We start from the raw sequence: 121,896 nt of genomic DNA, 5'->3' as shown, positions 1-121,896 counted from the left end.
CCCCATGTATAAAGCTTGAATTTGGGTTATACTAATCCAACTATTAATATATGATATTTTGGACAAATAAAATGATTTTTTTAGTGATCCAAAATATCATGTGTTAATGATTCGATTAAGTTCCATTGACCAAGAGAAGTTCACCTGCTCACTAATTAAGAATGTTCTATTTTTGGATTGCAAGCTTGACGCTCCTAGCTGCACATCTGAATTTTTTAAATGTTTTAATATTTAATTTATGTATTTTATTATTTTGTGGATAATGTTTCGTTCAAAAGGTTCCTAGAATTGTTCGTCGCCTCCTACAAAATTTGAATTGTGCCTCACCCTCTCTGCAAGCCGGCAAACAAATCCAAAATCCGAGGAGGAAAAAAAACAACACCAAGCCTCACCCTGTCACCCACCTGCCCCATTTCGACTCGATCCGGCCGCTCGCCCCCTCGCCTGCTGCCGCCTGCTTTTGTGTTTTGTCTCCCTCGCCCACCTCCGCGAGATCTCACGGCTCCGTCTCCAATGGCGCCCTCCTCCTCCGCCTGCTAAACCTAGCAGCTCCACCCACCCGCGCCCCCAAACCCCACCTTGAGAGCAGGCGCGGTCGCGGCGGCCATGGCAACGGATCGGGAGAAGGAGCGCGAGGCGGAGCTGGAGAGCGCCATGTACACCAACTGCCTCCTCCTCGGTCTCGATCCCGCCGTCCTCGGCTCCCCCTCCTCCCCCGCCGCCCGCGTCGGCCTCTTCCGCCACTCCAACCCGCGCCTCGGCGAGCAGCTCCTCTACTTCCTTCTCTCATCGCTACGAGGCCCCGCGCAATCCGCCAAGGCAATCCCGTGCCTTCTTCGTCAATTTCTGGTTCCCTTGTGTTTGGGGAAATTTTAGGGATTTCCTTACCTTTGATTTTGTTTTATTTTATTCGGTGCAACGCAGGACTTCGACAAGGTATGGCCAATCTTCGACTCCGCTCAGTCCAGGGAGTTCAGGAAGGTGAGATTTTCTGCAGGTTATTTCACATTTTCTGGTTAATTGGCTGCGGTGTTTTGACCTTGATTGGGTTTCTGCTGGCGATTGGTTGCTTAGATCGTGCAAGGGATCATTAGCGAACTGGAGCAGCAGGGGGCGTTACCGCGGAGCAATTCCAGGGTCTCGTCGCTTGCGACTTGCTGCGGGCCGAGGTCAGTGGACTAGACTGGGCTGCATTTGGTTTGGTCAGTTGGGGATATGCTCAAGTTGTTGAGATTCTTGTTGTAGAGTGCAATGTAGCTTAATTAGATCCTTGGAGACGTACATGCTACTTTAAAATTTAGAGTTTGCTGAAACTAGATGTGACATAGATTGTTTCAACCTAAATACATGGTTTTGACCAAATTATATGGTTCTGGTTTAAAGATAAATAGTGAATGTCAGTGCTCAATAATTCTTCTCTAGAATTGGAGAAATGAATTGTTGATGCTTAATAGAATGGATTTGTGAGGACTCTGTCGAGTATCAGTAAGTTGTTTGTACGCTTGTTCACTTGGTATCAAGCAACTTATATCCTAAAGAATTCCGTTAAAGACCAGTACAGTATGTGCTCTTAACTCACCTGAGGGCTAAGGTACAAAAACATAAAACCACACCCCAGAGAAACACTAGGTGGACAACAAAAACAACATATATATATATATATATATATATATATATATATATATTCATGCTGTTATAATTGATCACCAGCCAAGGCCATTCTTGCCCGCAACTGCTTGTTGCCAAGCAACTAATGTAGATATCCTTTATGTATCTCTGGTCAAAGCTAGGGAAGTTTGAGTGCATGTTCTCGTTGCGATGCTAAACTAAGCCTAAGTGGGCTTGCATTACATATATCTCATGGCTTGATAGAGGTTATCGTGTTCTAAATATTTGTTTGTCAGGCTAGAGCTAGATCTAGACACTAGACAATATCCATGGCCTTTCTTTGCTGGGTGCTTGGATTTGACAAATGAAATTTAACGCTACACATAAGTCCGATCAGTTAAGTTACTCTTGGGAAACTGGATCTGGTTTGAAACAAACTTTTTTTTTTGCTCATTCTGCATGTACAGATAAGCCTGTTTGGTTGAGAGGTTTCCTTTGCACTGTTGTGTTTCTCCTTTGTAATAGATAGCCTGCCCGGTGGCTTGATCGATTGCTGTATGGCCGCAGTGATTGTCGGATGGTATAAAACTGAATGTTCCTGTCTTGGTTACAGCAATAAGACGGGGGCTTGTCCCTAGTATTCTAAGAAAAAGAAAAGAAAGTGACTGCAAGTCATAAATATTCTTAACCTTTTAGGGGAAAAAATCCAAAGGATACCTCTGCAAAATGCAAAGAATATTTAGTTCTTGGAGATCAAATTGCTTGGAATATTTCGATATTGTAATTGTAATATTTTGCACTCCCTATACTGATGCAGATTTGTTGAGCTTTTGTGGCAACTCTCTGTACATGCCTTGAGAGAAGTTCACAGGAGAACTTTTGCAGCTGATGTTGCTTCAAATCCACTGCCTGCAGCACTAACAGATGTTTCTTATCTTCACGCTGCTGCCTTACTCCCTGTGACCAAGGCAAGAACGACTAATTCCTAAATCTTTCGAACTGTTGATTTTGTTTTTATCATGTGCCAAGCCTCATTTAGATTAAAATACCTCTTCAAAGACTGATAATTATAAAGAGAGCTTATAAATTATCAGTCGCATAATTAGGCGGCGTAGTATTTGATTACTATTTAGCTGCTGTTTGGTTCAAGATTTGTAACACAAACATAAATAGAAAACACCATTAACTATTACAGCACAATGGAAGGCTAAAATTGTTTGGTTCCAACGCTGTAACATTAACAGATGCAACACTTCTCTCCTTGCATTGCTCTGCTCCATCAGAAGCCATGCATCAAAAAGTAATAGAATGGAGGTGCCGGCACTCCAAAACACTGACAGGCCAGCTCCATGCAGTCAGAAGAGATGCTGCATGCATGAGCACAGCTCCACGCAGTCAGAAGAGGTGGCGCCCGTTAATGATTAACGCTGCGAGGTGGGCGGTATGGCCTTGCACTAGCTGGCAACGGATCGCGCCGTGATGTGATTACTGTCCAGCTGAAACAAATAGAAAGAAACGGTATTGAATACATTGTAAACAGATCACGGCGCAAAACAGCCGAACCAAACACCACCTTAATGGAATCATATCAAAATTGTACTCATTAGATAGATCAATACTTAGCTTTTGCCCCCCTAGGTGCGGGGACCAGACAAACTTGTGAAATGGAAGTAGTATATATGAAGCATTTTAGCCCTGTGAGAATGGTATGCATAATCGTGCAATTGTGAATACTTCGGGCACCTCTTATGATGTTAAATCTTGAGGAAATCGTGATGTATGGTAAGAACTGGGCAGACAACATGCATGTCCAATAACTGGGACGAGACATGTGAAGCTAAGCTTATGGCTTTGCGTGTCATAATTGAAATAATTTTTTATTCATATGCTAAGTATGGCAACCTAACAGGAACCGTAGGCAGTTCAACTATTTGTTGTGGTTGGGGTTGATTATTTGCCTTCTGTCTGTCAGGAAATCTGCTATGATTTGGAACTTTGATGCTTAGGAAACCTAGGAGTGTCAAATAGAAATTTAATTAGTGAGAAGATGTATATTTCATATAGTGACTAATAATACTCTTAGCAGACTGATACATTTTGGATCCTGGACACAATACAAACCGAATGAAAATGGGAAATCAATTGGATTATACATTATTTGTATCGTACTGATGGGGCCAAATAGACCTGTTCTTTACTAGCATAGTTGATCCAAACCTGAGGAACGCCTCTCCTTTCAGTGAGGCACAAAATGTCATCTCTATAGTTTCTTGTTGAATCACCCGCGGTCCAAGGTGCACTTCTCCATGTGCTTTTGTATGCTAGGTCCATATATCATTGTTCAATTAATGAACCCTTATGTTTGATATTTTTCTTGTGAATTGATCCGGTATTCCTACCAGGCAAGGATAGCTCTGGAGAGGCGTAAGTTTCTGAAAAATGCAAACATAGCTGTCCAGAGGCAAACGACATGGTCAAATTTGGCCCATGAAATGACAGCTGAGTTCCGAAGTCTATGTGCCGAAGAGGTACACAATAACTTCTATAGTCTATGCGCTGCATCCTGTATCCATTTTTCTTACTTTTATTATCTCCATCTGGATTTTGTAGGCTTATTTGCAGCAAGAGTTAGAGAAACTACAAGACATGAGAAACAAAGCAAAACTTGAAGGTGAATTGTGGGATGAACGGCTTTCAAGCTCGTCTGGGCAGAATTCTCATTTGGTTTCTAAGGCAACTCGTCTTTGGGAATCTATATTGGCTCGCAAAGGTACACATATCGAAGTATCATTATCAGAATATGCTGCTCAAATGTGACTAAATGAATCACATGCTTTGAAACGAGTTTGCATTAATAGACACAGTAGGCCTATGTAGTCATATACTATGGCATGTGGCATTTTGCAACATGATCTGCCTCTAATTATCAATGCTGTGCATGATCAGAAAACATGGTTCTATCTGTTGTAGATTGGAATTATCTTATAAGTTTACTTACTGGGCTTGTAGCATGTGTGTCTGACAAGTGTGTCAACTGACGAGTGACCTTTGCCACATGCTCTAATTATCAACGCTGTGCATGGTCAAGAAAGCATGGGTCTATCTGTTGTAGATTGGGATTATCTTATAAGTTTACTTACTGAGCTTGTAGCATCTGGGTCTGACAAGTGATGAGTGACCTTTGCCACATGCTCTAATTATCAATGCTGTGCATGGTCAATAAAGCATGGGTCTATCTGTTGTAGATTGGAATTCTCTAATAAGTTTACTTACTGGGGTTGTAGCATCTGTGTCTGACAAGTGACCTTACCAAGATAACCTCTGGAAGCTGTTGTATTGTTGTCTTACAATTCAGCCGTTAGCATTATTTTCTACAAGCCACCAGGGTCAAACAAAGGGAAACTAATGTGGTGTGAGGTTTGGATTTGGGTTTTGTTTGTGTTTAAGCCATTCTACCTTATGATTATTTGGTGATAAGTCTGAAACTAGGGTAAACAGTGATGCTAAATGACAGGAGGTTCCATAGGGAGCCAGTAACATTTTCCGCTTTATGAAACTATTCAGGTGCATTGTTAAAACAAAATGGCTCTCCTATTCTGGTGGTTTTATTGCACTCCTTGCCTATGCTGTTGTAGAACAGTATCATACCATCCTTGAAAAAAAAAAGTAAAGATATTTCTTTGGATAGAGTGTAGTTACACTGCTATTTTAATTCCTGTTTTTGATTGCTACCATTCTTACAGGCCAACATGAGGTTTTAGCTTCCGGACCAATTGAAGATCTTATAGCACATCGGGAGCACAGGTGTGTTCTACTTTGTAACTTCTATTGATCTCTGCAGTTCAATACAGTGTTATCATTATTGCATTGTTTCTAATAATACTATCCTGTTAGATACCGGATATCTGGATCTCAGTTACTAGCGGCCATGGATATGAGTTCAAGTGTTCCACATTCCGAGTTATTATCAGCTCGAGCTGGTGAAACTTCTCCGATTTTGGACAAGCAAGAGAAGATTTCTCCGCTATTCCAAGGAAAGGAAGAAGCCCTTTCAAGGCCAGATGATAGGAACGGACGTGCTCAACAAAATGTAGATGTAGCTGAAATTCTCCGCCGTTGGACTCATGCTTTACAGCGCATTCATAAACAGTCTCTTCATTTGGTAAGATGCTACTTTATTTGTTTTATTTTTTTTGTTCGAACTGCCAATACATCAGAGGGACATTGATGAATTTTTTTTACCACGTATATCCTAATGATGCAATTTATGCATAATAGATTAGGAGCATGGTCAACTTCTAGTTTTTATTATGCTTGCATTCTTAATATATTTTCCTTTGCTTTTTGCAATATCCTAGCGAATTCCATTTGCATTGCTCTTGTGGGAGCAATGTGCATTGCATGGGATGTCTGACTGATCTTTCCACATAAGTACAGCTTATGAAACATATTAGACAAGCATTTGGCTTGTAATACTACTTATGTCAGTGTTTCCACAAACCATCACAAGAACAGAATTAGGCTTAGCTGAGCATATGTTCTAGTGAAAAATTCTTGTTGCCATTGTAGAAATGCTAGTTGTGCTGGTTGGGTAACAAGTGCTGTCCATCTTACAGGAGATGACCCAGTAAAAAGTGAAAAGAAATAATTAACTTTAACAACTTATGTTAACATCAGCTGTAGTGTTGAGAATACTTAACCCCCTTTTGACTGCTTCAATGTTTTTCTTTAAACCAAAGGTATTAGATACAAACTTTAAATTTTTTTAATCCAAAGGTATTAGATACAAACTGCTAGAACATATTCAATCTGCACAGATACGTTACACGGCGACATGTGATTATTGCACGATAATAGTCAGTTACTTAATGGAATTACATTATATGCAGGGCTTAGGACTTCAGGAGTACTTCATAAATAATATCATATATCCAAAAATGGCATGACCTACAATTTAACAAAGCTTTGCATCTTCTGAACCATAAAGGGTGTAAATATTGCTAGTTTAATTATGCTTCTCCTCTGGTTTACAAGTTAGCTATATGATACACAATGAATTTCAGCATATTTAAACATTTAATTTTAAACTTTAACATTGAAAACCCATATTTTTCCCTTTTGTTTCAGGTTGAGGTTACATGCAATATCGATGCATGTAACATTCACCTACATTTAAACAGTTTTTCACCTCTCATTTATGTATTTTATTGACTGTCTGGTGGCTGCCCATCCTATTTTAATTTCATGTTTGCTATAGTCTCACTTTTCCTTGCATGCTTGAACCTTTTGATATCTCTAGTTTGCCATCAGCTTTGAGTAGCATGGTGGTATGACTTTTTTCCAGGCTCATTAGTACTGTGATGTAGCTACTTGGTTTCATATATCTTGCATAAGCATACAAAAGATGATTTATAGGTGTTACTGCAGTTCAATTGATACAGTTAGTACAATGGCTAAATGCTTGATAGACCATAAACCAACATAAATATATTAGAAAGTGCTCCATAAATTTTAGACCATATAAAGAAATGCAGATGCATAAGACTCGGGTTGAGCCATATTACATTATCACGAAGGTATTTCTGCATGTTCTCCAATAATGTACATCAAGGCGTATAAGCACTTATTGTGTTTGGCATGCATCGGATACTAATATTGTTACTTCCTGGTACATTTCTGCATTTTGATTTTTGTACCAAAATATACATTCATTGAGCTGATGTGTAGCTGTCTACTAATGATAGGCCAAAGCAAATGACGGAGAGGGGCCAGAATTACTGAGGAGTGCATCCGACGGAGAGACCAGTACTCATGCTGACTCGTTAACTGCAACGTTAGCCGAACATCGCCAGCATTTAGTCAGTATACAGGTAATAACAACCTCCATGCAAATACTAAGCTGGATTCTCTATTGATTTGTAACCTGAATATGAAACCCTGGCAGTCTACCAATGGCGACCTGGTTTCTGGATTTTACTGGTGAATGGTTCAACGGTAATTCATGGGTTTTAATATTTGGCAGTTTTTTTCCCCTTTGTATAGGGTCTAATTAATCAACTGAAGGAAGCTATTCCAGCAATGCAGCAGTCAATTGAAGAACTCTCAGAAGAAGTGAACTGTGTTAGCAACCCAATCGATCAATTGAATTCCAGACTACCGCTGTCTGTACAAAACGCAGGGCTTGGAAGATCAGAAGTAAGAATGAAAGGTTTAACTAATAGGCTGTTTTGTTTGATGATGATTTACCCATATTTGCTGTCCAACCTGTTGAAGTAGGGTATAGACATAACAGCCATGCAAGTTTATTTACAGGCAGTTGCACATTACCTTTTCCTATGAAGCCGTATCAGTTTGCTATGTTGAGCATGTACATTTATTCTACAGCTTTCTGACTACAGACATTTAAGCAGGAAAGCAGCAGTGAAGTTTCAGAGATGACTTCTAAGCTCTCCTCTACATACCTGGACAAGCCTGGGGGCAGTCCTGCTCTAAAGCTACCTCCATTATTTAGCCTGACTCCAAGTTCTTCTGGAAAAGGAACGCAGACGCAAAAACGGAATGCATTAACACGCCAACCTAGCCAGGAGGTCATATCAGAAGAGAAAACGCTCACTATCCCCTCAACTAAAGATCAAATGAATGGTTCAGTTCATGGTATTTCTTACTCTTCAGCTTATCCATTTTATGTTTAGGAGTGTTTTTCATGAATAGCATTGTTAATTATTTTGGTTCAATCTGGTCTTTTTGCAGAAAATGATGGCTATTTTGCTAATGACATTAGACGGTCTGTTCGTGAAGCTGCTCTGTCAAAGCCATCGAGGAATACAGAGAGGCCGCAAGATAAAAATAGTGACGATGGTTCAGAGCACTTCTTCATTCCGCTGTCAACAGGTGCTGCAAGGGAGATGGATGCAGCGATAAATCGACGAAAACAAAGATTAGGTTTGTCGTCGCCTCAGATGAAGTTCCCAAAGAGCATGGGTGACCTTTACTACAATGCAGACAGTCCAATAAACACAAGTCCTGTTCTGTTAAGTGAACTGAATGGACATGATCCCATCAGTGCCATGAATTTTCTTGACCCGGTTAGTGGTCTGGCGCGTCAGTCATTTATCACTGATGATGCTCTTGATCAAGTTTTCTCCCCTCCACTGTTGATGGAATCTTCGTTGTTCCATGATGCTGATGAGGACCTGCTTGGTAAGTCTTCTCAAACTCAATGAATTTTGTTTTGGAAAGTAATTATGCATATGCATACACTACTGTATGCCTGCACTTCTACAAGTTTCCATGTCGTCAGAATTTTGTTAGTCCTCAGCCAGCATGTCCTGCGTTTCAATTTTCGTGAGATAATTTAGGATAATGTTTCTGGGAATCCATTGTATCTACTCAATACAAAATGTTGACCAATGACTATTACTTGTTTTTCAGCACCACTGTCAGAGACTGATGCAGCATTAATGGAACAACATTAGGCTTCACTTGTACACTATGTAATATTTTGACCATCGCCTGAAGCTTTCAGCGCCTGACCGCAGCCCGGGGTTCGTGTGGCTTATGTTCGTCTTATTGACAGCATATTTGCGGTGAATGTGTTGATGGTCAAGCTGCTTGCCAGTTGTGACCAGCTTGAGATGGATGCTTGTGCATCAAAATTTGGGGGTTTCTGTGGGGGGAGATGGTGGGTTATTGATTTGGGAGAGAAGAGGGGTGCTTAGAGATGATATAGATGGTGGTGTTGTACCAAGTGTAGTGTGCACAGTAGAAAAGCCCAACGTTGTGTATTTAGTTATACATCATATGTATTTGTGTTGTAATAATTTTATCCACTCGCTCAAATCTTTGTTTTTCCTGGGGTTTTATTTGAGTTATGGTCTGTGCGAGTTGTTTCGGACTGTGAAATAATCTCAATTTCAGTGTAAGAAATGGCAAAATCATAAATCTAATATAGTGGGGAAATGGGGATAGATCAAGTTGTAACTGTCAGGTTACTATTGTATTTAGCGTGCCGTGTGTATGCAAACTTTTACTTCATTAGTTTTCCTCGATATATAACGACATATCAAACGATACACTGCGGATGTCCAACTAGAATGGTTGGCGCGCTAACGCCGCGCCTGTAGGAAAAGCGTGGATGGTTTGTGTTGTCAGTGTTAGTGTAGGCATAGTGGCTGCGATTGTATGAGTGTAACTTTATTTACATATAGCAGCTGAAGAAATAAAAAATGCAAGGCCATTTGACGGCAGGCGAACTTATTGAGTAGTGGAAAGATATGGATTGTAGTTTAACCATGGAGATGGCTTAACAACCAGTTATTCAGGTTGACAAAAATAATAAAGGAAGATGTGTCGACTAAGTAATTAATTATAGGATTTGCAAAGCACAAATGACTGTAGCACTGCGCAGATACAAAATGTAATACATGACATATTACAGCCTTTCTTTGTGATAAGAATAGTATTGAAGCCTCACTTGCACACAGTTCCACCATAACGCAAATTCCATCTTTCACCTTTTGAAATATACTCATGCAAAAAGGTTTCAGTTCATCATGGCTGCGAAAATCAAACAAATAACAATAGCTCACAGATATGGCAGGGTGCTCTTGGCAGTGCCTTTATGTTCTGAGTGTACGCACCTCTATATTAGAGGGTGTCAATTCCATGGTGACCATAGGAGCATGCATTTTGTACGGCATTGTAATAGTGAAGGCACTAATTAAATGTCATAATGCTTGGTACTTGTTTTGCTTGACATTTACTTAATTATTGCTGTCTGACAAACCACAAATGAACAATGCTTAGATAGAACACTTTGGAGCAATGGCAGAATATTCTAGTCCCTGATTTAACGTGCTTGCATAAGCAGGTAGGATAAAAAGAAACATGCTTTCAGTCACTGAAATTGCGAATAGCAGCAGATTTCATACATTCTATGCACCATCCTTCAGATGGAAGAAAAAATGGCCCAGTTTCTGAAACATTGGAATTGGTCTTTTCCAAAACCCTGAGGCTTGGTCTTAAACCTCGATGTGACATTGTAAAGGAAACCAGATGAAAACATCATCCGTGTAAACTAAATCAGGCATGCGATGGAAAAAGTTTATCTAATTAATATTCTCTCCGTCCTAGATTACTATTCATTTTGGGTTTTCTAGATACACATAGCTTTTACTATGCACCTATATATATTTCGTTTAGATACGTAGCAAAAGTTATGCATCTAGAAAAGTCAAATGAATAGTAATTTGGGACGGAGGGAGAACGAGTGGAAAGGTACCTTCGGCAGCTTGTGCAGTACCTAGCTGTATTGGCTGTTTGTAAAGCAATGTCTGTCTGAAAATGGAGTTACCTAATTAATTAGTCTTTGGGACAGAGCACGTGTTCGTATATTCACCGAGCAGAAGGGAGGAAGCGAGTAGCGAGCTGACGCCCTTTCCGGTGATGGTGAAAAATACAACCACGCGCAGAGCTCTGCGTGGTTCACGTAGGCACCAGGCAGGTATGCACGAAGCAATGGATGGACATCGGGCGACGGGATCAGCAGGATGTGGATCCGGTGATTTTGGAACGGTAGGCGGAGCTTCTCCGAGGTCCAAGCCGAGAAGCAGGGAAGGCCATAGCCGCCGGTCCACAGCACCATGGTCCACTCCCCCGCCTGTCGCATCGAGGGGTCCTTCCTCTCTCACATTAGGAACTTAGGGGATGGAGGAGAAGAGGAAGGCAGCAAGCAGGACGCCCGGGGACGCGGACGCTCGCTTTGGTCGAGGTTGGTATACGGTAGATGAGGACGGCCGTCAGGTTGAGCCGAAGCGTCGGCTGGAGGACCCGGCGACGACGATGAAAGCGAGAAGAGGAGGCGGACGACCGCGAGGCAAGGCCAGCCGAACCAGGTGGGAATGATTATTTTTCCGCAGTGAAGGACTTGCACGCAGTCTTTGTTTCACAATTCACACCGCGTGAAGCAGACGCCACCGGCCCACGGCCGACGTGTGGCGGCGATGCTCTCGCGCTATCCCCGTTTTTGTTTAGCACCTGGTATGCAGTGTCCACGCGGCGCGACGCGACAGGCGGAGCCGCGTCGAGGCTCCTAAGGGCAGCGATTCTTTCAACGATGTAAGTACACATATGTGCATGACTATTTTTAGACGCATCACACGCATTTTACTTGAGCTACTACTCCCTACATCTCAAATTACTTATTTAACTTTTATAGATATATAGCTATTTAGATATATAGCTATTGATATGCACCTAATTAAATATATATATGTACCTGGGTATAAAATAAAGCAAAATGAATAGTAATTTGGACGTAAGAAGTACTACAATATCTACATCTACCTATACTCTTATAGAACGGTTAAAATAGATTTGTACTGGCGGTAAAAAAAAAAGGATCGTGTTCCTCTGAAGTTTTCGCAGCTACCTCAGGGGTAGGAGCCGCTGCACCGTTCAATCGGCATCCGACGGTAGCATGCAGGAACAAGCGTTCCTCTGATTTGGCCCAAAAGCGTGATGTCCAGCCTGCTTGCTAGGGTCCATTTGCAGATCAGCAGATGCATCTGAGCTGTAGAAAATGTCCGAGACGGAGAAAACACGCCGGAAAAGAGCGGGAGGAGCGAAGCTGACCATTGTCGTGCTGGACAGGAGCTTCTCTGAATCTTGTGCGTAACTCTGAGTAATCTTTGTTCTGCTATCTTTCCTCATGAACGGGTTTGCAAATAAGCAACCAAATGTTCAGTTCTAGAAGCATAGTCATTTTGCAAGCAAACAGTCATGGAGCAAAGATTAGTGTGTTACTGTGTTCTGGATTGACAGTACTGAATTGACTTTCTTAACATGTTACTGTGTTCTTTTTCTTTTTTTCTTTTTTTTGCTAGAGAACGCTGAACATTTTCTACCGCTCAGATGCATCTGCAAATGGCCCATAGCAAGCAGACTGGACATCCCGTTTCGGGACAAATCAGAGGAACGCTTGTTCCTGCACGTTGCCGTCCGATACCGATTGAACGATGCAGCGGCTTCTACCTCCCTCTGAGGTAGCTGCGAAAACTTCAGAGGAACCCGATCGCAAAAAAAGGGGCTCTATACAACGGTCGTGGAAATAATCTATTTTTGCCGCTACCACGATCTGGGCTCTGCAGGCAGCCTGGAAGATGGATGAGAGAGAAGAGAGACTGACAGAACGATCCATGTTTCTGCTCCGCACATGCATCTACAACTGTCTTTTTTCAATTTGTCCTATCGAAGCCGTGTTAGAAAATTTGGTCCTCTTGACTTCTTCATGCTCTATCGAAGTATGTTTATTATAAAAAAAAGACAGCACCTACAATATTTTAATAGTTTTATTAAATTCCTCGTAAATTATATGACGTACGAAGTCAGCAATTAGCACTGACTAGCGACTAGCCATAGTTGACAACTACTACTTTCCTAATCAAATACTTAGCGGCTAGAGACTTATCGACTTCAAACCACTTTCGCTTGATTTTTACAGACGAATTTTGAAAAGAATAAAGCATGCGAAGGAAAGGGCGATAAATATGGATACACGTACGATCGGCCTGGAAGATTCCAGTTCCACCGGAAGTGGCCCAATAAAAATTTCCCATGTCTTCCATCCGGCCCAAGTACGATGCTCCCTCGGCCCGCACCCCGCAGCGGTGACATCCATATTCCCAATCCCCGTCCCGTTCCACCGCCCGACTTTTTTTTATTTTGATCCTTTTCGCGAAAAAATCTCACAAATAAGCCCCTGACGAAACCAATTCCGAAAATGAACCCTTACCTTGCCGCCAGGGTATAACGTCTTGGCGCCAGGCATCCTAGCGCCAGGCATCCTGGCACCAAGATCCCCCACACGCGCCTCCGACGTGGCGCCAAGCCTCGGCGCCAGCCTCCCTACATATACCGCCCCCTTCTTCCTGCCCGAGAGTTCCTCCTCATTCTTCTCCACTCTCTCAGGTTTTTACTCTCCCTACTTCGCCCTAGACTACGAATTGACATTGTAGCTTAGGAAACTTTCATTTGATCCGTGGATCCTGAAGAGCAAGGTATCCTCTCTCCCTCGTACCTTTTTTTCACATCGATTCGCTATATATTTGTTGCATTTTTGAACTTAGGGTTTCATGCAAATGTAGGATGCCGAGGCGTGAAAAAGCTAAGAAACTAAGGTAATCGCAGCGCACATAGTTATGTTATATGCTCATTGTTGTGGATCAAATGAAAAAACCTTAATTGTAGGTTTATTGTTAAGTGCGTTTGATTCATAGAACGAAATAAACTAAATGGTAGTTATGGTGCAAAGAAGACCGGAAATGCGTTCGATCCATTGCCTCTGCCTAGTGGTGTTCCAGTGCCGATGTGCTTTTGCGGAGATCCTTGCAAGGTAGCCAAGTCCGAAGAACATGCCACGTATAGGCAGAGGTATTGGATGTGTTCCAACTTTGCGTTTGAACCTACATTTCGTCAGCGCCGCATTAACATGTTGGTAAGGAATTGTTGTTGTGTTATAATTATTGTCCATAATTTTTTATTTTATAACAATTGCATTTGTTGTAGACCCCTCCACCGCTATGCGATTTTGAGCAGTGGATCGACACTGAGATCAATCCTGAAGACAAGGAGTTTTTGGAGTATATGATGCGCTGGGATGTAGAGAGGAAGGAGGTGTACGAGAAGAGGCTCATAGAGGAGGCTGCGGAAAAGGAGCACAAGGAAGAGGAGGAAAGGAGGCGGGTTGCTGCGAACAGGGAGGAGAGAGAGAAGAAGCTTGAGCGGGCACGCCGAGCGAAAGCAGCGGTTGAGGAGAATCCCGATGCCTTAAGGAAGGGAAAGTGGCCTCGTTGCACTCAGTAGCCATATTTAGGTTCTAGTTCTATGGTTTATTTATGAACAATATTTTTTACTGTGAGACTTTTATTATGTTGTCATGTAATAATGCACTTTAAGTATGGACACGCAATTTGTAGACGACCTATGTTCATTTTGCGATGTAATGCATTTTGAAGTCGTAGTCTACTGAAATATCCGTAGAAAATAAAAATGGTACTTGTTAGCGAAATTTCGGCAGAATTTTCCCTACTTTTTGATGCGATCCATACAAAATTACGAGATGAATAGTGAACATAAATACAAACATACAAGCATAGAAGCATATGACACAAGCATATGACACATTCATAATAGAATCCACAATAGTTCAGAATGAAAATCCATATATACAAATAGTCCATATAATACAAAGTTCGCAATAAGAACCGTCACTGTCTCCTAGTCTTACCCTTACCCTTGTGACCAAGGGCGTCGGTGCCTGGAGTGTAAGGAGGACGTGGACGACGTAGTCTAGTGCCCCCTACAACCTATGTAGGCTGAGTCAAGGGAGCCTCCTGGAGCTGAGACGGGCCAAGCTCCTCGGCCCTCTGCTCATCGTCGTCGTCGTCGTCGTCGTCTTCCTTGGATGCAATTGATTTCGAACCTGAGGGGCCTTGGCTAGACGTACCGACGCCTCCTTCGCGTAGGGATGGAACGTGCACGTCTCGCGTCGTGGCAGTCCTGCAACCACAACGAGCAGCAGCACGGCGAAGCCGATTTGACAGTCGCTGCAGTAGTAAAAACAAGTTACACGAAAGAAGAATGTAACGTATTAATAAAGTATTAGAAAGAATAATTTGAGACTTACCTCTAGGAAGCTCCGCGTCTCGGGGTCCCTAACTCTAGGACGGAAATGCTCTATATCTCTAACCGAGCTTTGGAGGGTACGCCCCTGCAACAAATGACTAAGTCACTAAAGCAATAAATGATTTAGTCATTAACTTACTTACACACTAAGTCACTAAATGACTAAATGATTAAGTCAGATGATCACTAAGTTCTTATCTAACTAACTAAATCTCTAAGTAACTTAACATAGAACATAGAAAAGTGAAGCAATTGTCTTACCATCCTATCTAGGATTGGTCCTACCTCCACCTGCCTTCCAGCACGAGTACTCTGATCGTACACCGTGTCTTCATCGTCGGATGAGTGGATATCGGCGTAGTCATCTTCCGTCCACGCTGCCCTCAGCCTGTGACGCGTCGCACCTTGGTACCAACTCTGGTATTGCCTGTACGCACTGTTTGTGTGCGGCTCGTCGTTCTCGTCCACGTTGTCCCCGAACTGGTCCCATTCCTGAATGTACGCCTGGTGGAACGTGGCCCACTCAGAGACCTTCCGTTTCTTCTTTCGATCCACGCTGCACGTCACGTTACATGTTACTACTAGCCAAAATTTAGTTAATAGTATTGAAATATATCAAATAGGAAAAGACTTACGTGTGTAACTCCACACTAGTCGAGGTCGCCGGTGTTGGCCAAATCTGCCTCCTCCCAAATTGACGTGCTACTCGATCTGGCAGGTGGTACTCGACAGCATAGAAGCAAATGAGAGGGCACACCATCCTATAAAGATCATCGTCCGGCCCACACATGAAGCTAAGGGGAAAAGGAAGTGGGTCGTCTCCGTCGTAAGGCTGCCAATTTACCTGCAAAATGTCAATCAAAAACGTTAGTTGTTATACTAAAAGATTACAAAACATGTTAAAAAAAATTTCGCTTACACTATGAGCCGTGAGCGCGTCTATCTCGTTGATGTAATCCAGGTACGCGCGGTCCAACCTCGTATGGCTAACCTTAACCTGAACCCAAATATATGCCCATGTCGGCTGCCGTCTCGGCGTCTCACCTGGGAACCACGGTCGACGCAGCATAATCTCGGGGCGACCAACAGGAAGACGGGCCCACATCCATAACTGCAATAGGTAGACACACCCACCAACTGACGGGGAGCCCGAAGTCCAACGGCACGCCTCGCACATGCCGGTATAGAAAGCATAGCACAGCTGATCCCCAACTGTAAAGACCCGCCTGGTGCCAGTCAGTGAGGCAGTGGATCCACATCCAAGACGCAGTGTCACCTGTAGCGTCTGGGAAAAGAACGCAGGCAAACAGGTGTAGTATCCACGCCCTGCAGTAGTGCCCAACTGTCTCCGCATCCGCGTCCTGGGGGCACTGGCTGAAGTCTTCCCGCAGCCATGAGATTAGCACTCCAGATGTGTGAGTCCCCTGCTCCTCAACCTCTCGCCCAAGGAAGGCTGCGACTCGTGCTCTCCAACCCTCTGAGACGCACGGTCCAATGACTGCCTGGCCCCGAATCGACAGACCCAGCATCTTCTGACAGTCCTGTAGGGTCACTGTCATCTCTCCGAACGGCAGGTGAAAGCTGTGAGTCTCGGGCTGCCACCTACATTTTGCTGGATTATTATTTGTTAACATGTAAAGACATAATAAAATGAATATGAACGAAGGTAATAGTACCTGTCAACCAACGCGGTTATAGCCGCTGAGTTGAACTTGGGCATCCCACGACGAACCTGATACGAGATGACATCTAGGCCCGCCATCTCTAGCAAAAGAGTGTAGCGGTCGTCGTACTGCAGCACCAAAAACCCATCATAGGCTCTAGAACGAAGGAGCAGAAGGACCTGCATGCAAACAAACCGAGTCAGACATTTCTTAGGACACAAGATGTGGACGCTTGCAAAGCTTGAATCATGAATTGTAGATTATTACCTGCCTTGCCGCTATGAGACGACCTCGGTGGGTCTGGTCGTACGCCTGCTCCAGTAGGTGGAAGTGCGCCATCCTACAAAAAGGCAAAAATAAATAAAATTAGTAAATAATAAATCATGATAATAGAGATGTAGAAACACAACCTGTATGAATAAAACACATATGAAGTAACGAAAAGAGCTACTAGTCGCACCTCACTAATCTGCCAACGCCAAGTGCGTGAATTATGACCCAATCTACCGCACTTGCCGCACTCGTTCTGTTCTGGATCAGCAAGAAATGGTGTTGCTCTACCACGCCTCATTCTTCTGGATACCTGATCCATAGTCATGTTATGCCTCGTCTGCTTCCTTGTTCCATGTTTGTTCCAACGGTATGCAGGATCCGCAACATATTTTGGCCCATCATATGGAGGCCACTCTCTAGGATCCCGGAAAGGCACGAAGCGGGGGCTCCATGTCCGCACAAGGGTGTCTACGCTGAACTCATGAGGTATCATGCTCTCGATATCAAAATTGCGATGCCTAGCTGCTGCCACCAAATGAGAACATACGAAGTGGTACTGCCTTGGCCTACCACAAGTGCACTTAAAATCTCGGAGGACTACCACATGTATCCTCGACTCTCGGATCTCGCCGTCGGACGTTGTACCGCCCCTATGCTCGACCTGATAAGTCCCTGAGCCGAGATCAAAACATTGCACCTCATGTGTGGAAGCCCTTTCAATTGCAATGATGAGATGTCTCTTTGGTTTTTCAGCCCATCTCTCCCCAGCAATCTGCAACGCTTCTGCTTTTGCGTGTCTTTCATTGGAGCACGCAACAAGCCTGTAGAAGGTGAATTCAACGATTGCGTTCACAGGCATACCATGTATCCCCAATAACAACTTATTGAATGACTCGGCCATGTTACTGCACTGAAACTCGTACCTCCAACCACCGGCGTCGTGAGATCTAGTCCACTTATCTAAATCTCTCATCAAACCAGCGAGCCATTGTCTACCTTCTACATTTGTTGGGGTCCTTACCTGCTCCAATTTGTGCTGAAAGTAATAGTCCTCAAGCTGACGTGCTGCAACTTGAAACAGATCAAAATTATCCTTCACACCATCCTTCTGAAGAAGGTTCTCCGCAAGGTGCCGAGTGCACCAACGATGATGCAAAGGTGCATAACCCTCTATCTGCTCTTGCACAGCATGAAGTATGCCCTGATGCCTATCGGATATGATGCCAACCTCCCTGCCAGGACCAACCACATGTATCCGGACTAGTCTTAAGAACCATCCCCAACTGTCATTGTTCTCCCTCTCAACCAATGCAAATGCCAAAGGAACCAACATATTGTTCGCGTCAAAAGATATGGCTATAAGAAGTGTGCCCCTATATTTGCCAATCAAAAACGTACCATCAATAGAGAAAACAGGACGACACTGCCTAAAGGCTTCCACAGACTGAGGGAAGCACCAGAACGCACGCCCGAATATCTGCCTCCCATCCTTCCAAGCATTTAACTTTGGGATGTACTCATAATGCATGTCTGGATTCACCGCTTTAATTGCATTAAAAAGCACTGGCAGCTGCTCGTACCCAGACTCCCAATCCCCATAAATCATCCTCCACGCTCGCTGCTTAGCCCTCCAAGCTTTACCATAAGTTATCACATAACCTCCATAAATCTCCTCAACAGTTATGATAATTGTTCTCACTTTCATGTTGGGTTGTTCCTTCAATATTCCCATCAACCGCTTCGCAATGAGGGTAGATGTTAGCTGCGGATGTCTCACTGTAAGCTCATGGTCAGCACAATTGTGTGGACCGACAACTTTTGTGATCTTCCACTTCCCGGTGATATTTTGCTTTCTTGCACAAACCCTCCATGGGCACCGTTCCTTGTCACACACAACTGTGTAATGGCGCTCCGCATATGAATGCAACACTTTGTACGGTCTCTTCCGTATCACCACAAAAGCTTGCAACCATCTCTTCAATGCGGGAAGGTCCTTAAATACCCTTCCCTCCTCAATAACCATACTAGGACTAGCTTCAGGAGCTTCTAGGAGCTCATCATCACGTCCTTCTGCAAACGCCTGATCGAAAAGAGTCAGGTCGCTAAACTCGTGAACTATCGGATCACGACGTCTAGGGAAGATACGCCTGAACATCTCAATACCACTCTCTGTCATCTCTCCAACAGGACGATCATCATCAGAATCAAGATCCACTCCCATCTCGTATGCATCTTCATCATTCAAAATTTTAACACTATTAGAGCCACGCAATCCATCTCCACATTGCACTTGCGCATCAACTAGAGGCACATCCACATTTTCTGGAATATCTCTTGCGCCATCAAGTACAAATATGAGTAAAGAATAAGTGGATGGAACGAATGGATTATCTCTCAACAATAGAAACCGGTAAGACACTTACTCGGATCATTCTGAGTGAAAAGGAACTCATTAGGAGAGTCCGCCACATCATCAACAATTCGACAGCCATGTCCAACTACTTCATTAGGGGCAGATTCAGCATCGGGAATAGTAGGTGCAACATCCACGTCCATAACAGGTTCTGGGACGGGAGGATCGAAGTGTGCCCGTTGACCCATTGGTCAGGAAAACCGACGAGGATTTGGATCAACTCCCACCCGACGAACAACCACTTCAACGCTTGGGGAATGACCATTCATAACCGTCCTCACATATTTTTCCCATTGGCCTGCACACCGAATTGGGACCATCTTCCTTTGAATGTTGAGAGGGGAACCTAGGTGAAGTATGCCCTCGACTGTGATTTCATCATCTTCATGACAATGTAACTCCTCCCGAGCCCTTGCAAGCAACTCACTAAACGATGGTTTCTCATCGAATATGACAACCTCGCATTGCATGGCAACAAACTTAACACATCCGTATTCATCCCTTTCCACGGTGCCTCCGTGATATATGCTCACTATGTTCTCCATCTAGTATATCAATATAACGACGCACAATTCATTTAGTCCATAATAAATCAAACATTCTAAGTCTAGTATGAAATCAGATAGTATCAATTGACTACTAACTACTAAATACAACTAACTAACTATGTCACATATACTAACTAACTATGTCACCTAATATTAACTATGTCACCTAATATGTACATATGTACTTAACTATACAACTACTTAACTAAATATCGTAATAATATGCTACCAAATTATATTAGTTTTCATATCTAACAATTCTATCTATCTGTCAATTTATCTATCTACCTATTTTATCTAACAATTCTACCTATCTATCTACATTTTACCTAATTATTCTAATTTATCAATATAACTATTTTATCTAAACCTATCTATCTAAATTATACTACAACTAATTACCTTCGATCGTGGTGGGAGCAGCCACAGGATAGGATGCGGCCTGCCCGGCCGGGAGCGGGCACAGGGCAAGGGGCGGCCGGCCTCAGGCCACGGCGGGCGCTGGGGCCCAGCCGGGGGGCACCGGCGGGGCGGGGAGGGGAGGCGCGGCTCGAGCCGGGCGGCACGCGGCGGGCCGCCTCCTGGGGCCGGGCGGGCCGCGGTGCGGCGGGGCGCCGGGCGGGGCGAGCCGGGCGGGGGCGGGCGGCGAGGGCGCCTACGGCGGCGGCGGCGGCAGACTAGGCAACCGGCACGGGGTGTTCCAGATGGGAAATCAAAATGCTTGGTAAAAGGAAGGAGCGGACGTTATGGTAAAAGGCTTGGCACCAGGGAGGCTGGCGCCAAGCCTCGGCGCCAAGTTCTATGGCGCCCAGGCTTGGCGCCAGCCTCTTGGCGCCGTAGATCTTGGCGCCAAGCCTCAGCGCCACGTCAGGGCGGCGGCGCCATGTCGGAGGCGCGGTGGGGGGACCTTGGCGCCAAGATGCATGGCACCAAGACGTTATAGCTTGGCGCTAGCCGTCAAGCTAAGGGTCCATTTTCGGAATTAGTTTCGCCAGGGGCCTATTTGTGAAATTTTTTCACAAAAATGACCAAAATACAAAAAAAGTCAGTTCCACCGCCACTCCGCGCCCGTACGCTCGCGCGGTGCTTCGATCCCCCACGAACCGAGCGAGCCTTCCCAAAGCCCCAGCCGCTCCGGGATTCATGGCGGCGTCGACGCCGGTGACTCCGAACTGGGCTGACCTCCCGGACGACGCGCTTCTGACGGTGTTCGAGCGTCTGGGATCTGCCGACGTGCTCCTGGGCGTCTGCCGCTCCTGGCTCCGCGTCGCCACCGGCGAGCCGCGGCTGTGGCGCCGCGTGGACCTCGCTGACTGCTGCTTCGATCCCACCACCAACATGGAGGCCATGGCGCGCGCCGCCGTCGACCGTGCCGCCGGTTGCCTCGAGCACTTCGCGGCCGACCGCTTCGCCACCAGCAAGCTCCTCCGGTATATCGCCAAGAGGTTAGGAGACTTACGAGTCGTTTTTCTTTTCTCTCTTTTTCGCCTCAGGATTCGGGACAGATCAGTCGATCAATGTGGTTTCGAGGCTTGTGTCCTCGGATCGCTATAGGATATTGCATTGCGATGGTTTAAATTGAATGAGTGGTATTGTGGTTTGGCCTTTGGGGATTAGTTGCTGGGTTGTTTAGATGAGATTCACGTTCCAGCAGTACCCAACCAACAAGAAATGTGGATTGAGTTATCTGCCGCTCGAATTAGTTTCTATTATTTTTTCCAAATGGATTATCTATTTTGACCATCCTAGGTTTTCTCCATCCGAATACAAATCCATCATATGTGGTCAGACTTTCTTAATTACCAGCAGCATCATTTGCTTATATTGATAAGACCATGACAAGCGTATGAGTATGGTTGTCCTGAGAAATGCTTGCCTTGGATTTAATTTTATTAAGTTTTAGGATCATATATTACTCATGTACCTGAACTGGCTCTTGTTGGGTTTCAACTCTAGCCTACCCCAACTTGCACTACAAGAAAGCTACAAATTGCCGAGTGCCACAGGCACTCGGCGAAACCCTAAAAACACTCGGCAACGTGTTTGCCGAGTGTAACACTCGGCGACGAACACACGGCAAAGTTTTACTCGGCAAAGTAAACTTTGCCGAGTGTCTTTGCTCGGGCACTCGGCAAAGGGTGTGCCGAGTGGCACAAAACACTCGGCAAACAATATTTCCAGAAAAAATAAAAAAAAACATACCCCGACCACCGGGAGCAGCTCCAGCTGGCCGCCGCCGCCGCCGTCTCAACCATTGCGACGCCGCCACCACGCCCAGGCCATCCGCGGCAGTTCCAGCTGCTCGACCGTCGCCACCACGCCCGGGCCATCCACCTTGGAGTGCGCTGCCCGCCTTGGAGTGCGCCGCCGCTGCTCCATCCCGCCGCCGCCCGAGCTTCTTCCCACCAGGCACCCTCCCCACCGCCACCCGAGCTGCTTCCCGCCGGGCCACCTCCCCGCCGCCACCCGAGTTGCCTCCCGCCACCACGGGCCGCCTCGCCCGCTGCCGGATCCACGCCAGATCCGGAGGGGGGAGAGCAGGGGGCCGCCGGATCCGCGCCGGAGGGGAAGAAGGGGGCGCGGATCCAGCCGGAGGGGAGGGAGCTGGGGAAGGAGAGGCCGGATCCGGAGGGGAAGAAGGCGTCGAGCGGCGGGGGCGGGGGCCGGGCGGCGGGCGGGGGCGGGCTTCGAGCGGCGGCGCGGCCGGGGGCCGAGGGCCGGGCGGCGGGCGGGGGCGGGCTCCGAGCGGCGGCGCGGCCGGGGGCCGGGGGCCGGGCGTCGAGCGGCGGGGCCGGTGGCCGGGCGCCAGGCAGCGGGCGGTGGCGGGGGGCGCTGGGCGGCGGGCGGCGGTGGCAGGGAGAGAGGAAGAGGTGGGGGAGAGGAAGAGGTGTGGTGGAGGTCGAGTGCGGGATCGAGGGGGCCAGGAGATAACGACGCCTGCGCGGGTTGGAAAAAAAAGGTCGCCGAGTGTCCGGTTGGAAAAAAAAGGACACTCGGCAAAGTTTTTTTAAAAAAAATTAAAAAATATCTCGCAGTTTCAAAAAAAATACCAAATTTTCACACGAAACAATATATGTTCTCTACTGACTATACAAAAAGTTTTGTAGTCAAACCGAACTCGACCGTCACTTCGACTCTAAATTTTATCGAATCCTTCTCAAAGTTACTATTCTTCTTCTGAGATGCTTCGGTTTGTAATCATCGTACATGATGAAATGTGCAAAACCTTCTCAATTTTTTCCACAGCCTCCACGTATTATATCATCACACATGACAAATCTTATGATTTTCAGACTTTGTTTGTTTTTTTTCAATTTAAAAATACTACCGCCCCACGTTCATTGTCGTGTTTCCTGAACAAGATGTTTGAAATTTCTTTTCATTTCATGGGTCAGGTCTCAAATTGAGCCAAATAACATGAATATCATTTTTCTACTCATTTTGTTCCATAATTTGAATCACTTGCAGTTCAAATGTGACTTATACCAAAAAATTCCTTGAAATGCAATTAATTAAATAAATATAGCAAATAAATCCAAAAATATACCAAATTTTAACATGGAGTACCACGTGTTGTATGTGGGGAGTAGAAAAAATTTCAAGGTGAAAAGAGGAAAAAAATTATTTTTTTGCCGAGTGTCAAAAAAAACACTCGGCAAATCCCCCTCTTTGCCGAGTGTCTTTTTTGACACTCGGCAAACTACCCTCTTTGCCGAGTGTCTTTTTTGACACTCGGCAAAGAGGGTAGTTTGCCGAGTGTTTTTTATTTGACACTCGGCAAAGCCCCGATTTGCTGAGTGTATTTTTTTGCCGAGTGTTTTTGGCTTGGCACTCGGCGAAGAGCTTGTTTGCCTAGTGCTCGAAAAAAAACACTCGGCAAAAAAAATACACTCGGCAATTTTTAGCTTTCCCGTAGTGTTGCTTGGGACTGAAAGGCTATGTTGTTGCTGTTGTTGTTGTTGTTTAGGATCATATATTACAACACAGTTTGGTTATTGAGTTATGTGTCTACATTGCCAATGTCAATGTTCAGAGCAGCACTTATTGGTGATTCAGAGGGAAAGTAACATTGTGTCGATGCTGCTAGGTTACACACATATAAAACACTTACTCTAGCTAGTGAGTAGTGATTTGTCTTTAGATGACATGTGAAACATTGTCATCTACAGTTGTGATTTTGGTCTACTAGAGCTACCTCGGTCTAGTTCTTATACAGTTATGCTGGTTGTTAGGTTGCCTATATTTTAATCAGTCTTTTGTGGTAAAGCTAGGTGGTCAACAGCTTTGTCAAATGGAGATATTTTCTTTGTTATGTTAGGCACAGGTGTTTATTTGCATTGTTAGACTCCTACCATAATATCTTCTCCCTTCTATTTTTATTTGATGCATGTTCAGCTTCATTGGGGAATTTTCACGATAGTTATTCAAGTACGCTTTGTCATATTGTTGGTTAATGCTGTTTTGTCTTGATTTATTATTCAATTTGCAGGACTAACTGCTTGAAAAGCCTTCACTTGCTTACCTGCATGGACTTTTGGTATAATGACTTGGTTATTCTGGGCAAGAGAAACCCCAATCTTGAGGAGCTAGAGCTCACTGGTTGCCTCCCTGTCCGCTCCATACTCAAGATTCCAATGGAGGCTATTGGCCGTGCATTTCCACACCTGAAACGTCTCCGGCTGAACAATCGGTGGCTCAACATTGAGCTTGATGAGTTTCTTGACAACTACCAAGCTCTTGGTATATCCAACAGCATGCCTGAGCTACGCAGCCTTCAGCTCTTTGCCAATCGGCTCCATAATAATGTGCTTTATGACATCCTTGACAAGTGCCCACATCTTGAGTCCCTTGACATACATCAATGCTTCAACATTGAGGTGGATGCAGCGTTGAAAGCGAAGTGTTCAAGGCTAAAGGGCGTGAAATTCCCGAAGGATTCAACCAAGGACTATGAGTATGAGACATTTGTTGAGTCAACCATGCCAGGCTCCCTCACATTTCAAATCGACCCCCCTCCTCCACTCCCCAATTATGAATATCCAAGCAGCGATGAGGATGGTGAGTGTGATGATGAGGACTGCGAGGATGATGTCGAGGACAATGAAAAGGATGATGAGGATTGTGAGAGTGATGACGATAACTTGGAATTTGCTCTTGGTCGCATTATGACACAGGTTGCTGGCTTTATGATGCGATTACCATATCCACAGGTGGATGATCCATGAAGTTTAGCTAAAAATGCAGTGCCCTGCCTACACTGGAAGAAGTGAGTATGACGTTGGGAGGGGGGAGAGGGGTACCCTAGGTGGATCTTTTACCTTTTGGCACCTCTAAACTTGATTGACGCTGACTTAGGGCCTGTTTGGAAGGGGTGTTAAAGTTTAACAGGATGTTAAACTTTTAACACCCTCAAATGAGGTGTTAAATTTTAACATATTGGGGTGTTTGGATGGTTGGTTAAACTTTTAACACCTTATGTTGGAATTGACAATATTGCCTCCTCGTTACTCCTAGGCCACCCGACGGCGCTGAGGTAGCAACCACGCTCCTGGGGCGCCAGAGGAGGCCGGAGGAGGGGCGCCAGAGGAGCGGGAGCGGCTCCGCCGCCGCCGGCCACCAGAGGCACAGGCTCGCCGAGCTCCGCACGTCGCTGCACTCCTTGGACGCGGCCGCCGACTCGCCGGACGCCTCCTGCTTCGCCACCTCTTCCTCCTTGGCGCCGCCACCCTGGTGGCCGGGGTGCTTGGGGGGCTTCAGATCTGCAAGGAGCCCGCGCGAGGCCGAATCCCACTGCGTCGTCTGAGCCCGCGCGAGGCCGCCGCCTGCCGCAGCATCCCGGCGCAGGAGCGGCGCGAACCGGCGGTGACGGGCACAGCGGCGGCGCGCGACGCGCAGATCGAGGAAGGAAGATGGGGGCAGCGGAGGAGAGAGAAGAGGAGAGAGAGGGGCAACCAGGGAATAAGTGGGGAGGGGGGCCACTTTTAACACCTTTGGCACATTTTAACACCCCCTCCATGTGTTTATGAAAAGAGAGGTTTTAAATTTTAACACCACTCTTTTAACCTAGGTGTTTGGGAGCCAAGGTGTTAAAAAGATGTTAAAAGGGGTGTTAAACTTTAACACCCCTTCCAAACAGGTTCTTATGCTCTTTAAATCGTTAGTTGTACCTTATTACATGCAAAATGTTCATATAATCCTCTGCTTTATATCCTAGTCTAGGCTGCCTAATGACCTTTAACTGGTATGGTATACATACTATTCATGTTTGTTTTAACTGGATGCATTTCTGGCATCTCCCCGTGAGGCCATGAATGCCCGCTACCTTTGAGCCGAGGCTGGCCGTGGCTCCTACCTTAGAGAGGCTGTGCTGCCTAGTGCCTCTGAATATCCGATACATTTGGCGAATACTTTTAAATGCATCCCGACGAGATTGAAGTTTTTAGCTAGTACTACGTACAAGGTTAGGAGCTCCCGTAAAATATACTATTGATGAATTCGACAAAAAAAGATAAATTTTGGTAGCCGCTGTCCAAAATATTTCTTTTCTTTTTGCGAGATGGAATATCTTGTTATTTACTTTAGTCGTATTGTCCACGGATCGGAGATTGATTAGGGTCTGATTGGTTGCTCCCAAAATCTGCTCTATCAAAACTAGGGCAAGCTCATAAAAGTTAGCATTCATTTGGTTGGCACCAATCGAGTCCTATTCTAGAATTATTACCTAAGTTTTGGTATGGCATGCCCATATTTTGACATACTCAACCAATCAAGCTCTTATTCTGGAGTCTGGATGGTCGTGTGCAAAGAACATGTACTCTTGTTTCCAGGGTTTTGCTTTCTACGAGGAAATGCAGTACCTAGAAATAGGCCCGGTGTGTATCTATCCAACATATCTCTGTCGTTGCAACGTGTATTCTCTATTTAGCTTTTGTGATACAGGGCGATGCCTCCAGCTTCTGCATTTGCTACCTTTTTTGTCTTTTGAATTTTTCTCCAAGCCATGTCATGTCTAAACATACATCCAAACACAATACCACACCTTACTCACACCATATCCATGCACAGCCCCTTCTAAGATATATGCTAGACCTGCAAATTATACACAAACGACGTGGGTTGAAAAGATTCACAAAGTCGACTCCGCAAACCACGAGCATGTTGTCATCCTATTGTGGCTCATAGGCGCTTGAGGTAGATTAGAACTTTAATTTAGGAAAAACCCTAATGCGACACCATTGTTTGAATGCTGGTGGGTAGCGCTCCACCAAGCGGATCTACCATCGCGCTACAAGCACGTTTGCTTTGTCTTTTGGGTGCTACAAGCACGTTTATTTGTCTTTTGGAATTGAGCGAGAGAGAAAGAAACGATTATTGCATTGATCAATGGGATTGTACCACACACACATTATATATGAGTCTTATGGACATACCGTCCTACGTCTACGAGATGAGGTGGATGCGACTACCTGATCTTAATTTTGTTTAATATTGTAAAAGTATTGTCTCGATCTATTGTTTAAAGCTCCACAAATGTAATAATCCATCGTGTGTGCCTACGAAATGGAGTGTAGCGTTTGTTTTGTTTATGTTCTTTAGATCTTTGATTATCGGCAAGTAATGGTCTCTTATATTAATCTATCTTGCTTTCCTTATCCATACCTATGTATATAGATCCATTACTTACTCTGGTGCCTTGATGCGTAATTATTTATACCATTCTGTATTGAAGTTCGGGTTAATTCATTCCATTGTTCTCTGGTGGTTTCTTATCATCTCCTATCATTGGCACTTCCCTTGACCACAAAGTGTGTAACTTCGCCATTTCTAGCAGGTAGGTTGCAGTTTAAAAGGCAGCAACACTAAGCCGTACAACTATCTTCAATATGATAATATTAGCATTTGTTTAGGGTACGACAATAATCGGAAGATAAATGAATTTAGTAGTAGAGACATAGAGCCATAAATAAAAAACAAACTTCTTTTTCGTAAATAAGCATGGGAGAAATGACATAACACAGTTGAATTCATATTTTAGCTAGAATTTAACGGAACACTGTTATTTTGTTAGGCGATGAGTTTCAGCTACATTCTCGGTTCTATAAGCGAATCTAGAAGCTAATTGCGGATAAATTAGTAAATAAAACATGGCACCGTAAAGTCATTCGGTTTCAGAAGCTCAATAATTTCATTTTCAAAAATAAATTTAGAAACCCATTCCTGGTGAAGTCAGTCCGCATAGTGCCGCCCTTGTGCTGCCGGTGAGAGTGTTTCTGCCGTCCTTTTTCTGTCTGTTGCTTGGGAAGGCACACGTCTTTTCTATCTGTCGCTTAGGATGTGAGGTGACATTCAGAGCGTGTTTGATTCTCGGGCTAAAGTTTAGCTCTTGTCACATCGAATATTTTATATTTGATACTAATTAGAATGATTAAATATGAGCTAATTATAAAACTAATTGCAGAAGCTCTAAGCAAATTCGCGAGACGAATCATTAAACCTAATTAATCCATCATTAGTAAATGGTTATTGTAGCATTACATTGTCAAATCATGGACTAATTAAGTATAATAAATTCATCTCACGAATTAGCCTCCAACGGTATAATTTAGTTTTATAATTAACTTATATTTAATTCTTAATCAGTATCCTGCATCGACCCCAAAATGACCCCAAAGCGCGGACGGAGGGGAGTAGAGTGAATGGATCCGAAACACGCCTGCGCCGCTTCGTGGCCGATACCACTCACCACCTACTCCCGGCGTTAATCGCCGCCCCTCCTCCACCCACACGGCCACACCCATTGCCGCAAACCCTAACCCTCCCCAATGTCCTTGCTGCCGCCGCCGGCTTCGCCCATGGCTGAGGCCGAGGCCGAGGCCCGCGACTGGGCGGAGATGCCGTCGGACGCTCTCGCCGCCGTGTTCGGGAAGCTGGACGTGGCCGAGATTCTGACGGGGGCCGGGCTGGTGTGCCGCGCGTGGCGCCGGCTCGCGGCCACGGACCCCACGCTGTGGCGCCGCGTGGACATGTGCCTCCAGGGGGACCTCCTGGAGACCGAGGAGGCCGAGGCCACGGCGCGCGGCGCGGAGGCCATGGCGCGCGCCGCCGTCGACCGCGCCGCGGGCACCATGGAGGCCTTCTGGGCCGACGACTTCGTCACCGACGACCTCCTGCGCTACATCTCTCAGAGGTAGAGGGCAGCTTTACGCCTTTACCTCCTCCTTTTGCATTTAATTTTGTGAAATGATCGATGAGGACACCTGTTCTAGGTAATCGGTGGTTTGCACTGTGAATTGCATGCTTACCACAAACAATCTAGACGAGATATACAATCTGCCTACACTTAGAGCTTTCTCAGTTGAACACACAATTCCCCTCAAGTCGCATTGACTGGAGAATGTTGGTCTTCCCTGAAATACTTATACGCGCAGTTTCCATTGTGTAGGATCAAATGGCATCCCTGATTATCAGTCCAAGATTGAAACAAGAGATCTGAATTATCGTTTTCACTTGCAGAATAAAAGGTGCAAATCTGATAATGATGTCTTTCCCTGATAATGTAGCTAGGACAAGACCAAATGTTAAAACTCAGTAGCCAAATAAAATTGGATGGAAAAAAGCAATTCTTAAAATGTAGCTTTGGTCTCTAGTACTTGAATTATTTTCTCTATTGACCTAGGCTTGTTGCTCCAAACAAACTGTGAGACAATTGCAAGCAGATTCGTTGGACACAGCCCGGGTGAAGGGCAGGATTTCTGAGACTAGACAGGATGCAATAACCATATTCTATTTGGTCGAATATTGGAATTGATGAACTTTGACATGGAAACTTCTAGATTTCACAAATTATGTCTCAAACAAATCGGTATCCATTCTTCAATAAACTAGTAGGGTCCATGGTTTCTATCAGAAACTTTCTGTTGAGTTTTAAACGTTAGCAAATTGTTCCTTGAAGACTGGCCTATTAAAAATGGTTGAGTTGTTTGGTTACAGGGAAAACAAAATAAAAGAAACCTAGTTGGACTCGTCCTTATGATTAACTCACTGTACATATTAAGTCCAAACTATTCAAATCCTTATTTCCTTGGATGGGATCATTGTAAACAAAAATGCTTGATCACTCTGATCCTCATGGTTTGCAAACTGTTTATGTTATGTAATGGTAGAAATTTCTCTTCATTGGCTGAGAAAATGGAACAATGATTCTGCAACTAAGTTGATTGATGTGTAATTAAATTGCATCTATGCTCTTTTTTACTATTGGTGTTTGTCCTAGTTGCTGGTTCATGTTGTTCCTTCTAAAGGTTGGTAGGCTAACTTCGGATTTGACATATCAGGCTCTTTTTACTTGCAAATAGTGCTTCCACACTTCACTTCAGTGGGGTTGCACAAATTTTGAATCACTCCATGGGATAAGTAGCTGGTTTCTGCTTTGAATATTTTGCTACTCTCAAAGCGTGAAGAATAGAAGTGTCCTCTGAATCCCAACATTACTAGCTGGTGAACTTTTCTGCAGTTTATTCTGTCTTTCTCACTAATGGCGAAGTATGTTCTTGTTACGTACTTCACCGACCATTTTCATGCATCCTTTGAGTTATTCTATTGTTCTGCATTTTTCTCTGATGTTCAGAGTATCTAGAAGCTTGACAACTTACAGATTCATCACCCTATTTTCCGGTTTCTTAAGAATTTGTTAGAGAATTTCTGAATTAACTGGAGTATTTAAGGAAGAAAACTATAGTTCTTGCTACATGATGTCTAATGATTATGTGTAACAAGAGCTTGATGTTGAATGCTGGGCTTGACAAATTTCATTGTGCCATGCAGCCTTATATTAGTCTATAATCATTTACTAGAACTAAAATCAGCTTGCAACTATCAAAGGAAAAAAATTAACCATGTAATGTAACTGCCCAGTGCTTGATTTGTACTCCCTCCGTTCGAACTTATAGGTCGTTTTGGCTTTTCTAGATACATAGTTTTGGGACGGAGGGAGTATTGGCCATTATGAAGTTACAATCTGCTAACATAGCCCAGCCTGATACAAACCAACTCAACTCTGACATTGTAATCTAAACAAACTCCTATCCTATTGCAACTACTTGTAAACAAACTTCTAACCAAAGAACTAATCCTGGAAGCGCTCTATACTTCAGGCGTCATCCTTGTTTGCCATTTGCTTTCTGTTTTCTTCTTCAATTGTATTATTGCCCAACTATGACAGTATTCATCTGTGGTTATTTTTTTTCTCATAGTCAACCTTACCCTTGTGTTGGTTGTACTAGTGTAATTATCCAATTGTTTGTAAGTCAACGTAGTCAAAATTGATATTTACTTTTGTTTGCGTCAAGTTCCACAAATTCAACCATCTCCTATCATTTGTTTTTGCTGCTGCATCAACTATTTGTGCTGGATCTGGTACCTAGTTTGATTTACAACAGTTACCAGCTTCAGCAGTTTTTAATTCTCATTTGTGCTGAGATAATGCTTATCCCTATTAAAGCTATGGTTCATTATCCTTGTGTTGTTCCAACCTTTTGGCAAGATGTGGTATGTAGATTATTTGCAGTGTGTTAACTCAGGCAGTAGTAAACTACCCCCATTAATCTTTTAGAATTGTGTGTTGAAATTTACCACCTGATTAGGTTTGTAAATCATTTTTTTATATATAATTGATTTACTTCAGTATGTTTTTTAACCCTGTTCAGTAATTTCTGTAGTTCAAGTTTTTATTCTGCCTTTTATGGTCTTAAGCAGCTTGGATCTGACACTTGACTACTTTGGTTGACTAAAAACAATAATCTCATCAAGATCTACCCATCTCTGCATGCAGGGCCCCCTCGTTGAAGAGTCTCCAACTCAGCTTGTGCCATCATGTCTCTAATGAAGGTTTTGCAGAGGCAATTAATTGTTTACCTCAGCTCGAGGAGCTTGAAGTTACATTTTGCACGTTGCATGGCAACGTGTGTGATACTATTGGCAGAGCCTGCCCACAACTTAAACGCTTCAGATTGAATGAGCGCTGGTCTATTCTTCAAAGTGAGTTTGCACCCTATGAGGGCATGGATGATGACACAGAAGCATTAGGAATCGCTAGCACCATGCCTGGGCTCCAAGAACTTCAGCTGATTGGTAACAACATGACCAATGATGGACTCATGGCAATTCTTGACCGTTGCCCTCACCTTGAATCTCTTGACATACGCCAGTGCTACAACATCCAAATGGACGATGCCATGAAATCGAAATGTGCTAGGATACGAGATCTGAAGCTTCCTCATGACTCCATCTCCGACTTCAAGTACCGCGCACACATCGTCAGTGCTAACTCTGGATCTGATTTCGAGGTTGATGTGTATGATGATCTGCTGGATCCGGTCACTGAAGATGATGATGCTGATTTTGATGATATAGATGATTTTGATGATGCGGGCTCAGATGGAGGCATGTATGATGATGACTTTGATATCTGAAGAAAGAAATACATCAGAATAGCTTTTCCGTGTCCAATGTGAAATGCTGTGAGCTGGAATGGTTTGAGATTCCCTTGTCTTGTGACACTGGTAGCTAGGTTGGAATAAACAGTGCAGTACCGATATTTGTTTGTGGGATCTCCTGATGTTTATACTTCTACCCCCTCACTTCATTTATTTCAGGAAACTGGAGTAACTAAATTAATAACCATTTTGATTGCTGCACCCCGGTTGCCGCATGCACTACTATATTGGGTGTTATTTGCTGTAAGTGTTGTTTCTACGTTTGTAATTTGTGCTGCGCACTGCCACTGATGCTGTGACTAGCAAAACCCTTGCGGATGAAGTAAGTAAAATTCTCGCAGATGAGGTAATGTTTCTCGATGTTTAGGGCCCCTTCTGACTATTAATGGTAGAAAATGGCTATTCGGTCAACTACAATGTTTTTTCCATTTTGTAAAAGGCTGTAGAAACATACTTCACCAGGAGCTAAACTTGCTGCACATCTGAAGAAATTTTTTGCATGCAAAACATCGGCATTCCGCCCCCGCCTGAGCCCAGCAATCAGAGGTACAGTCATACAGAACAGAATCGGGTCCAAAGGTGGGCTCAACAGGGATTCCGCGTACCCCGCACCTCAGGGGAACCTCAACTTCCCATCCTCGCCACAGATTTTGAGTATTATCCGTTCCGTTGACGGTCACGACATCCGCCATCATAGCCTCTCCCGCGGCTCCCGCCAGCGCCAGGTCACGACCACAGAAGCAGCCAAGCAGGCCTCCCGAGTGGCCGAGTCCGTGTTCCGTGGTCCCACCTTCACGGGACGTCACGACAACCTGGCCCTCATGTCAGAGATACTTTTGCATATCGCCATATCCAATCGGCTGTCCCTGTCATCGATTCAATGGCTATGTAATTTTTCACTGACACGTGAGCCATCTAAGTCGGTGCGTGCAATGGCCCACATGGCGGTGACAGGTACGAAGGTTAGCATCCCCTGTCGCGAACTCGCGATGTTGTATTGTTGCGGACACACGCAGCGCAAGGCTCATTTCTTCCCCACTTTACTTTTGTCGGTTTGATTTAATTCCGGACCCCTTCTCGAGTCATCAATCCTGACGAGGGCCGACCGGAATGGCCTCGTCGTCCTCCTCCTCCGGCGCCGGCCGCGTCGCCGGTACCCTAGCTCTGCGTAGGGGTTCGGCGGCGGCGGCGGCGGCGGCATCGCTGATCCCGGGGCTCCCGGACGACGTCGCGGCCGTCATCCTCTGCCTGCTCACTTTCCCCGACCAGTCCCGCCTCCGCGCCACCTCCCGCGCGTGGCGCCTGCTCCTCTCCGCGGCCTCGCTGCTCCCGCTCCGCCGCAGCCTCCGCCTCCCTCGCCGGCACCTCCTCTGCCTCTTCCCCACCGACCCCTCCCTCGCCTCGCCGATCCTGCTCGACCCCGCCGCCCCCACCGCCTGGTGGCCCCTCCCGCCGCTCCCCTGCTCCCCGCAGCTCTACGGCCTCGCCAACTTCGCGGCTCTCGCCGTCGGCCGCCACCTCTACGTCCTCGGCGGGTCGTGCTTCGACGCCCGCAGCTACCCCCTGGGGCACCCCTCCCCATCCGCCGCCGCATACCGGCTCGACCTCGCCCACTCCCGACACTACTGGGAGCGCCTCCCCGACATGCAAGTCCCGCGCGGGAGCTTCGCCTGTGCCCCCGCGCCCAGTGGCGACGGGGTCATCGTCGCCGGTGGCGGCTCCCGACACCCCACGTTTCCCTCCAACGGCAGCCGCACCGACAGCACCGAGTGGTATGACGCCACCGCGCGCTCGTGGCGCGTTGCCGCCTCGATGCCCCGTGATCGGGCTGGGTGCGTGGGGTTCGTGGCTCACGGTGCTGGGGACGGCGGTGAGGATGAGTTCTGGGTGATGGGCGGCTACGACGGGTACACCACACTCGCGGGAGTGGTGCCAAATGACGTGTACTGCCGGAACGCGGTGGCGCTCGGGCTCTGGAGCGGGAAGTGGAGGGAGATCGGAAACATGTGGGAGGAAGGGGAGAGGAGGCGGCTTGGACCTGTTGCAGCTTTATCTGCGGATGATGGAAGGATTACTGAGGTGTTCATGCTCGATGGCAACGATGTCTTCAGGTCAGTCAAATTGTCTTCGATTTGCCTTCAAAATTGCTTGTACTTTTTAGTACACGTATTTCTGTTTGCTTGATTGCTTCGATTTGATTGTTTTTTATGGTGTTGTTGGTAATGTCAAGTTTGAATGTTTGTTTGGTAACCTAGCTTCCAGTTTTACTTGCAGTTGCACAGTGACCACGTTCCTGTTTGTTGCAGTTCTTCAGTTTAGTTAATAAATTCACACTACCATCTGTTACTGAAAAATTTGAACAATTTCTTGTTATCAGTGAACATTTCCTTACATTCGCTGCCCATGACTGCTTGATTTGCTTCAATTCAGTGATCCGATTTTATGGTTTTTTTAATCAATAATCCAGGTTTTAACAATTGCTTGGTAAGCTAGGGTGTGTTTGGTCTGTGCCAGAGTGTGCCCAAGCTAGCCAAGCCAATTTTGGCGCACCAATTTTAGCCACCATGTGGTCAGTTGCCGATTTTGTCTTGGTAGCCTTCACCTTTGGTCACCTTAGTTCATTTTGGTGGCCAAATCCTAGGCCACCGATTTGATGGCCATAATTTGTCTTGGCTAAGAGGTGGCAAGTTTGGTAGCTTCCTCTATTTTTTGTGTAGTTGCATATAAGAGGTGGTCAGTTTGGAAAGCCTAGTGCCCAGGAAGGATACATTTCGATATTTGGGATGAATGCTACAACGAGATGGGGATATTGATGAGGATGTTAGTCATAGAATCAAAGCAGGGTGGATGAAGTGGTGCCAAGCATCAGGAATTTTATATGACAAGAGGGTACCATTGAAGCTAAAAGGCAAGTTTTATAGGACGGCGATTAGACCTGCAATGTTGTATGGTGCAGAATGTTGGCCTACAAAAAGACGACATGTCCAGTAGATAAGTGTTACGGAAATGCAAATGTTGCGTTGGATTTGTGGTCATACGAGAAGGGATCGAGTCCGGAATAAGGATATACATGATAGGTTAGGGGTAGCACCAATTGAAGAAAAGCTTATCCAACTTCGGCTGAGATGGTTTGGACATGTCCAACGAAGGCCTCTGGAGGCACCGGTGCGTAGTGGAATCCTAAGGTGTGACAATAATGTGAAGAGAGGCAGAGGAAGACCAAAATTGACATGGGAAGAGGCAATAAAAGGAAATTTGGAGGGATGGAATATACCCAAAGATTTAGCCCTGGATAGGAGTGCTTGGAAAACAGCTATTCATGTGCCGAACCCTGATTTGTGGCTCTTGTTGGGTTTCAACTCTAGCCTACCCCAACTTGCTTGGGACTAAAATTGCTTGGGATTGAAAGGCTATGTTGTTGTTGTTGTTGCATATTGTACACATTCCTGTTTGGTTGCAATGCTTCAGTTTAGTTGTCAGATTCACACGATTGGTCATTACTGTAGGTTTTCAACATGTATACCTGATTGTGTAGTCACCAATGTTGCACAATAATGAAATTAATTGTGCATGCGCGGAAATTAAAGGATTAACAGGGATCAGCTTTTCACTTTGGATAGTTCAGGTGTTGTCCATATTGCTGAGTATCTGATTGTTTATGATGTTAAGACAAACTAGTGCGTGCATTTTTAAAAATTAATACATTAATAATTTTGTGCTACTTCCTGTTATGTGCACCAAGACTGGTTCTTCCACTGAGACTTACTCTCTTGTGCTCCTGTTATGTCTTACAAAGATCCCATGGAGAAATCATTATGTCTAAGTTCTGTTACACTCATTTCAATAGAAATGGCTAAGAATATTTGATGGAAGAATATGTAGACTCTGTTGACTGGATACAAAGTATATGTAGGCTTTCATAGGCAGCTGTCATCCTAATTACTGTCATGAAAGATGATCAAGTGGGACTGTGTCATGAAATTTAGGAAGCTAATATTTTGTAATCCGAAATTATCTATTGTTTGCAATGGCAAAATACTTGCAACCAAGGAACTTGGATTTATCATCAGCTCATCTGTTATACTGAAATGCTCTCATAGGACATCATATCTTCTCTTTTTTGCGTTTTGTTCTTATAAGATAGCACTTGTTAATTCACTGGCACATCTACAAAAAGGGAAGCTGTGGGATATTCAACCTACAAAGTTTAATATACATCTAAAATGCAAACTTGCTTGAACATCCAAAACCATTGACTCAGTCACCTGTTTAAAACTTCAAATGCCTGAAGTCAGATTGTACTAGCGGGAATCCAGTTTGGAATACTAGCACATTTTTTAGGATTGTTTCATTATTATATTTACTGAATTGCAGTAAAGTTCTGTTGTTGCCCTGCTTTCATGCATCATTCCAGTTCATTTGATTGGAGAGAATGACAACCCTAGTGGCTAGTGAACTTAAAAATAAAAGATCTGAATTCAAAATAACTTTGTTATTTACTTTGCCAAGTTCCAGCCTTACCCATACACTGAAATGGCTTTAGGATTCACTAATTAGTAATTACTATAGTAGTGTGTCACAAAGCCTTTTTTGTCTATAAATTAAAATGTAAAGGAAGAAGTCCATGGTACTACCCTAAACAATCCACTTTGTCTGCTTTACACCCTGAGCAAAATTTCAGCTCCATTTACTCTCCCAAACTATTTCAGTTGGTCCAATACTCCAACCTACCCCCTAATGAGATTTTTTTTTTATTTCTCCAAGTATAAGTTGAGTTTTAAGTCCAGATTTGCAGTGTGACAAAGCAGTGGTTTGTTAGAGTTAAGTCCTGATGGTGATAGAATAATGTATTAGTGGTGCCTATGTGCACTTAGTGCCTGTGAGCACTTGTATCCGTGGGTGGTTCGTGCCTGCGTGCACCTATCACCAATTACTGCTTTAGATGCTCTTTAGATGCTTTGCTTAGCTTGTAAGCCACCTACCCAAGGTTGGCTATAAATATGTACCCCAAGCTGCCTTTGTGGCTGTGGTTAATGGAAAAGATCATTTTGGGCCAACATGGTTTCCCCTTATTTAATTTTTGGGTGCCATCGAATCAACAACCATCTCATCCTTGACCTGTATTCACTGATCCTCTTTTATACTTTAGAGGACAACATGTCTGTTCAGTTGTTTGTTCCCTTTTTTTGGGCGTTGCTGATAATAGGTTAAGCTAAGTGCAATGGATAATTAGTGTATCGATTTGTGTGACAATAAGGTGCATCATAACAAGATCATCACAAGCTGTGCTTATTCAACCATGTTCCCTGAATACAACATGTTATAGGTGAATACAGTTTGCTTTAACAAAGTAATACTGTGGTCACTTTGCCGGCCTTTCCAAGGGCACATTGTGATTTACATGTTTATCGTACTGCTCATGTCATTGTTAAGTTGGTCTCATGTGGCGAAAATGCTCCTTGGTTCTGAGGACATATCCGAAAGAGATTCTTAATTTTCTTGTGTCCTAGTTGCTGTCATATCAAGTGTTCTTGTTTATTTGATTTTGATATGTCGGTTGGGGTTAGGTAGAGAGCAAAGAAGGCATGTTGATGAATGAATTCTTGATTGAGTTTGTTGCTGTCAAAGTTAGCTGCTTCCATGAAAGTATTAGAGAAAAGTTGATGTAAAGTAATTGTCTTTCTATATCGTTACTTGTGAATATCTAGTTAAAAAAATTAAACCATTTACTATCCAAAGCAAAACCGAACTTGATGTAAAGCTACAATAGTTTATAGGACAACTGTGAGGGTAGTTATATCACAACTGCTGAAGTGGTGCCTAGATTGTGTTCTATTCCAAAATCCAAACTAGTCTATTTTTGCATGGCTTTATGGTCTGAACAGTTAGGCAAAGCTTATCCGAAAATGTAGGACTCCTAATGAATCAAGAAGGTGGTGTGTTGAAGATGTCAAGCATCATATTAGATGTTATAAATACATATTAAGTTCTTACTTGTTATAGGAAGCATTAGTTTGTACCATCCCTATACGGTTACCTGATTATTGCATTTAGGTTATCAGTGGTGCTGGTCATAGGTGCTGTGTTGATATTTTACTACAATCCTGAGCTGTATTTGCTTATTTGGCAATCATAGATTATGGATATTAAGATTTTTATGGATATCTTTTAGTTGCAACAATATTTCAATTTGCATAGTTAGCTCAAATGTGAGGAAAGTGTAAGTATGACACTCATAACAACTGCACACTTGTAAGTGGTGCTCTGGTGAATTAGTTTACCAGTATGATGCTAATTGATTCAGAACACTTGCCTTTAATATGCTGCCAAAAATTTCACTGCACACATTTGTGCTCCATTGAGCAAACAATAACTGTGGCATAGATTGGATCAGTTCAGTTCTGTATGCCCTTATCTCCTTTGTGACAAGGGGTCATCTAATGCCATAATGTCTGTAAGTAGTAAATGTGCTCATTGCACACTTCAATGATGCAAATTGCAAACATGCACGTGCAATGCATGCTTTTATTCGTGAGGTGATGGAGGATGGATTAGTGATATATGTTCTTGATTATAGGTGTGTTAATGGTGACTAAGGGACACATTAATATTATAGATTGTTGGGTAAGACAGGACACAAAATCTATGATTAGATGTAGACATACTGTGAATCGGATGGATTGAATTGACCTGTATACACTAATTCACTAGGGTCAACCAGTGTACGCTAACATCAGTTTATCATTGGATGTAGAAAAGAAACCAACTAATGAACTAATGCCTTTTACATTGGTACAGATAACTTGGATTAAAATATGCCATGCTCAGAAACTTGAATGACTTAAAATGTGCAAAAAAGACTGATGAATTAGATGATGGTCCAATATGATATAACGTTCTCAAGATGCCACTTAACTAGTAGGTGAGGCATATACCAAGAACTGGTAGGATCTTCCACTGGGATCAATGCTTGAACTGTAAAAGGTCCATGTAGGTGAATGAGAAGATAAGCTAATATATGCTTTTATTTTCACATAGCCACCTACGATTAAGCTTGGTTTATGTCCTGAGTTACTAGGATGATTTGTTTTGAACCTATAATGTATGGATTTTTGGCTATGGTTTAGCTATTTCCTACCCTACTTAAGAACTAAAACATTGGCTTGTCTTTTTACCGTGTTGTTATTTGCTCTATTAAAATGTGGCCGGTGGGAAGTTGTCCTTATTAATAATTACCTGAACTGTTTCTATTGTTTAAATGTGAACCTGAGAATAAATTATTTCTTTGCTAAACAAAGAAAAGTGAGTCTTAGGCACTTTGCTATTATGTGCTACAAAAGGCATGGATGATTCTTGATTTATGCAAATGTGCTTTCTTATGGCAAGATTGTAGACCTTGTGACATCTCCAAGTCAATACAATGCCACATTCACTGGGTTTTCCGGTTGTGTATATAGTCTGCTAATTTTGACCCTGATTGGGGTCAGATAGATCATGCAGCTGTTCTAAGCATTCTACCTGGACAACTAATGTTCCTATTAAGCTCTAGTTTCTATGGCTGGAACATAAAAAAAAAATAGTTTAGTTTCTTGTATGATACTGTAATTAAAGGAAAGCTGCCTATTAGAAAGAACTATTTTGGTGACTAATCAGGATTTCCACCTCAAAACTTGATGGTGAATGATGCCCACATTGGGCATCTTCTGTTGGATTGGCATCAATATGTTGATGTGGGTAAAAGAGGACTGAACAGAAGAAATATTTGAAAAGTAAATATCATTCCATGATTGCTCATACATGTTCCTCTGAATGCATGCTTATTTTCTGTATATACATGCTTCTCTCGTGTATTTGCCTTGTTTTAGTCCTGCCCTGATGTTTGTTGCTCTCACCATCATGTAGCTATGCGCTGTTAAGCAATTTTTCTGTTCTTGTGCAAAGCTCCCTCGAATAAAGAGATGGCAATGTGAGGATGTTCAGTTTTTTGCAAAATATATGCACATAATATTAATGCGTGTGAACATAGGAATGTGTATACTGTATATGTTCTAGGGTTGTGTGACATAGTGGTTCGTATCGAGTTGGCTACTGTGCTGAAGGTGGCAATGGCTTGAAGGGTATTAGGGGGGCGCAATTGAGAGGGGAAAGATCTGTAATAGATTGAACAAGAACTTTAGACTGCGAGAAAGAATCCTTCTTATCTTGTCCATAATAGATACATGTTATCCCTTTTATAGGAGTGACTTAATTTTGTAAGGTGTGCCTTTAACTACTGTGCATATACACCGTGCCAGAGGGTGAGATGGATTGATATGGCAAACTTACATCCTTGTTGCCTGGTTCATACTTGATAATGACTGCATGCTATGCCTTTTATAGGGATGGTACGATTTTATAGGGAATAGTCACTGTATGTATTTTTTTCCTTTTAACTATGCAATGACTATAGCTCTTGGGTTCTGAATTGTTAATCTGCTACAAATTTATATTACCTGTGGCTGTGGTTAACGAACTTGTGAATGTATGTTTTAACACAACATGGGAATTCATGTGGAACTGTGTGGACTCGAGTTTCATTTCCACAAAGCTCGCAAGAACATACTGACATGGCATAGCGAAAAGTTCCTTTGATAGTTTATATGAACATGCAACTGATGGCTTGTTTGCTCCAACATATCATTTTCTTTCCGTCCTTTAAGTTGTTCACTTGTTCTTTTCTTACTGAAATGTGGTTGTTCATGTTTTTGGAGATCACAAGATGTGAATGCTGAAGAGTGAAAAGCTGTAATTAGGAATTTGACCTTTTCGTTTGAGCTCATAGTTGTGCTGTTAGTTTTCAGGCCCATTCATACCATGCTATGTTTACCATCTGGAGTCATCGTCCTTTGGCTCAATACGCAAAAATGTTACTGATAGTTTGAACATTGCTGTGTTCAGGTATGACTTTGCTTTGAACAGGTGGCTGAGAGAGGCTACCATGAGGAGGATGATCCCGAATACTGAATCTTGCGGTTTCGTATCGATGAATGGGGAACTGTACGTGCTCAGATCTGCAAAAGTTCCTGTTGAACCCTCAGGTCCATGGAGGCAGCTGAAGAAGAAGCTGGCTCTGGAGTTCCAGGTGTACAACCCTGGGACAAAGAAATGGAGAGTGCTCACCACACATCCACCTGTCCATGCACCCATTGATTTCAGGACTGCAGCTCTCTGTACAGTTGAGTTGTAGATCCATTGATGGTCACCGTTAACTGTATAGATTCAGGTAGCAAGCTGAACATTGGATAGCAAATGCAACCCCAAAAATGCCTTACAACTTCAAGGGGCTCCGGTAAGATAGTTCGTGGAGGTTGTTAGGTGCCAGCGTGTATATACATGGAAGTAACATTGGTTGTACAGCAAAAGAACAGGTATCTTTGGTGCTGCATGTGTGTTCGTTCGTGAATCTTGTTTGTTTTTTTTTCTTCGGATGCCATGCAGTTTCTCTAGTTGTTCGTGTTGTAATAACCTCAAAAACAAATGATGTCACTGTGGCTACGTGCGGCGGGCTTCTGGTGTTTGTGGGCATGCTATACTACTGGTGACATATTTCAATGTTTGAGTATGAAAGATCTGGTCCCAAATTTTTCTTTGTTTTGTAGGCCGCGAGATAACTACGATTTGACGGAGAACTGATGGACAAAGCAGAGGCGATCTGAAATTGGAAGTGAAGATGATGCAAACGTTTTTGGGTTTCGAACCACAGTACAGTCTGTTCTGTTTGGTGCATAAACGAAACCCCATAAGCAAAGAGTTTGTCCCCTTTGTTTGTGAAAAATGCTTTGGGCGCCCTACCTTAAAATAACTCTCAACTAAGATGCGATTCAAGTTGAATTAAGCGGGTAACACAGTACAATACATGGTTTCTAGAGGTGATACTTGACAGAAATATGTTTTGAGTACAACTATGGACTTGACGGCTACGCATGCATGCAGAATTGCTGATGCCTCATATTTGTAGACTCGAGTATATGGAGCAGATCTTCACAGCTCTTTTCATGCCTGCTTTGTCCTAGAGAGAAGAGAGGAAACAAAAGTTTAAAGCGGCGTCGCCATGATGGACCTTGGATTGTTCTCCGTTCTCGGTCTCCTCGCGCGAGGGCGGCCAGACGAGGTGATCGAGTGCGGCAGCGCGCCGAGATGGAAGCATTGGGCCAGTGCGCGTCCGATCGATCGAGTGCGGCAGCTGGCCCGGCCGCCCGGCGTCGGGCTCCGGGTTCGTCCGAGGCCGAATGGCATGATACGCTTTGAACGGGTTGATGTTCGTGCCAAATGATTAGGCGTGTCTCATCTACGATTTGTACTACTGTCTCGGTGTCTCCGATCAGAAATACCAAGTCCGTTTAGGCTCGTCACCATTTACTTTTGACCACAAATATAAAATAAATTTATATAGATTGACAACACTGTCGGTATTACTAGATTCGTTGTGAAAAATATCTTCAGAATATGTAACTCTTTTCTTTTAAGACAGTTTGTTTTTATAGATATTACTTAGGGGGTGTTTGGATACTCGGTGCTAAACTTTAGCAGTGTCACATCGGATGTTCAAATGCTAATTAGGAGGACTAAACATGAGCTAATTATAAAACTAATTGCAGAATCCTATGCTAATTCGCGAGACGAATCTATTAAATCTAATTAATCCATCATTAGCAAATAGTTACTGTAGCACCATATTGTCAAATCATGAACTAATTAGGCTTAATAGATTCGTCTCGCGAATTAGACTCCATCTGTGCATTAGTTTTGTAATTAGCATATGTTTAATACTTCTAATTAGCATCCAAACATCCGATGTGACAGTGCTAAATTTAAATGGGTGTATCCAAACACCCCCAACATAGATGTGTGGTATTGGAGACCGTGTCAAAATCGTGATGGAGTTATATTTTCTGATCCGGACGGAGCAAGTTCTTCCTCTATCACAAATACTGTATTAGTTTATCTAGGTTCTTAATTATTCAAATTTGACTAGCAAACCATCTAAACTAAATTAAATGGTGGAAAAATACAATATGTGATAACCCAATATCACATACAATGTTTTTCTTTAAAGTGTTTGTTATAGACCATTTGTTGTGTAAGAACTGAATGAGATGTATCTAGTCATTCTATTTTTATTAGTCATATTGCATATATTGTTTCTATTGTTACAGTCAAACATACTCATATTGTAGCATTCTATTTCTAATTTAATTTATCTTTTTAATCATTCTTTATTTTATTATGAATATGGAAATGGTTTTGACGGGAGGTGTGTCATATACCAATTTTACTAAATATAGTGAAGAAATCTAAATAATCTTTAGATCAATCCAAGATTCTTATTCCCAAATAAAAAAGAAATAGAATAGAAAAAAGTTCATTTTACTTCCCTCACATGCTCACTCTCTTACTTTGTCCGATTAACCCCCGAACAAAATGTAGTCTCGATTGACTCTCCTCGAACTATCTTTTAATTTTTCGTGTACACGTTGATTTTAAATTCAAACTTTGGAAGGGGACTTGTAACATGATGCTTAATGTTAGAAAATTTTCATGATTATGTTTTATGTAGATTTGTATCACTAGGATCAATTTCGTATTGAATGTTGGAAAATAAATATGAAAAAATTATGTTTAGAACTCAACTTGTCGTGGAGAAAAAATAAAAATCTCATTAAGAGATAGGTTGGACTAACTTAAATGGTTCATGAAAATAAATCGGGTAAGGAAATTGTTCGGGAGCCGGCTCAATCACGAGTCACGACCAATGACCCATCCGCTGACGGCTCACCGCTGCACTCAGCTCACGTCTCTAGGAGGAGACGGCCGTGAGGCAGAGAACAATCCAAGATCCACCACGACGTACGTGCCCTACGCCCCGGCCCAGCTTCTTTAAACTTTTGCTTTCGTTTCTCTCGGGGTAGGATCGGAGGAGGAAAAAGAGCAGGAAAGCGCGCGGCAGAAGGACGGGAAAGAAGGGAACGCGCAGAGATCCGGCCGTCCACGGGCACGGTCACGAGCTGTGTGCCGGGCGGGGCGGGGCGGTCAACAGAGGCCATGATGGTCGCCCGTGCATGCATGGTTTCCAAACTCCTATCATGATCTTCGCGAACCCCAACGTGCACTCAGTAGCCCAGCCCGGCCTCCTAGTACTAAAATGTGCCCTGCTCCCTTTTCAAATTTTAAAACGCCGCTAGCTACTGGAGCAGCAGCAGCTAGCAGTGCAGGCTGCCTGCAGAAGGGGTGGATCGAATCCAGCGGGGGTGCCGTGCGCGCGCGCCTAGCGAGGCATGCACGCACGCATATAGGAGTATGATCATAATGGCCGGCCGGCCATTTCGTGGCGCCCAAAGAAGATCTCGCGCGGGCGGGTCCGGAGCCGTGCCAGATCGGGCGCCATCATGACGCACCCCCCCCCCCCCCCCCCCCCCCCCAAACTCTTTTGACGATTAGGCAGGCAGACCCTCGGCCACCTCGCTCGCTGATCCACCGCGCCAAACGCTACAGGTTGCTGCCGCGCGCGCGGGGCGACGGAGCGAGCGAGAGACCCGCGCCGTCGGGCGTCCGAGGCACGCCGGGGAAGCCCACGCGTGACACAGCGGCGGCCGGCTAGCTCTCCGCTGCAGCGTGCATGCACATGCATGCGGGCGCTTGTTGCGCGCGCGTGGCGTGGCGATCGACGCCCTGTGTGGCGGGAGGCATGATGCAGGCGTGCGCGCACGCACCAATCGAATCGATCGGCGGGGGCGACTGCTCGTGCCTAGTGTGCTGTAGTGCTCGAGCTGGTATGGTATGGTAGAGCAACAACAGCGCAATACACTAGCTAGCTAGTGCATGCTCTCGCTCGTGCAGCCACCACTAACGCATCGTCCGCGAGGGGCCGACGCGGCGCCAACCACCAATCAGGCGAGGCAAGGCAACCCGATGCTACTCGCTCACCTCGCCGCTCTGCCGAGCTTGCGGTTGCCTCGGCGCGAGGTCGCGTGATGGCGGCGATGATGACGGCGCCCAGCCCATCGATCCATGCATCCTGCCACCGCCCGCGCGCGGCCCGACAGGTACACGCCTCGAGGGGGAGCTAGTGTGCCGTGCGCGCGCGCCCTGGACGTCGTGGCCCCGCCGTTCCGGTGGGGGGCGCCCCCGTTCGCGGGACGAAATGATGGCCTCCTCCTCGCTCGCTCGCTCGCTAGCCTCTCGGCTTGCATGGACCGCCACACAGAATCACCACCACGCCACGCGCTCCAGCTTCGCTTCCCCTCCCGCTAGGGTGCCGTGCCGCGCCGCGTGCCCTCCGCCAGCCTAGCGCGCGCGATCTCAGCTAGCTCGCCGTCACCGTGGCAGATGATGGCCTGCACTGCACCGCACGGGCCCGCACATACTAACAGAGTAGATGCATGGCAGCACTGACGTAGCAGCATTAGCTAATAATCAGATGGTGGAGCATGTAATTTAAAGATTATTCTCATTGTTGGGTGAAATTTTGAAAAGCTGGGAGGGGAGACAGGTTTCTTGCAGATGCCAAGTGCGATTGATGGTCTGCGCGGACTGTCATGCGCCCCACTAAGCTAAGATCGACGCGATGATGATGGGCCAGCAGGGACTGACTCCGGCCGTGGACGTCGTCGTGGTTTAGTTTGGTGCACGAGGTGTATATATATGTGCGCCTGGCCCCAGGCCACGGCCGGCCGGGCATGTGGGCCAAGATGTTCCCCATGTTCTTGTTAATTCCCTTCTAGCTAGGGGGAGTACTACTCGAGTTCATTGTAACGCAAAAGGAAGGTAGAAACATACCATCAGCACGTTCCATGCCGTACATCCAAGGGAATTGGATTCCGTCAGTACAGTGTATTTTATTTCCTTATCCCTTCGCGTTCTGCTGGGCCATGAGCAGCGTCACAACAATTGTGACTCAATAATTTTTTCCTTTTTGGGATAATTGTGTTTCTCTGATATAGAAAAGAGATTTGCTATACATCTGTCAACAAATTTAGAGGGAGAACGAATTTCTTACCATAGGATTCAGTTGGAGATTCGTGTGGTCCTCTCCTCCGGCGATGGTCAACTCCAGTGAACTTGATTTGGGTTAGGGTTTTGGACTTTTGGGAGAGATTTTGTGGCTTTCCAATTGTAGAAGGTTGCCAATATGGCGGAGGAGGCAGGCGGCAAGGCAGCAGGGGTGCCGCCCGCCGCGGTGGTAGAGGACGATGGTTGGGCGGAGCATGCGGTGGGGGAGTCCAATTTGGCCGGATTAGGGAGGGAGCAGTCGCGTGGGTGGCAACTCTGGTGGCGGTGGTGCCGTCGGAGTAGAGCGGGGCGAAGGAGGAGGCGGGGGAGCACGATCAGGTTGAATCGTGCGAAAGTGTCGCGGCGGCGGAAGATACCGATGTTGAAGCCAAAGGGGTAAAGAAAGAGGAGAGGAGGGAATCTGAGATGTTGATGCTACATCCGATGGTAAAAAATTTGACAGATTTGATAAATAGAGAGTCCCTGTAGAAAATACTACGAGATGTTGGCGACAGTATAGTACGTCGCCGTTGGATTTGGATATAGCTATCTAGCTCTTTTGATCAACGAAGTACGTAGCATCTAGGGGTACATTGAAAATTGGATACGAGATGGAACATTCCGTTTAATTTGGATACCACGTAGAATACCTTAAAGGCAGACCACGGGCACCATTAAACTAGGGAGTAGTGGCTGGTCTCAGTGACACATTAAATAATGCATTCATGTAGGGCTAATCCTAGTGGAAGTTTCATAGATGTTTCACATTAAATACAGTGATATATTAGTATATGCGATGACATGGTACGGAAATTATTAAGTGAGAGGGGGAAAATTTCATCAGGATGAAACTATGTATGCATTGCTTCCAAGACTATGAAACTTATTGAAACTTGTATTAGGGGTTATAGAGTTTCATCTCATCTGATCATATCCAATCACATGTCTTGCAGTTAAATGATATGGACAACTTATGAATTCATAGTAAAACAAAACCCCTATTGAGTGGCACTGTTTCGTTCCTCAACTCAAATTTTTTTATGATATGTTATTTTTGGAAACTGCAAGACGAAACTCTCCGGGAATATCCTGAGTACACGACCTGAGAGTCTGGTTTAACTTGCATACTAGTCTCGCGCTTCCGCGCGCTAATCAATCATGGGCATGATCAAGCCTGGGCAGTGTGTGGGGGGGCAAAAAGGCAACGCAGCATGTGAAGTACACCTCCAAGAACAGGCAGAGGCATCATGCGATCCTATTGCCGTAGCCCCCCTAGGCGCCGCGAGGACCCTCGGCGACGACGGCTGACCGGGATGTGTCCGCGCCGGGTCCCACCGGTCAGCCAGACGCCTGGGCAGGCAGGGCTGGACGGAGTAGCTAGGGAGATAGGGGCGGGGCGGGCGGCTCTGTTCCTGCCCCGACAGGACAGAGGGAAGGGGGATTGTGCGCTCCGGCACGCGCGCGGCGGCTGCCCTGCCCAGCACAACCCGACAAGCCCCCGGCGACGAGGCTGTCCTGTTCCTGTCCACGAGGATGATCCGTCGACGGACGCGGCGGCGGCGCTCCCTCCCCCCCACGCGCGCCGCATAATCCTCTTCGTGCTCAGCTGCTCGCTCGCTCGGTTCGATTGCTTTTGCTTGCTCGCTCGGCTCGGCTGCCTGCTTGGCCGCTTCGTGCTCGGGTAAGTTGGGATGGACTCTGGACTGCATGTTCCGCCCCACCCCACGAAGCCCACCACCATTGACCCGATCGCTGCCGACGGGGCGCGCGGCAGCTCCCGTCTCGCCGACGCGTGGGGCTCTTCCATGCCGAGGCCCCGCACGTCATCGGCAGAGGTTGTGGGCGGGAACGGGTGCGGCCCGGGCCTCGGCGCTTCGAGGAGGAGCTGAGCTGAGCGAGCACGGTGGGAAGCGGCACGCGCACCCACAGCGCCCATCGAGTGCGCACGCCACCTCATCAATTCGGCTCCGGAACCGCGCCGCGCCCCCATCCATGATCCATCCATCCCCATCACTGCGCTTGGCACAGCCGTTCGCCGCTCCTCCACCTTCCCCTCCCTCTCTCTGTGCACATCACACACACGGGACGCACTCAAAAGAAGTGCCGCAAAAGGAAACCTTGCGACAGGAGAGAGGACCAATCGGAGCATCCAATCCGGCGCCGGCCGCTGGCTGTTCAGCCGTTATATAAAACCCCGTGCCCCTCCTTTGCCGGCTCACTCCATCCATTCCATCCCTTCCCTGCCCCGTTTCCATTGCTCTGTTCTGCTCTGCTCTCAGCTCAGCTTCCATCGGCGTCGTTGTTGTCTCAATCCACACAGCTTGATTTGTACGGTCTACTTCGGATCACCAGCCACATGTTGTTCTTTTCTTTCTGTTCCAAGTGGGTGATCCGAGTTGATCGTTTGCCTCCGTGTTTTGAGAATTACAGGCGGCAGAGGAGGAAGCGGAGGGGCAGGATGCCGTAGGTGCCCGGCCGCTGCCCGCCGGTGGTGTTTTTCCGCGTCATCCTGCTTGGAGCTCCGGCGATACCATACCACCGGCCGCTGCAGAGGACATGTGCTTTGGTGCAAGCTTGCCAGGTCAGCGCCCTCTCGCCAAGAACGCATCGGCAATTCAGGTTCCCTTCCGTTGCATTGCTCGATTTTTCAGATGTCTTCCGCGCTGCCTGTAAGCATGGCATCGGATCGTCACCTGTTCTTGTGTAGTAGATGATAAGCAACTCGTGTTCTTGGTGCTGTCTGCTACGGTTAGTGTCGATAGGAAAGCGATCGGGGTCCACTACGTGGCGCGTCAGCGATGAGGGTCCCTGGGCCAGCGTGTTGACAATGCTGTGGGCAGTCAAAAGATGGCGCTTTCAACTTTTGAAGAAACTCGTCAACTTTTTTGTTACTATTTGCCAAAAGTTGCAGCAGTAAGCAGAAAACTTAAACAAAGCTGTAGCCTACCTTTGCCTCGGTTTGGGAAGCAGAGTTCTGATATGCTACCAATTTGAAAAACATCAAAATTTGCTTCATTCTGGAAATTAAGCAGTGGTAGAGTAGTAAACCATTCAACTTGATTCAATATAGCCTTGCATCTCATTCCGAATGCAGCCACCATAGTTGCTCTATTTTTGCATATGCTCTGTTCTTCCTTCATCACCGAAAAAGGAAGACCTCTGTTCTTCCTCTGTTCTGCTGCATTCTTGCACTTCCTATGGACTGCCTAGGATAAGCTAATTCTTACATTTGTTCTCTTTGTGCTACTTTCTCGCCCTGTAAGCTGATCCTGTTATAACTTTGCAGCACGCTTCAGAACGAGTTGCGACATCAAAAGATGTTTCATCCGAAAAAATAGTTTGAAAGTTATCATTTGCTACACGCAAATATCACTCTAATTTGTTTTCCATTGATTACTTCTTGCAGGCCGAATACTTCCGCCAGCTTCTGAAGCCCGTGACATAAATTCGGCCATCAGTCCCCACACCACCCTCCTTCCAAAGAACCTCAAACCCAAAACAAACTAACTGAAACAATTTTGAATCTAACCACAAGAACAGCCAGCTCCCAAGTCCAGTTAACAGAATTTCCTCGAATTCTTGTTCAATTTCGTTCCAGTCAGAGCCTAAAATTTTCCTAGACTTCCCACACAAACACGACCAGAAATCAAGCGGCCCGATGCAGGGAGACCCCGGGTACGGGTACGGTGGCTACGGATACGGCTACACCGCCGGCGCCGGCGGTTATAACTATGACATGGCCTCCTACGGAGGCGGTGGCGCGTACCACACGGCGAACGATCAGTACCCCGCCGCGCCGGCCACCTACGAGGACCCGCTCGCCGGCCGGAGGCAGCACGACTTCCCGGCGCCGCTCACGGGCCTGGAGTTCCAGGCGACGGACACCTGCCCCAAGAACTACGTCATCTTCGACCAGACGTACGACCGGAGCCGGGTCATGTTCCACCCCTCCCTGGCCAACAACTTGGGCTCCTCCGGAGGCGGGTACGGCCACGACCACGGCTGCTACGGCTACGACCAGAACTACGCCGGCAAGGGCGCCTATTACGGCGACGGCGGCGGCACTGCCTCGGTCCGGCAGAAGGAGGACACGGACGAGATCGACGCACTGATGAGCACGGAGGACGGCGAGGACGAGGACGACGTGCGGAGCACCGGCCGCACCCCGGGGTGCGGCGGCGCCGGGGGGTCCCCGGACTCCACGTGTTCGTCCGGCGGCGGCGGCCAGAAGAAGAAGGAGCGGATGAAGAAGATGGTGCGGACGCTCAAGGGGATCGTCCCCGGCGGCGACCGGATGGACACGCCGGCGGTGCTGGACGAGGCCGTCAGGTACCTCAAGTCCCTCAAGGTGGAGGCCAAGAAGCTCGGCGCGCGCGGGTCAAGCAGCTAGCTAAACAGCTGACATCGGCATTCGGCGGCGATAGATGATGACAAGACAGGCTCTCGGGCTCTCTCGGAATGGCATGAGATGCCACGAACCAGTTGGTGCGTGCTCTGTTTGCAATGGCAGGATCGGAGAGAGCTTGCTGATGAGTTGCCGCGCGCTTTCGCGCTTTATTTTGTCAACGTCCTTTTGGTGCCTCTGCCTCTCTAGGCTCCAGCCTGCCGCCTGCGTGCGTGCGTGCATGGATTGCTGCTTTTCTTTGTTAGAAGTTGCTGCCTTTTTCCTCTTTTCGTATCTCTCGATGGTGGCTGGTGTTGGAAGTTGTAACCATCACGCTGAGTCGCTGATGATGTAGCAGTGCAGCAGAACGCTGAGTCGCTGACTGCCGAGCCCGCGCGCCAAGCTCGTAACCAGTGAAAACTCTAGCGAACAAATTGCAAGTCTGAATTGCTGCGCCTAGCAGTGACTCTGATTAGTTCCAACTGACATCAGAAGCAGATCATTATAAGGGAATTGTGTGACAAAAGTTTACCACTCAAAAAAATGATATTGATCTGAATTTTTTCTGGGAAGAACGATCATGAAATTCTTTGGGTCCATCTTCCCCTGCTGCCGCTAGGGTGCGGCCAGCCTAGTGCGCGCAATATCGCGGGGCAGCCTCGCGTGCACTGGCAGTACAGTATCTCTGCCGGACAGCAGGCTAGTCGAGGCCGCAGCTGCCGTTTAGTGCGGCGCCTTTTTGCTGGCCCGGCCGGCCGAGCGCACCAGTCGTCAGTTATTCGTCAGTCCACTGAGCTCGCGGTGGTTTGGCCAGGTCAGTTCAGGTCAGGTCTACTCGGGGGAGTTAGAGGATCGGATTCCCCACTTGTCTTATTCGTCCCGTTGGTGGCTGGCTCAGCGGCAGCCGTGGTGGGACTAGTGGCGGTGCGTGCGGTTTGTGGCGTGGCGTGGTGGCGCGATAGGAGATCCTGGTGCACGGCATGCAGCACGCCGGCCACCCACCTCCACCTCCATCCATCTCGGTTTATCTCCCATCGCATCGCATCCACCACCACCAGGCAAGGCAATGTATTAGCTCTAGCCTCTAGGGTGCATTTGTCTGGCACTCTGGCCCCCGCGAACCGGGCATGTGGAGCAACATGTTCCCCATGTTTCTGTTGAAAATTCCCTTCTACTGTCTCGAGTTCATTGTCACGCGAAAAGGTAGGAACATACCATCAGTATGTGTACGTCCCACGCCGTACATCCAAGGGAACTGGATCCCGTGAGTACAATATTTTATTTGCTTAATTATCCCATGCACTTTGGGCTTCTAGCATTGAGCAGCGTTACTCAGCGTCACTCCTTAGATCATCTCCAGAGTATTCCAATAAATATTTCCCATCAATACTACTTTCATTGTTATTGGTAGAATTATTTTTAAGTCTTCCAATAATCTCATCCCAATCCAACTTATCCTCCTTTATTTAAAGAGATTTAGGGTGAATTATTGGATTGTCCTAATAATTATTGGAAGAAGGGAAAGGTAATGGAGCACTATTTTTTCATAAGCTCTCCCAATATAATAGTTGGATTAGGGATAGGGCATCCGCTGGACTTAGTCCAAAATATGGCATTTTCACATAGTTGAATTAGGAGGATACAATGATTTTACAAGGCTTTTGTATGCATTATGTGATATGGATACTTTACCGGACATTATTGACCACAATAGCCATTCGGGCCAATTTGAGAATTTTACTTTGAAACTTGAGGTTACTACAGTTTTGTCACTGAGTTTTATATTAGAATGTGCGGCTTTGTGTTGCCCTCCAAAAAATACCAGGCTAGTTCAACTAATTATTTTTAATTTATTTTCCCACTGAAAAAGAACAGACAGTCCTCTTGGTAACATGAAAGTCTGCTAACTCTGATTTGAAATTTAACCATGGGCATACCTGGTCATATATTTGCCGTCCAAATCATTTGCTCGTTTTGTCGATCCGGTGACCATTTTGCTCAGGTCTACCCATGCCTAAGTGTATCTTTTTTCCGGCAACTGTGGCCAAACCGTGGGTAGCTGAATTCTTTGCCAATCCTTTGGCTAGCCAACACATTGGTGCGGCGCATATGGGCGCAAACCAAACGAGCCTGAGTTCACCATTAACGCCACCAGGTCGCTCTGTTAGTTCTTTTGTTTATTGCTGCACAAGGATTACTACGTATGGCAGTGGTGTCAGCGGCCCATCATTTTCTCGAAGCCACCCGATTGGTTGGCGCCTCGGCGGAGGCTAATCCAGTAATCCGAGCCCGTGCGATGATAGAATCATGGGAGCACCGGAGGAGGCGCTGATGGTGTCGCCGTACAGGGGAGGTGGAGAGCGGCCAGGTGCACATGCCATCATGGCAATTTGGCATGGCAGTGGCCGCGCCCTTGTAATCGCAATGCCAGGGTGCGCACTCCACCACGTCGGCGTGCCCCTTGTCGGTCCACCGTGGAAGCCATGCATCATCGCCGCCAAATGTCATCATGCGGCTGGCGGTGGCACGCTCGAGCTCCATGTTCTGAGTGCGACTACGATTGTTGTGAGGGCGAAGCACGTAGCATTGAGATAGGAGCCACGGCAGGGCGCACTCCTATTGCGTCGTGCCAACTTTTGGTGATGGGCCCCCACGCCAGGATCCAAGCTTTGAGGTGACCATTGAATGTACAACGCTGAGATTGCAGGTGTACTGTCCCGGTTACCCTGACCTATCATGCATGTCCCCCGATTAGCCACATCCGGTTTATCGAAAAGGTGAGGTGGTAAGTTAGCATGTCTTGCAATTTCAGATGGTTTCATGTTTTAGAGTGTGTGAAAAACCTTCTTAGATCCTCTCCTCTCCCTCCCTGACGAAGAGACAGGTGCTCGTTAGAATAAAGGGGGGCAATCTTGGATTCTTCTTGCGGGAGCTGCCCGCGTGTCGGCCTTATATCCTAGCCTAGCCGTGCTACCTGCGCCTGCCTGCATGCGTTTGAGCTCTGAGGTCGATATATAGCCATCCCAGTCCCAGTCCCAGCCCAACAGGAAGCTCTCGTCTTCTGACATGGCTTGTTTGTGCCCTCCCCTGTTTGTAAGCATCCTCACAAAAGGCATTTAGCCGTTGGCTGTTGCAGGTTAGTGTTGTTGCACACTTGCATATTGCCTCGTCTCTGTTTTGGGATGTCTTTTGATGTGGTTTTCATTTCGATGGTGATGTGCAGGCTGCAAGGCGCGTGAGCATGAATGCAGGGAGCCCATGGCTATGGTGGCTACGGTTACGATGGGTATGGCTCCACTGGCGGCGGGTATGGCTATGACGTTGGCTCGTACGACTACGGTGCCGCAGCGTCCAGCTCAGCGGGAGGCGGGTACGGCTACAACGTCGGTGCTTACAGGCGCATTTGGTAGCCTGCACGGAGGTTGGACTAGGCCCAGCTGGTGCAACCAGCTGTGTTTGCTAGCCTGGTCGACCTCCCGGGCTAAGCCCGCGTGGTGCAAAAATGGCCCGCCAACCTGCACCGCTTGAAACGCAAAAGCCAGCCGTTTCACGCGGTTCAAGCCCGTGTGAGCGTGTTTTCACGCACGCGGAGGGAAGCGCGGGAGACGGAAGCGGCCTGGCGCCATTATTTGGGTCGGCTAGGGCTACCATCGCCAGTATATAGCGGTGGCCTCTCAGGCACGTCATCCTCCTCCCCCGCAGACGCGCCGCCTCCACCGACTCCTCCACTCCTCTCTCCTATCTTCCTTTCACACTCGACTCCTCCACTCCTCTCCTCTCATCCCGTAGGACGGAGGCGACGGCGCAGCTGGTGGTGGGGCACCTGATCTGGAGGTGTCCGTGGTCGCCTGCACCGGCAGCCACGGGTACTTCTTCACCGACGAGAGCCGAGTCTTCATCGGCAACGAATGCTGGATCCGTGCTTCGTCTTTGTCACCAAGCAGATCTGCTACCTCTTTGTCCCCGGCAACTTGAGCAACATCTTCGTCCCTGGCGTGACCTGCTTCTTGCTCTGCATCGAGCAAATCTGCGTTGTCTACTTGCTATTCCAGGCGTCCCTCGGCTCGTCCATCGGCACACGCTACTTCCTCATCTTCCCCATGACGTTCATCTTTATTTTTACGAAGGTATGGTCCAGATCCACTATCCTCTTGCAGTTAGGGTCAGGTTAGGGATCCTGCGGAGTGGATTTGATATTACATTTTCTTTGTGCGGTTAGTGGGGTACCCTCGTCGGATCTGCATGTCTATTTGATGCACTATCCTGGCTTCTATGCCTTGGCTTGTTGTTTACAGTTGATTCATGAGGTTATGTACCATTCATGTGTAGTTACCGCGTAGATGTGGACTTGTTGCCATGAACCTATCTCTAATGTCGGTCTGTATTGCTGATGAGGAGCATGCCTGGGGATAATATGTTTGTTATATGAAATAATAAGCTTTTGGGAGGCTACCTTGGGTAGCAGCCATGGTAATGATGCTGTTGTGGGTTTTTTTTTGTTCGATGACGTTGAGGAGGAGTCTCTGGGAGGCTATTTTTCATAGCTGCCGGGGCAATGATGCCTGTTGGACCTGTTTCCTTGTATGTTGGGTGGTTTTGGAGGATGATGTGTTCAGGAGGAGCCTCCGAGAGGCTACTTTGGTAGCAGCCAAGGAAGTGATACCTATTTGACTTTGTTGACTTGTTTGTTGGGTGTTTTTGGTCGATGATGTGTTGAGGAGAAGTCTCTGGGAGGCTACTTTGGTAGCAGCCAAGGCAATGATCCCTCTATTGCCATGCTGTTGTATACTGCCACACCTTAGGATGTCTTCAGTTCCATTTCAGTACTTAAGTTCTTAAATTTCTTTATTACCATGCCATAATGTAGATGGAGTTGCATGACTACTGTGCTAGGATGATTTCTCAAGCTGCTGCTCTTGTTGTTGTATGCATTGTATTTCTGTACACCAAGCTTAGGAGGGACATGTATGATTCAGATGAGGAAGAGAACTCTATTTGGGTTCTTAGGGCAGTAGTCGATGCTGAGAAGCAAACAAACCTAGATAAGATATATAACTGCACAGGTGTTGAGTCTATAAGCACGCTAAGGATGCGTAAAGCTCCTTTTTTTCAATTGGTTAACCTATTTAGGGAGAGGCACCTCCTAGAGGATAGCATACACACTAGTGTTGAGGAATAGGTTACCATGTTCCTCCATATTGTGGGACAACCAGAGATTTAGGGTGATCCATCACACCTTTAGAAGATCCATAGAGACTGCCAGTAGGTACTTTGCACAAGTGCTTTATGCAATTGGGGAGCTGAGGGGTGAGATGATTAGAGCTCCTGATGGTGCCACCTATCCTAAAATCTTTGGGAGTTAGAGATGGAACCCATACTTCAAGGTACTTGGGTAGTTTGTATTGTACGTTGTTGCTACACTTTTATTTGAATAATACATGGTACACTGATGCATGCATGTTAATTCTCATAGGACTGCATTGGAGCTATTGATGGCACCCACATTCTTACTAGAGTTCCATTTAAGATGCAGGTTGCTTTTAGAGGCCGTAAGAGCAGCACAACACAGAATATGCTAGTTGCTGTTGATTTCGACATGAGGTTCACCTATGTCCTTGCTGGGTGGGAAGGATCAACTCATGATGCGTTGATCCTAGCTGATACGTTAGAGCGAGATGATGGGCTGAGGGTGCCACAAGGTACATTGTCCACCCAGCTTGCTACAGGCACAATTATTTTGTTTTCTTTCACTAGGTAGCTCATGTACCATAAGTCCATTTATGTGTAGGAAAATTCTACCTTGCTGATACTGGCTACATTTTGCGGCCCAGATTCCTTCCTCTGTATTTTGCTGTTAGGTACCAAATGTCTGAGTTCGAGGGTAGGAGAACCCCTAGTAATGCTAAGGAACTGTTCAATCTAAGACACTCATCCCTCCGCAGAATAGTTGAGAGGCATTTGGAGCTCTTAAGGGCAGGTTTCAAATGCTAGACAATAAGCCATACCATCCATACCCCTCTCAAGTTAAGGTTGTCATTGCTTGTTGCATTCTACATAACTGGATCTTGGAGTTGAGGTAGATGAAGTTGTCCCAGGGGAGGATTTCTCCCCACCACCCTTACAAACACAGCCTACACCTCAACTGTACTTAATTTAATTTGCTTTCTCCCTGCATCTGCTGTTGTTTAAATTCTGTTTGTTTTATGCATATTTGCTGTTGCTATTTTGTTTTCATCACCTTCTGGTTACTTTGATGTTTTCCCTGCTGCTTGTTAATTTACTATTGTTTTGGGGACACAAGGGCTGCAATGACCTAAGATGGTCACCAAGACTGTTTTCTCTGGTGAGGGTTCGAAGGCCCTTGGATGTTGTGCTGCCATGTCCGAAGAAGAGGTACTTGTCCTTACCAATATTTACCAACATGACAGATGCTGTGAACAATGTGGCTGCTGCACTAAGGGAGGCTGGACCTGCACCCTAACCTCTACAATGTTGTGATGTTGACTCCTGGCTTCTCTGAGGAGACCCTTATCGTTGCTTTTAGCCACCTCCTGGACAACAAGTCACAGGACAATGCTACCATCGTACCCTCTGGCTTAAGACCTAGCTGGAAAAGTAGTACTACATGTGATGTAGTAGCTGCTACTGCCTTCTAGCTTTGAGAAAATAGTTGAGCATGTCTCCATCCCTGACCACTCCCTTCTTTTGCACAGATCTCTATATACATAGGTCTGACCTGTTAGGGTGTAGCCTCACTTGCACCTGGCCTTTTGTGTTGGTTTTTGGATTCACATGGGGGTGGCTAATTACTAATTAAGTTCTATGGCAGCATGACAAGGTTAAGAATATTGGAACTAACTATTTGCTAATAAAATGTATGGTAAGTAAGTATTCTAATATGATGTATCTAGTACTGCTATATGCCTGTGATGCTTGTGATGTGATGCCATGTATGCATTTTTACATCAGATGCCTGTTAGCTTTACCTTAGCAATTTGCCATCTTGACATTTTCTTGATCTGCTTTACTTTGCCATGATCTTAGTCTATTCTTTGCCATGTTGACATGTTACTGCTGTTGTTTAACTTGATATTTACTTGGTGAGAGTTCTTGCTGTTATTTACCTCTGGTTGTCATATTCACATGTTGGTTTTGTTCTTTAATTTGTCATTTAAGTTGTGATCATGTTCCTTCTATTGTTGAATTATGTGTTGAACTTGATACCATTTTGCTGCTATTTTTCACCTATTTCACTTATTACCTTGTTGCTGCTGTTGTTTTCCTCTTTGTTTGGCCTATGATGATTACTTCTGTGTTGGGCAATGATGAAGTGGCATTTCTGGTATGGTTCTTGTACATGTTGTTCTTTGTTTGGTGTCATTCAGTTTTATTGCCTCTGTTCTACTCTTTCTTTTTGCTCTTTTGCTGCCACTTTGGAGTCCACCTGTCTGTGTGTCACTTTGTGGATATTTGACTTATGATCTGAGACCCCTCATACTTATTTCTATGCATGTGATGCACTTATATTAAGGCAATCTCATGTTGGTTGCTGTTATGTTATTTTTGCTTATTTGGGGATGATGAGCTTAGTTATTTGTGCTCTGACCCAACACATTCTTAGTCTGACCTAGTTGGTTTTGATGATCGAATTGCAGTTTTCAATTCAACTATTTCAGGAATGATTTCAAACTGGTGAGGGAACTGCTTTCAGCATAGTGATGCTCTTTTTTTGCTGAATTCTTTGCGTATCTTAATAATGTGTGCGGATGATGATAGGATAGCCTGCAAGTGCCGAGCTAGGGTTCTATTCCCCAAGCTCGATGTGGACCTTGGTAATGTTGCCGTATGGTAACTTCACTAACATTCACTCGAGCTTGGCGAGTAGGACCTCTCGGTAGGACACAAGCAACCCTCTATGATGCCTCCGTGTTCCTACTGGCAATGATATAAAGGTGGGTAGCATGCATATCGCAAGATGCTTCCTACATACTGCGGCTAACGAGGTATACCTTGCCTTGATTGCCTTACTATTAGGCAGCTCCTTGCTGCGTGCATCTGCACCTGAGCTGAGCCTAAAGAAGAAGCCTTGTCTCTTATTGTGCTGCCTTGTTTGTTTTTCATCAATTGTGACATTTATGTCCATGGCGATGATGATGCACAATGATAATCGAACGCCTTAGCAACTGTAGGAATCTCGCAGATGTTAGCTCCTAGTGATGCGATTAGAGGTTTCTCTGACTGCCTCACTAGGAGGCAACTTCTGCTTGTGTCCTATGTCGTAGGCAAAATAGGCAAGTAGCTTCACATGAGCCATGCTTTACTTTTTTCTTAATGATGACAAAATTTTCTTTTCACAAATGCATTATATCTGAGGCTTTCATTCACACCTACATAGCTTCCTTACTTGTGAATTGTGTTTTTGTTCCCCATGTTGGTGGTTTCGACCGGTGGCAATGGTGCTTGGAGATGTTGCCCGCTGCTGCCAAGTTTATGGTTTTTGATGGTGTTTGTTTCAAGAAGATTGACTCCAGTCATATTATATGCATAATTTTTCTTCATCTGATGTTTCTATTGGAGTTATGGGTGGGAGGCCTTAATAACCTCGGTTGACCTAATTTCGTGTCAAAATCCTAATTTTGTGGTTTTAATTTCGCTACTTCAAATCATTTGTGCAAGTGTACATTATTCCATGTTAGTTCACATGCAACTATTATAAAACATACCTCTTAATGATGTTGCCATACTTATTAATTACTTTCTCAAACTGATGTAATTATTTTTGTATGTAAAATTATATTATATTTGAATCAATGACCTCCTAATCATATCTTTTCAATATCTTTTCAATAGGTGTTTATACATTTATCCTTTGTTCTTTACATTTCTAGATGTCTGTAGCTGGGTGGTAACCTTCACCATGACCTGCACATGGTGAGGACACCTGTCCCTGTGCAGGCCACCAAATGCTATCTCCAAATGGCAGTTTAGGGTAGTTATAAGAGACCCATATAACAAACACAATCCCGACCCAGCTAGCACCATAGGATGCAGATTTACCGATTAATATCTCTGCAGGTGCTGACTTGACTGCAGAGATATTGATCGGTAAATCTGCACCCTACCGTCTGGCTCATGAGGGCGGCTGAGCTGCCAAACGCGCCCTACCGCTCTGCAGGCGCCGGGTACTACTCCAACGGCTACCCGTCCGCAACGCTGGCCTACGAGGACCCGCTGGCGGCCGGGCGGAGGGCGCACGAGTTCCCGGCGCCGCTCAACGGGCTGGAGCTGCAGCCGTCGGAGGCGTGCCCCAAGAACTACGTCATCTTCGACCAGACATGCACCAAGAGCCGGGTCACGTTCCACCCCACCCTGGCGCACAAGCTCGTGGGGTCCTCCTCCTCGGGCCACGACGGCACCTACCGCCACGGCGCGGTCGGCGCGCAAGACGCCGGCGCTGCCCGGGGCGGCAGGAGGAGGACGCGGAGGAGATCGACGCACTGCTGAGCTCGGATGACGGCGGGGACGACGACGACGTGGTGAGCACGGGCCGCACCCCGGGCGGCTACCCGGACGACGACGGGAGCTCCCCGGACACGGCGTGCTCGTCCAGCCGCATCGGCGGCGGCAAGCCGCGCAAGAAGGAGCGGGTGAGCAAGATGATGCGGACGCTTAGGGGGGATCGTCCCCAGCGGCAACCAGATGGACACGCCGGCCGTGCTGGGCGGGGCCGTCCGCTACCTCAAGTCGCTCAAGGTGGAGGCCAAGAAGCTCGGCGTGCGCGGCGGCTCGGACAGCTGATCGAGTACTGAGTACCGCTGCTTGGCATCGATTGGCAAGCAACAGCTCCCAATCGATGGCATCGGCGGCGGCAGCAGCAGCAGCGGCCATGATCTGGCCCAACTCTTTTTGTGCACTCTACTTTTGGCCACGGGCTCTGTCCATGATGAGAGCATGGGGCAGGGACTCGAGGCTGTCTAGCTAGTGAGTGATTCGCTCTGGTCCTAGTGGGGAGAGATGATGAAGTGGCCGGAATCGAATCAAGTGGGGGACTGCACTGAGCATGGCATGGCAGGAGATGCATCGAATCGAAGGCACGCTTGGCTTCTTGCTCGATGGCTTGCCGTCTGGTCTCGCTGCCATGCTTCCCTTCTTCCTCTCACCCTCTGCTGCTAGTCCCTGCCTGGACGTGGGGCTTTAGCGGTGGTTGGGTCCCCTCCTCTCTCCGGCCTATAAGCCCCAGGTCTCGTGGCTTTGCTTTTCAGTTGCCGCTGCTGCTAGCTGCTTCTGCTTTTGTCTTGTTTCATTTCATCTATCGATATATCCTTGGACCATTTGGTGCGTGCGTGCATGCATGGCTAAGTGTTCATGATTGCAATGCGTGCTGCTCATGATGGCGGCGATGATGGTGGCACGACGGCGCATTGGCACACACTTCCCTCATCGTGTTCGTGTCCGGTGTTGGGCACGGCACTACCTAGCTGGCTGCCTGCCTTTTGCCTCCGCCGTGCGCCCGTGCTCTAGTGCTCGCATCCCACACGGGAAAAGGGGAGCGAGCGATGCAAGTGAAAGCCCCCTTATTGCTTCCTTTAGCAATGTCAACTTGATGATGCATGCTTAAAGTTCTCTCTGTACTGCATGGCTCCCTCTTAATCTTGACTACAAACCTTAATTAGCTGCATCGATGGTGTTTAGGGGTTAAGCGATGAGCTTTTAACAGAATTACTGGCCAATGATTAGCTTCAGCTGCTATAGCCTATAGGTAGCGTGATAGTTCGTCCTTGGATATATAGCTAGCCTTTCTGCGTCCTGCTTCAGAGTACTGTCACGATCATTGACCCCAAACACCGGTAAAAAACAAGGATCAGTCCTAGTTGGGAAACCTCATACATCTCAGTTTTTCTAATAAGGACTAATGCTATGCGATTTTTTACGCGAAATATACACGTGCGCAGTCCGTGGGGTTCGAACCCACGACTTTAAGCCTCGCGCGTAGATTCCTTACCATCTCACCTACACAGCACATCTAACTCAGTAGTTGATGCAATCCTTTTGTAGTAACTCATGGAGGATCCTTTAGTCCAGGTTGGTAGTCCTGGTTGGTATTAACAACCGGGACTGAAGTCCTCGGAGGCTTTAGTCCGGGTTTGTAACACTAATCGGGACTAAATGGTCACCTTTAATCCCGGTTGGTGTTAACACTAATCGGGATTAAATTAAAAGTCTCCACGGACTACAAAATTTAGAGTCTTTTTTACTTACACTTGGTAGTTGACTATGACTCCTTCAGGGTCGCCATCACCATCAGGCCATGTATTGGACTGGACCAACCAGACATGGTGGCTAGTTTAGGATCGGGCGAGTCAGGGCGCTTGGATGTGACCCTCCATGGAGTGAGTGATCGAACTCCGGCACGCTGCACGCATTCGACCCGTGAATTATCCTTCACACACTTTGTTTAGACCCCCGAACAAATGGACCATGCTTTAGAAAGTGCAGGCGTTTTAGCAAAGTCCATGCGTACTTTTCAGTAATTTATTTTTGGGACTCCATTTTAATTCGTCTGGAGAGCGCATGCGCAGCGGAGGCCTGGAGCAAGTGGCCACAGAGAAAGCTCGAGTTCCGTCCACCCCTTTTGCCCACCTTTTCTTCTCACCAACGATTTGCACTGGAATGTGTAAAGAAAAATCGGAGAACACGCTGATGGATGATTTGCTCCTATGCTATCGTTGAACTTCCTCCCTTTTTTTTCCTTTTCTTTTCTGATCTGAAACACGCCGACGTCATTGCAGCGATCGGGAAAAGGAGAATTTAAGTGGCGTACAATGCAAATCTCTTCAAGCTTTGGATCCGAAGACCGGTTAGTTTAGTTATGACAAAATTGGCAACAATACAGCCTAAAAAAATGTTGGAATTTAGCTGGGACCCAAATTTTTCCACAAGATTGTTGAAGTAAATATATGCCATCCTCCTCTTTTCTTCTCGTCACAAACTTCTTGTTTAGGGGGAAAAAAAACTGATTTTAACGGGGGCGAGTTTAACCCCTCTGTGCACTGGAGGCGTTTCTTCCTGCAATTGTCGTTTGACAATCTCCGTGACGAATACTCCACTTGCTAAAACTAGCCAATGCCGTCCTTTGCCGTCCATTGATCTCCCTCCACGGAATTTATGCAGCAGCATCCGGCGGCGGGATCCTAGAAGGTTTTCGCTAGGACGACGCGAGCGATCCAGCAAAGGAACCAGGATGCCCCTGCCCGTGCGTGCCGTGCGCCCGCGCCATTGTTTATCTATCTCATCTACTGTGTCTGTGTGTGCGCTGCGACTGCGAGCGTTCGTTGGTGAGGAAGGCGGATAACTAGCTGGTGCGCGCAATCGCTTGCGCATTCGCCGGCGCGCAACAGCGCGCGATATGTCTGGTGGTTCGTTCGACCAGCACCACACAGGGGGCGCGCGGCAGCGCGCGCATGCGTGTGCAGTGGGTGCGCGCGGCCGGCTCGATGATGGATCGTGCTCTCGCGTGGTGCTTTCCACTACTACTTCTGTGGCGCAACGGCAACGTACATAATGTGCGATGGGTGGTAGGTGCTTCCGCCACTCCCTCTCGTTCGCTCGCTGGTGCACGGCAGCACGGGTGCCAGCCAACGGAGACAGTTGCATTAGCTAGCTCGCAGCACGACGACGTCGTCCACATCACACATATTGCTCCATTGTGGCGTGTCAACTCATGTACAGAAATGCGTGCGTTGTCGGATTCCTCGTGCCGCACGCGTACGAATACCACATTACTGTCTTCGCTGATCGTATCCGTCATTTGGCAGATAAGACTAATGGCGCGCGCGGGTCTATACGAACAACAGGAACCAGCCGGATCAGGTAGGTCTTCCATGGATTACGTGCGTAGTAGGGTGGTTCCGCCGGCTGGCCGATTGAGATCATCACCATGTAGAGGCACGCACACACGATAAGAAACCTACAGCCCAGTCCACGGAATCCATTCCATCCATCCACTACAGCCCATCCGTACCTGCCGGTGGATAGCGGCCGGCCGGCTCGTACTCGATGGGCCACAGGCACAGTGCGCATCCGCACAGCACGCGGCGGCAGGTCAATGCTCATGCTCTGAGCTGATTCCGCCGGCGCAGGCACACGCAGCCGCGCGTGGAGCTAGCCCCGCAGTAGCCAGGTAGCGTCGTAGCGATAGCTAGCCAGCTGGCCGGCCGGCGCGACGCCGCGGTCCGCGGATGGAGAGGGCCGGCCGTCCACGTCCGGTCCACTAGCCAGCCAGAGTGGCAGCAGGCACGCGTGCGCGTGGAGATCGCGCGTGGAGTCCTGCCGTGCCGAGCCAGCCGCGAGCGGCGCGGGCATCCCGCAACATCCCGCAGTCAGTTCTAGGGGAGCTAGAGCGCTAGTGCGTGCGTGCGCACGGCCGCACGGGCCGTCCTCCTCGGCTAGCTCCTCCCACTAGCGAGTATTGAACCCCCGTCACGTCCCGCGCACTGTGCACCGCCACCACAGGAACAGTTCGGGGAGTAGGGGGGAGCACCACTGTTCGGTGCGTGCTACTACTACTTCGACCTCACGGATCGAGCGCATGGAGAGGGGGTGAAATTCTAGCGTATTGGTGGAGCACTCCCAGCCTGCCCACGTCCCAGTGCGCCAATGGCATCCAGGCATCCGGCCATTGGCCAAGCTTTTCTGATTAGAAGCACTCCTTGCCTAGTTGCCCATGCTTTAGCGCCATGACACGGCCTTTGACACGCGTTGTAGCGGCACAAGCATCATCCGGCCAAACCCAACACTCGCAATTCGTCTAGCTCCTGTCCCGGCAATGCTTGATCTGTCTCAATCTTCAAGTTTCACCAGTCTCAATCTTCCAGTTCCATGTCTTTGCCAACAGAAGAAATCTCGACTAAGAAGAGATCGAGTTTACCCAAACGTAGTTGGGAGCCCGGCTTGTTGCAAGTACGCAAAAAGCAACACACTCCTCTTCCACGAGTTAGGCTTGTGAGAGCACGGGCAGAATTAGTCAATTAGGTCTTAAACCTTTTCCGCTGTCAATGTCATGAGTAACGTTTACTGGGACGAATGTTGCCTATACAGCGCTTTAACCTTCCGTTAGAAAGCTCCACATTTCGTTGCCCCTCGTTGGCTATATGCTATTTTTAACAGTTGACCCATCAGGATACTTGAGAACAACACTTCAGGATACGCGAATATCCTCCTTGAAGCATAAACCTCATTTTCTCAAAAAAAATATAAACCTCATTTTCTCTATCAGATATCATGAATACTTGCAAACACAACCCACCTGATAATTAAGTTTCCTAGTGTCATCTTGGACTCGATCGCAAGCACAATACACAACAACAAAGAGTCAAAGAGAACAAAAAATTACCAGAAAACACAAGGACTGCCAGTAACGGGTCAAAGTGATGAGAATGATAAAAGGGCTACTATTCATACCATTTGCCAAAATCCGCAAAAATATAATTTGCCAGTAAAACACCTATATCCTAAATTTTAGCATCATAATTCGCATGTCTATATTTTATACCCTGGGTATAATCAGTTTCAAACACCAAACTAATCCCTAAGATCAACCTCATCCTATATATGTACTTCATATGAACATGCAAATAATCCTATATTTGTACTTCATATGAACATGCAAAGAGCAAGCTTGCACCATGTTTATGACAAGATGAGTGTCCTCAGGTATCCACCAGGTCAGTTCAAATAAAACCAAATATAAATTTCATTCCAAACATTACATATTTCAATACCAGCACTGCATTAAAAAAAATTCCCTACTTCATGTCCATCATTTTGTTCACAGCATTCAAAAATATTCCCTACTTCATGTCCATCATTTTGTTCAACTTTCTATATTTGGAGCAGGTTAAACCCTTCTCTCTTTTTTCCACCCATTTAGGAGAACAGATGATTATATCATGACATATCATGCTTGTGCAATAATGTCCTTCTTTACTACATAAAAAGCATCAGCTGCTGGATAGAAAGCAAAAGCATTTATTTATAGCTGACAGTTAGCTTTTGCTAGATTTCTTTCTTATCACCTTTTCTTTTACATTTGTTTTGATTGTAGCTTGGGTCGGTGTAAATAAAGGGTGAGCTCCAAACTACAGTGGGAAAGGCCAAGTATACACCAACCATACTTTGGAGTGAGAAGGAGATCCTAACTAAAAAAATAAGGCATCATCATCATGTTATGGCCGATGTTGAATCAAAATTGGCGCTCTATGCCACATGCTCACACCAATATTTCAAAACAATGCAATATTTCCGTGCCACCATTCTAATACTATTTCTGCCACCAAATCACTGAGTCCCAACAAAAGGGAAATGGGCACTCTCTACAGAACATATGTTAGCATAGCAGTGCATATGATTCTTACTGAAGCTAGGATAACGGCTTCTGTCAAATGCATGCAAAATATTTCTAAATGGAAATCTCATCATGGGATTAGGGTAAACTATGATATGATATTAAATTACATTAAGATCATTTCCCTTTACAGCTAGAAAATATAGATAAACGAAGCAAACAAAAACTCTACTGTATTGTTATATCTACAGTGTGACGGATTAACATCAGCATGTGGATGTATATAAATGAAGGCACCCAATATGGAGTGCAAGTGTGTAGTAACATTATCCAACAAATTTGGTAAAATGATCTGATTCCTTAAATACAGTAATTTCCTCGTGCAATCAGCCAGTTTTGAAGGTCATTCATTACATTTCACAAGCCAAACAAAAGATTGTAGGACTAGACACACTTATTCTACTAGCCAGGCACAGCCACACAAGATTGACAAGAAAACCTAGGACCATTGATGTTAGAATGTGAGCAATTTTCAAGCCAAAAAGACTCAAAGTCACCACGGATTTGAATATAGGGTTATACTAAATCATACAATTAGCAAGAAAAAGGAGACACAACATTTAGGGATTATCTATGCATATTTTCTAGAGGAGAAATCTATCTATTTGCACAATGCAACTTTCTTGTTTCTTATTTCACATCAACTTGTACTGTTGATTTCATCCGTACTGTGATATTTTTCACAGATGGGATCCCTCGGTCCCATCCATTCAATTGGAACAAATAATTCCCCCTAAAAATTTTGAGCACCAATGCTTTCCTATTAAAGTTTATAACATAAATGAGAGTTAAAGCACCACAAGTACATTAGTGATTTTGCCTGTGTAAATTCTAGGTTAAGATTTCCACAAACACTTGTTAAATGTCCTACGGTATCTTCTGCTGACTGCTGATAAATGATTATTCCTTAACTTACATAATGTGGGACTATTTTAATTTAATTTAACAACATGAGTGCAGATGTAGGATTATACCTACTATTCAAAAGAACAAATCTAAAGCTTCTCCAAGATCCCAACAACTACACCAGCACATGCATAAGTGGATGTGAAGCTTGAGTTTCAAACCAGAAATCAACAACATATCTGGTCCTATATTAATTTTTTCATGGTACGAAGCCTAACTTTATGCTAGTGAAAATACTCCAGAACAGTCAAGAAGCAGGTCACCAAAATAGTATTAGCTTAGCCAATTACGATGACAATGTATCTCAGTTAGATTCACGTATATATGTATTCAAACAGACTAAAAATGCTAATTACAAGAATTAGTAAACAGGTCAACATGAACTAAGGTTTTATATCTTCAGATAGTCATTAGCATGTGAAAAAAGTACTAGCTCTGCATGCTTCCAAAATTCAAAATGGAAAGATCTAATAAATAAACTTCCAATAGTTTACTTAACTTACAATAGAGATAGAAACAAGTCAATGAAAGCTCACCACTTTATCAACATATCATGAAAACATTGTAAAATTCGAAAAGAAAAATGTCAAGCACACTAGCATCCAATATCCTGTAGGTAAATGGATCTGATAATATCTACTTTAACACAAGATACCTCATCTCCGCATTCTTCCAACAATTCAGAGTTCAATGTCCAAGAAAGTTAAGGAAAACAAGTGATACAAAGTACTTAGTAAAAAAACAGTAGTCACCAACTACAACAAATTGATCCACTTAGTAGCAATTGGAATCTAACGAAAGCACTGAATCACAATACTGCCCCGTTTAGTAACATTGCGAAATGGTAATTGGCATCCAACATCAGAGTTGATGATGATATCATACAATATACTATGATGTAACATTAACATAATTAAAAAAGGGGTTCGCTAGTTCCATCAAACACATCACGCAGATCTATTTAGATGTAGCGAGATCTTGCAACGGATCTGGTCTAATTAAACCAGTAAGATCTATCAGCCTCACCATAGGTAGCCGGGGATCTTGATGCGGAGGAAGAGCATGGCCATGGCGTAGGCGATGACGACGGCTACTGCGCCAGAGCCGCCGAAGGAGACGCGGAGGCTCCGGGGTCTGGTGCGATCGGCGGAGAGGTCGAGGAGGATGATGCCTATGCCGCCGAGGAGGAACATGAACCCGGAGGAGAGCCCCTCGATGATGTACTGTCCGTTGACGCGCCCCGGGAGGAAGACGACGGGGCGGACGGCGCCGGTGGCGGGGTCCTGGGCGCTGCCGATGCCGGGGGGCTCGACGATGACGTCGTATACGAGGCCGGAGACGACGGCGAAGTAGGTGAGGAGGATGAGGGAGAAGACGGTCATGGGGGAGGGGAGCGCCAGGTTGGACGGCAGCCTGAGGCGGGTGCGCGGCGGCCTGAGGAAGGAGAAGGGCAGCACTCGGAGGAGGTGGAACAGGGGGTCGATGGAGTCGAAGTCGGATCCGTGGGTCTGGGCGGCCGCGGCCGCCGCGGCGGCGGCGGCGCTGCCGGCGGCGTGGTCCGATCTGGGAGGCATCGCGCGCGTCGAGCAGCCTGGGGTTTGGGAGTGCTGGGGCTTTTCGGGACCTTCAGCGGTCCCATACATATCCGTGGTGTATCCACGTATACCCGATTAAATGGGCCGAAAACTTCGGATCGGAAACGTTTCTGCGCCTGGATTCGGCCCATCCGGCCCAACATCACAGCACATCCCACCTCCTGCCCTGCTCCCGTGACCCGTCGGGCGTCGGCTCTCCCACGCGCAGCCGCCTCACGCAGCGCATCGCCGCATTCTCCCGCTCGACCTGACGGCTGACGCAGCGCCTCCGCCTCTCGTCGGCCGCCGTCCGCTGGCCGCCGTCCGTGAGGCCGCCTCCTGCCAGCCGCCGTCCGCCTCCCGCGGCCACGGGCCGCGAGGCCGCCTCCCGCCGGCCGCAGGCTGCCTCCCGTCGGCCTCCGTTCGCCCGTGATTACTCCCGTCGGCCTCCGGCGTAAGGAGCCCCAGCCCCTGTTCAGGTGCGTGACTTCCTCTGATACTGGTAGTGCAGGCCTCCCGTGAACCGTGAGTTCCTCCCAGTAATGGTAGCATAGCATCCGTAAAGTGCATAGAGATTTACATTTTCTGTGTAGTGTATCCAGGCAATTTGGAAGTATAATCCATAGTCTACAGAATAAGGGCCCATGCAAGCATGGATGGTGGATTAAGTTCAGGGGCAGTGTGATCTTTATAATGTTGGCTATTGCACAGTTGTTGATTATCCTTTCTTTTCAATACTTAACCGGTTCAAATACAATTGCTTGGAGAATAGTACCATATAGATTGCAAGTAGGTGGTAACGTGATGATAATTGGCCAATCTCCAGAATCTGGATATGAGTTTATATTGATTGATTGCAGTCCCAGGCTCCCATCCTCTCCTAAATTAGAACCTGCTATCATGTTATTCTCAGTGTAATAGACCTTAAATGTCTCTATGTTGAATTTGAACATCTATTTTGCAATTTAATATGCATTGTTATTTATTTATTAAAAAAATAGTTAAAACGTATCCGCGTATCGGGTTGTTTAAGAAATTGCCGTATCCGCGTATCCATATCCTTCCGATACCGATACGCGTATCCGTATCCGTGCTGCATAGGGTAGGACACTGAAACGGTTTGACAATTCTAGATAGCATTTGCAATGTGCAAAAGCAACCACGTTTAAGCTTAGTCTAGACAGTAGTATTGCTGATTTAGGCATCCTGGGAAAATTGCGAGTGGGGTCTGGATATATTAGAGACAATGCTGTGATATGGCTTTTGCTGAGTGGTACAGCATAAACCAATCAGGCATTGCCCCCAACTTTCCTGGATTTTTTTGTCTGTTTTGACATAGTGCTATATCCATTGTTGTCGTCGTGTGCTTTGCTGCGGTTTAGTTAGTTATATGTAACTGCCGATTGTCCTCCATCTAGAGCTCTGCCATTACTCGCACGTGATGTTCCACTGTGTTTGCCTGCACTACTGCTTCAGACTTGTGTAATTGTAAGTGCCATATGATTTGGAAGTTTGTATTTAATTCAAATTTAATTGAATTCCCGAAGTTCTCGTGAAATATCCTTATCCTAACTCTACAGCCCCCAAGGATTTTTATTTCCTTTTTCTTGTCCGTTTCTATTTTTGCCACCGTTGCTTTCCTAAACGTGTAATATTCTTTTCAGTGACATTCAAATTTAAGATAATCTGCTGTAGAACACAAACGTTCGCCACAGATGATTGATGATGAGGCCAATTTCGACATCCTTGATGCCTCAGAAGAAGTGCAGGCTGCTGCAAAGTTCCGTCCCAAGCAACGGGCCAAACCCCGAAAAACAGTTTTGTCATCCAGATCTGCAGCATCTAATCCTACTGTAGAAAATGGAAATGGAAAACTAGGAGTCTCAAATCAAGTCAGTTCTTCTAAAGAACTCACTAGCCAAGAAAGAGCATCCTTGACATGCCCTGGTAGTGAGACAATTGATGATGTAGCTGGTTCTCAAGTTATTCTTGAGACATCATCGGATGATGTGCTGACAGTTCCATTGGGACCTCCGGGTGGTACTTCTGCTGCAGATAGGATTTCTCAAGATGACAAGAACAATGCTGATTCGTCTAAATTAGCTACGCATAAAAAAATCTTGGTGGTTCCAGATATCCAAGTGTCACCTGCTAGTTCATGTGGCAAGACTATTGATGATATAGTTGAATTTGAGGAACTGTTTGGTGCACAGGATAAGGAGGAAAGAGATGCAAAGTTCCAGCCAAAGGTACAGACGAAGCTCCTTAAGGCCACCAAATCTCAAAAGACTAACCAAAAGGTTGAAGCTTCCCCTGTAGACGAGGCTACACAAAAGGAAAGCGGTGATAGTATTCAGACAAGACTCCATTATGATCAGCTACAGGACCCTAAATGTCATGGAAGCGTGCAGACCCCAGATTCTGAAGGATTATTGGCAACCAGTAATAATGATATTGGCAATTTAGCTAACCTCGACAGTGTCCTTGAGGTGTCAGTTCAAGAGGAAACAATAGCGAAGTTTCGTCCTAAATTGCGACCGAAGCCTGCGATGGTTTCATCGAAGGTTGTTGGGACTAATGATAATACCACTGCAGCTACTCTGATGGTTGGAATTTGTGCCGAAAACAATGATGTGCCAACAAAACCTAAAGATCAAGAAACCATCACCGCTCCAGCCACTTGGTCACCACAGGTCAGTGCCATATTTTGAATATTCCATTAATTAATGTGTTGATATTTCATATGGTAATTAGTAGCAAAAATGTTTCCTTATCCAACTGTTTTTGGCATTTTAGGATGTGGATGCTACTGTTGATTTAGACAACCACAATGAACTAATTAATTCTCCTATTGATGGTACTCAATCGATGGTTGGAGAAGTCTCAGGTACACTTGCTTCTACTGGTGGGGCTTCTTATTTACTGTTGTTGGCCCAAACACTACCGAAGATACACGCAAACACACTTGTTTCACGCAGAAACAAATACTAGTTGCCGCAGCAACCTATCTGGAACCGATCCACTTGATCAGTTCCTTCCAAAGTGCCTATAGTTGCCTCCGGTTAGCCTACAAGCCTCCGGCTACGGCAACTCCTACACTCCAACCTGGGCAGTCCTCAAAGGCTACCTGCCAGCCAGCCAAACACTCTCCTCTTGAGTGTGGAGAGAACCACCAGACCACTCTCTTTGGTGCTGCTAGAACTCTCAAGGGAGTCTATCCCTTCTCTCTATTTATAGCACTACTACACAGCCATAGTGGCTTACATGCCAAGGCAAAGACTTGACTAGACTTGGTCTCTAAGCCAAATACTTGGTCCCTAAGGCTTGACTTGACTAGACTTGGACCCTAAGTAATTTACATTTAACTATGCACTGCTAGTCAAGATTATTGCTAACAACTGTGTATGGCATCTTTGTTCTTTGCATTTGAGATTTAACAAGGCTGAAAAAACTCATTAAGTACAGATGAGATTGAAGCTAAGTTTATTACGGACTTGTGCTTATTGTTGCCTTAATACTGACTATGTACTCCACTGCATGGATGGTTAGGTCAACGTCACTGCTGCTGTTTTAAATACATAGTTTTGTATTGTGTTATTTTTAAGACGTAAGTTGTGTTTGCTCAAACAGCGTTTCTGAGATCTAACACTTTATTTATTTAAAACAGTTTTTCCAGAAGTCTTAGCCCCTAACTATAAAACCAGATATCCTACCCCGTAAACCTGTGACTTTGGGCCACATAAACCCTATTTGTTGATGTGGTTTTCCTAGGTTGAAGTGTTATGTAGGGTGGTTTTGCCCAGGTGGGCTGACATATGATCTATCAAGTGCTGATTCTCCAACTAAATAAAAACAAAAACTTTATGAAACAGCCACTAGGATCCATTAGCCACCAACCTCTACTGTAGCTCCTTAATCTGGCATTTCATAAAAAACAGGCGCAACGAACAAGTGATGGGGGTCTAGGGCCAATGTCATGGCATCCTTGCTGCTGGAGAAACTACAAGCGACAACTTGATGGGATTAGGTGGTACAGCAACATGACTTCTGCCGCTGGCATTGACAATCTACACTTTTTAATGGGCATGAGCTACACCTTGAAAAGCTGCAAGCTTGTGCATGCTTTGACATGAATCAAATATGCGTTTTAATTTCTCAGGACATGACAAAAATGTCCAAATGCATCAAGGCTAGGTTCTAGTAGGACGGTAGACCATCACCAACCACCTAAATGGTTATAAAGCGAGCTATGCGGCTAGTCATAATTGTATCAACTAGTGCCTAGGTAGCTGACTTGGGCAACACTGATGTAAATGTAGTACTAGATTTCATTATAAAGTTACATGCGTATTGTTTCTCAAAAGGATAGAGCTGGTGGGTATATGGGTTCTCCCTATCCCATTTTTGTATGTCCGTGTATAGTGCTTGACTACATAAAATTGTATCTATATATTTTTTTAACAATAGATTACCAGTTAATTTTGTTTTTCTTCGCAGTATGCTTAATCTTAGGAAGCATGAAACAAAGTATCAGATATTTCTCTAGTATCAAATATCAATTGAAGCTTTTTTGAATGGCTTTTCGAATTTGACCGATATTAACTTTGTTATCTGCATAAGGTTCATTCATATCAGGTTTCTCATAATGAATTGTTAACTGTGTGTAGCAATTTGTCTTTGTTTGAGTAATCTCTTTGGTACTTATTCTCATAAAGAGCAAACACATTTATTTTGTAGCTGAAGCTACTTGTAAGTCTCAACCTAGTGTTGGAAGAGAAAAGGGGAAAGGGAAATCTGTATCTTTTGCGATGCCAGATGCTTCTGGGGTCGTTACTCCTACAGTTACCAATTCTGAGATGGATAACGTCAGCGATTCCTATAATGACAAATTGATTGATGAAAATTTAAGTAACTTGTTGCAGCAGACAGTTCAAAAGGTCAGTGCATTTGATTCTGCTTAGAAGATGTAGCTATTTATATTTCCATGACTATCGCAAGGTTTCTCCTTACTCTGTATTTTTTACTTTTCATCCAGAATTCTAATGATCAGGAACATAATGAGGGGGAACCATTAGATCCTCCTGTTGAACAACAACCAAAATCGGGTGTTGGAGAAATCGGGTCATCTATGAAACTACGTAGCAGGAAAAAGTCACAGAAAGTTGGGACACATAAGGATACGGATGACTATTTTGATGAAGACTTTGTTGAACCTTCATTAGCTGAAGAAGATAATGATAGTGGTGATGATTACACTGCTGGTACTACACGGAAGGTTAGGAAAAAGCCAAGGGATAGTGTAGAAGAGTCACTGCAGCAAAAGGTCCAAAAGGATAAAAGCCAGGTATCTTCACGGGGCCGCAAGAGAACTTTGAAAGATGCGTCGGCAGAAAAACCTGAGAAGAAGCTTACCCACAGAATTCGTCAGAGCAGAGCGAAAGGTTGGTGGCTTAAATATTGAAGCATCAATTTAGATAATGTTAGTTTTCATTCTTATATCTTGGGCCTTTATTGTTTAAGAGGTTAAGACTTTACTGGAAAAACCTCGTGAGGAGATAGATCCCATGAAGCTAAGTGCAGCACATCTCAGGTTGTTACAAGAGGCCAGAGAGCGTGTTAATGTGAGTTTTGTGGCATGTTTTGTAGTTATATTTTTAAACACATTTATGCTAATTCTAATGATTTTTGGGCTTCTTCAGGGAAAAGAGAATCCACCTGAGCCATCCTCTAATTCAAGGTATACTATTTTTTACCCCATTTCTTTGAATGCTATGCATGATATTATATTAGCTGTGCTGAGAGTGTTGAACTCATCATTCTGGGTGCCTGGACCCTTTGGAAACATCGTAATAAATGTGTCTTCTACGGAGCTTTCCCTTGCATCTCAGAAGTCAAGAGAAATCTCAAATTGAGGCTCACCTCTGGTGCCAAAGGCCTTAGGAGTCTAGGTCTAGGATAGGTTGATGGCCTAAGTTGTTGGTCAAGTCATGTCTATTCTGTAACTGGTGATTGTGTTTGACTTTCACTGCTACCTGCTTAAGCCTAATCTATTGAGGTGATGTGTTTGCTTTTGTAAGGGTCCGGATGTTCTCTCTTTAATACAAAGATACATAGATCTCCTGCATGTTCGAGGAAAAAAATAAAGATACCATATAAGTAGATGTTAGGGTATTGGGCTACCCCTTGGGTTTAGGGCACTAGAGAGGGAGGGGGAGGTGGCCGGCGGCCATGGAGGGGGGTTGCGCAGGAGGTGGAGGAGGGGGCGGCGCAGGGAGAGAGGGAGAGAGAGTTTTAGAGTTTTACCCCTTAATTCCTAGCTTGATTAATTTGGTACATGGGGCCTCTATTGTATAGAGGGGACACGACTTGGCTCTCAAGGAACCCTAACATCTTGGCTTGCAAGCCATCCTAATATCTAGACTCTTCCTAATTCCTAGCCTAAGTAGACGGGCGGAGGCCGGCATGCTACAGCACCCACGGGTACTGTTCACGCGGGTCCTTTTGGGCCAGTTCTGGGCCCCCTTTGGCCCAGCCGGCCTCGGGCCAGCCTTTGGCCCAACCGGCCCAGCTGGGTCCTCCAGGTCCCTAACAGTAGATCTTGGGCATTTGGATGGGAGTGTACCACTCCCTACTTTTCATCCAGATATGTCATCTAGCAAAATGGATCCTGCAACAGCACATTTCATCATATATGTTAGCCTGTTAGTATCTATATATTGATTTCCAAATTTTGTTGAATTATTTATTTTTTCATGGAGACATTTTTCATAAACGTTCAGATAGGTTATTGTTTGCATTGATGGCATTGATGCTGCTATTGTTAGTTATAGAATCATTGTCTGTATTCTTTAGTAGTTTTTGGACTTCATTAAAGCTTATATTGCACTCCTATTAGTGCTATGTATTCCCTTCCTGATATTTTATTTCATACAACATCTGTTGAGCAGCCCAAACCCTTCCGCTGTATATCAGCTCCTCCCCCTTTTGGCTGTAGCGAATTTAAAAGTTCCAATCTGACCTTCCTCGTGATGAAGTCTCTCAATATGTTCATGTCCTCTCTGCTTGGGCTGTGGCTTTCCAAACATAGCATCTGATTGGCTACCCAGAAGTGCAACTTGAAGCTGACGCATCCTGTTTGCCAATTTTACTCTTTTTCTAAATGGCTGATTGGTTTGACTGAATTTAAGTTGAAGACTAAAATATCGTAGACATACTTGATCAAAATTTGAACTTAAAAGGGTTAAACTGAATACTTCAGTTTTGAACTTCTTGATTCCTGTTTCTCCTTTTCTCAGCTAATATGTTATCTTATGAACAGCAGCTTTCAATTTGATGATATGGACGATTTGGACTATAGAGATGAGGAAAGAAACTTCGACAATGATAGAACACAGAACCCAGCACAAAATGTAACAAAATTGAACTACCATTCCTACATGAACAAACAAACTCGAGGCAAATGGTCAAAATCTGATACTGACATGTTTTACAAGGTATTGTTTTTTTGAGATCAAGTCCTTGGACTGCTAGGTTCGCTTCATACTACCTCAGTTCTTCTAAAGTGTTTTCTTACCTGTTTTTGTTGATGCCGGTTCAATGCTTTTGGATTAATTCTGGACCAGGGTCTTCGACAATTTGGTAGTGATTTTGCAATGATACAGCAATTACTCCCTGATAAGACTCGTCACCAGGTGCGGGCAAAATTTAAAACTGAGGAGAAAAAAAATCCGTTGCTAGTCCATGATGCTATAATTCATCGCTCAGGAGGTGTGATATTGCTTAACTCGGGTCAACATATGTTTTCCCCCCTGATCTTTGATCTAGCTTAACTTAGTGCTTGTATTTTACCAATTTAATTTATTTGTGCAGATAATCTTTATTTCAAAACGGTAATTAAGAATCTCAACATTGAAGATGTTGCACAGCAAGAGATTAACAATACCCGTAAACAAGATGGCGCATCAAGTGAACGAGGCCCTGGAAAAGAGGTTTTTCTTGAACACACACTATGTTTAAATTGGATTTATTCAAGTAGCATTTAATTAGATTAGTATCTTATTTTCACTGTTTGTAGAATGTACTGGATGATTTCATCCATGGGGAGGAAGATGATTCGAATTGGTTGGATGAAGAGCACAGTGTACAAAAGCCTGATGTGCAAGAAGAAGAGCATGCTTCTGGAAACGATGACGATGGTGATCTTGGGGATGTTTTCGATTGGTACTAGTACGATAATCACGACAGAAATTAGGGATCACGATCTAATTCTGCTTACTTTGTGAGGTATGGACATGTGTTGTGATCAATTTTTATTATAGTAATGCAAATGTACTGATGTAAACAGTTGCATTGCCAGGTTAGACAATACAAACCAATTCATTTTAGCTTTTAGGATGGCTGTAGGGTTTGATGTTATTCCGTTGCTCCTTAATTATATTTTCAGTTCTCTTTACTCGCAGAATACTTTCCAACTTATATTGTTTGTGCAGAAGAATGATTTGTCCATACATGTCTGAGCACCTTTCCCCCTTTGTTTCTCCAATAGCATCCTCTGTTGCTGTGTTTTCAGTAAATGACCAATGGTGCTAGATGTGTTTGTAGAATTTGTACCATGCTGTTTATTATCAGTTGATTTTTGATAATTGCCAGAAACATTGATGGTTGGCCATATGCGGTCAAGTTCTTGTCATGGTTAAAGGTTCTGGCTATAATTATGTGTACTTGGATCGCCTAACAAGAAAACGGATGCATAAATATGTTCTGCAATTATTAAAACTATTAAAGAGAAAGAAAATGTGCTAATACCACACCGCATTCAAAGGCTGTCCTACAATCCTTAATTTTTCTCTCGAACACCTATCCTTTATTTTCAAGTAGGTAGATTCTTATACTTTTGTAGTTTTATCTGGATCAGGTACCTGGGTGGGGTTTACTTGCTCCCTGCTGGCCCGTGAGTTTCCCAGCTCCCTACTAGTTGATTGCTAACCAGAGGATAGTGACAGACAGTATTCGTATCCCTGTAGCGCTGATATTTAGATGGAAGGGGGATATAATGACACATCCTTCATGTAATGGTTTTTTTGGCCAAGTGGACCTGTGATGTCCTGGTGATTACCATCAGTAGTCACTAGTCAGTAACGGTGGTAGTTACGGATGTCTCCTGGAGTGCCAAGCTTTGCAAGCAGATGGGAAATGATGAATAGTTGATATCATATGATGCTGGTGAAGTGGCCCTGCCGTAGCTTCCTTTCAACTAATATGTTATTTAACTTGCAGGTAAATCGAGAGTTCGATGGATGTTAGACACGTCATTATTCTCTTGGGTACTTTTGTATATTGTTGATGCTCTGTTAACTGAATTCTGATGATTTCTTTGAAAGGTGACGAGGTTTCATTTGCTGTGATCTCGGTTTCTTTATTACCTCATTTGACATGTTTCTCGATTCACTATCCTGCTAAGCTAGAACAGTTTCCTTGTTTGTATGGAAATGAATGTTGTGTAACGCATGGCCGTGACATTGCTTATGGGTGCCGAAGCTTAACACATTGCTTATGTGATCAAGATCAATTTCCGGAGGATATCTGACGTATGCTAAAATTTTTCGAATGCCACTATTACTCTTTTGTTACTTTTTAGTGACCAATGAATATTTATTGTTCCTTTCTTACACAGTAAAGTTATATTTGTGACTGTATGGTAGATCTGAAACCTAGAAGCCCATTAGCTTGTAAATTCAGTTTTATACATAAAAAAAGGCCATAGAACTGACCACCTCAGTAAGGGTACTTGTATTGACAGATAATTAGTCTTTGGTTAGCAAAGCCCTATATGCCTGACTTAAACTCGACGTATAGATCATAAAAATCATAAGCCAAATAAAAACAAATTGTATGGTTGATGATTAGTATATTTTCCACATAATAGACGATATGAGGCGCGTAGCAAAACAAATTAGTCATATTTTATTATTAATACATATTAACATTTGTGACAATGTAGACATCCTCAATATTGCAGCTCAAAGTTCTAAAAAAGTTCACTTCTGACGAAATGCTCTCGAGTGCCGTTTTCAGGTGCCAATCCGAATTTATTAGGTTACTTACAGATGAATCCCGCATTTTCCCTTTCTTTTTAAGTAAACAGCACGATACGGTGCCCATTTCTATTGACAGAGAAGAGTAGTAAAATCCCTAGGGGGCAAAACAAAAACAAAAGATATTTACGACAACACCAAAGATGCTGGAGCTCAGCCATGGGGACGCAGGATCTCAGCCAGCTTCTTTGCACCCGCCAGTGCCAAGTTCTGGCTTCTTCCTTGATTTTTTTTTCCAAAGAGTGAAAGGGCCGACAACTCTTTGTGCCGGAACACTGATTGGTTCCTTTCTTTCCATACCCTTCAAGAGTAAATTCCTTCAGTACCATTAAAAGCTATACCAAATAGAGCATCCCTCCACTGCCATTGAGGCTATATTTGGATACAGCGTGTTAAAGTTTAATAGGATGTTAAACTTTAACACCCTCAAATGAAGTGTTAAAGTTTAACACATGAGAATGTTTGGATGGTCTGTTAAACTTTAACACCAAATGTTGGAATTGACACTATTGCTTCTACCCCTCCTCAACTTCTTCCAGCCGCACCGCGCGAATCTGCATGAAACCGCAACTTCTTTCTCCCCTCTCCTTTACCGCCGAATCCCCCGACCCCGTGGCTCCCACACGGCCAGGCGCCGTAGATGCCGCCGGCCCCGGCACCCCTGCATGGCCAGATCCCAGTGGAGCTCCTCGATGGCCGCTGCTCCTCCGCACGGGTCGTCGAGGATGGTGAGCACGAGGTGAGGCACGCCGACGCGGTGGTCGTTGGCCTCGACGCTGCCGCTCTCGATGCGCCGGTGGTGCGCGTAAGCGTGCTTGAGCGCGGCCGCATGGAAGGGCGAGTGGGTGCGGGGACACGCCCGCTCGCCCCGCCACGCAAGCGTCTCGAAGCAGCGGCGTTGGGCCGGAGAGCAGCGCGGCCGCCGTGTGGAGCGGCGTGGTGTGCATGTGGCGTCGCTTGGACGCGTACGCCACGGCGACGTCGGGTGTCAGCAGTGGCGCGGCTGACGGCAGCGTGGCGATAGCAAGCCCCCTCCAGATCCGCGCGCTGCCTTCGGATCAGCGTGCCTCGGGGCTGAGCTTCCGCTGCGACGCCCCCGCGGTTGCGGCCGCCGCCATCGCCAGCGGCGATAGAGAGGCGGAGGAGGAGGGGGAGGAGGAGGTAAACGAGGACGGGGAGTTGGGGCCATGCATCATGGGAAGAGTTGCGTGGCCGGCTGCGCCACAGTTGGCAGCGGTGTCGGGCGGAGGTGGCATGGTCGGCATTGGCGGCGGTGCCGAGTGGATCCGGGGAGGAGGGGGAGGACGCGACGGAGGAGGGGGGAGGGTGCCGCGACGGAGGATCCGGCCAGGAGGAGGGGCGGCGCGGCAGATCCAGCCAGGAGGAGGGGTGGCGCGACGGATCCGGCCAAGCGGATAGGATGAGCAGGAGGGGAGGATGCGCAGGCGGCGGGGAGGAGAGAGAGGAGAGGAGAGGAGAGGAGAGAGAGTGGGTAACCTGAGAAAACGTGGACTAGAGACCACTTTTAACATCTTTAGCAAGTTTTAACACCCCTTCATGTGTTTATGAAAAATGGGGTGTTAAACTTTAACACCTCACTTTTTAACACAAGTGTTTAATAGAAAGTGTTAAAAAGTGTTAAAAGTGATTTTAACACCCTCTTCCCAATCTAATTTCCCGTCCCCTATCTGCCACTCCTATCACTTTTATTGTCACGGCGTTAAAAAATCCGCCGTTCTCTCTCCTCTCCTATTCTCTTCACTTTCCTCTCTGTAACAACTCTACCTAAATTAAGTACTTTTAACTCTAAACCAGTGATAAATCCTTAAGAAGTGAAATGACCTTTATAAACCTAAGAAGCTCTTTTTGGAGTTCGAATTAAAGCTTGAATTTTTTTATATACAAACTTAAGTTTCTACCCAAATAAGAGTTGTAAAACTTTTAAATTCCAACAACTTTTGTTAAAGGCACCTTGACTAATTCGGAGTGGAAGGGAGTCAAAAACAGCAACCAAAGCCGGCTTTCCTAAAGGACCCTGAAAATCTCTTAAGTCCTGGAATTCGAGTTTTCCTCCATCTTTGCAAGCTTTCATCTCCCGTTTTCCTATCTAAACTCGAGTCAGAGCCTTAATGAAAGTTGTAGTACCTCAAGAGTGTTCCAACTTCGTTACACTGACCCAGATCCAAATCGGACCCGAACTTGTTCAAAATCCCGGTCAAAGTGAGGTAAACCAGTCAACTCACCCCGGATGCCTTAAATCCTAAGTCTGGAATCCCAGATTTTTGGCTAGCTTTGGCCGGAAATATCTTTGAATCCTTTCACAATCTAAACCAACACCTTGACCAAAGTTTGAAGAACGACCAGAGTTGAACAAGTTTGTTTAAGGGAGTTTCGGGAGTTGTGTTGAAAGATTCGGAGAAGGATCGCTCCAAAGCTGGTCGGGCTTGCTGCCCGAAGGGAGCCTCGACGCCCGCGCGCCCGAACATGTTCGCTCGCGCGCCGCGCGCCGCATGGCCGCCGGCCACCGGCAGCTCGCCGGCGCCCTATCACCAGCGCGACAGCGACAGAACGAGAGCCACGGTGCCCAACCCGCGCCCGCGACAGGACGGAGCGAGCGCAGGGCGAGCCAATCGCCGGCTGCGCGCAGGTCGCCTTCCACCTGCCACGGCTCTGCTCCGCCAACCCTGTTCCGCCCGTTTGCCGAGAAAGCTGAGACGCCCCCGACGTCCCGCGCCTCCGCCCGCTCGCCCAACCCCCACGATAGCCTTTCCACCTCGCCCGCCCGACAGACCGGAAGCCCCAGACGCGCGCCGCCCAAGGCCAATCGCCGCCGAAGACCACCCGGAGCTCCGCCTCCCCTGCCCAATGGCGTCGTCGGCCAATGGCCGCCTTGCCCGCGCACTCGCCGCTCCCGGCCTTATCCTTTCCCCACCGGAGCCCCGCCTCGACCCTCTGCGCCACCCCGGCCCTATAAAAGGGAACCCCCTCACCGGCAATGCCACCCCTTGCCACCGGTAGACCTGGAGGTAAGCTACTTAACCTCCCTGTCCTTTCCGTCTCGCCCGACCCCTATCCTTTTCGTTTCGCCCGACCCCTGTCCTTTTTCGTTTCGCCCGACCCTTTGTTTCGGTTCGCCCGACCCCTGTCCTTTTCGTTTCGCCCGACCCCTATCCTTTTTCGTTTCGCCCGACCCCTTTGTTTCGGTTCGCCCGACCCCTTTTCTTTTCGTCTCGCCCGACCTTTTCCCGTTCGCCTCGCCCGACCCTGCCAAGTTTCGCCGACCCTTTCTCCGCCTCGCCCGAGGGCTCGGTTGTAACTTTTTCTTTGACCCGAGGGTATCGGTGAAATATTTTCGGGGATTCCTCTGTGTTGAGTTTGAGAACCTTGGTACGGTTTTCCTTAAGCCTGAGGGTCAGACCCTAAGTTTTTCCTCAATCCGACCCTCTCATCTTGCTCTCCACCAATAGAAGTTGAACTTCCCCACCTTTCCTGTAGCTTTGCTACAAGTGTCCATGTTAAAACATGAGTGTGTTGAAATAACCATCCAAAATGTTTAACCCCTGCATTGCATTTCCGTGTAGAGTTGAATCTCGCCGACGGAACGTACGAGCTTCATCCAGCACCGGAAGAAGACCCCACCGAGGAACTGCATCTCTACGAAGGAGAGCCCGAACCGGAGCAAGACCCCGAGGACCCGCAAGCTTTTTCTGAAGGCAAGCCCCGGAGCATAAATTCCTATCTTGAGTTCATGCAATATTATTGATTACTTGATTGCGTATTTACGTTTCGAGGAGTTGTAATGAAACCTTAGATGCATAAACTTAGTACCTTGTCTGAATACTAGTTGCTAAGGTCGAGTAGTGCAATGCTTAATAGGTTTCGGTAAAATTCGAGTGATTTCCTGTCACTCGCGAGTTATAGGAGTTGAATGTTTCAGTTTTGTCGCAACTATAAGGATGACGGACGGGGTCAGGCTTGTGTTCGATACTTGGTGGATTGCCCTGTCTGTCTATATGAAAATGAACTAAGGTCGAAATGTGTCGGCGTTCGTGATCAAGTGTTTGAAAGTACTAATCTCATACCTAGTATGGGATGGGAAAGCCTAGTACCTGATTGAACTCGGGCGTGGCATACCCTCCGGCTGTCCTTGGAACGTCGTTCCCATGGTGCATCATGTGGGTGCAAGTGCGGTCACAGTGCAGCAATAGGCCGGGACTGTGGAGCATTGCATGCTAAAGGAAGTTGGCCCTGACACGTGCCTAAGGGATCGATGGGGATGGCTGACAAATGAAGCGACCCTTCATGGTGCGCGGATGTCGTGAGATTAGGTTTGCCATGCATGGTTAATAAAATTCGAATCGATTTGTCTGCCTCTCACAGATTGGGACTACTTGATCGCTATTCTGCACTGAGTAAAGATGGAACATGATGATGGTTTTAATCTTGATGCTTGTTCAATAATTGCTTGGAAACCATGTTTGTTTAGTATAAGTTGCTAATCTAGAATGGATAAAGAACATAGAACATGAGCTAAAATGTTGAAAGTAAGGACTGACTTAAACGCTTTTGGCATAGAAAACTCCAGAGCCAGAAAGCCTTGCATGTCTAGGTCTCGGTCGTGTCTTTCCGACGGGTCAGTCTTGCTGAGTAATAGTTGCTCAGCCTTGCTGTGGCTAATCTTTTTCAGGTAATGTCAATAGTTTGGTTGCGGGTACCACTTGGCCGACCCAGCTTCCTCCAGGCTGGACCGTCAAGTGGGATCCTTCCTCGGATGGCGAAGGAAGGAATTTTTGATGTCACGATCGGCTCCGTCGTGATGTCATGTATCGGCGTTTAGTTTCCGCTGTTTTCCTTGACTTCGAACCTTGCAAAATTTCAGTTTGAATTTCAAAAACTCTGATGTATTAAATTGTTGAACTATGTTGTCATGATGGAATGTTGTAATCTCTGTGCTACTCACCTTCGCGTGAGCGATGCTTCTCGATCCTGTTTATGTGGTTTATCGGAGGAAATCCGACGGTCGACCAAGTTGACTTGCTTAAAGTGCATAATCGCGTGTCAGACGACTTCAATGCATTTTAGTTAGGTTAATTTGGGCGGTTCCACCACAGCTGGCATCAGAGCTCGAAGCACGGTACGGAGAACAACAAACCTTGAAACTCTTTTTCTAACTAAAATTTGCAAGAAGTAAAATCGAGAAGTTCGTAAGTTCGCTAAGGATGAGTTTAGTTCGAGGAGCCCTAGGGGATTTTGGGGTTATTTTTAAGGTGGCTAATAGTTATTGGTTATCTTCTAACTTCCAGCACTTTTTGACACGCCTATCATACGTGTGCCGAAATCCGCATCGCGAGTATGCGAAGGGTGATGGGAATTCGATTCCAACGAGCCTATCATCACGGTTGTTTCACCCACGTCTATTATACGTGCGCAAGTTCCGTATGTTAATACATGCGAAGGATGGTATGGTTCGATTCCAATGAGCCTATCGTCACGGTTGTTCGCCCACGTTTGTTACACGTGTGCATGATTCCGCATCACGAGAATGCGAAGGGTTATAGGATTCTATTCAAAGGAACCTATTTCCACGGTTGTTGCGCTGTCCATGCAGCGTTAAACGCATGGGTGCCATTTCTATAGTGAACGGTAATGATTGTGGACGCTTTCGTGAGTGCTGGCACGGAAGGTTCAAGCTGTGTTGTGTTTTTCTGCAGGTACACTAACAAACGTTGCGTTCGAAACGATGCCTAGTAACTCGACTAGTTATTATAGTGAGAGCCGTATTGTTGCCTTGCCACCGGCACTAACCACGTAAGTCCAAAGATTTTTGGCAATTATTTTTGGTTGAGAGGACGACTAGGACGTGCATGCATTCAGAAATAAAACCAAACTCGAGTACGTCGTAAAAAGTAATGCACCGCGTTATGGATTGTCTAGCTGTCCTTTTTCCTCCATGCTAACTCCAGAAGGTTTGTATAAGAAAGTTGTGTTAAAACTCCCAAGTAAAACTGCCACAAGGTACTACCATTTGGGTTGAGAGTTGTGATCAGTTTTGTGACCCCCTGTTGGCTGTTAGCCCAAAGTGTACACCAGCGGAGTTTCTGCTGTTTCGACCACCTTAAGGACCTTTCCTGCGAGGAGTCCTTTAAGAAAAGTTTTTCAGAACTTAGTGAAGGACTTACTGGTAGAGTTTTGGTTTTGTTAAGTCTCTGGTTTGGAAGATGTATTCAGTTTATCTTGACTCGGTCTGAAGAGTTCCAGCAGGTACACTTAATAGGAATCTGAGATTATCACCTTGTTAGGTTCTGTTCTAGCCCTACCTTTGAATACCAAACTTGTTACCCACTATCTAAAGAACATACTGGTAAAATTTGAGAAATTTTTGGAGGAATACTTGCTGAGTTATGAGCTTTTCTCTAACTGCCAGAAATCTGTTTGATTTCCAAGTGTTAACCCCGTTTGTCACGTGACCCTTGGTTACAGATGGCACAGCCCGTGCACGTGGCAGTCGGTACGGAGGGCACCACCTACTCACGGTGCCTTCACTACGAGGGTTTTCCAGCTGTGTTGTGGGACACTCTGCGCTCTTTCGGGTACCAGTCGCTGCCGGTTTATGCGGGCCGTGCGTACGAGGACCATGGGATTCCGCGGAGCCGCGTACACGTGCGGGTACCCCCGCCTCCGGATCAGCCACAGTGGCCGCTGTTGGAGGTAGTGGCTGAGGGACACACGCTCCACGACGCCTGGGAGTTTGCAGCATTGCAGACCTTGACCCAGTTCTGCCGGGCACACCCTCTTGAGATTGTGCTAGACCCGATTGGGTTGTTCCCTGCCCGGGATACGAGGGACCCGGACTGGTTGGATCGTATGGAGCATATGGACTTGCTCGGGCTTATGGATCCTTAGCGCACGATTTTTGTTTCAGCTCGTTGCCTGAATGTGTTCTACAGGATGGTTGAGCTGCAGAGCCGAGCGATGGCTACGGTGATTGGGATGGCAGTGGCCAACCAGGTTGCCTTTTCTACTGTGCAGAGTGGCATGGTGGACCAGTCGCTCGTTTGGAGGAAGAGATTGTGGATATGGAGTACGATATGGAGATCTTGGCTGACCAGTTCTATGATGTGAACATGGAGCTGGCGAACGCCAATGAGCACCTGCAGGAGTATCACGATGAGCTTTATGCCATCCACGCCTTAGAGGTGCAGCTGGACGAGCCGATGGCCCAGGAGGAGGAGCCTGAGGAGATCGAAGGCTTTTCGAGCATGGACTATGAGAATGCCTCACCGCAGCCTCCAGTTGGTGATGCTCACTCTCCGGTCCTTAGCTTTGCCTCCGTGGGCAACCTCGACGACTTCTAGCTATGGCAAACTAAGTTGAGCGGTTCTATTTTTGTTTTTGATTGTACTCCTCGGCGACCTATATTTTTGGCCAATGATATAATAGGTTAGTCTTGAGTTGAGTACTCCTCCTGTATTTTAAGACCAGCAATGAAATGATCTTAGTGAAAGCAGTTCCTATTTTTCGTTCCCTTTTGACTCGACTTCTGACACTTTGCGACACGTCATGGATGTCAAGAGTGTGGGTTTTGGTGCGGTGAACACACCCGTTTCCTGAGGGCCTGTCCAAAGTTGACTGACCCCGAGTCGCGAGGTCGAACGCGCCCGACCCCCTCGCGGCAGGTCTCCGCCTCGCCCGACCCCGGGATGAAAGGCTCCGTTTCGCCCGACCTCGTGTTGAAAGGTCTCCGCCTCGTCCGACCCCGTGTTGAGAAGCTCCGTATCGCCCGACCCCGGCAACAAAGGTCGGAATTAGTGGGACCCCGAGGATAAGGTTTTGGCTCGCCCAAGGGTGTGTGCAGACCAACCAGGGAGAAACCGGATCTTGTGGACCCTACAAAACGTGGATCAAAATACCTTTCCGATCGGTAACAAGGATAAAATGACGCTGCGGAAATGGGCCAGTTGCTAGCTAAGTTTTGTGCACCTCCTTAATAAGGATATGTGTTGGGTTGCAAAAGTTGCATTTGCGGAATTAACACATACATTCCCACATTATTTGGAATACTTCTGAGGTTATGGAACTAATGGAAAGGTGAATCTTGCAGATGGCGCATCGCACACGCTCCGTCTCCGTTCCCAGTGGCAGCAAGGTGCCTCCCCCACCTCCGCCTCCGACCACCCTCGAGTCGATCTTGGCATCCCAGACCGAGCTGTTGAGGCACATCGCTCAGGGGTAGCAGCAGCAGCCCCAAGGAGGAAGGGCCCATCATCAGCCACATGTTGCTCGCTATGAGGATTTTCTGGGGACCCAGCTTCCTCTGTTTCACAAGACGGAGGACCCACTTGACGCCGATGCCTGGATTCGCGCTATCGAGTCCAAGTTCTCCCTTCTCACCGCATATTGCCCGGATGAGAACAAGGTTCGGTTCGCCGCGCAGCAGTTGCGTGGTTCTGCTCTCCTGTGGTGGGAACACTACCACGCCATGCAGCCGGCCGACCACGTCGTCGGCTGGGAGGAATTCAAGATGGCGTTCAGGGGCCATCACATCCCTGAGGGTCTTCTGGAGCGCAAGCTCAACGAGTTCCTGGCTCTCACCCAGGGAGGCCGCGATGTCCTGCACTATGCGCAGGCTTTCAACGACCTGTGTCGCTATGCAGGCTATCATGCGGACTCCGATGAAAAGAAGAGGGACCGCTTCCGCAGAGGCTTGAGTTTGGAGCTCAAGGAAAGGCTGAACCCCATCAAAGTGGGTTCCTACAATGAACTGGTGAACCTGGCAATTTCCCAGGAAGATTGCATGAAGGCTCTCAAGGCCGACATGAAGAGAAAGGCCCCAATGCCGGCACCCAGCCCGCCTGCCCAGAAGTACAGAATGGTTCCCCCACAAGCGCCTCGCAGGCCTGCACAGCCTGGGAGATGGGTTGCTCGACCTCCACCGCAGGCAGCACCTCGCTTCCCCGGTTTCCAGCCGCAAGGGCCCCGTCCTACTCTCCCGATGCCACTGCGCCCGGTCACTGGAAACCGCTGTTTCACTTGCGGGAACTCAGGACACTTCGCCAAGGACTGCCCCCGCAACCAGAATCAACGACCCGGTCAAAGCAATACACTGGGCAACAAGGGGAAGAAGCCAAAGGTGCAGGTCCGACAAGGCAGGCTGAACTTCACCACCCTTGCTGAACTCCCAGAGGGCGCACCAGTGATGACGGGTACCTTTTCTATCTGTGATCGACCCGTCCTTATTCTTTTTGATTCAGGAGCATCCCATAGTTTCATTGGGACTAGAATCAGTGCTAAGTGTGGGTTAGATTTCTGTCACACCAAAGGTACCTACATAATCTCTACCCCGGGTGGAAAGGTAGCTTCACACCAAGTGAGCCGCAAAGTACCTATCCAGTTAGGGAGAACCCTTCTTAAGGAAGACCTGCTTACCCTTGGGATAGAAGGAATAGATGTTATCTTGGGTATGGATTGGATGACCCGACACCGAGTGACCCTAGATATCCCTGCCAGGGCAATCCATATAAATTCACCCAAGTATGGTAGCTCCACTATACACTTACCTCCCCGAGAGTGCCAAACTTCTTGTGCCTATCCCGTGTCTGAAGCCCGTTTGGAAGATATCCCAGTAGTGTGCGAGTACACGGATGTGTTTCCAGACGATTTGCCAGGTATGCCGCCTGAGAGAGACATCGAGTTTGCCATTGAGTTGCAACCAGGTACCGCCCCAATCTCAAAGAGACCATACCGGATGCCACCAGCCGAACTGGCAGAAATGAAAGCTCAGTTGCATGATTTGTTGGAAAAGGGTTTTATTCGCCCAAGTACATCACCTTGGGGTTGCCCCGCCTTGTTTGTGAAAAAGAAGGATGATAGTCTGCGAATGTGTGTGGACTACCGACCTCTCAATGCGGTGACGATAAAGAACAAGTACCCCCTACCCCGCATTGATGTTCTGTTCGACCAATTAGCTGGAGCTAGAGTGTTTTCCAAAATTGACCTTCGTTCTGGCTACCATCAAATCAAGATCCGCCCGTGCGACATTCCAAAGACTTCCTTTTCTACACGATATGGACTCTACGAGTACTTAGTCATGTCATTTAGGCTTACTAATGCACCGGCTTATTTCATGTACCTCATGAATTCGGTGTATATACCCGAACTCGACAAATTCGTCGTGGTATTCATTGACGACATCTTGGTGTACTCGAAGAATGAACAAGAACATGCAGAGCACCTACATACTGTACTCCAACGCTTAAGAGACCACCAACTCTATGCCAAGTTCTCTAAGTGTGACTTTTGGCTGGACAGTGTTAAATTCTTGGGACACACCATATCCAGAGATGGTATAGCAGTAGACCCAAGCAAGGTGCAAGAAGTAATGGACTGGAAGCCGCCCACTTCAGTTCATGCCTCGCGAGCGTTACGGCCACATGAGTTGAACTACCCTACTCATGATCTTGAGTTAGCGGCAGTCGTTCATGCTCTGAAAATGTGGAGGCATTATCTCATGGGAACCCGATGCAACCTCTATACAGATCACAAGAGTCTTAAGTATATATTCACTCAAGCAGACCTCAATATGCGTCAGCGGAGATGGTTAGAATTAATCAAGGATTATGACCTAGAAGTGCATTATCACCCAGGAAAAGCCAACGTAGTTGCAGATGCACTCAGCCGCAAGATCCATTGTAACTGCTTATCGGCGGTTAATTATGCCGAGACCCTGTGTCACGAAATGGCTAAACTCAACTTGGAAATTGTTCCACATGGCACCTTAAGTCATATTTCTCTGGAGCCCACCCTGCTTGACCAAATAATTCTAGCACAGCTAGAGGACAAAGAGATAAACCTTATCAAAGCGAAACTTGCACAGGAGGACGAAGGATATAAACGTTTTTGACGGGATTGGAAAGGAGTGGTACTTTATGAAACTCAACTTGTAGTTCCAAATGATCCTGAGCTTAAGAAACAAATTCTGGACGAAGCACACCTGTCCAAGTTCTCGATTCACCCTGGCAGTACCAAGATGTATCACGACCTCCGACAAAATTTCTGGTGGAGTGGGATGAAACCCGATATTGCTCGATATGTTTCAGAGTGTGATACCTGTCAGCGAGTTAAGGCAAGCCACTTGAGGGTAGCTGGCCCCTTGCAGCCGCTGCCTATTCCCTCGTGGAAATGGGAAGACATAAGCATGGACTTTATAGTCGGACTACCCAATACCTCCCGCAAGCATGACTCCATATGGGTTATAGTAGACCGACTAACCAAAACGGCACATTTCCTTCTAGTACACACCACCCACACCATACAGAAATATGCAGAACTGTACCTTGATCGAATTGTTTCCTTGCATGGTGTACCTAAAACGATCATCTCTGATCGAGGTAGTCAGTTTGTAGCACGCTTTTGGGAGCAGTTGCAGTTTTCACTTGGCACGAAATTGATCCGCAGTTCCACATATCACCCTCAGACCGATGGGCAAACAGAAAGGGTTAATCAGATTTTGGAAGATATGTTGCACGCCTGTGCTATTCATTATGACAAGAACTGGGATAAGTGTTTGCCATTAGCGGAATTCTCCTACAACAATAGTTACCAAGCTAGCCTGAAAATGGCACCTTTCGAGGCCTTGTATGGACGTAGATGCCGAACCCCACTGAGCTAGTCGCAACCCGGAGAGAGAACGGTGTATGGACCTGACCTGGTCATAGAGGCCGAAGAAAAAGTGAGAGTCATCCGCGAAAATCTCAAGGCCGCCCAATCTCGATAGAAGAGCTATTTTGATCAAAGAAGAAGACTCATCCAATTTAAGGTTGGAGATTTTGTATACCTACGGGTTTCACCAACCAAAGGCGTACAACATTTTGGAGTAAAGGGAAAGTTAGCTCCGCGCTATATTGGTCCCTATGAGATCGTAGAGGCGTGTGGACCCGTAGCGTACCGAGTAAAACTTCCAGAGAAGATTGCAGCGATACACGATGTTTTCCATGTCTCGCAACTCAAGAAGTGCATCAGGATTCCAACTGAGATCATTACCCCGGAAGAATTGGAGATTGAACCTGATTTATCGTATAAGGAGTATCCAGTTAAGATTCTCGATCGGAAGGAAAGACACTGTCGTTGTCAAGATCAGCGGATCAAGACTTAGACTAGTAAATTTCTTTTATGCGCGTGAGCCTCAGATGGTTGCACGGGAGACACGGATTAGACTGGTTCGGGCAAGGGAAGCCCTACGTCCAGTATCGAGAATGCTCGTGTTGCCCGCGCGGGGGTTCTGTAGTAGGGGGTTACAGATGGACGAGAGAGGGACTGGTCCCAAGTCTCTTCGGTTTACGTGCTCTTTGGAAAAGTGGTAGTGTACTATGGTATCCGGGAAAAGAAGCTGATGGATTCGATCCCCCCCTCCGGCTCTAGGTTCCTCCTTTTATATCGCAAGGGGACGGCCGGAGTTACAATTGGGATCGGGTAAAAAAGGTCTGTAAAGAGTAAAGAGTAAGATGGTAAAAAGTATGGCAGGAAGGAGGGGAGAGATCCTAGGCGCCCGATGTCCTGCCGACCCTAAACGCGTGCCGTCGTGCATGCCGGAGGGGGAGGTCGCCGGATGCCAAGTATTGCTGCTCCCCGTAGGTAGCTACTTCGATGTTCGTAGGTACCAGGTTAGATCATGATGAGGCGGCTGCGTCGTTACCCCGGCATCCGTTAGGGAGGACGGTGGATACCGCTGCTCCGGTGATGGCTGCTGAGAGGGAGGGTGTCACGTCCGCACTGTTGGGTGTGCGGGACTCGAGGGTGTGCGGGACCCGAGGACAGGCCTCTCTCTCCTTTGCTCCGGTCGGCGCAGGTCATGAGTGCTCCGTGGCGAATGAGAACCGGCCGCCGGCACTGTAGCCTGCACAGGACGGTCATGCACGGGTACTTGCGCCAGGTTGCGTGAGGGGCTCGGTCGCCCTGCCCTCTGCCAACTCTGTGGTGCATTTATGGCGAGGCCGACGGGGGGACCCACAGGATTTGTCTTGTCTATGCGGACCGCATCCGAGGGGGTTCCCGGGCTTGTGGGCCCCGGTGCGCCCGGCCCCTCCGCTTAGGGTCGGGCGAGGCGGAGAACTCCGTGGCGTGGGGTCGGGTGCTCCCGACCCTGGGATCGCAGTCGGGCGAGGCGGAGATTTTGCGGAGGGGGGTCGAGCGCTCCCGATCCGGCGCCTGGGTCGGGCGAGGTGGAGATTTGATCATGCTTTGGTGGGCCTGGGCCTTCATGGTTGCTTCTTTAAGCAGTCTGTTAGGGGGTCGTTAATAATTCCCCCCAACAGTAGCCCCCGAGCCTGTGGTGGAGCAGGAGTGCTCCTCCGGAGGCTCCTTTCGCTTTTCGCCGCCGGTTTCTGCATTATGGCGCGCTTGTTCTATCTCCACCGTGCTCGAGAGAACCTGCGAGTTTGTGACCACACGCGTGGTAGTTGTTTGCGAGGCTAGCCCCCGAGCTCCTGCTCGTTGCAGGAAACCGATCGGGAGGCCAGGTCGACTTTTTTGATCGTTGCCCCTCAAGCGTCCGTTCGCTAGGACGGAGGGGTTGAGCCAGACCACGTTATCCGCGTTGGACGAACCGTGGTGCTCGTTTGAGCTGCAAACGGGTAAGTTCGAGTGGAGTCCCGGTCCCCGTTCGGGGGGGTCCGGCTCGGGCCAAGCTGGTGGCATACTCCAATTTCCCGTCGGTCAGTTCATATAGTTCTCGGATCCGTTCGACCGGATCTGAGGGCTCGTTGCCTTTCCCCGTGGAAAAACCATGAACTTTACACTGACCGGGACTCGAACGTGAGGTTGGGGCGCCCTTGGCGTTCGCTCGCCTGGGTGTTGGCCGCTAGCGGGCCCGTCCCTTCTCACCCCTTGCTCAGGGATGTCCTGAGGCAGCTGTCGAACCCGTGTTGGGCCAGCTTTCGAACCCCTGGACCGTATTGGGCCGTAGGGGCGTTTTCAGCCCCGTATCCCTTTCTTACCTCCCTGTGGGCCTTGGACCGGAGCGGAGCGGTTGGTGTGCCTGGGCCGATCGTGGGGAGCGTCGTGGGCGCGATACCCGGGAAGTGGAGTTATGGAAGCGTTGTCCCGCGAATCGAGGAAGATAGGATGTTTTTCACGGCCGATCGTGCGTGCGGTTTTCGAAAATAAAACGGGCGTGGCAGGGGCGTACCTGGTGCCGCATTTATGGCGGCCGGGGCGTCGATTTGGCTTCCCCGGTACCTTTCCTATAAAAGCAGAAGCACGTCGCGCCGGTTCCTCTCCTTCCGCACTCGAGCCTCCTTGCCTTCCTAGCTCACCTGCGCTCGCCTCGCTCACCTTGTTCCCGTTGCTTCACGCCGCGTGCTTTCGCCTTCGCCTCCGTCGGTCCCCTTCCTTCCTTGGCGATGGCCTCCTTGGGAGTTTCCCACTTCACCGCCAACCGCGCCGAAGGCCTGGTGCGAAAGGGGCTCCTCTGCGAGAAGACGGCGGCGGACGAGTGGGTGCTGCCGGGGCCGGAACAGGTTCCGTCGCTGCCCGCCGGCTACGTCGTCTCCTTCGCCCACTTCCACGAGCGGGGATTCGCCTCCCCTCCAAGCCGCTTCTTCCGCGGGCTCCTCTACTACTACGGGCTCGAGCTCCAGCACCTCAACCCCAATGGGATCCAGCACATCGCGGCATTCGTCGCGCTGTGCGAGGGATTCCTGGGGATTGAGCCCCACTTCGAGCTGTGGAAGTACTTCTTCGCAGTGAGCCTGTATCAGAAGGTGGGGAAGGCCGGGAGCCAACAGCGGTCGCCTCCGGTGCCGATCGGGTGCGCCGGGATCCATCTCCGTCATACTCGCTCCAAGGAGTACATGACGGTGAAGGCCTCGGTGTCCCACAAGGGGTGGCACAACCAGTGGTTCTATGTGAAGAACTACCCGAACTCCCCCCTGCCGGCGTTCTCCGGCCGCACCATCGACGTGGCGCCCGACGTGTGGGCGTACGGGCCGGTGGAGAAGGAGAAGAAGAAGATCTCCGACCTGCTGCAGGCCATCGGGCAGCTGAAGCGGGAGGGGCTCACCGGCGCCGGGGTCATCGGCGCGTACCACGCCCGGCGGGTGGCGCCGCTGATGCTCCGGGCGCGGCCGCTTGGCGTCATGTCCCCCGACATGCCGACCGAGGGCACCGTCCTGGCGACAGGTGCGCTCGCTGCCTCCGAGATCCAGCAACGGCTCCGGGAGGCGCTGGAGGACAAGGACGTCGACTACCCGATCCCCGGGCATCCGCCGATGCGCCCGGAGCCGAGCTTCGTAGACCTGGTAAGGCGTTTGGGTCACCGCTTCTCCCTCCTGATGTCCCGCTGTTTTGTTGTTCTGATGCGGATCCTTTTTACTTTTTGCAGGGCATGTTGACCCGGGTTGCGGACTCCCTCCCGCCGGTGCCGGAGGATGCCGAGCGGAGGGCTCGCAATCGTCTCCGGGCCGAGGAGCAGAAGCGCCGTAAGGACAAGGAGACGGAGAAGCGGCGGAAGAAGGCCGCCAAGGAGCTCCAACGACGGCGGAGAGGGGCGGTCGTGTCTGACGACGATGACGACGACGACGACGACGAAGAAGAAGAAGAAGAAGAAGAAGAAGAGGGCGAGGAGGAGGAGGAGGAGCTGTTTGCCCCCCGTTCGGGGGCTTTGGTGATTCGTGACGCACCCCCGCAGCCGGCTGCAGGGGGTGCAGCGGCGGGAGCGTCCGCCCGGGATCCGGCTCTCCCGGGTCCTGGGGCCGTGCCCCAGGGGCCAGCGCAGCGCGTGCTCCAGGAGCTGGTGCGGACCGCCCCTCAGGGGTCGGCGCAGCGCGCGCCTCAGGAGCCAGTGCGGACTGCTCCTCAGGGGGCGGCGCAGGACGTTCCCCGGGGGTCGGCGCAGGGCCTCCCCCAGGAAGGGGCGCAGGGCGCCCCCTCGGGGTTGTCTCAGGGCGTCCCCCAGCAGCGGGTGCGGGCCGCTCCCTTGGGGTCGCCTCGGAGCGCCGCCCGAGTGTCGACACGGGGCGCCCCTCAAGGGCCTTCAGAGTCCGCCCCTGCCGCCGCCTTGGGTCCGGCGCGGGGCGCTCCCCAGGAGTCCACTCGGGGGGCTCCTCGGGGATCTGTGGGGACCGCCTCCGCCGCCGTGCTTGTTGGTGGAGGGCAACGTGGTGGCGACAAGCGGCCACTGCCAGATGCCCCGGGGTCGGCGTCCGGCTCCGAGTCGAAGCGCGCGCGCCACCCCTGCGCTTCGAGGGCGTAAGATGACTCTTCCTACGCATCATCCTTCCTTTCTTTTTCCGTTCGTTTCTGACGCCCAACCGTCGACGTGCAGTACTTCACCTCGCGGCGTCAGCCTGCGGCTGGCACCCAAGAAAGCGCTGCTGGCGTCGTCCTCCTCCGGGGGGCGGGCCGCAGCCCCGCCAGCGGCGACTGGCGGGGCTCCTGGTGTGGCCACAGGTCCCCCTGCGGAGGTGGCCGCTATGGAGTCGGTTGGCGGAACGGCGGCGGAGTCTGCCGCAGGAGGAGGAGCGGACTCCACTCCGCCTGCGGCCCCACCGATCGCCCCTCCGCCCCGGGCCGTGGTCCCCCCGGGCCCTCAAGCCGGGGAGGTGATCGACCTTGACGCCGACAAGGCGAAGGAGGCGGAGACGACAGAGGGCAGGGCGGATGCCCCCGCTGCCATGGCGGTGTCGGAGGCAGAGGGGGTGCTTGCTCCCGAGGACGCGGCGGCGGCGAAGGCAGCGGTGCCGGAGGCCGGGATCTCCCTCCCGGTCGCTCCCGCGGGAGTGACTCTGGCGGCCGAGATGGAGGTGCCCACAGGGGTGCCGTTAGCGGCCGCGGTGGCGACGGGTGCGCAGGCGCCGGAGCCGTCGGCGGACCCAGGGGTTTCTGGCGTCATGATGTCGTCCTCGACGGCGACGTCAGAGTCGGCCTTTGTTCCGCCCTCGGCTTCCTCCGTCCCTGGGGCGTGGAGAGGGCCTGTCCTCCGCTGGACATCCCGTGATGACCCGCCGAGGCGCCTCTACGGACTGGATGATGCCGCCGAGTGGCACAGGTGGCAGGCGATGCACGGCGGCGTCGCCCAGGTTCAGGCGGCTCTGACCTCGGCGTTGGGAGTTTTGGCCAACACCATGGTCCCCGGCAGCCAGGTATGTTGTTCCTGCCGCTCGGCGATGAGTTCCTTCTCTTTACTTTTTTGTTTTAACGGCATGCTGCTTTGCAGGCTCTCCAAGAGGGCAGCCGGGAGAAGTCCGACTTCCTCCGGCGGCAGCGGAACCTCTGGGAGCACTACAACACCGAGAGGGAGCGCTCCAGGGATCTGACCCTGCAGCTTGGCGCCGCCCAGGGGGCCGTTCGCGACCTGGAGGGGCGTGAGCAGGCGGCGCTAGAGGGGGCGCGGTGTGCCGAGGCCAGGCTCCAGGCCGTCGCGGAAAAGGCCCGCCTCGACCTCGAGGAGTTCCAGGCTGCCATGGACAGGGCCCGCCGCGATGTCGAGGGGCTAAAAGCCGCTGCTGCTGAGCGGGCCCGTGGAGACGCCGAGGAGCTGGCATGGCTGAGGGGGGAGAGTGCGGCCCTCCGCGCGGAGCACGAGCAACTCCATTTGCAGGTGCAGGGGCTCCAGTCCGCCCTGTCCCGCAGCATCGACCGGGAGCGCGAGCTGAAGGCCGAAGCCGACGGTGAGGCTCTTTCTGCTCCTGCGCTTTTATGTCGTTGGCGTTTTGCTTCTTTTGACTTGGTGGGATTTCTCGAGTGGCTCCTGCAGGTGACATCGCCAGGTTGCGGACTCTGCTCGACGAGGAGCGCGGCGAGCATAGCGCCCTGCGGGATACGGTCCGCGTCATCTGTGAGGACTTCGGTGTCGCTCCGGAGGAGGGGTCGAGCTCGCTGCCGGCTCGTGTCCTCGAGGTGCGCCGTCGTCGTCGCGAGATCGCCGTGGACGCGCTTCGCCTTGGCGTGCGGCGCGCCTTCGGGGTCTTCGGCTCTCACTATGCCGACATTAATTTTGTCGGGATGAGTGAGGGGTACTGCGCCGGCTACACCGACGCCAAGCTGGATGAGATCGACGCCGTGGTGACCGCGCCAGCGGAGGCCCTCGCGAAGCTCCTGGAGGATGAAGCCGTCCCCCTGCCGATCCTGAGGCCGCTCCTGCCGACCCTGAAGCCGCCGCCGTCGCCGACCCTGAAGCCGCCGCTCCTGTCGATCCCGAAGCCGCTGCTTCAGCCGACCCCGGAACCACTGCTCCAGCCGTCCCCCCTATCAATTAGCTGTGCCGGGCTTGCGCCCGAAAAAGTTTGTACTTAAGTCAGTCGTTTTGAACTCGTTTGTGCTGGCCATACGGGCCTGTTCTTATGACTATTTATTTTGCGCTAAGGAAACCGTTTCCCTTTGTTATTCCTTTGGTCTTTGAAAGCTTTAGGATGTGTTGCCGGGTGCGTCAGTAAGTTTTTGATGAGCGAAGGTACCGTAGCCGCTGGGGCGTAGGCTTTTTCGCAGTCCGATCGCAACTTGGCTGGGTACCGTTCGCGCATCCTTATCTTTTTGTGTCCAAAGGTTTTCGAAAGGGAGTGTTCGGTTTTTGAAAAAAGAAAAAACGTTTTCTTTTTAGGCGGTGCCCAGCGGCTGGGGTCGGGACCCCTGATAGCCCCCGAGGGGTGTGCGATCCTGGAGCCAGGCCAGGGTCAGATAACCCTGAGTTTTAAAGAAAAGGCCTTCTTTTTTCGTGGAAGATCAAAACTGGTAGCCCCCGAGGGGTATGCGACCCTTGAGCGAGGCCAGGGTCGGATACCCCTGAGCTTAAACGAAAGGATCTGAGCCAAAGTGGCTCAGGGTTTCTTTTTTCGCAGAAGAACAAAACTGGTAGCCCCCGAGGGGTATGCGACCCTGGAGCGAGGCCAGGGTCGGATACCCCTGAGCTTAAACGAAAGAACAGAAAAGATGGCAAGACCATGCATAACTTGAAAATGAGAGCTATGGGTAGAAGCGCCTTAGCTGTTCTATGTTCCAGGCGTTGCTGAAGATTTGCCCGTCGGGAGTTGCCAGCTTGTAGGTGCCTGGCCGCAGCACTTGTGCGACGATGAACGGGCCTTCCCATGGGGGAGTCAACTTGTGCCGACCCCTGTTGTCTTGGACGAGGTGGAGCACTAGATCTCCGACGTTGAAGGTGCGGCCTTGTATTCTGCGGCTGTGGTAACGCCGTAGGGCCTGCTGGTACTTAGCTGAGTGTAGCAGGGCTACATCTCGTGCCTCGTCGAGTTGGTCTTGTGCGTCCTCGAGTGACGTCTGGTTTCCCTGTTCGTCGTATGCTTTGACCCTCGGTGACCCATACTCCAAGTCGGTGGGCAAGATGGCCTCTGACCCGTAGACCATGAAGAATGGGGTGAATCCTGTCGCTCGGCTGGGGGTCGTCCTCAGGCTCCAGAGGACTGCTGGGAGCTCCGCAACCCATCGTCCGCCGAATTTTTTGAGGCGGTCGAAGATCCGTGGCTTGAGACCCTGAAGTATCATGCCATTGGCTCGCTCGACTTGCCCGTTCGTGCGGGGGTGCGCAACTGCCGCCCAATCCACTCGAATGTGGTGGTCGTCGCAGAACTAGAGGAATCTCTTTCCGGTGAACTGCGTACCGTTGTCGGTTATGATGGAGTTCGGGATCCCGAAGCGGTGGATGATGTCGGTGAAGAACTGTACCGCCTGCTCGGACCCGATTTGCGCCACTAGCCTTGCTTCGATCCATTTGGAAAACTTGTCGACAGCGACGAGTAGATGGGTGAAGCCCCCGGGCGCCCTTTTGAAGGGTCCGACGAGATCCAGTCCCCAGACCGCGAACGGCCACGTGATGGGGATGGTTTGTAACGCCTGCGCGGGCAGGTGGGTTTGGCGGGCAAAGAACTGGCATCCCTCGCAAGTGCGGACCACCTGGGTAGCATCCGCGACCGCGGTCGACCAGTAGAAACCTTGTCGGAAGGCATTGCCCACAAGCGTCCTTGGCGCAGCGTGGTGACCACAAGCCCCAGCGTGGATGTCCTAGATCAGCGCCTTTCCCTATTCGATCGGGATGCAGCGCTGGAGGATCCCAGTGTGACTTCGCTTGTAAAGCTCCTGGTCGATGATGGTAAAGGTTTTCGCACGGCGCGTGATCCTGCGGGCTTCGGTCTTGTCGGTCGGGAGCGCGTCGCGGATAAGGTAGTCGAGGTACGGGGCTCTCCAATCGGTCGAGGGGTCGGCCCCCGCCGCGGGGCCCACCTCGATTTCCATAACCATGGGGTCGGAAGGCTTGGCTTCCGGGGCCGGGTCGGGTGGGGCAGCGTTGGTTCCCTTGGGATCGGTGCTCGGGTCCAGGACAGGTGGCGTGCTGCCGACCTTCCCTGGCTCGGATCCCACCCCCAAAGCTGGGCATGCCCCGCCGACCCCTGCTGGCTCCGGGTAACGGATCGAAGGCTTCAGCTGGTCGCTAACGAAGACGCCGTCGGGGACGGGCATCCGGCCGGATGCCGCCTTTGCGAGCTCGGCGGCGGCTTCATTGAAGTGCCTTGCGACGTGGTTGAGCTCCAACCCATCGAACTTGTCCTCGAGCTTACATACCTCGTTGCAGTAGGCGGCCATTTTAGGGTCATGGCAGCTCCATTCTTTCACGACTTGTTCGACGATCAACTGGGAATCGCCTCGGACGTCTAGTCGACGAATGCCCAGCTCGATGGCGATGCGGAGCCCGTTGAGCAGGGTTTCATACTCAGCGACATTATTGGATGCAGGAAAATGGAGGCGGATCATGTACCTGATGCGTACGCCCAACGGAGAGACGAAGACGAGGCCTGCTCCGGCACGGGCCCTCATCAGCGACCCGTCGAAGTACATCGTCCAGTACTCCTGCTCCTCTATTGCCGTCGGTGCTTGTACCTCTGTCCACTCGGCCACGAAATCGGCAAGTACCTGGGACTTAATGGCGGTGCGGGGGACGTAGGTGATTCCCTGATCCATAAGCTCAAGCGCCCACTTCGCGATCCTTCCTGTTGCATTTGGGTTCCGGATTACTTCACCAAGCGGGAATGAAGAGACGACCATTACCGGATGGGAGGTGAAGTAGTGACGCAGCTTCCTCTTCGTGATGAGGATGGCGTAGACGAGCTTCTGGATCTGCGGGTATCGTGACTTGGACTCGGACAATACTTCACTGATGAAGTACACCGGGCGTTGCACCTTAAGAGCGTGCCCCTCCTCCTCCCGCTCCACTACCAGGGCCGCGCTGACCACCTGGGTGGTCGCCGCGACGTAGAGTAGAAGGGTCTCACCGTCGGCCGGCGGAACTAGAATTGGGGCTTTTGTCAGGAGATCCTTGAGCCTGCCAAGTGCTTCCTGCGCCTCACTGGTCCACTCAAAGTAGTCAGATTTTTTCAGGAGCCGATAGAGAGGAAGTCCTCGCTCGCCGAGGCGCGAGATGAAGCGGCTTAGGGATGCTAAGCATCCCATGATGCGCTGCACTCCCTTCATGTTCCGGATCGGCCCTATGTCGTTGATGGCCGCTATCTTCTCCGGGTTCGCCTCGATGCCGCGCACGGAGACGATGAAGCCTAGCAGCATGCCCCTTGGGACACCAAACACGCATTTCTCGGGGTTAAGCTTGATACGCTTATCCCTTAGCCTTTCGAAGGCTAGCTCCAGGTCGGGAACGAGCTGATCGCCCTTCCTGGATTTGACTACGATGTCGTCGACGTAGGCCTCAACGGTCCGCCCGATGAGATCTCCGAAGCACTTAAGCATACATCGCTGGAAGGTAGCCCCCGCGTTTTTGAGGCCGAACGGCATCTTAACGTAGTAGTAGGGGCCAAAGGGGGTGATGAAGGAGGTAGCGAGCTGGTCGGCCTCTTTCATCGCGATCTGGTGATAGCCGGAGTACGCATCAAGGAAGCTGAGTGTTTCGCACCCAGCGGTTGAGTCGACTATTTGATCTATGCGTGGCAAAGGGAACGGATCCTTTGGACACGCTTTGTTGAGACCGGTATAATCGACACACATCCTCCATTTCCCGTTCTTTTTTGGTACAAGAACAGGATTGGCCAACCACTCGGGGTGGTGTACTTCCTTGATGAACCCGGCCGCCAGGAGCTTCTGGAGCTCTTCACCAATGGCCCTGCGCCTTTCTTCGTCAAAACGGCGCAAGCCTTGCTTCACTGGTTTAGAGCCGGCCCTGATGTTCAAGGAATGCTCGGCGACTTCTCTCGGGATGCCTGGCATATCCGAGGGCTTCCACGCAAAGACGTCGCTGTTCGCGCGGAGGAAGTCGATGAGCGCGCTTTCCTATTTGGGGGATAGGGCTGCGCTGATCCGCACGACCCCGCCACCGGAACTGCCGGGGTCGAGAGGGACTTCCTTGATGCCTTCGGTGGGCTCAAAGGAGGTACCTGACTGCTTGGCGTCGGGCTGGTCCTCGATCGTCTCCTCAAGCTGGGCCACCATGTCGCCCGAGACGGTGATGGCCGCGGCGTACTCGCAGCACTCGACGTCGCACTCGTATGCCTTCTGGAAGGTTGTGCCGACGGTGATGACCCCATTAGGCCCTGGCAGCTTGAGCTTGAGGTAGGTGTAGTTGGGGATTGCCATGAACCTCGCGTAGCATGGCCGTCCCAAGATGGCGTGGTAGGTTCCGCGAAACCCTACCACCTCGAAAGTGAGGACCTCCTTCCTATAGTTAGAAGGGGTCCCGAACGTGACGGGCAGGTCGATCTGCCCGAGAGGCGTTGCCTGCTTCCCTGGCACGACGCCATGGAAGGGAGCCTTGCTAGGACGGAGACGGGAGCGATCGATCCCCATGGCGTCGAGGGTCTCGGCGTAGAGGAGGTTGAGGCCGCTGCCCCCATCCATGAGTACCTTGGTGAGGCGTGTCGTGCCGACGATGGGATCGACGACGAGAGGGTAACGCCCCGGATGCCGGACGCGTCCCGGGTGGTCGGACCTATCAAAGGTGATGGCCGGTCCGGACCAATCGAGGAAAGCCGGGGTCGCAGGCTCGGCTGCGTAGACCTCCCGGCGCTCTAGCTTTTGCTGGCGCCTCGTGTCGTACGCTGCAGAGCCCCCGAAGATCATGAAGCAGCCGTCAACTTTAGGAAAGTCGTCTTCCTTCTCCTCGTCACCCTTCTTTTCCTCGTCGGGTTTCCGCTTCCGGTCGCCCCTCACCGGATTGCCCACGAAGAACCTCTTCATGAGGTTACAGTCTTTGTAGGCATGCTTGACGGGGAACTCGTGGTTCGGGCACGGTCCCTCGAGCAGCATGTCGAAGAAGCCAGGAGCGCCGTCGGGGGGCGGTTGCCCCCGCTTGCGCTCGGCTGCGGCTACGAGTGGAGCCTCGCGTCGCTGCTTGCCCTTCTTCTTCTGCTGCTGGCGGTTGGAGGTGCCTTCGTCGGCGTCCTCCTCCCGCTTTGCTTTGCCTTTGGAACGATCGAAGATCGCTCCGACAGCCTCTTCACCAGAAGCGTAGCTAGTGGCGATGTTGAGGAGCTCTTCCGTGGTTCGCGGGCCTCGGCGCCCTAGCTCGTGGACGAGGGGCCGGCAAGAGGTCCCTGCTAGGAAGGCCCCTATAACATCGGCGTCGGCGACGTTGGAGAGCTCGGTGCGCTTTCTGGAGAAGCGCCGGATGTAGTCCCGGAGGGACTCGTCCGTCCCTTGGCAGCAGCTCCGAAGATCCTAGGAGTTGCCAGGGCGTGTGTACGTCCCTTGGAAGTTTCCTACGAAAACCTCCTTCAGGTCGTTCCAGTTGTGAACGCGCCCTGAAGGGATATGTTCTAGCCAGGCTCTCGTGGAGTCTGCCAGGAACAGGGGCAAGTTGCGGATGATGAACAGGTCATCGTCCGCCCCGCCGGCTTGACATGCAAGCCGGTAATCGCTGAGCCATACTCCAGGGTTGGTCTCCCCCGAGTATTTGGCCACGCTCGTGGGTTGCCTGAAGCGCGGCGGAAAGGGCGCATTTAGGATGCGCGTGGAGAAGGCCCGAGGTCCAGCCGCTCCGGGGCTCGGACTGCGGTCTTCCCCGCTGTCGTAGCGCCCGCCGCGGTGGATGTGGTAGCCACGATCCGCCCCGTCCCCCTTGTCCGCGCGGGAGCGTCTCCGTGCGTTCAGCGTGTCGCGGGCGTCGCGGACGAGACTGACGCGCTGGTGGAAGGATCGGGCCTCGCCTACCGCGGGTGGCGGTGTTTGTTGGGCGGTTGCAGCCGGATTCGCCTCCGGAGGGGGTTGGTGGACAGATTCCCCCCGCCGTTCCAGGGGCGCGCCCTGCGTCGCTCGACTGGCGTTCTGGCCGCGTCGTCGAGACGCTGAACTTTCCGCCTGCTGGACGGCGGCACACTCGAGTAAGTTACGCATCTCTTGGCGCGCCCGTCGCTCCTCGGGCGTTGCTGGCTCGGGGAGCTGTCGGAGTAACACCGCCGCGGCGGCGACGTTCTGGCTAGCGCGGGCAAAGAGCGGCGGACGTTCTCCATCCGCACAGATGCGTTCCTGGACGTCGCGCGCCCGTTGTCATGCTCCCCCCTCGTGGTGGGGGTGCTCTTCTTCTTGGCGAGCGCCCACGTGCGCTTCTAGTTGCTGAGAGCACTCTGGGGCCCTGGGTAGGGCCCCAGTTGTAGCTGCGGCGCGCGAGGGGGGAGCCCGTTGCCTCCCCTCGGCACCATCGCCATTGGACCCCTCGGAGTGCGCATCAGCCATGAAGCACTCGCGCGAGGGGCGGGGATTCTCGTTACTGGAGCCAGTGTCGGAGATTGTCCTTGCCACGCCCACGAGCTCGTTGCTCGCGGGTGACGTGGCAAGGGACCGCGCTAGGAGGCGACCGTGAGCCCCCGTGGCGTTGCGTAGCCCGAAGAGCCATCCTTCTGGTGAGGCCCTTCCGGCTGGCGTCCGGCCGCTCGTCGCCGTCCTGGCTGTGGTGCCGAGGGCAGCGGGACGAGCGGGCAGGACGTGGACAGGGATCAGCTCAATCCCTTTCCCGGTGGCCAGGAAGTCCAGGCTCCCGAAACGGATCAGGGAGCCCGGAGCAAAGCTGCTATCGCGATTGGCCATCTGAGACTTGGAGATGCACGCGCAAAGGTCCCCTACCTGGCGCGCCAACTGTCGTTGTCAAGATCAGCGGATCAAGACTTAGACTAGTAAATTTCTTTTATGCGCGTGAGCCTCAGATGGTTGCACGGGAGACACGGATTAGACTGGTTCGGGCAAGGGAAGCCCTACGTCCAGTATCGAGAATGCTCGTGTTGCCCGCGCGGGGGTTCTGTAGTAGGGGGTTACAGATGGACGAGAGAGGGACTGGTCCCAAGTCTCTTCGGTTTACGTGCTCTTTGGAAAAGTGGTAGTGTACTATGGTATCCGGGAAAAGAAGCTGATGGATTCGATCCCCCCCTCCGGCTCTAGGTTCCTCCTTTTATATCGCAAGGGGACGGCCGGAGTTACAATTGGGATCGGGTAAAAAAGGTCTGTAAAGAGTAAAGAGTAAGATGGTAAAAAGTATGGCAGGAAGGAGGGGAGAGATCCTAGGCGCCCGATGTCCTGCCGACCCTAAACGCGTGCCGTCGTGCATGCCGGAGGGGGAGGTCGCCGGATGCCAAGTATTGCTGCTCCCCGTAGGTAGCTACTTCGATGTTCGTAGGTACCAGGTTAGATCATGATGAGGCGGCTGCGTCGTTACCCCGGCGTCCGTTAGGGAGGACGGTGGATACCGCTGCTCCGGTGATGGCTGCTGAGAGGGAGGGTGTCACGTCCGCACTGTTGGGTGCGCGGGACTCGAGGGTGTGCGGGACCCGAGGACAGGCCTCTCTCTCCTTTGCTCCAGTCGGCGCAGGTCATGAGTGCTCCGTGGCGAATGAGAACCGGCCGCCGGCACTGTAGCCTGCACAGGACGGTCATGCACGGGTACTTGCGCCAGGTTGCGTGAGGGGCTCGGTCGCCCTGCCCTCTGCCAACTCTGTGGTGCATTTATGGCGAGGCCGACGGGGGGACCCACAGGATTTGTCTTGTCTATGCGGACCGCATCCGAGGGGGTTCCCGAGCTTGTGGGCCCCGGTGCGCCCGACCCCTCCGCTTAGGGTCGGGCGAGGCGGAGAACTCCGTGGCGTGGGGTCGGGTGCTCCCGACCCTGCAATCGCAGTCGAGCGAGGCGGAGATTTTGCGGAGGGGGGTCGGGCGCTCCCGATCCTGGCGCCTGGGTCGGGCGAGGCGGAGATTTGATCATGCTTTGGTGGGCCTGGGCCTTCATGTTTGCTTCTTTAAGCAGTCTGTTAGGGGCTCGTTAATATTTCCCCCCAACAGACACACTCGTCGGCAAATGGTCAAGATGTACAAAATTCAGTGGAGTCACCATACGGAAGATGAAGCGACATGGGAGACGGAAGAATATCTCAACGCTAACTTCCGCGAGTTTCTTTTCGATCGAGGAGGTACGTTGCACCAGCCACACTAGTTCTTTCTGCACTTGAATCTCGGGGCGAGATTCCTTTAAGCGGGGTAGGCTGTAACAACTCTACCTAAATTAAGTACTTTTAACTCTAAACCAGTGATAAATCCTTAATTTAAGAAGTGAAATGACCTTTATAAACCTAAGAAGCTCTTTTTGGAGTTCGAATTAAAGCTTGAATTTTTTTATATACAAACTTAAGTTTCTGCCCAAATAAGAGTTGTAAAACTTTTAAATTCCAACAACTTTTGTTAAAGGCACCTTGACTAATTCGGAGTGGAAGGGAGTCAAAAATAGCAACCAAAGCCGGCTTTCCTAAAGGACCCTGAAAATCTCTTAAGTCCTGGAATTCGAGTTTTCCTCCATCTTTGCAAGCTTTCATCTCCCGTTTTCCTATCTAAACTCGAGTAAGAGCCTTAATGAAAGTTGTAGTACCTCAAGAGTGTTCCAATTTCGTTACATTGACCCAGATCCAAATCGGACCCGAACTTGTTCAAAATCCCGGTCAAAGTGAGGTAAACCAGTCAACTCACCCCGGATGCCTTAAATCCTAAGTCTGGAATCCCAGATTTTTGGCTAGCTTTGGCCGGAAATATCTTTGAATCCTTTCACAATCTAAACCAACACCTTGACCAAAGTTTGAAGAACGACCAGAGTTGAACAAGTTTGTTTAAGGGAGTTTCGGGAGTTGTGTTGAAAGATTCGGAGAAGGATCGCTACAAAGCTGGTCGGGCTTGCTGCTTGAAGGGAGCCTCGACGCCCGCGCGCCCGAGCATGTTCGCTCGCGCGCCGCGCGCCGCGTTGCCGCCGGCCACCGGCAGCTCGCCGGCGCCCTATCACCAGTGCGACAGTGACAGGACGAGAGCCACGGCGCCCAACCCGCGCCCGCGACAGGACGGAGCGAGCGCAGGGCGAGCCAATTGCCGGCCGCGCGCAGGTCGCCTTCCACCTGCCACGGCTCTGCTCCGCCAACCCTGTTCCGCCCGTTCGCCGAGAAAGCTGAGACGCCCACGACATCCCGCGCCTCCGCCCGCTCGCCCAACCCCCACGGTAGCCTTTCCGCCTCGCTCGCCCGACAGACCGGAAGCCCCAAACGCGCGCCGCCCAAGGCCAATCGCCACTGAAGACCACCCGGAGCTCTGCCTCCCCTGCCCAATGGTGTCGTCGGCCAATGGCCGCCTTGCCCGCGCACTCGCCGCTCCCGGCGTTATCCTTTCCTCACCGAAGCCCCGCCTCGACCCTCTGCGCCACCCCGGCCCTATAAAAGGGAACCCCCTCACCGGCAATGCCACCCCTTGCCACCGCCCGCACCTGCGCCGCCGCTTTCTCCTCTGCGCCCCGCTTTCTCCTCTGAGCCACCGCTTTCTCCCCGCGCTGCCGCTGAGCTTCCGTGAAGCTCACCCCCTTGCGCCACCCCCACACTCCGGCGACTTCGCCGCCACCCTCAAGCCGTTTCTCCCAACACACCAGCCGCCCGCTCCTCCGCGCTGTACTCGAGCTTGCTGGTGTCCGCAAGAAGCACCGCCGCCGCCGGACCACCGTCGAAGTCTCGCCGCTGCCCAAGCGTTAGCGCGTACGACTCCCCGCCCCAGCCTACTCCTATTCGGCCCCAAGGCTTCACCGGTAGACCTGGAGGTAAGCTACTTAACCTCCCTGTCCTTTCCGTCTCGCCCGACCCCTGTCCTTTTCGTTTAGCCCGACCCCTGTCCTTTTTCGTTTCGCCCGACCCCTATCCTTTTCGTTTCGCCCGACCCCTGTCCTTTTTCATTTCGCCCGACCCTTTGTTTCGGTTCGCCCGACCCCTGTCCTTTTCGTTTCGCCCGACCCCTGTCCTTTTTCGTTTCGCCCGACCCCTTTGTTTCGGTTCGCCCGACCCCTTTTCTTTTCATCTCGCCCGACCTTTTCCTGTTCGCCTCGCCCGACCCTGCCAAGTTTCGCCGACCCTTTCTCCGCCTCGCCCGAGGGCTCGGTTGTAACTTTTTCTTTGACCCGAGGGTATCGGTGAAATATTTTTGGGGATTCCTCTGTGTTGAGTCTGAGGACCTCGGTACGGTTTTCCTTAAGCCTGAGGGTCAGACCCTAAGTTTTTCCCCAATCCGACCCTCTCATCTTGCTCTCCACCAACAGAAGTTGAACTCCCCCACCTTTCCTGTAGCTTTGCTACAAGTGTCCGTGTTAAAACATGAGTGTGTTGAAATAACCATCCAAAATTTTTAACCCCTACATTGCATTTCCATGTAGAGTTGAATCTCGTCGACGGAACGTACGAGCTTCATCCAGCACCGGAAGAAGACCCCGCCGAGGAACTGCATCTCTGCGAAGAAGAGCCCGAACCGGAGCAAGACCCCGAGGACCCGCAAGCTTTTTCTGAAGGCGTGTAAGGCAAGCTTTTTCGACCAAGTTGACTTGCTTAAAGTGCATAATCACGTGTAAGGCGACTTCAATGCATTTTAGTCAGGTTAATTTGGGCGGTTCCGCCACACTCTCCTCTTCTCTAGGCCCTTGTTTAGTTCACCCCCAAATTCCAACTTTGGCACTATGCAAAAAGAAGATTTTCCATCACATCAAATTTGCGGTACATGCATGGAGTACTAAATGTGGACGAAATTAAAAAATAATTACACAGTTTTTTTTTATTTTGTGAGACGAATCTTTTTAGCCTAATTAGTCAATATTTGGACAATAATCCACAAATATAAACGAAACGCTACATTTGTTCCCTTGAGTCTTGCCGCACAAATCAAGTGCCGCCCACAACATACTTCCACTAATCTCCAATGCAAAATGGATTGCTAATCCATGCTACTTCACAGATCCAATGTTGCAGCTTCGGATTGTTGCAAAGGGAGCTCGGATTGAAGGACCTCGCCCGACTCGGTCACCGCAGCGCATGGCCGCGCGGGACGAGGACGCGGGGGCGGCGGTGGAGGCCGAGGCGCACCGGCGCGGGAAGCGCGGCGGCGCCGCCACGGCCCGGCACTGCGCGCGGCAAGGGTGCGGGTCTCGCGGTCCAGCGCGGCGGCTGGGTGCAGGGAGCGCCCGGGGGCGAGAATGGCGGACCCGGCGGCCGCGCGTCGGGTCACGGCGCGACACTGGGCCAGCGCGCATGGATTTAGGACAGCCATAGGACGTCCCGGACCGGGGGGGGGGGGGGGGGGGGGGGGTGGGGGGGGGGTTGCTGGCTTGACGAGCCCCTGGACCTGAGACCGATGAGGGCTCGGGCGGCTCCGCGTTGGCGGGCAACGACGACGTGTCCGGCGAGCTGCGCGACCGCGTGGAGCAGCTCGAGACCGAGGCAGGCAAGCCTCCGCTGTCACCATGGTGGCAGCGGCCCACCCGTTCGCCGGCGGCGGCCTCGCCCTCGCCTTCGCCCTCGAGGTGTATCTGGAGGTGCGGATGCTCGGGCGGGAGGCGGCGTCGCTGCGCCTGACGACGGCCGCTCGACCTGGCCGTGCAGCACGCGTGCGTGTGCGGCGTGGGCGGAGCTATCGTGCAGGACGCCGTCTTCGACGCGCCCGCCACGCTGCCTCCGCACCGCGCTGCTCCACAAGCTGCAGCGGAAATCAAAGAAAGATGGAAAGAAGGAAGGCAGGGGTATATTCATCTTTTTTCATAAAAGTTAACACTTTGACGGCAATGGCACACAGGGATGGGAAATTAGAATCAATGACACTGATCATAGAAGGGATATGTATAGCTTTCAATAGCATAGAAGGAATTTACACATCTTCCAAACCAGACCCCACATCTTTGAATTCTCACAAAGTACATATAGTTCGTACAAGTATTCGTGGTCAAAGTAAAACCATAGTGACGACATACATGGCCATGGCATAAACAAGCTGCAAAGTAACCAAAGGGCGAGTCCCTTTCAGCGCGTGACGGAGAATGTAAAACCAGGTGATGGCTGATGGGATCCTTAAGGCCTCGTTCGGTAGGAGTGGATTTTTTCCACAGCTGCTTTCATTCCAGGTCTGGATCGAGTGGATCCTGATCTGTCACTAAATCCTGGTGATCCGTCAATTTCTTGTTCGGCTGAACAAAGAATGAAGCCATGTCATGTAGAGCATACGGAGTACCAAAGCACAACATATGGAGCGTCAGGCAAACATACGGAGTACCAGAAACAGTAAGCCAGGACTACTGGAGTATGGTTTTGAAACACAACACCTCTCTCTAAATGGTAGCTGCAAGGACTCAAACCAGAAAGTAGAAGAAATTACATCTTAGACGACTGCAGATCACACCAGGCACGATAGGGACACCACACGCACGAGGTCCGGCCTCAACATCACCTGGATGCCCAAAAGCAAAAGGAAATTAAAGCAACAATTTACTGGAAGCATCAAGAAGCGACGATACTAGTAAGCAAGAAGATATGTAAAAGACATGAGATACAATTACAGCAAGTTGGGATAATGGCTTCATATCATCGTGAACTTATGATTGAGAACTACTACGGTATCAACCTGAGATGCAGAGCACTATGCATTTCAGCAATAAAGGTAGCGCGCACATTTTCTTTAGGTTCTGAACAAACTGATGGAATATCATCATATATAGTTCCCATTAATAAACATTACTAGGTCTACTGATTTTTGCATCAATAATCATCTGCACAGCAATGCAAAATGCAGAACTGTACTATGTGTATTCTGAAATCCATCAAAAACTCAAGCTGAGAACAAATGCAGTCTACATCTGCTAGTGTTAAACAACCAGCATTATGCACAGATGAGAATCAGAGATCACACAGTAAAATAAAAAAAAAGCGCAAGGGGAGACTCCAACTACTTCCAGAAGAACTACAAGAACTTCCAAACTTACTGCACGGCGGGCCAGTACTACCCCAGTTGCTGCTGCCGAGTGTCTAGGGACCCAAATCTAGCGCAAGAATTCACCACCACCCCACATAACTGAAATCTAGCGCAAGAAATTGCAGTAGACTGCTAGAATCTATAAAATCTGAGAAGGGATCGATTGGATTCAGCGGATTTCTTCTAGGGTTAGAAAGGGAGAGGAATTGATTGGATTCAGCGGATTTGTTTGACCATATATATAGCAAACCAGATCGAAAAAACGCACCTAGCCAGCGTGCTCTACCTCACCGGCAACAGCGGCAACTACACCAAGAACCGGCCGGGAGAGGGAAAGGAAGAGAGGGCGGTGCTTACCGGTGAGAAGACGGCGGAGAGGATCGCCGTCGGGGTGCGCCGCGCCGCCATGCCATCACCTCGTGCCGGCACCTCGTCGCCTCGCGCGCCGCCAGCTCTCCCCCGCGCCGCTAGCTCTTCCCGCGCTGTGGAGTCGTGAAGGATTCGATCCGGAGGGGAGGGGGTGGGGTTTCAATCCGGGCCAGAAAGTTTCCGAGTGGGGGAAGGTCAAACCGGGCCGGACCGAAACAAACAATACTTCCAAAGCATGCCTGATTTCGAAACGGACCGCTTCAAACTACCTAGAATAAGCCCCGGAACGCCCGTTCCGAGGAAACCGAACGGGCCCTAAATAGTCGAGCACGGAGCATCCCTAGCATTAGCAATTAGCAAACGTTCTCGCACCCCTGATCATGTGGCGCCCACGTCCTCCTCCGCGGTGTCCACGAGATCCTTTGAGCAGGGTGCCCACCAACTCGGCTCGAACAGGGTGCAGAAATCGGCTTTACACAGCCGTGACTCCTTGGGGAAGCTGCCACATAAAAAACGCAATTCTTTCAGCATGGTTGAATGGTTCCAAGCTGAAAGTTGCTCACCGACTCACATCACGAACAGGAGTACGCGCTGGGATGGAAACTGGAAAGTGCGCCAAAGGGACGATCCGAACAGCAAGGCTTATTTTGACTCGCTTAACAGCCTTACAGGCCGCGGCTTCCGTTTCCCCTGCTCCGAAGCAATGGAGATTACCCCCAAGAATCCAAAATCATCTCCTCCCGATTCGTCCCTAAAGTCTTTCTTTGCGTACAAGTGGTTGCTACTTATCCAGAGGCGGGCAGAGAGTCCTCAATCCGGAGGATGCGGGCCGGCCAAAAGTCCACATGCGCATGCCCTCGCGCGTTTCCGAGAGTCAAAGGCGGCACCGTACGGCGGATGGATTCCCGGCCCGGCCCTACCGCCGGTTCTGAACGGCGACTTGTGTGGCATTCGTGCTTGTCTGAGGTTGGCGTGGCTTGCGGAACGGCGAGGGGCCAGTGGTAGAAGGAGATGGCCATGGCACCAAACAATAAACTTCTAGGAGTACCTGTGTAGGATAAACTTTGTAGGAATGCCGGCAAGTGAAATTTGTTTGGTTTGGTCACGAATCTGGATGGATCTTTTTGGCATCGTGCTGACACAACCGACAACAGCCGTCTGATTGATTGTTACACGCGCGCTCCCCAGTGACTAGAGGACACGCACGAGGCAGCTTGGGAATGTGCGAATGGTTGCCTACTCGCGCGTACGGAGTAGGCATCTCGCTTCAGGCGAATCGTATCGTAGCGTCGGTCGGCGTGGGAATAGGTTGGTAGAATCAACGACCGTCCGGCAGCGTTCCTCGACAAGAGAGAGCTAAGCCGGAGTAGCAGGCGGTGCGTGTGCACGCGTGCGTACGTGGGCGCCGCGAGAGACCCGTTCGCCGTCTTTTACCAATTGATCGCTCGTCTACTAGTATTTTTTTTTTCAATTTCCTCCTGTACGGACGGTGAATGTTCTTGACAAGAACATGCTGTACAGTTGTAGGTATCCTACGGACTGCCGCGTTCGCTAGGATTTGTTCTTACTGCCTGTACTGTACTAGTAGTAGTTCTTAACTGACGACTGTGAACTTACCAAACTGACCGACGAAGTCTCGTCCTGCAACTTTTACGAAATGATTACGGTCGAGTTCGCGTAATCACACGTTTGAGGAGAATTCCGAGTCGAGCTCTGTGGAAAATTCGTGGAACCAGGCACACACAGATGCGCTTCCCAGCAGGTGCCGGCAATGACGCAATCTCACGCCATGTTACCCACTACTAGCACTCTAGCAGGAGTATTCAACACGCGGGAGCCGTGTTCGCCTGGCTTGACTCTTCCCAGCGTGTGCCACGGAAGATTGTACGCACTATAGGCCACTGATGAGGCAGCTTCACACATGTTTCATTCAGAGGATCCGTACGTGCAGTGGAACCAGCAAGGATCGCACGAATCACCCTTTGGGCTTTGGTTGAGGCCTGACCGCCTGAGGGAAGGTAACGTCGGTTTGAAGGTTAAACATGCCCTTGTTCAACATCAAGAAAAAGACTGAACTTGTGCTCCTATAATCACGATGGCACAAGAACTCACGATAGGACTTGTACGATTTTCCACGTGTAGGGAAAATGCTCTAACATACTCCCTCTGTCCCAAAAAGAATACAACTCTTACTTCTTAAGGAGTAAAACAATTCCAATTTTAACCAAATTTATAAAAAAATATTAACATTCACATCTTCAAATAAATTTAATATGAAAATATATACATGATTAATCTATTGATATTTATTTTGTACCATAAATACTAGTACTATAAATTTAGTTAAATTTAAAATTATTTGACTTCTCATAAAGAGAGAGTTGCATTCTTTTTAGACCCGGAGTACCTCTCGTCCAAATATCTCTCTCCTTCTCCCGTCCATCCAGAGTCCATAGAAAAAAAGTCAACTCTAGCTTCCACGTCAGCTTCCTCGTTTCAGTACTAAGGGGGGGAAAGCAGAGCAGGATGACGCGATTAGTTCCGTGACACTCGTGTGACGCGATGATATTCATTCACGGCATCACTCCTTTCTGCCACCTCCCCCTCCCCCCTTGCCTCGCAATAAATTCGGCCAGCCAGCCATCCATCCATCCATCCATGATCCATCCCCGGTCGCTGGACCTGCACTGCGCACCGCCGGCACCGGCGGTGCACGCCCATCCAATCCGATCCGGGAAGGACGGACAGCGCGGCACCTCTGCTGCTTTCCCTTCTCTCCACCACGTAATTAACGCCAGCTCATGCAGGGGGGGGTGGCGGAGCGCTTCTCCCAGGTCCCAGCCCAGGTCACCGCGGCTGCGATCTCCATCTGACGGACCTGCTGATCTGATCTCGCCGAGCAACGGAGCAAGGGGAAAACGACCGGGAGCTGCCTGCGCACGGTCTCCACCAGGACGGGGACGGGAGGGAAGGGGGGAAGCTGACAAGAGCTAGCGCTGACGCGGCAGACCAACCCAACGTCCCAACCAACCCCCACGCCCGTCGCCCGCGCCCCTACGAATTGACAAACCCCGTGGACGCAGAGCGGCGGTCAGGTGGTCTTTTTACTGTGCCAGGACTCGCTTTCCAACTTCCAAGGCCGCCCTGGCATTTCTGATTAGAGAAGTTTTTGTTGTTGGGCGTCAGAAACACGGTACAGAGAATATCTTGGTAGCAGTCACAGCGTTCGTTGTTGGAAATTTCTAATGATCGTTGAACAGTCAGGTCCTACTTGCCTGATTTTGGACAACTAAAATCACTGTACTAGCATTATAGCATACTGTAGCATTTCGTTTGTATTTGTGAATTATTGTTCAAATATTGACTAATTAGGCTCAAAAGATTCGTCTCGCAAAGTACAACCAAACTGTACAATTAGTTTTTGATTTCGTCTACATTCAGTACTTCATACATGTACCGTAAATTTGATGTGATGGGGAATCTTCTTTTTACATAGTGCCACAGTTGAAATTTTAGGGTAACTAAACGATAACTCGGTCGCCCTGGACAGAGATACAGTAGTAGTATACTTGCTACAGAATCTCAATCATTCTGCTGCGTCGATTGAACGTCCGAAGAAAAAAACTGAATGAAAAGAAAAGGGCTTCTGATTTGATTTCTGTATAAAATATCTGCTCCGAAAGGGAAATCCACTGACTGAAAAGAATCCATTGTGTAAATCATGCAAAATTCTTTAGATAACTGTGTACAGACGAAACAAATGGTAAAAACCACTAGGCTGTTCCTACTTAGTTCCCAATCTCTGCTTGGAGATTGAGTACAAAAAACCTTTGTTTTTTTTAACTAGCTTTGTGTACTCGCCACCATCATTTCCAACCCAAAATTTCTACACCCAATTAGCCTCCCAATCAGCTATTACTACATATTGTTGAACATAATCAATCAAACTGAGGAGTGGCCTCGCAGTCGCCGTCACCGTCGCCGGCGGCTACACCTCGGCGCACCGCCGCGGCGCGAACCCCAGCCGGTTCCCCTTCAGGTCGTACACCAGGTGGAAGTTCTGCTGCTGGAAGTTGCCGATGATGGACATGCCGGAGCGCGGGGTGCCCAGCACCGCCAGGCACATGACGTCGTCGTCCAGCCGGATGAAGTAGTTCTCCGCCGGGAAGTCCCACACGGCGCCGTCGGCGAACGCCAGCGTCAGCTCCGGCACCTCCGGCCGCTCCACGCCGGACACGTTGTAGCACGGGTTCAGCACCGGGAAGTCCCGGATCAGCGGGTACGACCTGCCCATGCGCTCCATGAACGCCCGCCGGATCACCTGGTACGTCGGCTCGGCAAAGTAGCTCAGCGTCGTGCCGGAGTCGATAATCGTGCCGCCGGACCCGTCCTTGGACACGCCCCACGTGTCCGAGCTGATGTTGAGGAGCTCGCCGCCGACGAGCACGCCCTTGAGCTGCACGTAGTAGAACGTGTCCGCCGGCGAGGAGGCCGGCGCGAACGCCGTGTAGTTCAGCCGCGGGTGCGCCAGCAGCAGCGCGTCGTCGTCGCCGAACACCACCTTGCTGGCGACGTCACTGCCGTGGTCAACGAGGCAGTAGGAGAAAGTGTGGCCGTACACGGCGCGGAGCTGGGACGCGAAGGAGAGCGGGCCCCGGCCGAGCCCGAGCAGCCCCGCCGCGCCGTGGAAGAGGCCGCGGTTCCGGTGCCCGCACCCGAACACCACGCCGTCGACGCGCCGGGACGCGCCGGGGGCCGTGAGGTTGACGGTGAAGGACTCGAGGGCCAGGTCGCCGGTGGTGTTGGACTGGTCGCCGTACCAGTAGTAGTAGGGGCAGGGGTCCTCGCCGGGGCGGTGGCACGCTCTCGGCGCCTCCGGCGGCGCCACGAGGCCGCATCGCTGGTCGCCGCAGGTCACGTTGCGGTAGGAGGAGGACGCCGCGGGGTCGAACACCGGCCCGCGCTGCTCGAAGCAGTCCAGGCACGGCGCGCACTGCAGCCAGTTGAGGTCGCTGCCGGTGTCCATGATCATCTGGAACCGCCGCGGCGGCGTGCCGACGTACACGTCCATCAGGTACTCGCCGGACCCGACCGCCACGCCGGACTCCACCGTCGCCACCAGCCGCTCCGACAGCGCGCGCCGCGGGGAATACGCCCGCTCGCCGCCGGCCCGTGCCGCCGCCCTCCGGTGCATCGTCTCGATGCGGACCGCGTCCTTCTGGGCCGAATCCAAGAACGAGTCTTTCCGCGTCCCGCCCGCCGCCGCGGCGCGACGGGTCATCTGCAGCTTCAGCGATGGGGATAGGCTCGCCGGCTGCGTCTGCTCATCCCTCGCCTCCTCGGCTGCCACCAGCTTGCCGTCGCAGCCGGTGTCGCTGACGGCGGTGTTGAACGGCGGGAACTCGATGCCAAACAGGGGCGAAGAAGAGTTGAGCTTGGCGATGCCAGCTGACGCCACCAACGGCGAGAGGAGGACCAAGAACAGGAGCAACGAGCTCTCCACGGGCTGCGCCATGGCTGCGGTGGGCGGATGGGCTAGTCCTTCATGGAACAGCAGGCGGCGGCTGCGGTGGTGGTGAGAGGGGGAAGCGGAGGAGGTTGGTGGTGGTGGAGTTTGGGGTAATATAAAGAAAACAACGCGGGTTGGGAGGTGAAGACGAATTGGGAGGAGAAAGGGGGAAGGAGGTGCGCGGGTTTTGAACACGGCGAGGACGCGAGGCGGGGTTGGAATCGGCGAATGTTGGGGACGGTGGCCGTGGAAAAACGCGGTTTTGTCCACCGGGAAGACGACCAGAGATGCCCAACGAACGAGAACCCCTTCCCCAAGTAGTATATTGTTTCTGCTTTTCCTCAGCGAGGGTTTCTTTTTTTTTTTGTTGCAAGTATGCAAATGCATAAACTTGTAATTTCTGAAAGTAAAAAAATCCTTAAATTTTGTTTTCTTTATTGATTTGTATATATGTGTAAGCACTAAAGTTATTTACTCAGGGCAAAATGGTTTGGTAATTTCAAATTTGAGTCTTCCTTTACCCGTCAAAGTTACCAACATGTGCATCGCGTTGGAACGTGTAACTGTGATTTTTTGTATGCAGCATACATCTATTCATGGTCGGATACCACAAACCAAACATTCTTTTTTAAAAAAATTATTAATTTTCTTACTAATATTTTTGCATGACAGTACAATCCGCGGTTCCTCTCGAGGAAGGGAACTATGCAAGCGATGCGATCAGTAAAAAAAGGATCTATTGACAACATAATTTTTCAATGTCCCGTTGTGATAAACCACATAACTTTTGTATGGTCGAGGGTGGTGCCATGTGATTGTAGCGAGTCCTTTGAATCAAGTGGGGTTAAGAGGAATTTTTTTATTTTAACCTTTTTTAATCTAAAATTTTAAAAATAGTCTAGGTCAAATTAAAATTACAAAGAAGTAGCTCTTTTGGTCGTGCCACGTAGCTTGGCGTGACTAATGATTGAGTCGCGCCAAAGCATCTGGCGTGACCAGCCCACCAAGCTGGCGCGGCGCGCGGGATGGCTAGGCTGGCTGCTGAGGTGGCTAGCTGAGTCGCGCCACATGCTTTGGCGCCACTTAGTCGCGCCAGGCATCGTGGCGCGACTCAATGCATTGCACACTAGGTCCGCTGGCCTCTTTCTTTCTTCCTCCCCACTTCTCCCATCCCCTCTAAGCCCTAACCCGAGCTCTCTCCCTCCCATGGCGCCGCCCCCACTCCTCCCCCTCTAGATCCACTCCATCCCTCACCCGATTCGAAGGGGAAACGAAGGGAAATTGCTCTGGGAGGGTAACTCCTCCACTCTAGCCAATTAGTTTATCTCGATTCCGTCATTTTAGTTTGATTTGAGGTGGTTAGATTTTGTGTATGATTTGAGTTGCGAAGGTGGATTGAGTACGAATCGGCTATGATTAGGTGTGTTGTATCGTGCAAGTGGTCGATGGTAACCCCTTCCTATCATGTAGTTTCTGTTGCATGGTAGGATTTCGAAGTGTTAATTGTGGGTAAATTATTTTTTGAAAATTCTTCAATAATGCTTTCAAGATATAGTTTTGTATATATTTGGTAATGTAGAAGTTGTAAGGAAATAGGTGAAGGTCCATGTAATCAATTTAATTTGGTGGTTGTGTGTAGATGGATTGTTTAATTTATTTTTTCTCGGGTGGCACGGTTGATGATAATGGAGAGTTTGCTAGAATGAGGCAACAAGTAGCAAGATTTAATAGCCCTCCAACATTTTATGATATAATAGGCCGGGTTAATTTTTTGTTCAAAGTTGGAAATGAGGAAAAGGATTTAAGGATTCATGGAAGGTTTGATGCCGGTGATAAAAGATCTCACTATGTGTTGATTCCTCTTGCATGTGATGATGATTGGTTATTTTACAAAGAGTTGGTGAAAGGTTCTCAAGTTGCTTGTGCCGAGCTAGTTGTTGATGTTTGTCCTCGGTGTATGTCTCCACATAGTGATGAGCCTATTCAACACTTAACTTAGGAAGATGTGTTAACGGCCAATGAGGTTGATGAGAAAGAGAATGATGAAGAGGGTGGTGATGATTGTTCTCATGGTTCAGATGGTAGTGGTGATGAAGGTGACTTTGATACATGTAGAGTAAATAATGATTTTGATGTTGCCGACTTGAAGGATGATGAGGATGAGGATGATATATCCGTGGGCTCTGAAGAAAAACAAAGTGGTGGTGAAGATGATATTGGAAATGGTGGTGAAGAACAAGTCTCATTTGTTGATGAAGCAAGACCATCAGTTAATGAAAGGGTGACAGAATCAACTCCTGTGGTGCAATCAATTTCAACTCCAATGACGCAACCAACACCTGTGGTGCAATCCATTCCAACTCCAATGACCCAACCAACACCTATGGTGCGAAGTAGCCTTATACTTGAACCAAGTTCGGTGGGCCAAGCAACTTCATTATTTAATGAGAGGGTGGATGAGGCATTAAGAGGATCGGTACATACTCTTTCAGGAATTTGGTTCCCGCAATTCACTCCGACTGAGTTGAGACAGTTGGAAGTTGTACATGTACATGTCCTGAAGTTTCCATATTCCATTAGGTTTCAAGGAATTCTTATTGTTATTCATGGTTACGTCTTACTAAAGTTGAACCCTACAATGGTGAGTAGTTTATAGAGAAGGGAATGAGATTCGACAGCATGGAGGAGTTGAAGTTTTTCTTAACGGGTTACTCGGTGCGGCACCATAGGCCATATGATGTAGTTCATTCATCTGCCAAAATGAGATACACGATTCATTACCAATATTTTTGTGACTGGAAGGTGTGGGCGCGTCCACTACGTGATGATAGATAGAAATGGAGGATCACTAGAGTTATTCAACCTCATACATGTGGGACATCCAAGGTCGTACAAGAGCATTCTCAGTGCACGGCTCGTTACATTGCAAGACGGATCACTGCACTTGTTCATGCTGATCCCGATGTTTCTATAGCCGTGGTAATTGAAACCATCAAAGGATTCACAAATTACGTGGTAAAGTATGGAAAGGTCTGGAGGGTTAAGCAACATGCTATAGTCATGTTGTGGGGTGATTGGAAGGATGCTTATGGTAGGGTGCCAAGAATTTTACAAGTGATAGCATACTACAACCCGGGTACAAAGTGGTGCACTCACACAATGGGTAAGGAGGAGCTACACAATGGTGTCATGAAGCCTATTTTGGAGCGGGTGTATTGGTGCTTCCGCCAATGTGTAGAGGCATTCAAGCATTGCAAGCCATTGATAAGCGTTGATGGCACATTTCTAACTAGAAAGTATAGGGGTGTTTTGTTGATCATCACTAGTATGGATGCTGAGGACCGATTGATCCCCCTTGCATTTTCCTTGGTTGAGGGTGAGAATAACGACAGCTGGTCATGGTTCTTGCATTTGGTCCGTCGGGATGTTGGTCGTGATAGGAAAGTATGCATAATATTAGACCGCCACCAAGGATGCGGAGTGTACGGCTCCTTCATCTGACGACGCTGGCCTGGGTTGGTGGGGAGGATGTTGACGCTGCTGACCTTTGTGCGATCCCATCGCTTTACCCGCCTCTTGGTTGGTGGACTTCCTTCTATTGGGTCAAGGAGCCTTGTAGTTGAGAGGGGCCAATCTCCACTTGGCCGTACATCGGGTCATCGTCCTCATAGTTCGTAGTGTCATCAGAATCTTTGGCACTCTCAGCTTGAGGTACCGTTGAGGGGAACTAATAATGAGCACTGATCCACAACAACATCTTCCTCCTAAATAGGCAACCATGGAAAAATTAAATGTTGCCAATATGAATATGTCAACGTAATCCAAAACTATTATGTATGCCCTCACACTTGTAGATGTTCCTGTCATAGTGCTTGTCCGACTTGTGCTCCTTGCCATGCTTGAGGACGCACAATGCCTCAATCTTGAAGGTCCACCCTCATCAATGGGAGGTGCTGGTGCCGCCAAGCAATTCATCTTGAAGGTCATTTTTCTACATCCCCGTTTAAGCCTCTGCACCCATCAAAAATTCCAAAACAATTCCTCAACATACAACCACCTTCAACATAGTAACACAAGTGATAAGGAAAAAAAATGAACCTGTAAGAACCCGCGAAGCACACTAGCCTCCTCCGACGATCCTATTGGAACACTCAAAGCTTGTCCAACCTCATTAGATAACCTTCCAAGTTGTTGATCCTGTAGAGTTGGGAACAAAAGGATTGCTCGAAGTAATTGAATTATATTATGATTCAAAGAAACAAAAGGAATTGAACCAAAGGTTCTTGGCATATGAACTTACAATGTAATCCTCGAAAGGACCGCACTCCAGCTGCCTACCAGTTCTTGTGACTTCATCGTACTCTGGAAAAACATCTTTGGGATCCGAAGGTTGGTCCTCGATGTTCTTACTATCCATTGCAACCTTGAGCTTTAGGCGTGTGTTTTGTTTGAGCCAGTCCAAATATTCATTGAACGGACCATCACGGTGAATAGCACCGCCATGGACCAGGTTGTTTGCTCTTAAAATTCCATGTGCTGATTGCGTGAATGTGATTCTCCTCCCAATCTTGGCACCCGTTGGCTTGCGAAGATTGATTCTACATTTAATTATTAAAAAACAAGGTTAGATGGTCATAAATAATCAATTTCATGGGGAGTTAAGATGAAAAAAATGTACTGATGCAGTTCTTGGCCTGTGTTATTATACTCTGGAGGGCAAGTTTGAAGATTTCCAAACTGCCACATCAGCCTATTTGGAAAACGCTACTCGACGATGTAGAAGCGAATTAGGGGGCAAACAGAACGTCAATACTCTGCGTCCATCTTGCACATGGGATTAAGCTTCATCTCCTCAAGCTCACTCCTACTATAAGGCTTCCAAGTTACCTACATTTGCAATTTCACCTCTCTAAGCAATTGTTCTTTCCTAGAAACACTCTATGGCATAGAAGGTAGTTGTGAAAAGATGTTACATTTATATGGCTACTTCTAAGGCAGTCAGTGGCATTGCTGTAGTCAATGTAGCGCCGTCCTAGGTTGCCATGGATGATAAAAATGTTGTTCCAAAGGAAACCAACAATAGCCTAGGAGTCATCACCGTCCTCTGGCAAATCCTACAACACATTAGCAAATTGAATATTACTAAAATAACATATGCCTGCAAAAAGTTACACAAAGGACCAAAGTGCATACCCCATAGGCGTGGCGTTCCGACCGGCCTATTGGAAGGCACTCCCACATTCACATCTGGAGAAGTTAAGCACAACTACCAATATTAGCATTATTTCCAAACCTCTTGCATGCATCACACATCTGACGATACAACCATGCAAGAGTCGCAGTCCCCCAGCTATAAGTGTGAATGTTCTCCCACTCTTGCATAATAATTGGTAGCCACATCCAAGAAATGGTGTTCCCACTAGAATCGGGAAATAGGAATCCAGACACCATATGCCACAACCATGCATGGGTGTACCTAGCAACAACTCCCTCCTGAGCATTTGCGGGTGGGCGATGACCAAAGTGCTAGAACAACCAAGTTGAACTCACTCCTGTAGTTTTCCTATCCTTCACGTCTTGAGGGGGATCTTCAGGCCAGACTCCTAGCAACAATTCCACTATGTCCCTCCATCCAACCGGATTAATGTTCCCAGTCACCGCTTGCCCGTCTACACGTAGCCCAAATAACATGGCTACGTTCTCAAGTGTGATTGTC

General features: G+C 48.7%; 9 protein-coding genes, 2 long non-coding RNA genes and 3 pseudogenes across 15 annotated transcripts; 7 read left to right on the top strand and 7 right to left on the bottom strand.

Annotated features, from left to right (window-relative positions):
- Positions 1 to 367: 367 nt before the first annotated feature.
- LOC117848848 (AUGMIN subunit 6) lies at positions 368 to 9,575 on the top strand. 2 transcript variants are annotated; one of them, XM_034730409.2, is made up of 13 exons: positions 368 to 819; positions 925 to 981; positions 1,075 to 1,169; positions 2,426 to 2,576; positions 4,011 to 4,136; positions 4,219 to 4,378; positions 5,352 to 5,412; positions 5,503 to 5,770; positions 7,353 to 7,478; positions 7,651 to 7,803; positions 8,016 to 8,262; positions 8,359 to 8,808; positions 9,040 to 9,575. In XM_034730409.2, the coding sequence occupies exons 1-13, from the start codon at positions 607 to 609 to the stop codon at positions 9,081 to 9,083; spliced, it is 2,151 nt and encodes a 716-aa protein (XP_034586300.1). In that variant the 5' UTR covers positions 368 to 606; the 3' UTR covers positions 9,084 to 9,575. The 2 variants fall into 2 exon arrangements, with proteins under 2 accessions (XP_034586300.1, XP_034586311.1); XM_034730420.2 differs by having other exon boundaries at positions 371 to 819; positions 8,019 to 8,262.
- LOC117848859 (uncharacterized) lies at positions 2,775 to 11,696 on the bottom strand. Its single transcript, XR_004638942.2, has 2 exons — positions 10,961 to 11,696; positions 2,775 to 3,104 (listed from the first exon to the last, which is right to left on the bottom strand). It is a non-coding gene; the product is annotated as an uncharacterized lncRNA (long non-coding RNA).
- A 3,678-nt stretch (positions 11,697 to 15,374) lies between these two features.
- Positions 15,375 to 17,294, bottom strand: LOC140221610 (serine/threonine-protein phosphatase 7 long form homolog; annotated as a pseudogene).
- Positions 17,295 to 17,336: 42 nt separating this feature from the next.
- Positions 17,337 to 19,117, bottom strand: LOC140221609 (uncharacterized). The gene is made up of 3 exons (XM_072291356.1): positions 18,250 to 19,117; positions 17,463 to 17,889; positions 17,337 to 17,365 (listed from the first exon to the last, which is right to left on the bottom strand). The coding sequence occupies exons 1-3, from the start codon at positions 18,958 to 18,960 to the stop codon at positions 17,337 to 17,339; spliced, it is 1,167 nt and encodes a 388-aa protein (XP_072147457.1). The 5' UTR covers positions 18,961 to 19,117.
- A 2,215-nt stretch (positions 19,118 to 21,332) lies between these two features.
- Positions 21,333 to 25,414, top strand: LOC117854273 (putative F-box protein At4g05475). Its single transcript, XM_034736585.1, has 2 exons — positions 21,333 to 21,634; positions 24,679 to 25,414. The coding sequence occupies exons 1-2, from the start codon at positions 21,333 to 21,335 to the stop codon at positions 25,412 to 25,414; spliced, it is 1,038 nt and encodes a 345-aa protein (XP_034592476.1).
- Positions 25,415 to 28,875: 3,461 nt separating this feature from the next.
- Positions 28,876 to 32,884, top strand: LOC117849456 (putative F-box/LRR-repeat protein 22). The gene is made up of 2 exons (XM_034731019.2): positions 28,876 to 29,376; positions 32,020 to 32,884. The coding sequence occupies exons 1-2, from the start codon at positions 29,012 to 29,014 to the stop codon at positions 32,657 to 32,659; spliced, it is 1,005 nt and encodes a 334-aa protein (XP_034586910.1). The 5' UTR covers positions 28,876 to 29,011; the 3' UTR covers positions 32,660 to 32,884.
- Positions 32,885 to 33,712: 828 nt separating this feature from the next.
- On the top strand, positions 33,713 to 42,274 carry LOC117849447 (F-box/kelch-repeat protein OR23). Its single transcript, XM_034731008.2, has 2 exons — positions 33,713 to 34,794; positions 41,621 to 42,274. Exons 1-2 carry the CDS (start codon positions 33,794 to 33,796, stop codon positions 41,907 to 41,909), a joined length of 1,290 nt encoding a protein of 429 aa, XP_034586899.1. The 5' UTR covers positions 33,713 to 33,793; the 3' UTR covers positions 41,910 to 42,274.
- Positions 42,275 to 48,629: 6,355 nt separating this feature from the next.
- LOC117843450 (transcription factor bHLH144) lies at positions 48,630 to 51,581 on the top strand. Of its 2 annotated transcripts, none has more exons than XM_034724071.2 (3): positions 48,630 to 49,039; positions 49,142 to 49,330; positions 50,118 to 51,581. In XM_034724071.2, the coding sequence occupies exon 3, from the start codon at positions 50,370 to 50,372 to the stop codon at positions 51,099 to 51,101; it is 732 nt and encodes a 243-aa protein (XP_034579962.1). In that variant the 5' UTR covers positions 48,630 to 49,039; positions 49,142 to 49,330; positions 50,118 to 50,369; the 3' UTR covers positions 51,102 to 51,581. The 2 variants fall into 2 exon arrangements, with proteins under 2 accessions (XP_034579962.1, XP_034580041.1); XM_034724150.2 differs by having other exon boundaries at positions 48,644 to 49,039; positions 49,142 to 49,292.
- Positions 51,582 to 60,116: 8,535 nt separating this feature from the next.
- Positions 60,117 to 61,632, top strand: LOC117846173 (transcription factor bHLH144-like; annotated as a pseudogene).
- Positions 61,633 to 68,208: 6,576 nt separating this feature from the next.
- On the bottom strand, positions 68,209 to 69,029 carry LOC117847615 (uncharacterized). The gene has a single exon (XM_034728854.2). It carries the CDS (start codon positions 68,976 to 68,978, stop codon positions 68,427 to 68,429), a length of 552 nt encoding a protein of 183 aa, XP_034584745.1. The 5' UTR covers positions 68,979 to 69,029; the 3' UTR covers positions 68,209 to 68,426.
- Positions 69,030 to 69,190: 161 nt separating this feature from the next.
- On the top strand, positions 69,191 to 78,382 carry LOC117847599 (uncharacterized). 3 transcript variants are annotated; one of them, XM_072292810.1, is made up of 12 exons: positions 69,191 to 69,457; positions 70,643 to 71,671; positions 71,775 to 71,865; positions 73,716 to 73,915; positions 74,014 to 74,419; positions 74,499 to 74,599; positions 74,678 to 74,715; positions 76,297 to 76,471; positions 76,601 to 76,745; positions 76,848 to 76,966; positions 77,053 to 77,261; positions 77,878 to 78,382. In XM_072292810.1, the coding sequence occupies exons 2-11, from the start codon at positions 70,694 to 70,696 to the stop codon at positions 77,203 to 77,205; spliced, it is 2,406 nt and encodes an 801-aa protein (XP_072148911.1). In that variant the 5' UTR covers positions 69,191 to 69,457; positions 70,643 to 70,693; the 3' UTR covers positions 77,206 to 77,261; positions 77,878 to 78,382. The 3 variants fall into 3 exon arrangements, with proteins under 3 accessions (XP_072148911.1, XP_072148914.1, XP_072148910.1); XM_072292813.1 differs by having other exon boundaries at positions 69,192 to 69,457; positions 76,300 to 76,471; positions 77,893 to 78,382; XM_072292809.1 differs by having other exon boundaries at positions 69,192 to 69,457; positions 77,893 to 78,382.
- An 18,175-nt stretch (positions 78,383 to 96,557) lies between these two features.
- On the bottom strand, positions 96,558 to 99,316 carry LOC140221608 (uncharacterized; annotated as a pseudogene).
- A 9,842-nt stretch (positions 99,317 to 109,158) lies between these two features.
- LOC117842372 (uncharacterized) lies at positions 109,159 to 111,779 on the bottom strand. The gene is made up of 4 exons (XR_004637496.2): positions 111,243 to 111,779; positions 110,660 to 111,170; positions 109,709 to 109,780; positions 109,159 to 109,520 (listed from the first exon to the last, which is right to left on the bottom strand). It is a non-coding gene; the product is annotated as an uncharacterized lncRNA (long non-coding RNA).
- A 2,585-nt stretch (positions 111,780 to 114,364) lies between these two features.
- On the bottom strand, positions 114,365 to 116,446 carry LOC117853166 (aspartyl protease family protein 2). The gene has a single exon (XM_034735567.2). The coding sequence runs from the start codon at positions 116,184 to 116,186 to the stop codon at positions 114,660 to 114,662; it is 1,527 nt and encodes a 508-aa protein (XP_034591458.1). The 5' UTR covers positions 116,187 to 116,446; the 3' UTR covers positions 114,365 to 114,659.
- Between the last annotated feature and the right edge of the window lie 5,450 nt (positions 116,447 to 121,896).

The sequence above is a fragment of the Setaria viridis genome, chromosome 1 (genome assembly GCF_005286985.2).
Source record: "Setaria viridis chromosome 1, Setaria_viridis_v4.0, whole genome shotgun sequence".
NCBI lineage: Eukaryota > Viridiplantae > Streptophyta > Magnoliopsida > Poales > Poaceae > Setaria > Setaria viridis.
This window is presented reverse-complemented; position numbering and strand designations above follow the sequence as displayed.

Bases quoted from the DNA above. Each gene is read 5' to 3' on its own strand.
- LOC117848848 (XM_034730409.2), top strand. From the start codon at position 607: ATGGCAACGGATCGGGAGAAGGAGCGCGAGGCGGAGCTGGAGAGCGCC. The intron at 2,577-4,010 runs GCAAGAACGACT...TATTCCTACCAG, and splicing joins CCTTACTCCCTGTGACCAAG to GCAAGGATAGCTCTGGAGAG. The intron at 8,809-9,039 runs GTAAGTCTTCTC...CTTGTTTTTCAG, and splicing joins TGCTGATGAGGACCTGCTTG to CACCACTGTCAGAGACTGAT.
- LOC140221609 (XM_072291356.1), bottom strand. From the start codon at position 18,960: ATGGGAATATTGAAGGAACAACCCAACATGAAAGTGAGAACAATTATC. The intron at 17,890-18,249 runs GTAAGGACCCCA...GGGACTTATCAG, and splicing joins TTCAGCACAAATTGGAGCAG to GTCGAGCATAGGGGCGGTAC. The intron at 17,366-17,462 runs GTAGATTGGGTC...TTATTCATACAG, and splicing joins GAACGAGTGCGGCAAGTGCG to GTTGTGTTTCTACATCTCTA.
- LOC117854273 (XM_034736585.1), top strand. From the start codon at position 21,333: ATGGCGGCGTCGACGCCGGTGACTCCGAACTGGGCTGACCTCCCGGAC. The intron at 21,635-24,678 runs GTTAGGAGACTT...TTCAATTTGCAG, and splicing joins CTCCGGTATATCGCCAAGAG to GACTAACTGCTTGAAAAGCC.
- LOC117849456 (XM_034731019.2), top strand. From the start codon at position 29,012: ATGTCCTTGCTGCCGCCGCCGGCTTCGCCCATGGCTGAGGCCGAGGCC. The intron at 29,377-32,019 runs GTAGAGGGCAGC...CTCTGCATGCAG, and splicing joins CTGCGCTACATCTCTCAGAG to GGCCCCCTCGTTGAAGAGTC.
- LOC117849447 (XM_034731008.2), top strand. From the start codon at position 33,794: ATGGCCTCGTCGTCCTCCTCCTCCGGCGCCGGCCGCGTCGCCGGTACC. The intron at 34,795-41,620 runs GTCAGTCAAATT...TGCTGTGTTCAG, and splicing joins GATGGCAACGATGTCTTCAG to GTATGACTTTGCTTTGAACA.
- LOC117843450 (XM_034724071.2), top strand. From the start codon at position 50,370: ATGCAGGGAGACCCCGGGTACGGGTACGGTGGCTACGGATACGGCTAC.
- LOC117847615 (XM_034728854.2), bottom strand. From the start codon at position 68,978: ATGCCTCCCAGATCGGACCACGCCGCCGGCAGCGCCGCCGCCGCCGCG.
- LOC117847599 (XM_072292810.1), top strand. From the start codon at position 70,694: ATGATTGATGATGAGGCCAATTTCGACATCCTTGATGCCTCAGAAGAA. The intron at 71,672-71,774 runs GTCAGTGCCATA...TTGGCATTTTAG, and splicing joins CAGCCACTTGGTCACCACAG to GATGTGGATGCTACTGTTGA. The intron at 74,600-74,677 runs GTGAGTTTTGTG...GGGCTTCTTCAG, and splicing joins AGGCCAGAGAGCGTGTTAAT to GGAAAAGAGAATCCACCTGA.
- LOC117853166 (XM_034735567.2), bottom strand. From the start codon at position 116,186: ATGGCGCAGCCCGTGGAGAGCTCGTTGCTCCTGTTCTTGGTCCTCCTC.